The 102,500-nt window shown below is 39.0% G+C and overlaps 5 protein-coding genes and 2 long non-coding RNA genes across 10 annotated transcripts in view; 3 read left to right on the top strand and 4 right to left on the bottom strand.

Annotated features, from left to right (window-relative positions):
• tmem106a (transmembrane protein 106A) overlaps positions 1-11,149 on the bottom strand; it is an 18,103-nt gene extending 6,954 nt beyond the window's left edge. The window contains exons 1-2 of the mRNA XM_061931945.2: positions 11,009-11,149; positions 2,161-2,300 (exon numbers count right to left, since the gene is read on the bottom strand). Coding sequence (XP_061787929.2) covers positions 2,161-2,293 — 133 coding nt within the window. The 5' untranslated portion in view covers positions 2,294-2,300; positions 11,009-11,149. The remainder of the gene's footprint in view (positions 1-2,160; positions 2,301-11,008) is intronic.
• Positions 11,150-13,667: 2,518 nt separating this feature from the next.
• On the bottom strand, positions 13,668-48,665 carry nbr1a (NBR1 autophagy cargo receptor a). 3 transcript variants are annotated; one of them, XM_072912703.1, is made up of 23 exons: positions 48,014-48,658; positions 47,724-47,786; positions 47,641-47,659; positions 47,504-47,526; positions 42,186-42,368; positions 41,972-42,049; positions 36,598-36,854; positions 33,790-33,909; positions 33,440-33,685; positions 33,029-33,176; positions 32,646-32,885; positions 32,495-32,578; positions 32,361-32,436; positions 32,227-32,301; positions 27,960-28,133; positions 27,756-27,896; positions 27,577-27,674; positions 25,302-25,678; positions 25,159-25,235; positions 22,763-22,850; positions 22,569-22,668; positions 15,075-15,617; positions 13,668-13,814 (listed from the first exon to the last, which is right to left on the bottom strand). In XM_072912703.1, the coding sequence occupies exons 1-22, from the start codon at positions 48,113-48,115 to the stop codon at positions 15,426-15,428; spliced, it is 2,961 nt and encodes a 986-aa protein (XP_072768804.1). In that variant the 5' UTR covers positions 48,116-48,658; the 3' UTR covers positions 13,668-13,814; positions 15,075-15,425. The 3 variants fall into 3 exon arrangements, with proteins under 3 accessions (XP_072768804.1, XP_072768805.1, XP_072768806.1); XM_072912704.1 differs by having other exon boundaries at positions 32,495-32,575; positions 48,014-48,656; XM_072912705.1 differs by lacking the exon at positions 32,227-32,301 and having other exon boundaries at positions 48,014-48,665.
• Positions 47,505-72,041, top strand: psme3 (proteasome activator subunit 3). The gene is made up of 10 exons (XM_061931941.2): positions 47,505-47,627; positions 59,635-59,667; positions 59,758-59,820; positions 67,659-67,763; positions 67,856-67,904; positions 67,965-68,083; positions 68,161-68,297; positions 71,349-71,403; positions 71,492-71,578; positions 71,644-72,041. Exons 1-10 carry the CDS (start codon positions 47,508-47,510, stop codon positions 71,722-71,724), a joined length of 849 nt encoding a protein of 282 aa, XP_061787925.1. The 5' UTR covers positions 47,505-47,507; the 3' UTR covers positions 71,725-72,041.
• A 4,389-nt stretch (positions 72,042-76,430) lies between these two features.
• On the top strand, positions 76,431-78,980 carry LOC133577812 (uncharacterized). Its single transcript, XR_009811770.2, has 3 exons — positions 76,431-76,495; positions 76,593-76,648; positions 78,500-78,980. It is a non-coding gene; the product is annotated as an uncharacterized lncRNA (long non-coding RNA).
• Positions 78,981-80,709: 1,729 nt separating this feature from the next.
• On the bottom strand, positions 80,710-81,740 carry LOC140677623 (uncharacterized). The gene is made up of 3 exons (XR_012049414.1): positions 81,396-81,740; positions 81,171-81,334; positions 80,710-81,101 (listed from the first exon to the last, which is right to left on the bottom strand). It is a non-coding gene; the product is annotated as an uncharacterized lncRNA (long non-coding RNA).
• Positions 81,741-98,332: 16,592 nt separating this feature from the next.
• Positions 98,333-100,477, bottom strand: g6pc1a.1 (glucose-6-phosphatase catalytic subunit 1a, tandem duplicate 1). Its single transcript, XM_061931624.2, has 5 exons — positions 100,036-100,477; positions 99,850-99,959; positions 99,484-99,589; positions 99,290-99,405; positions 98,333-99,231 (listed from the first exon to the last, which is right to left on the bottom strand). The coding sequence occupies exons 1-5, from the start codon at positions 100,251-100,253 to the stop codon at positions 98,696-98,698; spliced, it is 1,086 nt and encodes a 361-aa protein (XP_061787608.2). The 5' UTR covers positions 100,254-100,477; the 3' UTR covers positions 98,333-98,695.
• A 422-nt stretch (positions 100,478-100,899) lies between these two features.
• Positions 100,900-102,500, top strand: part of g6pc1a.2 (glucose-6-phosphatase catalytic subunit 1a, tandem duplicate 2) — a 1,765-nt gene continuing 164 nt past the window's right edge. The window contains exons 1-5 of one of the 2 annotated variants that reach the window (XM_061931822.2): positions 100,900-101,194; positions 101,255-101,364; positions 101,426-101,543; positions 101,756-101,871; positions 101,939-102,500. The exon at positions 101,939-102,500 is cut by the window's right edge and continues 164 nt beyond it. In XM_061931822.2, the coding sequence (XP_061787806.2) occupies positions 100,956-101,194; positions 101,255-101,364; positions 101,426-101,543; positions 101,756-101,871; positions 101,939-102,441 (1,086 nt within the window). In that variant the 5' untranslated portion in view covers positions 100,900-100,955 and the 3' untranslated portion in view covers positions 102,442-102,500. Of the gene's footprint in view, positions 101,195-101,254; positions 101,365-101,425; positions 101,544-101,749; positions 101,872-101,938 lie in introns of both variants that reach the window. The other variant, XM_061931821.2, reaches the window with a different exon arrangement.

Here is a 102,500-nt window from a genome sequence, read left to right as displayed (position 1 = left end):
AAACTTCCCTTAACCACTCGCTCATCTTTTCTTCATCCATCCATCCCTTCGAGTTAGCTTTTATGATGACGCCGGCTGGAAAGGTCTCTTTTGGCAAGGTCTTCCTTTTGAATATCACCATGGGTGGAAGTTAGCATGGCAAGCTAGAACCACAGTGAAGGATGACTTCTCATTCCCTGTGGTGCGAATATTCACCGTACGTGCTCCCGTTCCACAGTGCGGTTCACAGGAATATCAGTTGCTGTGAAATACGGTAGTAATCCGTGTGCGGATGGAGAGATTGCGTCTTTTTATGAACCGGATCCTTGTCCTTTGTAGGAGCCATTTTGTGGTCTTTACAGATGTAAACAGGAAATGAAACGTACGGTGATATCCGCGCGTTTTTTCTTCTTCTTCCGGGGGCGGGTGGTTGCTTACAGTAGAAGAAGAAGCGCTTCCTGTTCTATGGGGGCGGGTGCTTTCCTTGGCGGTTGCTTGCGTAGAAGAAGAAGCGCTTCCTGTTCTACCGGGAAAAAAGATGGCGGCTGTTTACCGAAGTTGCGAGATCGAAACTTTATGAAAATGAATCGTAATAAAGCGCACCGGGTTATAAGGCGCACTGTCAGCTTTTGAGAAAAATTGTGGTTTTTAGGTGCGCCTTATAGTGCGGAAAATACGGTATATATATATATATATATATATATATATATATATATATATATATATATATATATATATATATATATATATATATATATATATATATATATATATATATATATATATATATATATATTTATTTATATACATATATATAAATAAATATAAATAAATATATATATATACACATATATATATATATATATATATATATAAACTATATATATATATACATATATATATATATATATATAAACTATATATATATATATATATATATATATATATATATATATACACACAATTAATCATGATTAATTTTAAGTTAACTATGAACAAAATTTCTATATATATATATATATATATATATATATATATATATATAGACATTTTGTTTGTAGTGAACTTAAAATTAATTGTGATTAATTGCAGATAGGTATAATTTTTCATCATTAATAAGTGTACACTAGATAGATAATTTTAAGGGGGGGGGGTTATCCCAGCTGTAATGTGTCATATATATATATATATATATATATATATGTCTTAATAAGGTTATCCAAAAAATAGTGCTCGATACCGTAGTAGAGCGCAATATATGTATGTGTGGGGAAAAAAATCACAAGACTATTTCAGATGAAATAGTCTTGTGATTTTTTTCCCCACACATACATACATACATACATACATACATACATACATACATACATACATACATACATACATACATACATACATACATACATACATACATACATATATATATATATATATATATATATATATATATATATATATATATATATGTATATATATATATATATATATATATATATAAAATCAATAAAAAAAGATATCAACAAATATTTGGGGAGAACTGTTGACAATGAGAGTATTTTTTATTCCTAGCTCAAATAAATAGGAAATCAAGCTCATGCAGGTCTGGTGCTTGAGCAGTGCTTATTATATCTACTTCACTAAATGTATGTTTGAAATACTTCATTCTGGTGTTATGTGTATTTTAAATACTTCATACTGGTATTATGTGTATTTTAAACACTTCATACTGGTATTATGTGTATTTTAAATACTTCATACTGGTATTATGTGTATTTGAAATACTTCATACTGGTATTATGTGTATTTTAAATACTTCATACTGGTATTATGTGTATTTTAAACACTTCATACTGGTATATGTGTATTTTAAACACTTCATACTGGTATTATGTGTATTTTAAACACTTCATACTGGTATTATGTGTATTTTAAACACTTCATACTGGTATTATGTGTATTTTAAACACTTCATACTGGTATTATGTGTATTTTAAACACTTCATACTGGTATTATGTGTATTTTAAACACTTCATACTGGTATTATGTGTATTTTAAACACTTCATACTGGTATTATGTGTATTTATTGTATTTGCTGATGTAGTTCTGCAGTATTCGTTATATACAAAAAAAGTTTAAAAAATAAAAAGGTGGATACATCCAAATGTGAAACGTGACCCACCTCTTGGAATGCGTCCTGTGCCGCGACACGTAGGGCAGGCGTCCCCCAGGGTGCCGTAAGAAGACAAACGTTTCAGGCTCTTCACCTTCTCAGGCTCGTTCATCTGATCCAGGCGGCTGTGCTCGCTGGCCATCACGGCTCTGTGCGGGGAGAAGAAAGTCTCAACGCCAGCTCTTTGACTTGTGCGGACAGGAGCGTGGGAGGCCAAGGTTTGTTCAGGTGCTAAATCACCTATAAAAGCTCCTGGTGGTGTGACCACTTTATTACCACACGTCTCCTTATATAACTTCACTCTACTTTTTAACTCAACTTTTATCAAGCACATGTCAGCACTTTTACAAACATGGCGCTTGAGGCCATGATTGAACAAGTGGTGATTGTCACACACACACACACACACACACACACACACACACACACACACACACACACACACACACACACACACACACACACACACACACACACACACACACACACACACACACACACACACTTGTTGTGGCGAAATTATCCTCTGCATTTGACCCATCACCCTTGTTGACCCCCTGGTGATCAAGTTAAAAAAATAAAAAATAAAAAATAATAAATTGTTGGTAATCATTGGTACTTTAACTTGAACTATTACTCACATATAAACATTTGTAGACATACAACCATAAATATGGAGCCCCTAAAGCAGGGGTAGGGAACCTATGGCTCTGGAGCCAGATGTGGCTCTTTTGTGGATTGCATCTGGCTCTCAGATCAATCTTAGCTGACATTGCTTAACACGATAAGTCATGAATAATTCCGCTGATAATCACAGTGTTCAAAATAATGTTCAAAATATAAAACATTCTCATGCATTTTAAAGCCATCCATCCGTTTCTACCGCACCTGTTCAAGCATTCATGGTAAGAAGTATTTTATTTATTATTGGTTACCTTCAGAATAGCAATGTTTTTAAAAAGAATAAGAGACTTATTAAACTCTAAAAATGTTGGTTTTACTTAAAAATGCACGCATTTAGTTGTATTCAGTGTTAAAAAATATTATATGGCTCATACATTTTAAAATATTTGGCTTTCATGGCTCTCTCAGCCAAAAAGGTTCCCGACCCCTGCCCTAAAAGGGACATGGGGGAAGATTTTTTTTTATATAATTATTTTTTTATTTTATTTTTTTTTAGACATGTATCTCGTGCGCGCGAGAAACTTTTTATAAAGTTATAAAAAAAATGTTTTTTAAATGTTATAATTTTTTTAAATTTTTTTTTTAGACATGTATCTCGTGCGCACGATATACATGTCTTAAAAAAATACAACAAAAAAAATTATCCTTTTTTTTATAACTTTATAAAAAGTTTCTCGTGCTCGATACATGTCTAAAAAAATAAAAAAATTAAAAAAAATAAATAAAAATAAAAAATTCCCCCATGTCCCTTTAGGGGCTCCGTACATAAACAAGTAAATACCAAATAATTAGCCTAATAATAATAATAATAATAATTTAAACACCTTATGATTGTGAGAAACCAAAATTATAATTCATGTTTTGAATATTTGAGGAATACATGTTTCCCACCGGACCCTGGCCTGCACACCCTCGTGTGCGACCGAATGACAAGCCTCGTCGCTTTCCATATCACTCCGCCACTTACTACTTTCTGAGATACACATTTACATTAACACACTTATATATATTATATATAAATAGTACATATACATATACTTATACAGTTAACTTGGGTGAAATTCTCAATATGAATGTGTCGATACATTTGTTAGGCCTATTTCGCTTGGTCTGTGAACGCCATTGGTGACGAAGCTCGCTTAATTAGACTGACCATACCTCCTCTTTTCCCCGGACATATTCTCTTTTGCGGGTCTGTCCGGGTTTGGTTTCTTAAATGCCTCAAATGTCCCGTATTTTGAGTTAGGGTTGCGTGTATTTTCAATGTACGTCCAGGGTTAAGAAGGGGTTGAAAACAAAACAAATTGTGAAGGTGTGCGCACGCAGCAACATTGGTGAGGGAGGGGCAGAGACAGAGAGCGAGAGAGAATGGAGAGACAGACAGAACACAAGAGAGAAGCCGAAACGTAAATGCAACTTCACGGATGATTTGTGTGTTTTGGTCCTGGCCGCGACACATGGAAAGCAGAATGCATTGTGTGCAAAGCAGGAACTTATATATCTGTGGCAAATAAAGATCTACACTACAAAGCACAAAACAAACAGCTGTGCAGGGCGAGAGCTCATCTGCTGTTTTTTCTTTGAATTTAATGAACTTGTTTTGAGGCATTATTTGTGTTTACATTATATACAAGAGGTTATTTTGAATATTTCTACCTCTGCACTTTTTTCCCAAAACTGTGAATGTTACAGAATATAAGTGTGACTTATTTTGTTATACTGTCAACCAGTGTTGGCGCTAACACACTTTTTGTGTCTTTTTAAAACGCATTGAAATCAGAAAGGACACAGATTTTTTTTTTTAACATTTGCGGCCCACAGCTAATGTTTCAAAGGCCCATGGCACATTCTAAAAATACTATCAAAATAAACAAAAACATAACAAAAGCAAAATAAAAAAGCTTAGAGGTTAAATGTCATTTAGAAAAAGTTGCAATGTTGACTAATAAAACAAATCTGTTTTTTTTTTTTCTTTCAAACTGTCATTGCTCAAAACATAATATTGAATCAAAATCAATGTTATAATGAATTATTGACCTATCCAAGGTTCCCATTACTTCACATCAAATATTACACTAAGAAAAATATTTTTGGTGGAAGATTTTGCATACCGTATTTTTCGGACTATAAGTCGCAGTTTTTTTCATAGTTTGGCCGGGCTCCAGTGCGACTTATATATGTTTTTTTTCCTTCTTTATTATGCATTTTCAGCAGGTGCGACTTATACTCCGGTGCGACTTATACTCCGACAAATACGGTATTTTGTGTGTTTGCCATAAAAAACAGTTTTAGGAGAGCATACCTGCCAACTTTTGAAATCAAAATGATTGATTGCATTCAGACAGGTTAAAATGTTGCTAAAACCATCACTTTTCTATCAGTCACAGTGACTTTTCAAAACAAAAATATTACAGCAAAAATCATATGGGTTGATTGACATGTTTATTCTGTAAGCTAACTTCAATAGTTTGAAATTATTTTGACAGTTAATGCCAGTTATCCTGTCAACCTTTCACAAGACTTCAATTTGTTCATTGAAAGTATAAACACTTTTTACAGTAAACAAATGGTAAAACAGTACTAAACAATTCCATTAAAAAAAAATTTGGTGTCATTATTAACTTTCTGTCCAAGCTTGTATAATCTACTGCCTTGTTCAATTGTAAAAAATATTCTGTGCCTAAAATTCACATTTCTCATACTGTAAACATGGTAAGCTAACTTCATTAAAATTAATAGTCCTGTCAATAGCATGGAATTACAATTCAAATGTAGTTTTTTTGTAAGCCTTTCAAAAGAATTCAAAATATGAAAAATGAATGAAAATTAATTGAAGCCATCAGACACTTGAAAAGTGGCACATCACATCTCTAATGTAATCATTTGAACTTTTCAACAGAAATAGCACTGCAAAAATATTAAGGACATACTTCTGTATTTCGGTAGTTATGCTGTCAACATTTAACAAGATTTCTTCAACTTGGACTTGAAAGCATAAATAGTATAAACACTTTTAACAGTATAACAGTACTAAACAATTCCAATAGATAACATTGGTGGCATTACCTTTTTGTGGCTAAAATCCAAAGTTTTCCACTTGTATCACTAGCAACGGCATTAGACTTGTGGTTTTTTTGTCCCAACGTGGTCTTTTACATCGCTAATTCCTCTGTGTCCGATCGAAAAATCTTGTCTGCACAAGGTGCAATTCGCGTAGTTTTCACCCTTTTTGGAAGGGATAATTATTCCCGGATAGGCTTTTGAATATTCTTCACGGAATGACTGCAGTTTTCTTTTCGGTTTAAGACTCGTTTGCGATTTTTCTCCGGCTGATTCCATGATCGTTCGCTCGTTTGGAAACAATGGCAACTGGTGCCTCGTGCTTGGCAGCGGTGCTATAAATAGCCTCGCGCATGGCATTCGGAATGGCTCGATAGGAAGTTACGGGAAGCAGTGTCGATTGTCATTGTTGTTACGCGATTTCGTGAATAAAACTTAAAAAAAAAAAAAAATTTAATTAATGAAAAACCGTATTTTTTAATCACTGCAACCCTAACCCGGAATAGGTTGATGAAAACCGTACTAATTACGGGAAAACCGGAGTAGTTGGCAGGTATGGGAGAGTTCATTGACAGTCATGATTTAGTCAATTTAATTATAGTACTCGGTGAAAGGTTTATTTTTAAGGCCAAAAACAGATATTCACTTAGTATTTCTTTCTTTAAAACATTTATTCAGTATTTTTTAACTTTAGAAAGTTATATGGTTGAAAACGATAATGATGCCAAAAAACATAAAAAAGATGGGAAGTCGTCAAAGGCTTATTTTGAAAATGTAATTTTGTTTATAGATTATATGCAATCTGTTGTTGTGTTCCCTAATTTAAGTGTACACAAATGTTGTGTTCCCTAATTTAAGTGTACATAAATGAAGGTGTCCGACTTGGACGTGATCTGGACTGTACATGGGTGCTTATTTTGAAAATGTAATTTTGTTTGTGGATTGTATGCAATCTGGTTTTCAGTGTACATGTGTGAAGGTGTGTGTTGCTGAGCCCGACCTGGACATAATCTGAACTGGACCTGGTTTTAAGAACCCTTTTGAACAATCGGATTTCATTGACAACCAGGTCTGGTGAAGATAAGGTCCTTTTTAAAAAAATAAAATAAAAAATAAGACATCCATCCATCCATCCATCCATTTTCTACCGCTTATTCCCTTTTGGGGTCACGGGGGGCGCTGGAGCCTATCTCAGCTACAATCGGGCGGAAGGCGGGGTACACCCTGGACAAGTCGCCACCTCATCGCAGGGCCAACACAGATAGACAGACAACATTCACACACTAGGGCCAATTTAGTGTTGCCAATCAACCTATCCCCAGGTGCATGTCTTTGGAAGAAATAAAAAAATAAAAAATAAGACAAATAAATAAAAACCTTTTCTTGAATAAAAAATTAAGTAAAACAATATAAAAACAATTACATAAATGTTAGTGGACCAGCAGCACACACAATCATGTGTGCTTTAAGGACTGTATCCCTTGCAAACTATATTATTCTATAATGTAGGAACCAGAAGTTTTTAATAACAGAAAGAAACAACCCTTTTGTGTGAATGAGTGTGAATGGGGGAGGGAGGTTTTTTGGGTTGGTGCACTAATGGTAAGTGTATCTTGTGGGTTTTTTTTATGTTGATTTAAATTTAAAAAAATTTAAAAATACATAGTTTTGTTTGACAAAAAAGGGCGGAAACAAACAAACAAAAAAACAACATAAAAAAACTAAAACATTTTGAAATGAGGAATAGATGTGAAGTTGATGTCGACTCCAGAGATTTAAATATAAAATGTATGTATACCCTGGCACACCATTATCATCATTTCATGACCCAAGCAAAACACTTTTGACACTTTTACACTGAAATAAATACACCTACAACTTCTTAAATAAAAACATATAAAACACTAAAGTTTAGATCCATGAAGGAAAGAAGAAAGTGAATGAATGTTTATAACTGAATACATTTACATATGCATACACATTTGTTTTATTTGATTATTTGTTTGAATGAATGAAGTAACGTTTATGACAACCTTTTCCCAAAACACAATAGAGAATGTGAGATATAACAGGATAATGTAGAACACAACATAGAATGTGAGATATAACAGGATAATGTAGAACACAACATAGAATGTGAGATATAACAGGATAATGTAGAACACAATAGGGCAGGGCCGACATCCGGGCAACTGAGCTACATACGGGTTCTTCGAGCCATAGCAACCTGACTGGCGTTGAAAACAAACCGTCGCCATTACTCTTTAACCTGTCGACCTGCGCTGATTAAACCCGTCATTCTGCCTCCAAAATGCCAAAAAACTGTGTTGTTTTTGGTTGTGCAAACAGGGAAAACAAAGGTCGTATTTTGTTCTGCCAAAGCGTGCTAAAAGCCCACAGAGACGAGACAAATGGCTCGCAGCTTTACACCGGGAAAACGAGGACGGTTCTCACTGGAGTCCCCCAAAATCCCGGGTCGTGTGTTCGGATCACTTCGTTTCTGGTAAATATAAGGAACAAAAATCCACCTTCTTAACCACAACTTGGCTATACCATCCATCCATCCATCTTCTTCCGCTTATCCGAGGTCGGGTCGCGGGGGCAGCAGCTTAAGCAGGGAAGCCCAGACTTCCCTCTCCCCAGCCACTTCGTCCAGCTCCTCCCGGGGGATCCCGAGGCGTTCCCAGGCCAGCCGGGAGACTTAGTCTTCCCAGCGTGTCCTGGGTCTTCCCCGTGGCCTCCTACCGGTCGGACGTGCCCGAAACACCTTCCTAGGGAGGCGTTCGGGTGGCATCCTGACCAGATGCCCGAACCACCTCATCTGGCTCCTCTCCATGTGGAGGAGCAGCGGCTTTACTTTGAGCTCCCCCCGGATGACAGAGCTTCTCACCCTATCTCTAAGGGAGAGACCCGCCACTCGGCGGAGGAAACTCATTTGGGCCGCTTGTACCCGTGATCTTGTCCTTTCGGTCATGACCCAAAGCTCATGACCATAGGTGAGGATGGGAACGTAGATCGACCGGTAAATCGAGAGCTTTGCCTTTCGGCTCAGCTCCTTCTTCACCACAACGGATCGATACAGCGTCCGCATTACTGAAGACGCCGCACCGATCCGCCTGTCGATCTCACCATCCACTCTTCCCTCACTCGTGAACAAGACTCCGAGGTACTTGAACTCCTCTACTTGGGGCAAGATCTCCTCCCCAACCCGGAGATGGCACTCCACCCTTTTCCGGGAGAGAACCATGGACTCGGACTTGGAGGTGCTGATTCCCATCCCAGTCGCTTCACACTCGGCTGCGAACCGATCCAGTGAAAGCTGAAGATCTTGGCCGGAGGAAGCCATCAGGACCACATCATCTGCAAATAGCAGAGACCTAATCCTGCAGCCACCAAACCAGATCCCCTCAACGCCTTGACTGCGCCTAGAAATTCCGTCCATAAAGGTTATGAACAGAATGGGTGACAAAGGGCAGCCTTGGCGGAGTCCAACCCTCACTGGAAACGTGTCCGACTTACTGCCGGCAATGCGGACCAAGCTCTGACACTGATCATACAGGGAGCGAACTGCCACAATAAGACAGTCCCTTACCCCAGAGAGTATGGGGTAACGGACTTGGCTATACCGTCCATGCTAATGTTGAACCCGTTGAATTTTTACTGAATAACGTTCGACAGCTGAAGTTGTTGTTGCACAACAATAACATACGGTATAAAGGCTATTTTCGAAAACCGGTTTCATTTAAATTTGCACTTAACGGTTGGGTTTTTAAAAACCAATAAACCCTATAATTTTCATGTTGCCATTTAATCAACTTTTCAAGACAGTCGTAAAATGCTGTCTGCAAGTCTCCTTTGTTGTAATCAAACATTACTTGTAGTTGTAGCCCTCAAATCTCTCAATATTTTGTCATTTTTTCCCTCTCAGGACGACCTGTAAAGAATCCCATGCACCCTGATTATGCACCATCCATCTTACCTCACCTGCCACAGAGTGGAAAGAAGGCATCCCATAGGATGGACAGTTACGAGCGACATCAACTGACAACTTCAAAGCGTGAATCGGCAGCAGAGAACTCAAAAAGTACAAAGAAACACTGTGGGAAACGACTACCTTTCAGTGATCTAACGGAAAGGACAAATGAGTGTGAAAACATTGAGCCTGCTGCAAAAACGCCTGTAATTTTAAATAAATAATTCAGTTAAAAAAAGGAACAGTAATTCAGCAAATAATAAATCATAATACTGAACTGAATTTGAATGAGCTCTCTACAGATATAATAAATATACAGATACTGGTAGCCACCGTGTCATCCTTATTATCATTTATCAACATACCTTGGGTGATTTAACAATTTTTATGTGATTTATTCGTTATATAACAACCGACCTGGTGCGCTTGTGAGGTAGACATAAAGATTTCCAAATTCCATGTCCGGCCATTGTGTAGGATTATCAGTCCACGCATCTGCTGGAAGGCGGTAAGGGCAGTCGTTTAATCCAACTACAGAACATTTTAACTCGTAGCCTCACTGGAAAGACTATTTACATAATCATACGCCATTTAGAACAGTTTAAAATGCCGTGAAACCTCGTTAAATGCCTTTTCTGTCAATGCTGTGTTCGCTGTGAGCTGGTTTGTTTTCAACCAATTCAATATGGCGACCGGTTGCTAGGGGATTGGCGGGCGGAAGTGACGTAGGTCCGCCCTCGCCTATATAGAATGTGAGATATAACAGGATAATGTAGAACACAATATAGAATGTGAGATATAACAGGATAATGTATACATTTGTCATTTGTTTTCAAAACGCTTACAAAAAAGTGGGACCCCAAAACTTTACTGTGGGACCCCATTTTTATGACTCGATGGGGTTCCTGGGACCCCATTTTGAACATTCCTAGCGCCAACACTGCTGTCAACAGAGGAGAAAAAATGCTTTATTGAAATAAATATATTATTTCTAAAGCAAGTTGGCAAATGTTCACCTCGTCCCGCCTTGGCACGCATATATGTGTCCTCGTTTCACATTTCACTATATGGTCAGCCTACATTAATAGCGCTTCCAAATAACCGCTTTTGGAGTTTATTTAACGAGGTCAAATAACTCACCTTGTGTCAGTGAAGAGCTGAAAGTGGAGACTTTATCAGCAGACGCGCTCCTTCTGAGGACGACTTGCACTGCGGACTTCCGGTCGGTGCACATTAGAAATAAAAGTCATTTCCTGTTGAAGAAAACAAACAACACTTCCGCCTTCTTCGGGTGACAGGTCAGTTATGCTGCCCCCTAGCGGCCGAGGGGGTGCACTGCTGCTGTCAAATAAGTCAGAGTACAAATCTTGTGTTTATTTTCATACAACGCTGCGCACTTCTTGCACAATAATAATAATAAAACTTGCTTTAAAGAGAGAAGCCAAGCACTGTGCAAATGGTTTATTTGCACGATGTACAGCAGAAAGGTGGAGAATGTGTTCACAATTCAGCAGATGTTTTCCAAACAAATTGTGTCTTTATTACGAAAGCTTTTTTGGACTCGGAACTTAAGTCAATCAACTGTTTGTGTTTGAACGTCGTTGGAATAAAAAAAAAATGCACGCAAAATGTGGATGTTTAAAAATCCAGTTTTACTAAAAGTAAAAAATTCGGTGTAGAATAATTCGTTGTCATTGTATTCGTGTCACGTGACTGCAAACTTGACCCCTCATTGGCTGCTTCTGATCGCTGAATTTACCGGAAGTGGGCGTTGCACTGAATTTTTAGAGCCCGTTTCCGTCACACCCCAATGGTAATTAGTCATCAAGTCATCTTTATGAGAGAACAAGTCAGCATTATGAGTCATCATTGAGATAACAAGTCATCATTGAGATAACAAGTCATCATGATGAGATAAGTCATTGAGATAACAATTCATTATTATGGGATAGCAAGTCATTATTATGAGATAACAAGTCATCATTGAGATAACAAGTCATCATTATGAGATACGTCATTATGAGATAAGTCATCATTATGAGATAACAAGTCATTATGAAATAAAAAGTAAAAATTATCAAGTTGACATTGTGAGATCAAAAAGCCGTAATTATGAGATATAATTATTTATTTTTTACAACAGAAAGTCAAAATTATGCTCATAATTCAGACATTTTGTTTCACAATTTTGACTTTTTATTTAATGGAAAGTCAAAATTATGAGCAAATAAAAAATCAGAATTATAATTTATGACTTCTCATAAACTTTACTTGGCATACTTTTTATCTCATAATCATGACTTCTCATAATTCGACTTCTTGTCTCATAATTGACATTTATCTCATCATTATGACTTCGATCTCATAATTTTGATTTATTTCACAATTTAGATTTTTTTATTTAATCATTTTGATTTTTATTAATCCCAAACTTGACTTTTTTTTTTTTAAATCTCAATCGTGACTTCTCATAATTTCAACATTTTATCTAATAATTTCGATTGTTTTATCTCATACTTATGACGTTTTTTTAACTCAATCATGACTTCTTGTAATTTCGAATTTTGATGTCATCATTTTTTTTATTTCATACTTAGTTTTTTTTATATCTCAATCATGATTTCTCATCATTTTTGTGTCATAATTTCAGTATTTTGTCATAATTTCGAATTTAGATTTTATAATTTCGACTTTTTATCTCATGTTTTATCTCAATCATGACTTTTCATATTACACATTTTTATCTAATAATTTCAGCAGTTTATCTTATAACTTTTGATGTGTTTATCTCAATCATGACTTACTTCATCATTTAGAATTTGTATCTCTTAATTTCGGCTGTTAACACATTTCTATTTATCTCATAATTTCGACTTTTTATTTCACAATTTTGACTTTGTATCTCATAATTTCGACTTTTAACACCATTTCTATTCATCTCATAATTATGACTTTACATCATTTCTAATAATTTATAATGTAATAATATTCTAATTTACAGTTTTGACTTTATATCTCAATTTTCTTATCTCACAATCATGTTTTTATCTCAATCATGATTTCTCTCATCACCTGGACTTTCTACACTTCATTTCTATATATTTCATAATCATGACACTTGGTCTCATTCATTCCATGTATCTCAGTTATGGACTTTTGATCTAATAAATTGGGACTTTTGATCTCATTCTTACATTGGAGCATTGTTTTATTCAGCGACCAGAAAGAGCTTCCATACAAATCCTCCTTCAATGAAACTGCTTAGAGTCGGTTGAAAGGCCAAGAAGAGACATCCAGAACTTGGGTGATAAATGAGTGAAGATGTGGAGAAGACTCCCACACTGATGCAAGACTAACAACCAAGTAGTGATGAAGCCTGGTACTACTCCAGCTGGAAGACTAACAACCAAGTAGTGATGAAGCCTGGTACTACTCCAGCTGGAGGACTCTAACAACCAAGTAGTGATGATGCCTGGTACTACTCCAGCTGGAAGACTAACAACCAAGTAGTGATGAAGCCTGGTACTACTCCAGCTGGAGGACTCTAACAACCAAGTAGTGATGATGCCTGGTACTACTCCAGCTGGAGGACTCTAACAACCAAGTAGTGATGATGCCTGGTACTACTCCAGCTGGAGGACTAACAACCAAGTAGTGATGAAGCCTGGTACTACTCCAGCTGGAGGACTCTAACAACCAAGTAGTGATGATGCCTGGTACTACTCCAGCTGGAAGATTAACAACCAAGTAGTGATGAAGTCTGGTACTACTCCAGCTGGAGGACAACCAAGTAGTGATGAAGCCTGGTATTACTCCAGCTGGAGGACTAACAACCAAGTAGTGATGAAGCCTGGTACTACTCCAGCTGGAGGACTCTAACAACCAAGTAGTGATGAAGCCTGGTACTACTCCAGCTGGAGGACTAACAACCAAGTAGTGATGATGCCTGGTACTACTCCAGCTGGAGGACTCTAACAACCAAGTAGTGATGATGCCTGGTACTACTCCAGCTGGAGGACTCTAACAACCAAGTAGTGATGAAGCCTGGTATTACTCCAGCTGGAGGACTAACAACCAAGTAGTGATGATGCCTGGTATTACTCCAGCTGGAGGACTCTAACAACCAAGTAGTGATGAAGCCTGGTACTACTCCAGCTGGAGGACTCTAACAACCAAGTAGTGATGAAGCCTGGTATTACTCCAGCTGGAGGACTAACAACCAAGTAGTGATGAAGCCTGGTACTACTCCAGCTGGAGGACTCTAACAACCAAGTAGTGATGAAGTCTGGTACTACTCCAGCTGGAGGACTCTAACAACCAAGTAGTGATGAAGTCTGGTACTACTCCAGCTGGAGGACTAACAACCAAGTAGTGATGATGCCTGGTACTACACCAGCTGGAGGACTAACAACCAAGTAGTGATGACGCCTGGTACTACTCCAGCTGGAAGACTAACAACCAAGTAGTGATGAAGCCTGGTACTACTCCAGCTGGAGGACTCTAACAACCAAGTAGTGATGAAGTCTGGTACTACTCCAGCTGGAGAACTCTAACAACCAAGTAGTGATGAAGCCTGGTACTACTCCAGCTGGAGGACTCTAACAACCAAGTAGTGATGAAGCCTGGTACTACTCCAGCTGGAGGACTCTAACAACCAAGTAGTGATGAAGCCTGGTACTACTCCAACTGGAGGACTCTAACAACCAAGTAGTGATGAAGCCTGGTACTACTCCAGCTGGAGGACTCTAACAACCAAGTAGTGATGATGCCTGGTACTACTCCAGCTGGAGGACTCTAACAACCAAGTAGTGATGATGCCTGGTACTACTCCAGTTGGAGGACTCTAACAACCAAGTAGTGATGAAGCCTGGTACTACTCCAGCTGGAGGACTAACAACCAAGTAGTGATAAAGCCTGGTACTACTCCAGCTGGAGGACTCTAACAACCAAGTAGTGATGAAGCCTGGTACTACTCCAGCTGGAGGACTAACAACCAAGTAGTGATGAAGTCTGGTACTACTCCAGCTGGAGGACTCTAACAACCAAGTAGTGATGAAGCCTGGTATTACTCCAGCTGGAGGACTCTAACAACCAAGTAGTGATGAAGTCTGGTACTACTCCAGCTGGAGGACTCTAACAACCAAGTAGTGATGATGCCTGGTACTACTCCAGCTGGAGGACTCTAACAACCAAGTAGTGATGATGCCTGGTACTACTCCAGCTGGAGGACTGTGTTGACATGCTCCAAGACCATGGCTAGTTTTGGTGCGAGCGTGTAAATAGACTTTGTTTACATTCCACACGTCACGTCTAGCAAGAGAGAAACAGTACTGGAATAAAAAGGAAAAAGATTCAGGCAGAGAATATTCCCTCTCTACTCTACCACACACTTCTAGAACATTCAGAGTTGGCCACGGATGAGGAGGAGAAGAAGAAGAAGAAGAAGCCCATGTAAGAAACAAGAGTGGTGAAAAGGAGACTAGAAAGATCAAAGGTCAGCTTGGTCCAAATGAACACTTGTGAAGTTGTTGTTACTGGGAAATAAAGCTAGGTGGCGTCAGTGGGGAGCCTCCAGGGCCCGCTGGGGCGCCGTGTCCTCCGCCAACTGCACCAGCTCGTTGACGGTGTGCAGCAGGTTGTAGCCGTGCTTCCTCAGCAGCCGCTGGTTCACACGCCGGTCCATGAAGCCCATCTCCAGCAGCATGGCCATCAGGGACGGGTCCTGGCGCCCTGCTGGGTCCACACCTCGCTGCCAGGTACATCACACACAGCAGGAGTTACAACACCTGCTCTTATGGTGGACATCTTAAATACAGTCAAGTTGTGTACATGCTACATCAAACACATCCTTTTCAACTTATATTCAACTGCAAAGACAAGATATTTCATGTTCACACTGAGAAACTTTCTTAGTTTTTGCAAATATTAGCTCATTTGGAATTTGATGCCTGCAACATGTTTCAAAAAAGCTGGCACAAGTGGCAAAAAAGAGTGAGAAAGTTGAGGAATGCTCATTAAAGACTTATCGTCTCGTCTCGATTACTGTAACGTATTATTTTGGGGTCTCCCTATGTCTAGCATTAAAAGATTACAGTTGGTACAAAATGCTGCTGCTAGACTTTTGACAAGAACAAGAAAGTTTGATCATATTACGCCTATACTGTATATACCTTTATATACATATATACATATATATATATATATATATCTATACTGGCTCACCTGCACTGGCTTCCTGTGCACTTAAGATGTGACTTTAAGGTTTTACTACTTACGTATAAAATACTACACGGTCTAGCTCCGTCCTATCTTGTCGATTGCATTGTACCATATGTCCCGGCAAGAAATCTGCGTTCAAAGAACTCCGGCTTATTAGTGATTCCCAGAGCCCAAAAATAGTCTGCGGGCTGTAGAGCGTTTTCTATTGGGGCTCCAGTACTATGGAATGCCCTCCCGGTAACAGTTAGAGATGCTACCTCAGTAGAAACATTTAAGTCCCTTCTCAAAACTCATTTGTATACTCTAGCCTTTGAATAGCCCCCCTTTTTTTAGACCAGTTGATCTGCCGTTTCTTTTCTTTTCTCCTCTGCTCCCCCTTATTCCTTGTGGAAGGGGAGACACACAGATCCGGTGGCCATGGATGGGGTGCTGGCTGTCCGGGGTCGGGACCCGGGGTGGACCGCTCGCCTGTATATCGGTTGGGAACATCTCTGCGCTGCTGACCCGTCTCCGCTCGGGATGGTTTCCTGCTGACCCCACTATGGACTGGACTCTTACTATTATGTTGGATCCACTATGGACTGGACTCTCACAATATTATGTTGGATCCACTATGGACTGGACTCTCACAATATTATGTTAGACCCACTCGACATCCATTGCATTCGGTCTCCCTAGAGGGGGGGGGGGGGGGGGGGTTACCCACATATGCGGTCCTCTCCAAGGTTTCTCATAGTCATTCACATCGACGTCCCACTGGGGTGAGTTTTTCCTTGCCCTTATGTGGGCTATACCGAGGATGTCGTTGTGGCTTGTGCAGCCCTTTGAGACACTTGTGATTTAGGGCTATATAAATAAACATTGATTGATTGATTGATTGATTGATTTGGAACATTCCACAGGTGAACAGGCTAATTGGGAACAGGTGGGTGCCATGATTGGCTATAAAAGCAGCTTCCATGAAATGCTCAGTCATTCACAAACAAGGACGGGGCGAGGGTCACCACTTTGTCAACAAATGCCTGAGCAAATTGTTTAAGAACAACATTTCTCAACAAGGAATTTAGGGATTTCACATACCTGCCAACTTTTGAAATCAGAAAAACCTAGTAGCCAGGGTCCAGTAGGTCCAGGACAAAGTCCTGGTGGGGGGTTCAGGGGGGCCGACGCAAAATGATTATTAGCATTCAGACAGGTTAAAATGTTGCTAAAACCATCACTGTTTGGGCGACGAAAAACATTGAAAGTTTTCCACTTGTATCGCTAGCAACGGCATTAGACTTGTGTTTTTTTGTCCCAACGTGGTCTTTTACATCGCTAATTCCTCCGTGTCCGATTGAAAAATCTTGTCTGCACAAGGTGCAATTGGCGTAGTTTTCACCCTTTTTGGAAGGGATAATTATTCCCGGATAGGCTTTTGAATATTCTTCACGGAATGACTGCAGTTTTCTTTTCGGTTTAAGACTCGTTTGCCATTTTTCTCCGGCTGATTCCATGATCGTTCGCTCGTTTGGAAACAATGGCAACTGTATGGCGTCACATTAGTGCCAAAAATCCGAGCGCATAAAAACTGTTATCGCGCGCTGATTCTCCACTTCGTGCGCACGCACGACACCATTTTGCGCGCGCGTGGTTCCTTTCTGCGCGCGCGCGGTGCCTTTCTGCGCTCGCGCGACGCCTTTCTGCGCGCTCTCTGTGTACTCCTGGCATCTCTCCTCGTGCTGTCATGTTTCTTTTTGGCACTTTGGGGGCGGGTATGCTTAGACAGCCCCTTCTTTCTGATTGGCTGTGAGCATTTTTCATATGACCAATCATTCTCCAGCGTAGCAACGTTGTAGCCATCTTACTTCAGACATCTAGCCTCAATCATTACATTGATGTCAATGGTACATGTACTACTTAAATTACCATAACTTGCTCGATTTTCCACCAATTTACAAACGGCTTGCCTTGTTACAAATCTTATTACATGTAGATATGACATAGGATGCTGTACCTGTTGAAATGACCTCTTTCGCTTTAAAAAAAAAATGACTTAATTGTGCAACATAGTTGTGTAGGGTCAGTGTTAGTTCTCTGATTATTTTAAACTGTTTCAGAATACATTATTAAAAGCTATTTTTAACATTTTAAAAACAAAATTCAAAGATTATTTCATTAATTTTATGGCTGAATCAAAAGAAATTCCATAAATTAGAAAACAAATGTTCAAGAAGAAGTGAAAATATAAAATAATGTTATTGCTGGTGGACCAGTTCTGGCTGAAAGATGTGATTATGGTGTTTGTTGTCTTATTATTTATTTGGCTCACATTTTGTATTACCCTGTATTGTGTTTATGTGGTATGAAATAACCTTCATCAGCGCGCGACATTTTTTTATCCACTTCTTCCTCCGTAAATCTTGATACATATTGACGATGACCCGCCCTGCTATACTTCTGATTGGCTCTGAGCATTTTTCAGTGTTTTTCGCCTGACCAATCAGAAAGAAGAGGCCGTCTAAGCATACCCGCCCCCAAAGTGCCAAAAAGAAACATGACAGCGCCAGGAGAGATACCAGGAGTACCGTATTTTCCGCACTATTAGCCGCACCTAAAAACCACAAATTTACTCAAAAGCTGACAGTGCGGCTTATAACCCGGTGCGCTTTATATATGGATTAATATTAAGATTCATTTTCATAAAGTTTCGGTCTCGCAACTACGGTAAACAGCCGCCATCTTTTTTCCCCGTAGAAGAGGAAGTGCTTCTTCTTCTACGCAAGCAACCGCCAAGGTAAGCACCCGCCCCCATAGAACAGGAAGCGCTTCTTCTTCTACTGTAAGCAACCACCCGCCCGCGTAGAAGAAGAAGAAGAAGCGCGCGGATATTACGTTTCATTTCCTTTGTGTGTTTACATCTGTAAAGACCACAAAATGGCTCCTACTAAGCGACAGGTTTCCGGTTCATGAAAAGACGCAATCTCTCCATCCGCACACGGACTACTATTTCACAGCAACTGCCTAAAGACTTTCAAGAAAAGCTGGCTACTTTCCGTGCATATTGTAAAAACAAGATAGCTGAAAAAAAGATCCGGCCAGAGAACATTATCAACATGGACGAGGTTCCACTGACTTTTGATATTCCTGTGAACCGCACTGTGGATACAACGGGAGCACGTACGGTGAATATTCGCACCACAGGGAATGAGAAGTCATCCTTCACTGTGGTTCTAGCTTGCCATGCTAATGGCCAGAAACTTCCACCCATGGTGATATTCAAAAGGAAGACCTTGCCAAAAGAGACCTTTCCAGCCGGCGTCATCATAAAAGCTAACTCGAAGGGATGGATGAAGAAAAGATGAGCGAGTGGTTAAGGTAAGTTTACGCGAAGAGGCCGGGTGGCTTTTTTCACGCAGCTCCGTCCATGTTGATATACGACTCCATGCGCGCCCACATCACGCTGGTTTTTAATATATTATTAAAGTTTGACTGACCTATCTGACTGTTTTTTTGACATTCCTTTAGCGCAGTTAGATGCGGCTTATAACACGGGGCGGCTTATAGGTGGACAAAGTTTTGAAATATGCCGTTCATTGAAGGCGCGGCTTATAACCCAGGGCGCCTTATGGTGCGGAAAATACGGTACACAGAGAGCGCGCAGAAAGGCACCGCGCGCGCGCAGAAAGGCACCGCGCGCGCGCAGAAAGGCACCGCGCGCACGCTAAAAGGCACCGCGCGCGCGCAAAATGGTGTCGCGCGCGCGCACGAAGTGGAGAATCAGCGCGCGATAACAGTTTTTATGCGCTTGGATTTTTGGCACTAATGTGACGCCATACAACTGGTGCCTCGTGCTTGGCAGCGGTGCTATAAATAGCCTCGCGCATGGCGTTCGGAATGGCTCGATAGGAAGTTACGGGAAGCAGTGTCGATTGTCATTGTTGTTACGCGATTTCGTGAATAAAACTTTTTTTAAAATATATATTTTTAATTAATGAAAAACCGTACTTTTTATCACTGCAACCGTAACCCGGAATAGGTTGATGAAAACCGTACTAATTACGGGAAAACCGGAGTAGTTGGCAGGTATGATTTCACCATCTACGCTCCGTAATATCATCAAAAGGCTCAGAGAATGTGGAGAAATCTCTGCAGGTAAGCCATGATATTACGCACCTTGGATCCCTCAGGCGGTACTGCATCAAAGAGCCATATCAGTGTGTAAAGGATATCACCACATGGGCTCAGGAACACTTCAGAAAACCACTGTCAGTAACTACAGTTGGTCGCTACATCTGTAAGTGCAAGTTAAAACTAGGGATGTCCGATAATGGCTTTTTTTGCCGATATCCGATATTGTCCAACTCTTAATTACCGATACCGATATACACAGTCGTGGAATTAACACATTATTATGCCTAATTTGGACAACCAGGTATGGTGAAGATAAGGTCCCTTTTAAAAAAATTAATTAAATAAAATAAGATAAATAAATTAAAAACATTTTCTTGAATAAAAAAGAAAGTAAAACAATATAAAAACAGCTACCGGTACATAGAAACTAGTCATTAATGAAAATGAGTAAAATGAAGTGTTAAAGGTTAGTACTATTAGTGGAGCAGCATCATGTGTGCTTACGGACTGTATCCCTGCAGACTGTATTGATATATATTGATATATAATGTAGGAACCTACCACAATATTAATAACAGAAAGAAACAACCCTTTTGTGTGAATGAGTGTAAATGGGGGAGGGAAGTTTTTGGTGTTGGTGCACTAATTGTAAGTGTATCTTGTGTTTTTTATGTTGATTTAATAAAAAATACAAAAAAATAAAAGAAAAACGATACCGATAATTCCCGATATTACATTTTAAAGCATTTATTGGCAGGCTGATATTATCGGACATCTCAAGTTAAAACTCTACTATGCAGAGCCAAAGACATTTATCAACAACACAGGGGCCGAGCTCATCTAAGATGGACTGATCTAAAGTGGAAAAGTGTTCTGTGGTCTGACAAGTCCACATTTCAAATTGTTTTTGGAAACTGTGGACCAAAGAGGAAAAGAAGCATGGGGACTGTTCTAGGGTGCAAGTGTAAAAGGCAGCATGTGTGATGGTATGGGGGTGTATTAGTGGCCAAGACATGGGTAACTTACACATCTGTGAAAGGTACATACAGCTTATTTCAGCAAGACAATGCCAAGCCAGGTGTTACAATTGCGTGGCTTCATAGTAAAAGAGTGCGGGTACTAGACTGGCCTGCCTGTAGTCCAGACACTGAAAATGTGTGAAGGCTAAAATATGAGAAGGGAGACTGTTGAACAACTTGAGCTGTACATCAAGCAAGAATGGGAAATAATTCCACTTCAAAAATGTTCCCAAACCTTTACTGAGTGTTGTTAAAAGGAAAGGCCATGTAACACAGTGGTAAAAATGCCTTTTTTGCAATGTGTTGCTGCCATTACATTCAAAGTTCATGATTATTTGCAAAGTTTCTCAGTGTGAACATGAAATATCTTGTCTTTGCAGTCTATTCAATTGAATAAAAGTTGAAAAGGATTTATTGTATTCTCTTTTTATTTACCATTTACACAACCTGACAACTTCACTGCTTTTGTATTTTGTATTTGGCTCACTGACCACAGATGCACATTTCTTTCTGCTCAACTTTTTGTTTAAATGTGTTTTCTTTTTGTCTGTCATCCTTTCTCACACACTCTTGCTTTCTTTTCTTTCTTTCTGTAGCAGCATAAAACTTTCTCCTCTGTAATCTGATGGTTTTTGAGATCTCAAATGAATAATTAAAAGACTAACTTTCTCTGGATATTTCTTTATAGAATTTCAAAACACTGTATAGGGACAGTTTGTAACTATGTTTGTGGCAAAATGTTTTTTGGAATAATCTGTTGTCTAAACCTGCTTTGTGTGTGTTTCTTGGCCTTAAGTGCCAACATTTTTATGGCCCTGATCAATTCCTGAAAGCCAAGGGAGAAGTCTCTACTCGGTTCATCCAAAGCCCTAAATTCACAGTCATTCCTGTTTTGGCTAATATCGTAACATCGAGTTTGTTTTGCTCATCCTCCGCCCAAGCCCTCCTTTTCTCACATTCCGAAGTGCACATTAGATTTGGGAGATTTCTCTCTCACTTTCTTCTTTCTTTCTGTAGCAGCAAAAACATTTCTTCTCTGTAATCTGATGTCATTTGGGATCTCAAATGAATAATTAAAAGAAAGACCTGAACTTTCTCTGGATATTTCTTTATAGAATAGGAACAATTTCAAAGCACTGTGTACCAAAAATAATATTCTAGTAATCTGAACCACAATTTTAGTCTGGGTCTTTGCCTTAACTGTTTTTTGCCCTAAGATAAGGTCGTTTTATGGCCCTGATACTTTCCTGAAGCCCAAGGGAGAGGTCTCTACTCAGTTATTCTTACATCTTAGACCTCAACTTTCTCTGGATAATTCTTTATGGAATAGGCACATTTCCAGTTGGTACCTGTATGGGACAGTTGGGCCCGGTGAACAGAGCCTTGTAAGCGGACGCCGCAACTGAAAGAGCTCCTTTGACCAGTCCCTCTGTGATGCCGCCTTGGCCCCTGGAATGAGCACCAGGATGAAACCAAAGTGACATCTGGTTGGCCTCAGTTATTAAAAGAACAACAGTCATATACTAATAATAATAATAATGACCTGGGCTGTAGTGCGTTGCTTGGTCTGGGGTTGTATGTCTCGAAGGCACTGGATGCTGAGCCAGCAGATCTGGACAGACCAAAAGGAACTGCAAAACAATGAAAGCCTGGTTAAAAAAAAACAACTTAAGAGGAAGAGCTCAGAGTCTTATTTCCTTATTTTCCTCCATGGTGTTTCCTCTTGGAACCCAAGCCCAGTCAAATCTCAGTTTATGAAGTTTTAGCAGCAACAATAATGTGTTCAAGTTTTTGGAACTGTAGGGTGAGTTTGGACTGTAATCAAATGAACACAAGCAGGCCTTCTCAAACTAACCCGACAGGAAATATTATTTTCTCCAAGGACCCCTTAAGGACCACATGGTCAAAGACTGTCTGGACTGGTGACTGGATGACAACATGCAATTGCTGTGTGTGTGTGTGTGTGTGTGTGTGTGTGTGTGTGTGTGTGTGTGTGTGTGTGTGTGTGTGTGTGTGTGTGTGTGTGTGTGTGCGCGTGTGTGAGACCGCAGTCATGTTGCAATGTTCAACAAATAAGCTTGGTAGAAAACTCTCCAACGTAAAAGTAAGGCTTCTCTTTTCCCAAACTGCGCTAGCTCGATGCTAATTTACATTGGATTTGCCATAGACAGGCTACTGTTAGCATTAGCGACTTTACATGGCAATTTTAACACCTCCAAATGTGTTCATGAAAAGATGAATGTTACAATAGACGGCGTGTAATGAAAGAAAATACCGTCAATTCCGGACTATAAGCCGCTACTTTTTTCCTACGCTTTGAACCCTGCGACTTATAAAACGGTACGGCTCATTTAAGGATTTTTTTTTTCGCTAACGGCCTTTTTGCAAATACTTTTTAAAAAAGACAAGCAAAGACACTAAATTAGGTGTGTTGTTTGTGTTACAGCGCCATCTTTTGGACGAGTTTGCTCACTGCAGGTGATACAGGACTCTTCTGTGTGGACTAAGCTTCGAACCGCAACCAGTCTTCTAGTTGTCCATAGCGTTTCTACTCGTGTGGCTTCGTCATTCATCACTCCAAGCAACATTTGTAAGTTTTACAATATAACTAAAACAATTCGCATGCGCTATTGTAATGTGATGAAGCTAGCGTCGTTAGTATTAGCTCATATGCTAAGACGTCGTTAGTATTATTAACTTACAGTAGCTTTCTTTTTGTATTGTTTTAGTTTCACAAATTCACCAAAATGCCACCATAGAGTTATTAAGTCTGTTAAGCTGATTGGAGAGTTAGCTTCCGCAGCGAGTGACCATGACTTCTGTTTTGTTTGATCATCCGTTTTGCTGCCTTGTTACAGACACTGTTTGTAAACAGTTAAGGTATGTAAATAAACGACCATCCATCCATTTTGTACCGCTTGTCCCTTTTTTGGGGTCGCGGGGGGTGCTGGAGCCTATCTCAGCTGCATTCGGGCGGAAGGCGGGGTACACCCTGGACAAGTCGCCACCTCTTAAACATTTACAACATATTCCTGTGTAAATAACTAATTTCACAATGTAAATATTTGGGAAAACGTTTTTTTCTCCCAAAATTTTGTAGGTGGAGCTCATCTATCGGTGCGCTCTATAGTCTGGAAGATACGGTACTTACAGTATAAAGACTTTGTAGGGCACATCATAACACAACTTCCTAGTTGGCCAACATATCATAGTTAGCCTATACATTACTGCCATTTAATCAAAATAGTGAATAATATTCCTGCATTTAATTAACAAACATTTTATTTGACACAAAAATACAGACTATGGCGGTAAAATAAATGTAAAAGGTAAAAAACGGAATTAAAACAAGTAAAGCGGAAAAACTGAATTGTATTTTTTTAATGGCTATTGTAATTTAAATGTATTGTTATTGCTATTATTACTTTACTTATTGTGCTTTACTTGTTACTCATTTTTATCCTTAAATTAATTGATAGTAACTTGAGTTTTTGGTGGTACAATAAATAAATAATCATGTTTTCAAATCAATGAATTATATGATTACAATATCAATCAAAAATAATAGTCATTATTTCTGCCATTTAATCAACAACTATTTTATTTGACATAAAAAACCTCTATGGTGGTCAAATAAATGTGAAAGGTAAAAAACTGAATTAAAAACAGTTAAAAAAAATGTTAGTTTTATATTGCTATTCGTATTTTACCTGTTGAGGTTTAATGTTTATATGCAGCTTTTTTCCAACTATATTGAAAGTGCAACTACATTGCAAATGACTTAATGAACATTTATTAAGAAAGACAAAAGTAGATGGACAGCACATAGCGGGCGCTAGTTGGGACAATCCCTGCTTTGGAAAGTTGAATATGCAAACGTTGACTTTTTTTCCTTCCTGAACACTGAAAAGGCTCCAAAGAGAGTGTCGGGAAACTGACCGTTGACGTGGACCATGGGCGTGTGCGAGCGGTCTGCTTCATGGCAGGCGTCCTCGGCCAAGTACAGCGCCTCAGACCTGAGACAAGAGTCTGTGAGTAACTTCCCACAGGACGTGAGGTATGGAAGGTGCTGAGCGCCTGACCTGGGGGAGTAGAGGGCCGGCGGCGCGGGCACCACCTCTGGCGTGAGCGTGGCGGCCTCCAGGGTCTGAGAGGCGCACAGCATCTGGTTGACGCTGCTGTGGATGGTGAGGGGCTGGCTGCCCCCAACCAGGTCCTGGTCCTGGTCCACCACACTCTGCTCCTCCTCCTCCTTCTCCTCCTCCCCGCCCACATCGGAGGCATAGTCCTCCTCCTGCAGCGTCTCCGGGCTGGCCAGGGTTGCCGTGACGACAGTGTCGGGCTGCGACATGGCGGAGCTGTACATGGACTCCCCTAGTGGACGGCTGGTGTCAAAGCAGTCGGGGAGGACGATGATGAAGTCGTCGCAGGAGGACGAGGAGGACGTCATGCTGCTGACCTGAGACAACACAGACTTTTTATACATTCATGTCAAATATAATACAACCCTCAAAAATCAATAAATCCCCTAAATTCCCAACTATAAGCCGCTACTTTTTTCCTACACTTTGAACCTGGCAACTTATCATTTATGACTTTTCCTTGGATGACGGCCATAATACAAATATTTTTTTTTTAAACAATACACTGGGAAGGTGTGTTATTGTTTGTGCTAAGGTGCCATCTTTTGGTGCTGCAGTGTCCTGCTATTTAGTGCAGAGGTGTACAAACTTTTTGACAAAGGGGCTGGATTGGACTAAAAAAATTTGGTCAAGGGCTAAAATCCAATTGCATGCAAAGTAACTATATAAATACATAAAAACACAACATACACACAGTATAACATATATATACATACATACACACAGTATAATAATATAATATATATATATATATATATATATATATATATATGTATATATATATACACACACACACATGCATACATACAGTACGTACACACACACACATATATATATATATATATATACATACATACTTATACATACACATACATATGTATATATACACACACACAATATATATATATATATATATATATATATATATATATATATATATATGTGTGTATATATATATATTTATATGTATGTATACACACACATATATATATACATATATATATATACACACATATATATATATATATATATATATAAATATATATATACATATACATATATACATATATACACACATACATATATACTGTATATATACACATACATATATACACACACAATATATATAATATACATATATTAGTTATATTGTGTGTGTATATATGTATGTGTATATATACAGTATATATGTATATATGTATATATGTGTGCATATGTGTGTGTGTGTATACATATATATATATATATATATATATATATACACACACACACGTATACAGTACATATATACTGTATGTATTAGGGGTGTGGGAAAAAAATCGATTCGAATTCGAATCGCGATTCTCACGTTGTGCGATTCAGAATCGATTCTCATTTTTTTTAAAAAGGTTTGTTTTTTTTTAATTTTTATTATTTATTAAAACTTTTATTTTTTTATTTTATTTTTTTAAATTAATCAATCAAGTCATATATTGGAATATGGGATCCACTATTTAAATTTGTTTTTAACTATTAAATGAACCAAAATATGACTTATTATATCATTGTGGAAAGTATTGGACACAGTGTGTTGTCAAGTTTATGAGATGTGATGCAAGTGTAAGCCACTGTGACAATATTGTTCTTTTTTTATTATTAATGTTTTTAATGATAATATCAATGAGGGATTTTTAATCACTGCTATGTTAAAATGGTTACTAATATTGATACTGTTGTTGATAATATACATTTTTGTCTTACTACTTTTAGATTGTTCCGTGTCATGTACAAGTACAACCCATTTATTTATTTATTTATGTTTGTGTCTCCTCAATTGCTCTGTTTATTGCTATTCTGAATGTTGCTGGGTCGGGTTTGCTTTTGAAATTGTATTGCATTATTATGGTGTTGTTGTGTATTGTTTTCATTTAAAAAAAAACAAAAAAAAAACGTTTTTGAATCGTGAATCGTGTTGAATTGAAAAAAAAATCGATTTTGAATCGAATCGTGACCCCAAGAATCGATTTTGAATCGAATCGTGGGACACCCAAAGATTCACAGCCCTAGTATGTATACACACACAATATAAATGTATAGTCATTTCACAACCTATATATTTGCGACTAATATATGGGAAGGCTTTTTTTTGTGGGTGTGGCTTATATGCCGACGCACTCTATGGTCCGGAAAATACGTCATCAAGTAAAAAAGTTATGAATTATTCTTTTAAGCTCACCTCGTCCCATTCTTCCACTTTGCAATCTTTGCAGTCGTCGTCGTTTTCGTCGTCGTCGTCGTCGTCGTCGTCATGGTGATGCCAGCTAGCAGGCGCAGCTTTTTGTGAGGCAGACAAAATCCACATTCATCACCAAACTGACATGACAAGATGATCCATCCAGGCAGGTGTTTCCCAACCTGTCATCTCTTCCAGCTGGCTGAGAAATAAAAAGGGGGGAGGAGCTAAACTCTCCGCCATGGGGCCGTCATTCTCTTTTCCTTCTCGCTGGCTCTGCTCACACGCCTGCCCTGAGCCGGGGTCGCAGCCCCAGGGGAAAACTGCCAGGCAGGAAACAAAGTTAGTGATGGGTCGCCATGGAAACGGCGGATGATGCTCCTCACTCTTGGGCAGGCGGTTGCAGGAATGGTGTGTGGTCCGTACGGGCTTGTGGTCAGGGGCCTCCTCCAGGGTGAGGGAGCGGATGACCGTCTCGAACAGGAACTGAGCGCCACTGATCTCCTCGTCACGCTCCTCCTCCTGGATGGCCGCCTCCCACGGGTGCTTCTGTTTCCCACCTGACAACAACAACATTCTTTAAATGCACCCAATCAATGCCATTTGTCAACTCTAAATCTAATATTCAACCATAGCTTTTGTAATATGGCCACACAGGCTTGAAGCTAACACTACGCACATTTCAATAAACATATTTGGAGGAACTGTAAACCCATTCATAGTTCAAATATGCTTAAATAATTTTGTTCTAGCAATGGCCTGCAGAGGAATGAATATTTCACACTTTTCGGTTATATAACAGGAATGAGTGAATACCCACTGATTTTTTCAAACACAAATATGTAAAAAAAGATATTAATGTAAGCTATATTCCCTGATAAGGTTTGATTTTAGGAAGCAGGTAAAAATGCTCTTTTTATAGCTGGATAGAATTTATTGACTGTTAAAGATAGTCTAGATTTAGATTTTAAAGTCATGTAATAAATATGTGTATAACTTCATGATATTAATAAATAGTAAAGTATTTAAAAAATGTATACAGAAATATATATGTATTAAAAGAGTAATAATAATACTTCTTTAAAAATGAATTAACAAATATGAGTTAGCAATAAATCCATAAAAAAAATTATGCAAATATATTTATTAAAAGATGAATATTGAATTGTTAAAAATGTAATTAATAAAATTGGTGATTTTAAAAAAAAAAGTTGAAAGTAGTTTAATTTATATTCTAGTGTCCATTTAATATATGCATTCATATTATCAATGTGCTGAATTTTTTTTTATTCATACATTAATAAAAATAAAATAAAACCCCAAAAATAATATTAACTTAAAATACCGTATTTTTCGGACTATAAGTCGACGTTTTTTTCATAGTTTGGCCGGCCGGGGGTGCGACTTATACTCCGGAACGACTTATGTGTGAAAGTATTAACACATTAGCGTAAAATATCAAATAATATTATTTATCTCATTCGTGTGAGCGACGATCACTCACATGTCAACCAATAAGAATTCGGCGGGGGCAGGTCTTGGCAGAAGTGCATTGTGGGTGTTGGAATGCTAACTGCTATACGCTACTGCCGGGGCTATTAAAATAGATCACATCAATGTTGGCGGTAACTTATAAAAACTGAGAAGGACTGAACTAAAATGGCAGTGAAAAGGAAATCATATACTGCAGAAGCTGGACGTAGTGAAATATGCAGCAGAAAACGGTGATCGAGCAGCAGAAAGAATGGACGCTAGCGGCGCATACCAGGAGCGACACCGAGGAGGAAGATTTCATGGGATTTAGCAATTAGGAGTGACAGATTGTTTGGTAAACGTATAGCATGTTCTATATGTTATAGTTATTTGAATGACTCTTACCATAATATGTTACGTTAACATACCAGTTGGTTATTTATGCCTCATATAACGTACACTTATTCAGCCTGTTGTTCACTATTCTTCATTTATTTTAAATTGCCTTTCAAATGTCTATTCTTGCTGTTGGCTTTTATCAAATACATTTCCCCCAAAAATGTGACTTATACTCCAGTGCGACTTATGTTTTTTTTCTTCTTTATTGTGCATTTTCGGCCGGTGCGACTTATACTCCGGAGCGACTTATACTCAGAAAAATACGGTAAGTTAATAGAAAAATATTACGACAAACAAATGTATACTTAAAAGATGAATAAATAATGACTTTTAATGACATGTAATTACTAGTAAGATAATAAGTGATGAATACATATGAATTATATACATATTTGTTAAATGGTTAATAATGAGGTGTTTTTTTTTATTTTTAAGATGAATAAATATTGGTTAATAAACATCCATCCATCCATCCATTTTCAGGGTGTTCCATAAACATTTACTCCAAAATATTCATTAGTAATAAATTGTGAGAAAAATTTTATTATTTAAAACATGAATAAATAATGAGTTGTAATTATTAAAAATGTGTGTATTAATGACCTCTTAAACATTTAATTAAACAATATTCATTATAAAAAAAAAAAAAGCTAATATATTTGTTGTAAGAGTAATAAAAAAAAGGAGTTATTAAAATGTGATGAATGTGGGGACGGCGTGGCGAAGTTGGTAGAGTGGCCATGCCAGCAATCCCCACCTTCTACCATCCTAGTCACGTCCGTTGTGTCCTTGGGCAAGACACTTCACCCCTTGCTCCTGATGGCTGCTGGTTAGCGCCTTGCATGGCAGCTCCCGCCATCAGTGTGTGAATGTGTGTGTGAATGGGTGAATGTGGAAATAGTGTCAAAGCGCTTTGAGTACCTTGAAGGTAAAAAAGGGCTATACAAGTACAACCCATTTATCATTATTTATTTATGATGTACAAAAATGTGTATATTAAAAAAATATTAATAAAGAATGACTTAAACATTTCATACCTGCCAACTTTTGAAATCAGAAAAACCTAGTAGCCAGGGTCCAGGACAAAGTCCTGGTGGGGGGTTCAGGCCGACGCAAAATGATTATTAGCATTCAGACAGGTTAAAATGTTGCTAAAACCATCACTGTTTGGGCGAGTGGCGCGTGGTGCCTTTCTGCGCGCGCGGTGCCTTTCTGCGCTCGCGCGACGCCTTTCTGCGCGCTCTCTGTGTACTCCTGGCATCTCTCCTCGCGCTGTCATGTTTCTTTTTGGCACTTTGGGGGCGGGTATGCTTAGACGGCCCCTTCTTTCTGATTGGCTGTGAGCATTTTTCATATGACCAATCATTCTCCAGCGTAGCAACGTTGTAGCCATCTTACCTCGGACAGCTAGCCTCAATCATTACATTGATGTCAATGGTACATGTACTAATTAAATTACCATAACTTGCTCGATTTTCGACCAATTTACAAACGGTTTGCCTTGTTACAAATCTTATTACATGTAGATATGACATAGGATGCTGTACCTGTTGAAATGACCTCTTTCGCTTTAAAAAAAAAAAGACTTAATTGTGCAACATAGTTGTGTAGGGTCAGTGTTAGTCAGTTCTCTGATTATTTTAAACTGTTTCAGAATACATTATTAAAAGCTATTTTTAACATTTTAAAAACAAAATTCAAAGATTATTTCATTAATTTGATGGCTGAATCAAAAGAAATTCCATAAATTAGAAAACAAATGTTCAAGAAGAAGTGAAAATATAAAATAATGTTATTGCTGGTGGACCAGTTCTGGCTGAAAGATGTGATTATGGTGTTTGTTGTCTTATTATTTATTTGGGTCACATTTTGTATTACCCTGTATTGTGTTTATGTGGTATGAAATAACCTTCATCAGCGCGCGACATTTTTTTTATCCACTTCTTCCTCCGTAAATCTTGATACATATTGACGATGACCCGCCCTGCTATACTTCTGATTGGCTCTGAGCATTTTTCAGCGTTTTTCGCCTGACCAATCAGAAAGAAGAGGCCGTCTAAGCATACCCGCCCCCAAAGTGCCAAAAAGAAACATGACAGCGCGAGGAGAGATGCCAGGAGTACACAGAGAGCGCGCAGAAAGGCACCGCGCGCGCGCTAAAAGGCACCACGCGCGCGCAAAATGGTGTCGCGCGCGCGCACGAAGTGGAGAATCAGCGCGCGATAACAGTTTTTATGCGCTCGGATTTTTGGCACTAATGTGACGCCATACAACTGGTGCCTCGTGCTTGGCAGCGGTGCTATAAATAGCCTCGCGCATGGCATTCGGAATGGCTCGATAGGAAGTTACGGGAAGCAGTGTCGATTGTCATTGTTGTTACGCGATTTCGTGAATAAAACTTTTTAAAAAATATATATTTTTAATTAATGAAAAACCATACTTTTTATCACTGCAACCGTAACCCGGAATAGGTTGATGAAAACCGTACTAATTAGTTGGCAGGTATGACATTTAATTAATTACAAATAATAATTTTACAGTGAATTTTATGCATTTAATTTCTGGAGATGCATTGATTCAGTGGAATGGCTTTCATACTATACACTTTGTATTCATAGTGTTAGACAATGTATGTTTTTATACCATCCCCTACGTATTCATACTATGTATAATTTTATACGATCCCCTACGTATTCATACAATGTATGTTTTTATACGGTCCCCTATGTAATCAGACTGTTAGACAATGTATATTTTTGTATTATGTATTCATACTGTTACCAAAACATTTTGGGGCGTCTGTGTGGTCTTTCTGTGGGAGGTCGTGGGGCAGCGGGGACATGCAGGGTGTCAGATCTGCAACACAAACACAGCTTACAGCAAGTCTCTCACGCCATCAAGCTCCTCCCACTTACCCACGGGAGTGTTGGTAGGAACCTTCTCCAACTCCTGCACAATGTTTATGTCCATTAACTCGAAGGACAGGAGATCCTGAAGAAAGAGCCAGTTAATGGGCGCCATGTTGTGACCGCCTGGTCCCAGAGTCTACCTGTGCGGTCAGCAGGTCCACGTAAGGCAGGAAGGGGCCCTCGCCGCCGACGTCCCCCTCGTCCTTGGCTGCTGACCTCAGCTGCTACGACCACGTTAGCGCCATTAGCATCTTAGCATTAGCAAGTGACAAGGTGAAGAGTGTTACTCGCCGGTGGTGTCCGCTGGTGCTGGGGAGCGTTGAGGCCGTCCACCACGATGCTGCACCACACGCGCGGGCCGAACTGCTGGCCGCCGTGCGCCAGGCGCCAGTGGGAGGTGTACGTGCCCTCCAGCACGGGGGCCACGAAGGTCACGCTCACCACGCCCACTTGCCCGGGCAGCAGCAGAGGCACCGGCACCGCCAGCTTCCCGTCGGACGCCAGGCCGAGGTTCCCCCACATGAACACCAGCTGGACACACGCACGCACAAAGATAGGAATAGACACGCCAGGGAAGCCAAAGACAAAGAAGACAATCACAATGATGAAGCAGGGAAGACTTAGCGGAGGAAAAGGGCTGCACCGAGCGGAGGCGGTCCTCTAGGGGCGGGTACCTTGGTCTCTGCGGTCCAGCCGATAGTCCCAGAGTTCCTCATCTTCCAGTATTTGATGAACTTGGTCCCGGGCTCCAGACGGGTGCCGTCGGGCAGATTTTCATCCAGAAACAAGGCGGCCATAGTGGGCAGCAAGGCCCCGGGACCCCTAGTTTCAATGTACAGAGCATTGTTGAAAACGGCTCCTTTCTGCTCTAGCAAGCAAAAAAAAAGCAGGAGCCCAGATTTGTGCGCAGCTCAAAAGCAATTTTTCTTGTTAAATCTAGGAAGCAGCAGTAGTTCCCCCCGCAGCTCACACACACTCCATTACAAAGATTTGCCTTTGCCGGAGAAAAAAAAGACTCTTTCGCATCCATGCTGGATGGGAGGTACCCAGCACTGTCGGACGCACCCCCCCTTGGCGGCGCTTACTCTGGACTGGAGGCCTGGGGGTCGGGGGCGGGACCTGAGGCTGTGTCTGAGGGGGCCTGGGTGGAGGCCGTGTTAGTCAGGGCGACCCTGCCTGAGGTGGAGGGTCCGCTCCACTGCAGGCCCCTCTTCTCCAGTCTCAGTTTCTTCTTCATTTCCTTCACTTCGGCTCGCAGCTGCCTCCGCTCCGCCTTCAGCCGCTGCCGCTCCGCCTTGCGCACCGTCCGGTCTCCTCGCCGCGGGAACCTGCTTTGGGGCGTGATCAGGTTTTGGTTGACTATGAGCTGGATGGATCACATGACTTTGTCCCTTTCACGCTAACACGAAGCTGGCGGGCGTTCCTCGGTCTTTACCTGGACTCTCCCGACATGCCGTGCTCGGGGATGGAGAGCGGCGTCTTGGTTCTCACCAGGTTGTGGCTGGGGTCGTGGCTGTGGCGGCACATCTCACACAGGATGCAGGACGGGCAAACGCTAGCGGGGAAAAGAGTCCATTTGGAAGGAAATCTCATTCAATGAGGGTTGGGATGACATGTCAAAAGTTAGTCATTTTAAATATTTCATGGCAGCCAACAAAAGCTACTCTTATAGATAAGAGTAAATATAGACATTTACATGGATAGAATTGAGTGGTCAAAGTAGTTTATAAATAATAGCAATGTAGGACATTTTATTACATATACATTGATTAAAAAAAGTATTCATCAAAAATGATCTATTTTTTAAAAGACTAATAAATAATAATACTTAAAAACATAATAAAATATGAACAAGTAATAAATTAATAAAAAAACAAGCTTAATAAATAATTAATTTCTTAATAGATATATTAGTAAAATTCCTAAATTAAAAAAATAATGGTGATGCAAGTTTAAATTAATATTCCAAAGTCTATTTAACAAATGTGTGTATTATAATATCAATGTAGTGGTCACTTGTCTTGAAATAAATACATAAAAAAATAAAACACTATAAATATAATTCAATAAAAAGGGCAATTAATATAAACAAATATGCTTTAAAAGATAAATAATGACTTATTCAACATGTATGTATTAAACTAATAAAAAAACAAATGTACTTACATGACCAGTGGAAAAAGTAGTTTAATTAATATTTTAAAGTCTTTTTAACAAATATGTGTATGAATAATATCAATGTAGGACATATTATTTAATACATTCATTAAAAAAAAAAGATTTATAAAACATAAAAACATCTATTTTTTAAAAGACTAATAAATAATAATACTTAAAAACATAATAAAATATGAAAAAGTAATACATTCATAAAAAACAGGCTTAATAAATAATTAATTGGTAAAAGATGTATTAATAAAATTCCTAAATTTAAACAATTATGTTGATGGAAGTTTAAATTAGTATTCCAAAGTCTTTTTATAAATGTGTGTATTATAATATCAATGTAGTGGTCATTTGTCTTGAAATAAATACATAAAAAAATAAAACACTATAAATATTATTCAATAAAAAGTGCAATTAATATAAACAATTATGCTTTAAAAACTAAATAATGACTTATTCAACATGTAAGTATTAAATTAATAAAAAACAAATGTACTTACATGTCTAGTGGTAAAAGTTGTTTAATTAATATTTTAAAGTCTATTCAACAAATATGTGTATAAATAAAATCAATATAGGACATTTTATTTAATACATTAATTTAAAAAAAGATTTTAAAAAAGATTTATAAAAAATAAAGACATCTATTTTCTAAAAGACTAATAAATAATAATACTTAAAAACATAATAAAATATGAAAAAGTAATACATTCATAAAAAACAAGCTTAATAAATAATTAATTGGTAAAAGATGTATTAATAAAATTCCTAAATTAAAAAAATTATGGTGATGGGAGTTTAAATTAGTATTCCAAAGTCTTTTTATAAATGTGTGTATTATAATATCAATGTAGTGGTCATTTGTCTTGAAATAAATACATTAAAAAATAAAACACTATAAATATTATTCAATAAAAAGGTCAATTAATATAAACAATTATGCTTTAAAAAATAAATAATGACTTATTCAACATGTAAGTATTAAATTAATAAAAAACAAATGTACTTACATGTCTAGTGGTAAAAGTTGTTTAATTAATATTTTAAAGTCTATTTAACAAATATGTGTATAAATAAAATCAATGTAGGACATTTTATTTAATACATTAATTTAAAAAAAGATTTAAAAAAAGATTTATAAAAAATAAAGACATCTATTTTCTAAAAGACTAATAAATAATGATACTTAAAATATGAATAAGTAATACATTCATAAAAAACTCATATTTGTAAAAGCTTAATGAATAATTAATTGGTAAAAAAATGTAATAATAAAATTCCTAAATTTAAAAAAATAATAATGTGGATGGAAGTTTAATATTTTAAAGTTTATTTAATAAATGTGTGTATTATAATGTCAATGTGGTGGTCATTTGTGTTAAAATAAATACAGTAAAAAATAAAACACCATAAATATGATTTAATAAGAAGGGCAATTAATATAAACAAATATAGTTTGAAAGATAAATAATGACTTATTCAACATTTAAGTATTAGATGAATAAAAACACATTTATTTTTAAAAGATTGATTTTGAATTATTAAAAATGTTCTAAATAAAATTACTGGATAAAAGAAGGAGGTAGTTTAAATTTATATTCTGAAGTAAATTTAATAACTATGTCTATCATAACATTTGTATTAATATAATATCAAATTAATCCAATATTGAAATAATAAAAGCAATTGTTTTTAAACTAATTGATACTGTATTATTAAATAATTTCAATAAATACAATGACTACAAAAAAAATTAATCATGAAAGTAGTGTAAATAATATTCTAAAGTATACTTAAATAATATAGAATAGAAAGTACTTTATTGATCCCTGGGGGAAATTCAGTGCATTATAATATCAATGTGCTGAGAACCTAATGTATTTCTTGAAAGATACAAAAATAATGTGTTGTTAAAATGAAATTAGTCAAAATGTGTGTGTTAAAAAAGATGAATAAATAATGACTTATTGAACATTTAACTAATTAACTAAAATAGTATTTTACAGTGAATTGGTATCCTCCATTCAGCGGGATGGCTCTTGTACTACCAACTTTTGTTTACCTTTACTATCCTTACCTGCACTTGTAGGCTCCTTCAGAGGTCAGCTTGTTGCAGCTGCTGCAGTTTGGGGTGTAACCCAGAGACCCGCCTGAGGTGGAGGGGCCCGGCTTGGGTCCCATGGTGGCGGCAGGGGGCCCGGGCCTGGGACCTATGGGAGCACAGCTGGGCCCACTGGGCTCGGGGGGCGCTGCAGGAGACTTGTGTGTGCAACACTGGCCAGAGAAGTCACTGCACATCCTCTCCACCACCTCCTTCACCACCTCGTCTTTGAACTGGGCGGTGAGAGAGAGAGAGAGAGAGGGTGAGAGAGAGAGAGAGAGAGAGAGAGAGAGCTCGTCACACATTCATCTACTCAACCCAAAACCAACACAACTTTGGGCCTATTCTTCTTTTCCTCTTTGGTCCAGTTTCCAAAAACAATTTGAAATGTGGACTCGTCAGACCACAGAACACTTTTCCACTTTGCATCAGTCCATCTTAGATGAGCTCGGGCCCAGCCAAGCGCTTCTGGGTGTTGTTGATAAATGGCTTTGGTTTTCCATAGTAGAGTTTTAACATGCACTTACAGATGTAGCGACCAACTGTAGTTACTGACAGTGGTTTTCTGAAGTGCTCCTGAGCCCATGTGGTGATATCCTTTACACACCGATGTGGCTTTTTGATGCAGTACCGCCTGAGGGATCCAAGGTGTGTAATATCATGGCTTACGTGCAGTGACGTCACGGATTGAAGGAAGTATTGAGACACCTCGGGATGGTGTCCTGCTGGCCCCACTATGGACTGGACTCTTACTATTATGTTGGATACACTATGGACTGGACTCACACTATTATGTTAGATCCACTATGGACTGGACTCACACTATTATGTTAGATCCACTATGGACTGGACTCTCACACTATTATGTTAGATCCACTATGGACTGGACTCTCACACTATTATGTTAGATCCACTATGGACTGGACTCACACTATTATGTTAGATCCACTATGGACTGTACTCACACTATTATGTTAGATCCACTATGGACTGGACTCTCACTATTATGTTAGATCCACTATGGACTGGACTCTCACTATTATGTTGGATCCACTATGGACTGGACTCTCACTATTATGTTAGATCCACTATGGACTGGACTCTCACTATTATGTTAGATCCACTATGGACTGGACTCTCACTATTATGTTGGATCCACTATGGACTGGACTCTCACTATTATGTTAGATCCACTATGGACTGGACTCTTACTATTATGTTGGATCCACTATGGACTGGACTCTCACAATATTATGTCAGACCCACTCGACATCCATTGCCTTCGGTCTCCCCTAGAGGGGGGGGGGGGGGGGGGGGGGGGGGGGGGTTACCCACATATGCGGTCCTCTCCAAGGTTTCTCATAGTCATTCACATCGAAGTCCCACTGGGGTGAGTTTTTCCTTGCCCTTATGTGGGCTTTGTACCGAGGATGTCGTTGTGGCTTGTGCAGCCCTTTGAGACACTTGTGATTTAGGGCGATATAAATAAACATTGATTGATTGATTGATTGATTGACCATTGTGTCCCAATACAAACAGTGTCTGTTTTCATCGAAAAATTCCACAGTATTGTGGACATCTGTGTTGGTGAATCTTTTGCAATTTGTTTAATGAACAATGGAGACTGCAAAGAAGAAAGCTGTAGGTGGGATCGGTGTAATAGCGGCTGGCTACCAGGAGGACTTTGAGTTGGATAGCAGACGCGCTATCCGACGCTAGCCGCCGACCGCACCGATGATCGGGTGAATTCCTTCGCCGCGCCGTCGATCGCTGGAACGCAGGTGAGCAGATGAGGGCTGGCGTAGGTGGAGAGCTAATGTTTTTAGCATAGCTCTGTCGAGGTCCCGTAGCTAAGTTAGCTTCAATGGCGTCGTTAGCAACAGCATTTCTAGGCTTCACCAGGCTGGACAGCATTAACCGTGTGGTTACAGGTCCAGAGTTTGGTTCGGTGTCTCCTGATAGTAGAAATAATAATAGTATTGTTGATCTTCTGTCCATCCTTCCAGTCAGGGGCATGTTTCTCCTGTTTCTATCCGCAGCTAAGCACGATGCTATCACGTTAGATCCGAAGCTAAAGTGCCTCACCGATGTATTGTCGTGGAGATAAAAGTCACTGTGCGTTCTCGACTCTCATTTTCAAGAGGATATAGTATCCCAGGTGGTTTAAAATACAAATCCGTGATCCACAATAGAAAAAGGAGAGAGTGTGGAATCCAATGAGCCCTTGTACCTAAGTTATGGTCTAAGCGAAAAAAGATGCGTCCTGCACTGCCCTCTAGTCCTTCACTCTCACTTTCCTCATCCACAAATCTTTCATCCTCGCTCAAATTAATGGGGTAATCGTCACTTTCTCGGTCCGAATCGCTCTCGCTGCCGGTGTAAACAATGTGCAGATGTGAGGAGCTCTTCAACCTGTGACGTTGCGCTACTTCCGCTACAGGCAAGGCTTTTTTATCAGCGACCAAAAGTTGCCAACTTTATCGTCGATGTTCTCTACTAAATCCTTTCAGCAAAAATATGGCAATATCGCAAAATTATCAAGTATGACACATAGAATGGACCTGCTATCCCCGTTTAAATAAGAAAATCTCATTTCAGTAGGCCTTTAAAATCTCATCTGTTAAATGTTTGTTTCAGTCAATGAGATCCTCCATTGTGTGGTAGCATTAAGCTAGCGGCATATGAGCCAATTTTGTTCCATTGAAATTTGTAAACGTTTGCACGAGTTTAAAACGACCAAGATGCTAATTTCCGATAGCCTGTCAATGGGATCTTCCATTGTATGTTAGCATTAAGCTAGTGGCATAGGGGCCAAGTTCGTTCTGTTTCAAGTCTCGATTGTTAAACATTGGTAAAAGTTCAAAATGGTTGCGAGACTACTTTTTGTTAGCCGGTCAATGGGATCCTCCATTGTATGTTAGCATTAAGCTAGTGGCATAGGAGCCAAGTTCGTTCTGTTTCAAGTCTCGATTGTTAAACATTGGTAAAAGTTCAAAATGGTTGCGAGGCTCCTTTTTGTTAGCCTGTCAATGAGATCCTTCGTTGTATGTTAGCATTAAGCTAGCGGCATAAGAGACAATTTTTTTTCCTGTTAAAATCTCTGTTGTTAAATGTTTGTATAAGTTTGAAACAATGTTGATTTTTGTTAGTCTGTCAATAGGATCCTTCATCGTATGTTAGCATTAAGCGAGCGGCTTAGGGGACAATTTTGCTTTGTTCAAGTCTAAACTTTTGTACAAGTTTAAAACGATCGCATTGCTGAATTGTGCTAGTCTGCCAATGGGTTTTTCCATCATATATTAGCATTAAGCCAGTAGCATAAGAGCTCATTTTGTTCCGTTCAGAGTCTCATTTGGTGAACGTTTGTACAACTTTAAAACATTTGCAATGTTAACTTACTTTAGCCCGTCAATGGGGTCTTCCGTTGTATGTTAGCAGTGGGCTAAATTGTGTTTAGTCTGTCAATGGGTTTCTCCATCATATATTAGCATTAAGCCAGTGGCATAAGAGCTAATTTTGTTCCGTTATAGAGTCTCATTTGGTGAACATTTGCAATGTTAACTTACTTTAGCCTGTCAATGGGTTCCTTCGTTGTATGTTAGCATCAAGCTAGTGGCAGAAGAGCCAATTTTGTTCCGTTATAATCTCATTTGGCGAACGCTTGTACAACTTTAAAATGATTGTGATGCTAATTTATTCAGCCTGTTAACGATGTGTTCTATTGTATGTTGGCATTGGGCTGAATTTTGCTAGCCTGTCAATAGGATCCTCCATCGTATGTTAGCAATGAGCCAGTGGCATAAAAGTTTATTAACATTTTTACAACTTTAAAACGATTGCGATGCTAACTTACGTTTGCCTGTCAATGGGGTCGTCCATTGTATGTTAGCATTGAGTCAAGTTTTGTTAGCCCGTAAATGGATTCCTCCATCGAATGTTAGCATCAAGCTCGTGGCAGACTGGAGTCTGTGCCCTAGCTGGTGGGCGGCCTAGGACGGAGTGGGCTCTCTTGGTTGCTTTGTTCAGTCTGTGGCCGGTCTGCAAACAGTCTATGCATGGTACTATTTAGTATTTACTGCTCATTAGGGACCGCATGGCCCATTGCATAAGGACTCCCTGTGGGAGTCCTTATGCAATGGGACATAAGGACCTATTGAATTTCTAAGGTTTTATTATTATTATTATACCGGCCGCCTCTTTGAGCTGCAATTTGACCCACTTAACATGCTTCAAAACTCACCATATTTGACCCACACGTCAGGACCTGCGAAAATTGCCTTTTGATAAAAAAACCGAACAGCAAAACTCAAAATTGCGCTCTAGCGCCCCCTAGGAAAAAAAAAACTAGACTGCCTGTAACTCCCACTAGGAAGGTCGGAGACATGAAACAAAAACCTCTATGTAGGTCTGACTCAGACCTAGCTTTCATAATAGTACATTCTCGGGCTAAAATCAACAGGAAGTTGGCAATTCCCCCTTCAAGACAAAAAAGTACTAAAAACGGTCACTTTTGCCTCTTTACGCTGTAATTTGACCCCCTTAACATGCTTCAAAACTCACTAAACTGAACACACACATCAGTACTGGCTAAAATTGCGATCTAATGAAAAAACCTAACCCCAAATCTAAAAATTGTGCTCTACCGCAATTTTTTTATCAAACGCAGAAAAAACTGCTCCTCGGAAGAAAAAAATGACAAAACTGCCTGTAACTCCCACTGGGAAGGTCGGACATGAAACAAAAACCTCTATGTAGGTCTCACTTAGACCTACATTTCATAAATTGACAACCCCCAGCAAAAATCAACAGGAAGTTTGCTATTCCCCCTTCAAAACAAATTTTTTGTAAAAACCGGTCACCTTCCTTCAAAAACTATCTCCTCTGAGCGCGTTTGTCGTTTCGGCTTCAAACTAACACAGGAGAGAGATTAAACCCTTGTGTATAAAATTACAGAACAGCGTTTTAATACCTGCTCCGGTTTTGATTTTATGACCCTTCAAAGACCCGCTGCGCTGCTGTTTTTTTAAGATGGCTGCTTAAAAGCAGGAAGCACCAACGTGCCCACACAATGCAGACAAGGTAGGTACACTAGACAAAAGTCTTGGGACACTTCAGACTAAAAGTAGACAAAAGTATTGGGACACTTAGGACTAGCACCTGCCAAATACGCGGGCCCGACCAATGCTGCTTGCAGCTTTAATTTCAATTGTTTTACTTCCGTAGCTGTATGTAGAAATGGCGCCGCTGATCAGCTCTGATCTCCTTTAATGTCTTTTATGTCCTTAAATGTAGTTTTCATGTGTTTTTTCGGCTCCCCCCTCACTGTTGTGAGGTTGAGTCCAAGTCTTACCTTCTCCATGTAGGATCTAAACCACATGGGAGGAGGCTCATCTTCTGCTTTGGTGCCCTTGCAGTCTTTGGCGGCCACCTGGGAACACAACACAACCACCTCATGTTTCCGACAAATCCAGTTGCGACACGTGAGGCGTGGGTACATTCCAGAAAGACTGCTAATTGACACATGACTCCTACATGCGTGTGGGGGAGGGGAGGAATATCCTTACCGCTTCTCGTTCCGGCGTGACCTGCGTGCCCTTGTCCACCGTCTTCACCCGGGACGGATAAGGCGGCGCGGGTCGCAGGTCCCCCTTCAGCTCCTTGACCTCGGTCTTGAGCGGGCCCCCGCAGGCTTGTCCCTTCATCTTGTACACGTTCATGTTGAGGTGGTTGCCTTGCTTCTCAGCGCTCTGCTCAAAAGGCACAACAAGCGTGTGTCACCGTGACAAAACAAAGACTTGCTGGGCGGGGAAGGAGTTAGTTGTCACGCAGGTTGCTTGTCACCAGAGGTGGGTAGTAACGCGCTACGTTTACTCCGTTACATCTACTTGAGTAACTTTTGGGATAAATTGTACTTCTAAGAGTAGTTTTAATGCAACATACTTTTACTTTTACTTGAGTATATTTATAGAGAAGAAACGCTACTTTTACTCCGCTTCATTTATCTACATTCAGCTCGCTACTCGCTACCAATCAAATGCAGTCACTGGTGACGTTTGACTCCGTTTCACCAATCAAACAGAGCCAGGCGGTCACATGATTAACTGCACATAAAGTTTCAGCGGCAAACAACAAGCTTAAGCTTTCATGAACTCAACGTCAAATTTGACGAAGCACATGGCGGTAAGTAACCTTAGTAGATATTTTGGCTGTCACCGTAGGCTGATGTTAGCTTCCCTGCTATGAATCACGGTCAAATGTACATCGTGTGGGGACATTTATTAACGCACTGGCAGCCTCATACACACACACACACACACACACACACACACACACACACACACACACACACACACACACACACACACACACACACACACACACACACACACACACACACACACACACACACACACACACACACACACACTCAGGTGCAGCCCACACCTATCAGAGTTTACGGTTTGCGTAAAGGCTAACTTGTTATTTTCCTTTGTAATCTCTGCCTACTGAGCCTATGGTGCTGTTAAGTTATTGTGGCTCAATTTGCCTTCATTTTTTTTATGCTAATGTATTATATTTAATATATATTATTGTTTTAGTTGCTTAAGAGATATTCCTGGCTCTGAATTTGCGCATTGCTATTTTTATGTTTTTGTGCATTATTTGTTGTCGTCATCATTAAACGAACAGGTTACTCATCAGTTACTCAGTACTTGAGTAGTTTTTTCACAACATACTTTTTACTTTTACTCAAGTAAATATTTGGGTGACTACTCCTTACTTTTACATGAGTAGTAAAACTCTAAAGTAACAGTACTCTTACTTCAGTACAATTTCTGGCTACTCTACCCACCTCTTTATATGTCGCCAGCAGAGGGGGCTGTCTCTCAAACTGTGGTTTGGAAATGTGCGGACTTTGGATCATAGCTCGCCTACATAGTCTTCTCAAGAGTTTTTGTGTTAAATTGTCAAATGTTCATCTTTCAGGCCAAACGTTTTCCACTGAGACATGTACGCTAAAAAAAAAAAAACACATGGTGGCCATTTTGATATATTTTTTAAATTTACAATTAATTACAATATAGTTTTTTTTAACCATTACGGCTCCCCTCATCAACGTCAAAAATATGTTATACAAACAAATGTTCAATGCTCGAATCAACTTCACATGTATCTGTCGATATAAAGTTTTATATTTTATTTTTTTTGTTTTCTGCCCTTTTTGTTGAAAGAAAACAGTGTTTTTAAATGCCAAAAAAATATTCATGGTGGAATATTAACTGTGAAGTAATTGGAGCCTTAAATAGGTCAATCATTCATAACATCGATTTTAATTATTTTTTTAACAATAAAATAAAAAAAATAAAAAAAGAAACTCACTAAAATTCTCAAAGATCCAAAAATCATAAGTGTAAAACATAAGTCATACATTATTATTATTATAGTTTCTTTTTGCCTTTAACACTTAAATCTATATCATCTTCAGATCTGTCCATCTTTTTTATCATTGGTTTTAACGGTTTTGTTTTTGTTTGTTCTAGGCCCTTTTTGTCAAAAACGTTTCTTAAATGGCAAACAGAAAATATAAAAATATTTTCCCTAAAAAATACATCAAAGTGAAATAATTGATGTGAAGTAACTGGAACCTTTACTACATCAATAAATCATGACATGGAATTTTTATTAATTTTTTTTTTTTTGAACGACGACAACTTTGTGTTGTTCCAGTCAAAATTGCAAGTCGTTCTTCTTACATTTCACCGGTTTGCTCTTTTTTTCTACTTTATCGTAATAGCATTTTTAGAATGTGCTGTTAAAAAACAGCTGCGGGCCTCAACTGGCCTCCATTATTACAAACAATTGTTATTCTTAAAAGAAAGGGCAAACTATAGTTTATATTGCTATTAACAAGCTATCTACCTGGTTGTAACACGTACAATAGTTAGCCTTGATGCTAACAATAGCTTGATTGCTAATGAGATGATAAACATTCTGGCTAACCCTTCCATTTTCTACCGCTTGTCCCGTTTGGGGTCGCTGCATTCGGGCGGAAGGCGGTGTCCACCTCGGACAAGTCGCCACCTCATCACAGGGCTACATTCACACTCACATTCCACACACTAGGGCCAATTTTAGTGTTGCCAATCAACCTATCCCCAGGTGCATGTCTTTGGAGGTGGGAGGGGCCTATCCCCAGGTGCATGTCTTTGGAGGTGGGAGGAAGCCGGAGGGAACCCATGCAGTCACGGGGAGAACATGCAAACTCCACAAAGAAAGATCCCGAGCGCAGGATCGAACCCAGGACCTTTGTATTGTGAGGCAGACGCACTCCACATCCCACCTCCTCGGATTGTAGATAACCAAATGTAAATAATCAAATGTATTTCTAATGTATTTACTTGTTCTTATGCTTTCTGAACTCACTAAGTTCTCTGCTCGCTAGTGATGGGTCCGGCAACACCGATGCATCGGCGCATGCGTCGAGCTCATAGAGCGAAACCCTGTGTCGGTTTTAGAAAGTCACGTGACCGATCATGAGCTGTTTTGGTCACGTGACCGATACGCCAACTGTGTCGCACTGACGCCTCCTCTGTGCCCTGTGAGCGGCTCTTTTCTACAGCCGGAGAAATAATAACTAAGAAGAGAAATCGTCTAAAATGTAATACGTCGGAAAAACTTTTTATTTTTTTTATAAAAATGTGTAAAAAAATAAAATTAAAACAATTCCCAGTCCACAATCATCCACAACACGTTCTCTTAGATTTCCATGTTATGATACATGTTCACATTATTTATTGACTGTATCTAAAAAAGATAAACATATATTTTTATTTAAATGAAGATATGAAATAATCCTAAATGAAATACAATGACTTGGTTTATATTATTGTATATACTAGGGCAGGGGTCACCAACGCGGTGCCCGCGGTCACCAGGTAGCCCGTAAGGACCAGATCAGTCGCCCGCTGGCCTGTTCTAAAAATAGCTCAAAGAGCAGCACTTACCAGTGAGCTGCCTCTATTTTTTAAATTGTATTTATTTACTAGCAAGCTGGTCTCGCTTTGCTCCACATTTTTAATTCTAAAAGAGACAAAACTCAAATAGAATTTGAAAATCCAAGAAAATATTTTAAAGACTTGGTCTTCACTTGGAATAAGCGGTAGAAAATGGATGGATGGATGGATGGGTCTTCACTTGTTTAAATAAATTCATTTATTTTTTACTTTGCTTCTTATTACTTTTAGAAATACAATTTTAGAGAAAAAATACAACCTTAAAAATGATTTTAGGATTTTTAAACAAATATACCTTTTTACCTTTTAAATTTCTTCCTCTTCTTTCCTGACAATTTAAATTAATGTTCAAGTAAAAAAAATGTTTTTATTATTGTAAAGAATAATAAATATTTTAGCTTCTGTTTTTTCGACGAAGAATATTTGTGAAATATTTCTTCAAACTTACTATGATTAAAATTCAAAAAAATTATTCTGGCAAATCTAGAAAATCTGTAGAATCAAAATTAAATCTTATTTCAAAGTATTTTGAATTTCTTTTAAAATTTTTGTTCTGGAAAATCTAGAAGAAATACTGATTTGTCTTTGTTAGAAATATAGCTTGGTCCAATTTGTTAAATATTCTAACAAAGTGCAGATTGGATTTTAACCAATTTAAAACATGTCATCAAAATTCTAAAATTGATCTTAATCAGGAAAAATTACTAATGATGTTCCATAAATTATTTTTTTAATTTTTTCAAAAAGATTCAAATAAGCTAGTTTTTCTTTTCTTTTTGTCGGTTGAATTTTGAATTTTAAAGAGTCGAAATTGAAGATAAACTATGTTTCAAAATTTTATTTTCAATTTTTTCGTGTTTTCTCCTCTTTTAAACCGCTCAATTAAGTGTTTTTTTTCATCATTTATTCTCTACAAAAAACCTTCCGTAAAAGGAAAAAAAAAATGTACGACGGAATGACAGACAGAAATACCCAATTTTTTTATATATATATATATATACACATTTATTTATTTAGCTATTCTTGTTTAAATCACACTTACATGTAACTTACAAATGACAATATATTTATTTATTTAAGTGTGTATCAAACTGGTAGCCCTTGGCATTAATCAGTACCCAAGAAGTAGTTTTTGCTTTCAAAAAGGTTGGTGACCCCTGTACTAGGGCATCAAATCAGTGTCAGTTGAGTCGGTCCATAGGTTGCCTGTAGGGATTTTTAATGTCCAGCAGATGTCAGTATTTAGTGACACAGTATCGACACAGTATCAATACAGTTTTGCAATGTGTCGAAACGCTTCATGACGCCTCATCAACCCATCACTACTGCTCGCTGTACATATCCTACCAAGTCACACCTACACTGTTTCAATGTCCATTTCTCTGATGATGCAATTGTTGATGACTGAAGTGCTGATATCAACTAAACCCTCCTCATCCCACCCCCCGGATTGCAAATAATGTACATAATGTAAATAATTCAATGTATATACTCTGATGATTAACTTGTGTGATGATAGTATATATTTGTACCATGAATTGATTTACGATTTTATTGGGGTGTTACCATTTAGTGGTCAATTGTACGGAATATGTACTGTACTGTGCAATCTACTAATACAAGTTGCAATCAATCAATCAAAAACCATGCTGCTAACCCATCAAGTTCAAATGTAATTGAAAAAAACGAGTATTGAAATATGTTTTTCCATGATGAACAATGCACCTCTTTATTCCTTACAAGAGTGACTATGCAAATTGTGATTATTTTTAGCCATGACATCATTCTTTAAAAATCGCCTTTGATTTTTTTTTTGGGGGGGTGGAAAAAAACCAGAGAAATGAATAATAAGAGACATTCATCCGTACCTTGATGGCTTCGTCGTACTCATCTGAAATCAAAGCCAACATTTTGGGGGGTGAAGACAACTCGTGTTTCATTTCTACCAATAGAATGGATGACTTTGCCACGTATCCCTCGATATACGAACAGGTATTGATCTCACCTTGACTGTTGATGCAAATCTGCAACAAAGATTAGGTTAGGTTAGATTCCAGCTTGTATTATCTTGACTTGCGGTGTTATTACCTCTTCACTCTCCTCGTCAAAGTACTTCACTTGATAGTGGTTGATTCCGAACGAGGCTTTAATCTGAATTTCAAAGCGAACACAATCGTTAAATGTGGCAGCGCGTGTCAATAATGCAAGCTGTTGTTTAAATGCACGTTTTATAGGAGAAATAATGAGATTTATAGGAGAAATAATGATGTTTATAGGAGAAATAATGATGTTTATAGGCGAAATAATGATGTTGGAGGCTAGGCCGCGACCAGGCCTGCTGTGCCCGCAACTGCGCCAACACGCTCGGCTCGGCTCACCCAGGCTTCCACGGAGCTCCACTCCAGCTTGTCCAGGTCGCTCGCCAGGAATCTCTTGACGTTCCCACGGAAGTTGACTTTAACGGTGACGGGCAGGCCCATGTTCGGTGCGGTGAAGTGAAGGTTGTTCCCCCGGCCTGCGCGACTGTCCGCTCTTGTTTACATCGTCAGCTGCGTCACGCCACAATATGGTGACGTTTTTTTCCCCCCCGCGCACGCGCGGTACGAACCGTCCCGGCGTCGCTTGTTGACGTCGTCATCAGGCGGCGCACAAAGTGCGGGGACAGCAACACGTTTTCCAGTCCATTTTAATGCCGCTCGCTCGTCCGCTTCTCTCCCGTCTGACAGCATAAGATGTCGTCACTGCTCAAAGTGGATAATGAAATTAAGACAAAGGTACGCTGCGGGTTTCTTATTCTCCTCGACGCTCGCCTTATGCTGCGGTTTGTGTGCTAGCGTGTTAGCTTGAGTTTTCCAGCATGAAGTGAGTGAGCAGGCCGTGCTAGCGGCGGCTAGCCGGCTTCTTTCCCGCCATTAGACTTCTTTTCCTGGGAGCGATGTCGCCAAGACGGCGGCTAGCTACTTTGTTGATAAACAACGCCTCACTTTCTGGTGTCGGAAGAAGATTTTGCGTGAATATTCCACACTGAGGCAGGCCTGTGAGCGCCCGAGTGTGATGTTGTGAGCGAGGGAGTGGAAGAACTACACTACCCAGCATGCAACAGTAGCGACGAGCATGCGCGGTATGTAGCCATGCCGGCAGCTAGGATGTGGTTATCACATACTTGCCAACCCTCCCGGATTTTCCGGGAGACTCCCGAAATTCAGCGCCTCTCCCGAAAACCTCCCGGGACAAATTTTCTCCCGAAATTCAGGCGAACCTGAGTGACGTGTTGATAACACACAACAACAGTGTCTACCATAAATCAGTTCGTCTGCCGTAAACAGCAATGCTGTGACACTTTTAAACAGGACAATACTGCCATCTACTGTACATGCATATGTGACCCACCCATAATGTGTCACATTTTTGTGTTGATTTTTTTATTTTATTTTGTGGTTTGAATTCGTTTTTGGAGCTGTCATTACACATTTATCAGTATTCACATTGGTCAGTAGGGGGCAGTAGGGCGTTTCTTCCCAATTGAATGCTATCACCTGCAGACCGGAAGTGGCTTGTCATTCTGATGAGCGCGACCAGTCTGTGAACAATTTAAACGTCCTGTGTGCTTTTTCCTCCTCTATAACAGGTTAGTTTTGGTGAATCAACTCGTTGAATAATATCCATGTGATCTTTATAAGTTTAAGTACACATTCTGATGGTGGAGCCTAACTCTAAAGTGTTTGTGAGTTGTAGTTTGTAAATGAACACTGAAATTCAAGTATTTATTTTATTTATAAATATATATATAGCTAGAATTCACTGAAAGTCAAGTATTTCTTATATATATATATATATATATATATATATATATATATATATATATATATATATATATATATATATATATATATATCTTAACCACGCCCCCCACCTCCCGAAATCGGAGGTCTCAAGGTTGGCAAGTATGGGTTATCATAGACTTTGAACAGCTAGCGGCTCATCTGTGGTTTTGATTGATTGACAGTGTTGGGTTAGTTCAGGCCTGAGTAATTATTTTGACTCGGGGGCCCAAATTTAGAGAAAAAAATGTGTCTGGGGCCGGTATATCTGTTTTTAGGAAAACTAATACAAAACCTCACACTAAAGTCTGATTTAATGCTAAAAATGACCGCCTTAAAAACAGAATGGAATTGTATTTTTTTCTATTTCACTGTGGTGTACTCTGCATGTGACAAATAAAACCCTTGAACCTATGAACGATAAAACCCTGAATATTGAGAACATTTGAACGTCACACCCCCTCTCAATCGACATATTTTACAATCAAGCCAAATGCAACAAACACAGCAAAAATATGAACGTGAAGGGTAAAAAAACATCTACAATCTGATATATTTGATACATCACTAAGCTTTAGAACTTTCTTGTAAAAATCTCCTTCTGCGTCTGTCCCTGACACCCGCATTTCAGGCTGGCCGTGCTAGCGGCGGCTAGCCGGCTTATTTCCCGCCATCACACTTCTTTTCCTGGGAGCGATGTCGCCAAGACGGCGGCTAACTACTTTGTTGATTAAACAACGCCTCACTTTCTGGTGTCGGAAGAAGATTTTTGCGTGAATATTCCACACTGAGGCAGGCCTGTGAGCGCCCGAGTGTGATGTTGTGAGCGAGGGAATGGAAGAACTACACTACCCAGCATGCAACAGTAGCAACGAGCATGCGCGGTATGTAGCCATGCCGGCAGCTAGGATGTGGTTATCACATACTTGCCAACCCTCCCGGATTTTCCGGGAGACTCCCGAAATTCAGCGCCTCTCCCGAAAACCTCCCGGGACAAATTTTCTCCCGAAAAACTCCCGCAATTCAGGCGGACCTGAGTGACGTGTTGATAACACACAACAACAGTGTCTACCATAAATCAGTTCGTCTGCCGTAAACAGCAATGCTGTGACACTTTTAAACAGGACAATACTGCCATCTACTGTACATGCATATGTGACCCACCCATAATGTGTCACATTTTTGTGTTGATTTTTTTATTTTATTTTGTGGTTTGAATTCGTTTTTGGAGCTGTCATTACACATTTATCAGTATTCACATTGGTCAGTAGGGGGCAGTAGGGCGTTTCTTCCCAATTGAATGCTATCACCTGCAGACCGGAAGTGGCTTGTCATTCTGATGAGCGCGACCAGTCTGTGAACAATTTAAACGTCCTGTGTGCTTTTTCCTCCTCTATAACAGGTTAGTTTTGGTGAATCAACTCGTTGAATAATATCCATGTGATCTTTATAAGTTTAAGTACACATTCTGATGGTGGAGCCTAACTCTAAAGTGTTTGTGAGTTGTAGTTTGTAAATGAACACTGAAATTCAAGTATTTATTTTATTTATAAATATATATATAGCTAGAATTCACTGAAAGTCAAGTATTTCTTATATATATATATATATATATATATATATATATATATATATATATATATATATCTTAACCACGCCCCCCACCTCCCGAAATCGGAGGTCTCAAGGTTGGCAAGTATGGGTTATCATAGACTTTGAACAGCTAGCGGCTCATCTGTGGTTTTGATTGATTGACAGTGTTGGGTTAGTTCAGGCCTGAGTAATTATTTTGACTCGGGGGCCCAAATTTAGAGAAAAAAATGTGTCTGGGGCCGGTATATCTGTTTTTAGGAAAACTAATACAAAACCTCACACTAAAGTCTGATTTAATGCTAAAAATGACCGCCTTAAAAACAGAATGGAATTGTATTTTTTTCTATTTCACTGTGGTGTACTCTGCATGTGACAAATAAAACCCTTGAACCTATGAACGATAAAACCCTGAATATTGAGAACATTTGAACGTCACACCCCCTCTCAATCGACATATTTTACAATCAAGCCAAATGCAACAAACACAGCAAAAATATGAACGTGAAGGGTAAAAAAACATCTACAATCTGATATATTTGATACATCACTAAGCTTTAGAACTTTCTTGTAAAAATCTCCTTCTGCGTCTGTCCCTGACACCCGCATTTCAGGCTGGCCGTGCTAGCGGCGGCTAGCCGGCTTATTTCCCGCCATCACACTTCTTTTCCTGGGAGCGATGTCGCCAAGACGGCGGCTAACTACTTTGTTGATTAAACAACGCCTCACTTTCTGGTGTCGGAAGAAGATTTTTGCGTGAATATTCCACACTGAGGCAGGCCTGTGAGCGCCCGAGTGTGATGTTGTGAGCGAGGGAATGGAAGAACTACACTACCCAGCATGCAACAGTAGCAACGAGCATGCGCGGTATGTAGCCATGCCGGCAGCTAGGATGTGGTTATCACATACTTGCCAACCCTCCCGGATTTTCCGGGAGACTCCCGAAATTCAGCGCCTCTCCCGAAAACCTCCCGGGACAAATTTTCTCCCGAAATTCAGGCGGACCTGAGTGACGTGTTGACAACACACAACAACAGTGTCTGCCATAAAGCAGTTCGTCTGCCGTAAACAGCAATGTTGTGACACTTTTAAACAGGACAATACTGCAATCTACTGTACATGCATATGTGACCCACCCATAATGTGTCACATTTTTGTGTTGATTTGTTTATTTTATTTTGTGGTTTGAATTCGTTTTTGGAGCTGTCATTACACATTTATCAGTATTCACATTGGTCAGTAGGGGGCAGTAGGGCGTTTCTTCCCAATTGAATGCTATCACCTGCAGACCGGAAGTGGCTTGTCATTCTGATGAGCGCGACCAGTCTGTGAACAATTGAAACGTCCTGTGTGCTTTTTCCTCCTCTATAACAGGTTAGTTTTGGTGAATCAACTCACTGAATAATATCCATGTGATCTTTATAAGTTTAAGTACACATTCTGATGGTGGAGCCTAACTCTAAAGTGTTTGTGAGTAAATGAACACTGAAATTCAAGTATTTATTTTATTTATATACAGGTAAAAGCCAGTAAATTAGAATATTTTGAAAAACTTGATTTATTTCAGTAATTGCATTCAAAAGGTGTAACTTGTACATTATATTTATTCATTGCACACAGACTGATGCATTCAAATGTTTATTTCATTTAATTTTGATGATTTGAAGTGGCAACAAATGAAAATCCAAAATTCCGTGTGTCACAAAATTAGAATATTACTTAAGGCTAATACAAAAAAGGGATTTTTAGAAATGTTGGCCAACTGAAAAGTATGAAAATGAAAAATATGAGCATGTACAATACTCAATACTTGGTTGGAGCTCCTTTTGCCTCAATTACTGCGTTAATGCGGCGTGGCATGGAGTCGATGAGTTTCTGGCACTGCTCAGGTGTTATGAGAGCCCAGGTTGCTCTGATAGTGGCCTTCAACTCTTCTGCGTTTTTGGGTCTGGCATTCTGCATCTTCCTTTTCACAATACCCCACAGATTTTCTATGGGGCTAAGGTCAGGGGAGTTGGCGGGCCAATTTAGAACAGAAATACCATGGTCCGTAAACCAGGCACGGGTAGATTTTGCGCTGTGTGCAGGCGCCAAGTCCTGTTGGAACTTGAAATCTCCATCTCCATAGAGCAGGTCAGCAGCAGGAAGCATGAAGTGCTCTAAAACTTGCTGGTAGACGGCTGCGTTGACCCTGGATCTCAGGAAACAGAGTGGACCGACACCAGCAGATGACATGGCACCCCAAACCATCACTGATGGTGGAAACTTTACACTAGACTTCAGGCAACGTGGATCCTGTGCCTCTCCTGTCTTCCTCCAGACTCTGGGACCTCGATTTCCAAAGGAAATGCAAAATTTGCATGGTTGGGTGATGGTTTGGGGTGCCATGTCACCTGCTGGTGTCGGTCCACTCTGTTTCCTGAGATCCAGGGTCAACGCAGCCGTCTACCAGCAAGTTTTAGAGCACTTCATGCTTCCTGCTGCTGACCTGCTCTATGGAGATGGAGATTTCAAGTTCCAACAGGACTTGGCGCCTGCACACAGCGCAAAATCTACCCGTGCCTGGTTTACGGACCATGGTATTTCTGTTCTAAATTGGCCCGCCAACTCCCCTGACCTTAGCCCCATAGAAAATCTGTGGGGTATTGTGAAAAGGAAGATGCAGAATGCCAGACCCAAAAACGCAGAAGAGTTGAAGGCCACTATCAGAGCAACCTGGGCTCTCATAACACCTGAGCAGTGCCAGAAACTCATCGACTCCATGCCACGCCGCATTAACGCAGTAATTGAGGCAAAAGGAGCTCCAACCAAGTATTGAGTATTGTACATGCTCATATTTTTCATTTTCATACTTTTCAGTTGGCCAACATTTCTAAAAATCCCTTTTTTGTATTAGCCTTAAGTAATATTCTAATTTTGTGACACACGGAATTTTGGATTTTCATTTGTTGCCACTTCAAATCATCAAAATTAAATGAAATAAACATTTGAATGCATCAGTCTGTGTGCAATGAATAAATATAATGTACAAGTTACACCTTTTGAATGCAATTACTGAAATAAATCAAGTTTTTCAAAATATTCTAATTTACTGGCTTTTACCTGTGTGTATATATATATATATAGCTAGAATTCACTGAAAGTCAAGTATTTCTTATATATATATATATATATATATATATATATATATATATATATATATATCTTAACCACGCCCCCGCCCCCAACCCCCACCTCCCGAAATCGGAGGTCTCAAGGTTGGCAAGTATGGGTTATCATAGACTTTGAACAGCTAGCGGCTCATCTGTGGTTTTGATTGATTGACAGTGTTGGGTTAGTTCAGGCCTGGGTAATTATTTTGACTCGGGCGCCCAAATTTAGAGAAAAAAATGTGTCTGTGGCCGGTATATCTGTTTTTAGGAAAACTAATACAAAACCTCACACTAAAGTCTGATTTAATGCTAAAAATGTTATGACAGACCGCCTTAAAAACGGAATGGAATTGTATTTTTTTCTATTTCACTGTGGTGTACTCTGCATGTGACGAATAAAACCCTTGAACCTATGAACGATAAAACCCTGAATATTGAGAACATTTGAACGTCACACCCCCTCTCAATCAACATATTTTACAATCAAGCCAAATGCAACAAACACAGCAAAAATATGAACGTGAAGGGTAAAAAAAACATCTACAATCTGATATATTTGATACATCACTAAGCTTTAGAACTTTCTTGTAAAAATCTCATTCTGCGTCTGTCCCTGACACCCGCATTTCAGGCTGGCCGTGCTAGCGGCGGCTAGCCGGCTTCTTTCCCGCCATCAGACTTCTTTTCCTGGGAGCGATGCCGCCAAGACGGCGGCTAGCTACTTTGTTGATAAACAACGCCTCACTTTCTGGTGTCGGAAGAAGATTTTGCGTGAATATTCCACACTGAGGCAGGCCTGTGAGCGCCCGAGTGTGATGTTGTGAGCGAGGGAGTGGAAGAACTACACTACCCAGCATGCAACATTAACGACGAGCATGCGCGGTATGTAGCCATGCCGGCAGCTAGGATGTGGTTATCACATACTTGCCAACCCTCCGGGAGACTCCCGAAATTCAGCGCCTCTCCCGAAAACCTCCCGGGACAAATTTTCTCCCGAAATTCAGGCGGACCTGAGTGACGTGTTGATAACACACAACAACAGTGTCTACCATAAAGCAGTTCGTCTGCCGTAAACAGCAATGTTGTGACACTTTTAAACAGGACAATACTGCCATCTACTGTACATGCATATGTGACCCACCCATAATGTGTCACATTTTTGTGTTGATTTATTTATTTTATTTTGTGGTTTGAATTCGTTTTCAGAGCTGTCATTACACATTTATCAGTATTCACATTGGTCAGTAGGGGGCAGTAGGGCGTTTCTTCCCAATTGAATGCTATCACCTGCAGACCGGAAGTGGCTTGTCATTCTGATGAGCGCGACCAGTCTGTGAACAATGGAAACGTCCTGTGTGCTTTTTCCTCCTCTATAACAGGTTAGTTTTGGTGAATCAACTCACTGAATAATATCCATGTGATCTTTATAAGTTTAAGTACACATTCTGATGGTGGAGCCTAACTCTAAAGTGTTTGTGAGTTGTAGTTTGTAAATGAACACTGAAATTCAAGTATTTATTTTATTTATATATATATATATATATAGCTAGAATTCACTGAAAGTCAAGTATTTCTTATATATATATATATATATATATATCTTAACCACGCCCCCGCCCCCACCCCCCACCTCCCGAAATCGGAGGTCTCAAGGTTGGCAAGTATGGGTTATCATAGACTTTGAACAGCTAGCGGCTCATCTGTGGTTTTGATTGATTGACAGTGTTGGGTTAGTTCAGGCCTGGGTAATTATTTTGACTCGGGGGCCCAAATTTAGAGAAAAAAATGTGTCTGGGGCCGGTATATCTGTTTTTAGGAAAACTAATACAAAACCTCACACTAAAGTCTGATTTAATGCTAAAAATGTTATGACAGACCGCCTTAAAAACGGAATGGAATTTTATTTTTTTCTATTTCACTGTGGTGTACTCTGCATGTGGCGAATAAAACCCTTGAACCTATGAACGATAAAACCCTGAATATTGAGAACATTTGAACGTCACACCCCCTCTCAATCGACATATTTTACAATCAAGCCAAATGCAACAAAAATGCAACAAACACAGCAAAAATATGAACGTGAAGGGTAAAAAACCCATCTGCAATCTGATATATTTGATGCATCACTAAGCTTTAGAACTTTCTTGTAAAAATCTCCTTCTGCGTCTGTCCCTGACACCCGCATTTCAGGCTGGTCGCGCTGGAAACACTCTGTGGAAACGCTCCCCACCCACACTGCTTAGTGCCTCATCAGACCTGCTGTGACGTAGATAACCATAGTAACTAGTAGGGTTGTACGGTATACGGGTATTAGTATAGTACCGCGATACTAATGAATCATATTCGGTACCATACCGCCTCTGAAAAGTACCGGTCCGCCACACCCTAAGATTTTTTGTTAAAATAAAGCCAATAATGCCATTTTTTCTGGTCCCCTTTATGTAGAAAAGTATCGAAAATAACATTTTAGTTAAATGTTATTATTATAGGACAACACTAGTTACTAAAATATCATGCAAAAGCGCAGATTCCAACCATTGAAATACTTTGTATAGTTCAAGACTTGTGGTAATTAGAAAACATCACTGCACATCATAATGGCAGCTACACTTTCCATCTTAAAGATCTAAAAAAAATATTTGGGAATGTCCGGCGGGCCAGATTGAAAAGCTTAACGGGCCGCATGTGGCCCCCGGGCCTTAATTTGCCCAGGTCTGGGTTAGTTACTGAAAACCAGTAACTAGTTACAGTTACTAGTTACTTTATTTCATAAGTAATTCAGATACTTACACCAAAAAGTAATGTGTTACTGTGAAAAGTAACTATTTAGTTACTTCTTCTACTTTTTTTTTTTAAAGCTCCCATTAATGGCCTTTTAGCCTTCATGTCAGACTGTAGAATAATACAATATGTTGATCAACTTGACATACATTTGGATCACTGAACTCTGCTAAGCAATGTGCTCTACATACAACACACAAAGACAAAGATATGTTTCAAAGGGCCAATTTATTTCAGGCCAGAACAAATTGACAAAACTATTTAAAATAGCTGCAACATAACATACATAAGTAACAAACAGCATAATAACAACATAGCTGTAAACCAAAGAAGGCACACGTGACATACACAAAGCCTAACCAGGCAGATTTGAATTGTTGTTTTGGGCAGTAGACGGGATCTTTGATCCAAGACACAACTTACATTTAACTAAAATGTTATTTTCGTTGTGCTCAACAAAAGAAAAGAAGTGAGAATATCTCATTCTTGCCCACCCTCCCGAATTTCAGTGCCTCTCCCCGGGACAACCATTCTCCCGATTTCCAGTCGGACTTAAGGCACGCCCCCTCCAGGTCCGTGCGGACCTGAGTGAGGACAGCCTGTCGTCACGTCCGCTTGAACACTATAGTGTTCTGTGGTTACTTTTTGGTTGGCCAACGGTTTACGTTGTATTTCGCACCCCCCTTCCCACACACACACACAGAGCGCTCCACTTGTGACACAAGAGATTCAGAAGGACGACACTGCAGCGCTGCAATAAAACACACTCAGATCTTCTGTTTCTAGCCGATACTACATAAAAAATAACGCAGTAACGCATCATGTAGTAACGGTAACTGAGTTACTGAATATATCAATCAATCAATCAATGTTTATTTATATAGCCCTAAATCACAAGTGTCTCATATAAAAAAATAACGCGTTAGATTATTAGTTACCGCCGAAACTAACGGTGTTACAGGAACACGTTACTTTGTTACGCGTTAGTCCCAACACTGTTGATTGATTGATTGCAACTTTTATTAGTATATTGCACAGTACAGTACATATTCCGTACAATTGACCACTAAATGGTAACACCGAATAAGTTTTTCAACTTGTTTAAGTCGGGGTCCACGTTAATCAATTCATGGTACAAATATATACTGTCATCATAATACAGTCATCACACAAGTTCATCATCAGGGTATATACATTGAATTATGTACATTATTTACAATCCGGGGGGTGGGATGAGGAGGGTTTGGTTAATATCAGCACTTCAGTAATCAACAATTGCATCATCAGAGAAATGGACATTGAAACAGTGTAGGTGTGACTTGGTAGGATATGTACTGCGAGCAGAGAACATAGTGAGTTCAGATAGCATAAGAACAAGTATATACTTTAGAAATACATTTGAATATTTACATTTGGTTATTTACAATCCGGGGAGGTGGGATGTGGTGGGGGGAGGGTGTTAGTCAAGGGTTGAAGTTGCCTGGAGGTGTTGTTTTAGTGCGGTTTTGAAGGAGGATAGAGATGCCCTTTCTTTTACACCTGTTGGGAGTGCATTCCATATTGATGTGGCATAGAAAGAGAATGAGTTAAGACCCTTGTTAGATGGGAATCTGGGTTTAACATGGTTTGTGGAGCTCCCCCTGGTGTTGTGGTCATTTACGTTAAGGAAGTAGTTTGACATGTACTTCGGTATCAGGGTGGTGTAGCGGATTTTATAGACTAGGCTCAGTGCAAGTTGTTTTACTCTGTCCTCCACCCTGAGCCAGCCCACTTTGGAGAAGTGGGTAGGAGTGAGGTGTGATCTGGGGTGGAGGTCTAGAAGTAATCTGACTAGCTTGTTCTGGGATGTTTGGAGTTTAGATTTGAGGGTTTTGGAGGTGCTAGGGTACCAGGAGGTGCATGCGTAATCAAAAAAGGGTTGAATGAGAGTTCCCGCTAGAATCTTCATGGTGCTTTTGTTGACCAGAGAAGAGATTTTGTAGAGAAATCTCGTTCGTTGGTTGACCTTTTTGATTACCTTGGTTGCCATTTTATCACAGGAAAGATTAGCCTCTAGAATGGAACATAGGTAGGTGACCTCATCTTTCCTGGTGATAACAATGTCACCAAATAACCTCACCACGCAGGAGAGGAGGGCAGAGCAGAAAAGAGAAGGCAGATCAACTGGTCTATTTAAAGGCTAGAGTATACAAATGAGTTTTAAGATGGGACTTAAATGCTTGGTAGCGTCTCTAACTGTTACTGCTAGAACATTCCATAGTACCGGAGCCCCAATAGAAAACGTTCTATAGCCCGCAGACTTTTTTTGGGGCTCTGGGAATCACTAATAAGCCGGAGTTCTTTGAACGCAGATTTCTCGCGGGGACATATGGTACAATACAATCAGCAAGATAGGATGGACCTAGACCCTTTTAGTATTTTATACCTAAGTAGTAAAACCTTAAAGTCACATCTTAAGTGCACAGGAAGCCAGTGCAGGTGAGCCAGTATAGGTATATAAAGGTATATACAGTATAGGCGTAATATGATCAAACTTTCTTGTTCTTGTCAAAAGTCTCTCAGCCGTCCTTAACTAATCTGTTTTCATACGCACAATTCTAAATGAAACACCTAAAGCGGTCTTGAAAATAACATGTGCTCTACATGTGTGTGCAGGTTGATGCATTTAGAGAGCGAATCACTGCAGAGGTGAGTATTTGTGCTACTGCCACCACCACCATATGTTTGTATTTTCTTTTTATTTCCATGTCATTCTCTCAAGTTGTCAATCTCTTTCAGGCCGAGGACCTAGTTGCTAATTTTTTCCCAAAGAAGTTATTGGAACTCGACCTCTTCCTCAAGGTTAGTGTTTGTTGCACTTATGATGCCTTCCATTTGCACTGGGAAGAAATGAACAAATTAAAAAGATGGTTTGACAAAAAAACGACTATCCTTGAATCTCAGTAAAACTAAAATAATGCTGTTAGTAGAAAAGAACATCATACACGAATACAAATAGACGTAGTACATATTGAAAGGGTAAAAGAAAGCAGATTTTTGGTAGCATTAATTGATGATAAAATGAACTGGAAATCTCATATACAAATTAAAGCTGCAAGCAGCATTGGTCGGGCCCGCATATTTGGCAGGTGCTAGTCCTAAGTGTCCCAATACTTTTGTTCAGTTTTCGTCATAAGTGTCCCAATACTTTTGTCTACTTTTAGTCCGAATTCTCCCAATACTTTTGTCTAGTGTACCTACCTTGTCTGCATTGTGTGGGCACGCTGGTGCTTCCTGTTTTTTTTATTAAAAGACAATTTTCGCAGGTCCTGATGTGTGGGTCAAATATGGTGAGTTTTGAAGCATGTTAAGTGGGTCAAATTAGTGCTCAAAGAGGCGGCGGAAGAAGAATAATAAAGAAAGAATAAAACCTTACAAATTCAATAGGTCCTTATGTCCCATTGCATAAGGACTCCCTGTGGGAGTCCTTATGCAATGGGCCATGCGGGCCCTAAATATACAACATAAGGTGGCAAGAAACATTTCAATAATGAATAAAGCAAAATACGTCCTGGGCCAAAAATGACTTCATATTGTCTACTACTCGCTAGTGTAACATATCTGAGTTATTGTGTAGAAATATGGGGAAATAACTACAAATGTGCCCTTCATTCGTTAGCCGTGTTACAAAAAAGATCAATTAGACTGACACATAATGTTGGATGTAGAGAACATACTAACACTTGATTTATTCAATCAAAAATATTGAAGTTGGATGATTTGGTAAAATTGCAAACAGCTAAAATGATGTACAAAGCAAACTATAACCTGCTACCCAAAAATGTACAACAATTCTTCTCAAATAAAGAGGAGAAATATAACCTTAGAGGAAAATCTAATTGAAAACATTTGTATGCACGTACAACACTTAAAACCTTTTGTGGAATTAAATGATGGAATGGACTCTCACTACTATGTTAGATCCACTAAGGACTGTTCTTTCACAATATTATGTCACTCGACATCCATTGCTTTCGGTCTCCCCTAGAGGGGGGGGGGTTACCCACATATGCGGTCCTCTCCAAGGTTTCTCATAGTCATTCACATCGACGTCCCTTATGTGGGCTCTGTACCGAGGATGTCGTCGTGGCTTGTGCAGCCCTTTGAGACTTTTGTGATTTAGGGCTATATAAATAAACATTGATTGAAGTAAAGAAGTTAAACAATGTACTGCTATGATCCAGTTTAAAATGAATAGTGCTTACAAAGTACAAAGAAGAAGAATTATGAGAAACACCTTCAACATTATTGAAAAGAAGATATTCTTCATCTCAGTATGTTTATCATGACTGACTTCATTATCTATTACAAAACTGCTGCATTAATCATTCACGGATGTCATTGTGCTACAAAAAGAAGTCAGTAAATGATGTATATATTTGTAAACACTCTGAAGTGGGAAAGGGGTAGGATTAAATCAACTTTGCTTCTTCCTACTCCTTTTCAGACATGATGTCAAGTGAAATGATATGAAATTGTGTAATGCATACCTGCCAACTTTTGAAATCAGAAAAACCTAGTAGCCAGGGTCCAGGGGCCGCAGGCCCCGGTAGGTCCAGGACAAAGTCCTGGTGGGGGGGTTCAGGCTTCGCCCCCCGACGCAAAATGATTATTAGCATTCAGACAGGTTAAAATGTTGCTAAAACCATCACTTTTCTATCAGTCACAGTGACTTTTTAACCTACTCAGTGGCCTAGTGGTTAGAGTGTCCGCCCTGAGATCGGTAGGTTGTGAGTTCAAACCCCGGCCGAGTCATACCAAAGACTATAAAAATGGGACCCATTACCTCCCTGCTTGGCACTCAACATCAAGGGTTGGAATTGGGGGTTAAATCACCAAAATGATTCCCGGGCGCGGCCACCGCTGCTGCCCACTGCTCCCCTCACCTCCCAGGGGGTGATCAAGGGTGATGGGTCAAATGCAGAGAATAATCTCGCCACACCTAGTGTGTGTGTGACAATCATTGGTACTTTAACTTTAACTTTTAACTTTTAACTTTTCAAAACAAAAATATTACAGCAAAAATCATATGGGTTGATTGACATGTTTATTCTGTAAGCTAACTTCAATAGTTTGAAATTATTTTGACAGTTAATGCCAGTTATCCTGTCAACCTTTCACAAGACTTCAATTTGTTCATTGAAAGTATAAACACTTTTTACAGTAAACAAATGGTAAAACAGTACTAAACAATTCCATTAAAAAAAAAAATTGGTGTCATTATTAACTTTCTGTCCAAGCTTGTATAATCTACTGCCTTGTTCAATTGTAAAAAATATTCTGTGCCTAAAATTCACATTTCTATCACAATTATCATACTGTAAACATGGTAAGCTAACTTCATTAAAATTAATAGTCCTGTCAATAGCATGGAATTACAATTCAAATGTAGTTTTTTTGTAAGCCTTTCAAAAGAATTCAAAATATGAAAAATTAATGAAAATTAATTGAAGCCATCAGACACTTGAAAAGTGGCACATCACATCTCTAATGTAATCATTTGAACTTTTCAACAGAAATAGCACTGCAAAAATATTAAGGACATACTTCTGTATTTTGGTAGTTATGCTGTCAACATTTAACAAGATTTCTTCAACTTGGACTTGAAAGCATAAATAGTATAAATACTTTTAACAGTATAACAGTACTAAACAATTCCAATAGATAACATTGGTGTCATTACCTTTTTGTGGCTAAAATCCGAAAAACTTTGAAAGTTTTCCACTTGTATCGCTAGCAACGGCATTAGACTTGTGTTTTTTTGTCCCAACGTGGTCTTTTACATCGCTAATTCCTCCGTGTCCGATCGAAAAATCTTGTCTGCACAAGGTGCAATTCGCGTAGTTTTCACCCTTTTTGGAACGGATAATTATTCCCGGATAGGCTTTTGAATATTCTTCACGGAATGACTGCAGTTTTCTTTTCGGTTTAAGACTCGTTTGCGATTTTTCTCCGGCTGATTCCATGATCGTTCGCTCGTTTAGAAACAATGGCAACTGGTGCCTCGTGCTTGGCAGCGGTGCTATAAATAGCCTCGCGCATTTAAAACATTTTTTTTTTTTTAATTAATGAAAAACCGTATTTTTTATCACTGCAACCGTAACCCGGAATAGGTTGATGAAAACCGTACTAATTACGGGAAAACCGGAGTAGTTGGCAGGTATGGTAATGTATTATACTGTAAGTGTGTTCATGTTCCAAATAAACTAAAGGAAGAAAGAAGTCGGAATTTCCGAGTTCCTAGTCGGATATTTCAACTGAAACGCCGTATTTCGTAGTCTGAAAGTCGGATCATTCTCACCAGCCCCGAGTTTGTTTCAAAGAGGGCTGCTCTGGATGTAAACATTGATGTCCGCTTCTATAATATCTGTTCTTGGCACTTCTGAATAGTTTTTCTAGCTGTAAATCAGCCATATTCAATGTATTGTTGTACGTTTATAAATGGTAATGACAATTGACATTGATTTCATTTGGTGTAAATGATGTGCATCGCTAGCGCTGTCGTCTGTTTGCTCTTCATCCACCATGTTTGAAGGTGGCACAAAGACTGCTTGTTTTCCATGAAGTTGTTGGAAATCAGACAAGGCAAATGAAAAGTTAGCTGCCCTCTTGATTTCGACATGGTAACTGGAACGCTCACATCATTTGCAGCTCAGACTTCCAATTTTCCATGTAACTGAAACGCAGCATTACCCAGGGCTCCTCTCGGATGCTGAACGGCACCAAAATAATAATTAAGATTATTTGATATCAATATTGAAATAACGTATATTAATCATGAGTATTCCTTTTGTTAGGTAAAACAGTGTTGGGTTGTCAACCTGGCGCCATCATGTAATTTGTAATGACTAATAAAAAGGCTATAGCTAAACTAGGGCATACTTGCCAACCCTCCCGGATTTTCCGGGAGACTCCCGAAATTCAGCGCCTCTCCCGAAAACCTCCCGGGACAAATTTTCTCCCGAAAATCTCGCGAAATTCAGGCGCAGCTGGAGGCCACGCCCCCTCCAGCTCCATGCGGACCTGAGTGACGTGTTGACAGCCTGTTCACACGTCCGCTTTCCCACCATATAAACAGCTAATGATGTTCTTGGTTTCTTATGTGGGTTTATTGTACGGCAGTTTCATTAACGTCCTCCCAGCGCGGTAACAACACACAACAGCAGTCAAGTTTTCGTCCCCCGTAAAGCAGTTTGTCTGCCGTAAACAGCAATGTTGTGACACTTTTAAACAGGACAATACTGCCATCTACTGTACATGCATATGTGACCCACCCATAATGTGTCATATTTTTGTGTTGATTTATTTATTTTATTTTGTTGTTTGAATTCGTTTTTGGAGCTGTCATTCCACATTTATCAGTATTCACATTGGTCAGTAGGGGGCAGTAGGGCGTTTCTTCCTAATTGAATGCTATCACCTGCAGACCGGAAGTGTCTTGTCATTCTGATGAGAGCGACCAGTCTGTGAACAATTGAAACGTCCTGTGTGCTTTTTCCTCCTGTATAACAGGTTAGTTTTGGTGAATCAACTCACTGAATAATATCCATGTGATCTTTATAAGTTTAAGTACACATTCTGATGGTGGAGCCTAACTCTAAAGTGTTTGTGAGTTGTAGTTTGTATTTGTGAATGAATCCAGTGCACAGCTGCAGTAATCAATACAAAAAGGCGACATGACTGCGCCTAATTCAGACTCCCAAATTAGAGCTCCCGTTTTCTTATTGATTTTATAATGTATATTTGTATAATGTGTGTGTTCTGAAATAGTGACAGAGAATAGAACAAGGATGGACAATTCAACCCTTAACTCAACAATGAGTAGATGAGTGTTATGTGTGTGTGTGTATATGTGTAAATAAATGAACACTGAAATTCAAGTATTTCTTTTATTTATTTATATATATATATATATATGTATACACATATATATATATATATATATATATATATGTAATAAAAAAATAAAAAAATATATATATAGCTAGAATTCACTGAAAGTCAAGTATTTCTTATATATATATATATATATATATATATCTTAACCACGCCCCCCACCTCCCGAAATCGGAGGTCTCAAGGTTGGCAAGTATGAACTAGGGCTGCAACCAACGATTAATTTGATCATCGATTATTACTTTGATTAATCGATTAAGAATCGGATAAAAGAGACAAACTACATTTCTATCCTTTCCAGTATTTTATTGGAAAAAAAACAGCATACTGGCACCATACTTATTTTGATTATTGTTTCTCAGCTGTTTGTGCATGTTGCAGTTTATAAATAAAGGTTTATAAAAAAATAAATTGCCTCTGCGCATAGCCTAGATCCAACGAATCGATGACTAAATTAATCGCCAACTATTTTTATAATCGATTTAATCGATTAGTTGTTGCAGCCCTAATCTAAACCATATCCACATATTTAAAGACAAATATTTGTTTTTGTTCAACGTGTCAGCTTTTTCTCAGTACACGACGCCTTACCTCTATTTTGACTTTTTCATAGAGAGAGAGAGGTATTTTATTAATCATGTACATTTACATGTACTAAATGTATGTCGATGTACATGCTGCAGCAGGACAAATCCATTAAGAGTTTGAGCAGAAATATGTCGTGGAGAAATGAACTACACACCATAAAACATTAACAACATGATTTGTCACTTGAATGTTTTTTTAAGTAACACATTGTGACATGAAAAAAACGCAATTAATGTAAAAATGATATCAAAGCAGTTTGGCTAATGAAGATAAAGTCAAATAAACAAGCTTCTTGCTGAGAGAGCCATTAAAGCCAAATATTTTAAAATGTAAAAAAGAAATTTGCGAAACGACTGAAATGTTGACACGAATAAGGAATACAAATACAAAGACTATTCTTTAAGTATATGGTTGAGTATGTTTCATTACTAATAACCTGATGACATCACACTACTACCATACTGAAATAATATTAACAATATTATTTGTTTTATATACTTGAAGGGTCCACGCCACTGCTGTATTTAAATAAAGAGTCATATAGTCAGAGGTGGGTAGTAACGCGCTACATTTACTCCGTTACATCTACTTGAGTAACTTTTGGGATAAATTGTACTTCTAAGAGTAGTTTTAATGCAACATACTTTTACTTTTACTTGAGTATATTTATAGAGAAGAAACGCTACTTTTACTCCGCTACTTTTATCTACATTCAGCTCGCTACTCGCTACTAATTTTTATCGATCTGTTAATGCACGCTTTGTTTGTTTTGGTCTGTCAGACAGACCTTCATAGTGCCTGCGTTTCAACAAATACAGTCACTGGTGACGTTCACTCCGTTCCACCAATCAGATGCAGTCACTGGTGACGTTGGACCAATCAAATAGAGCCACGCGGTCACATGACCTGACTTAAACAAGTTGAAAAACGTATTCGGGTGTTACCATTTAGTGGTCAATTGTACGGAATATGTACTGTACTGTGCAATCTACTAATACAAGTTCCAATCAATCAATCAAAAGTGTGAAGGAAAAAAGACCATTTTTTATTTCAACCGTACATCCCGTCAAAAGCCTAAAGACTGACTGCACAGTTCCTGTCTTCACAATAAAAGTGCCGCTCCATCGCGCCAGCGCTTTCAAAATAAGAGTCTTCGAAAGCCAGCGCAAACAAGCTAGCAAGCTACGGAGTTTGCCGCCAATGTATTTCTTGTAAAGTGTATAAAAACGAATATGGAAGCTGGACAAATAAGACGCCAAAAACCAACCACTTTCATGTGGTATTAGACAGAAAGGAGGAACTTTTTGTCTCCTCCATTTGAAAACGTGGACGTTATCATCACTACTGTCTGATTACAATCAACACAAGTCATCAGAATCAGGTAATACACCAACTTATATTCTTGTCTTCATGAAAGAAAGGAGTGTTAAACATGCATGTATATTCATTAAAACACCTTTAACATGTAAACAAAAACGGCAAAATAAATAAATATAAATTATATACTGTATATATCAATGTATGTATGTGTATATATATATGTGTGTGTGTGTATATATACCGGTATATATACATATATATATATATGTGTGTGTATATGTATATATATATATATATATATATATATATGATATATATGATATGTGTGTGTATGTTACTCATCAGTTACTCAGTACTTGAGTAGTTTTTTCACAACATACTTTTTACTTTTACTCAAGTAAATATTTGGGTGACTACTCCTTACTTTTACTTGAGTAATAAATCTCTAAAGTAACAGTACTCTTACTTGAGTACAATTTCTGGCTACTCTACCCACCTCTGCAAATAGTTGACTATTTTTGTTATTTATGATCATATTTATAAGCACAATATTGTTTCTCTTTATATTTCCTGGGAGGTTACAGAACACTGCTGTTCAGTCACATACAGTACATAAAACAAAATACAGTATAAAAGGCATTATCACATAATATTAAAAACAGTGCTCGTGCATATTCAGTAAAAGGCATCTAATAAATAAATACAAGCAGCAATATAAAAATAAAAATAAAATTGTATTGCATAAGTATTAAGAATCTTGGAAATTCATAGATAGGCGACTGAAATTGTGGTACTATGACCTCCCTAAGGTTGTGTCTTCATTTGTTGCCTTTTAGGACCCCATCATCAACATAGTGGAGATGAAGGACATCCATTCAGAGATCAACCTGACGGTGCCTGACCCCATCCTGCTGTCAAACCTCCATGACGGGATTGATGGAGTGAGGCTGCCTTTTTTTGAATATGACATCATCACCATCACCATCAGCATGGAGCTTGTTATGACTTGACTTCTCTGGCCTGTGCTTCTCAGCAAAACTCCAAAAAGAGGAAGCTGGAGGAGGAAGATGCGGTGGACAAGGGTGAGTTGTAGCCTCAGACCAAGATGACGTAGAAGGATTGACCCTCTTCTTCCCACCAAGTGACTGGCACCAAGGTGTTTGTCATGCCGGGAGGGATGATGAAGAGCAACAGCAACCTGGCTGTTCTAATAGAAAAGGTCAAGCCGGAGATCCGGACGCTCTTAGAGAAATGTAACACAGTGAGTGTCCTTGCCGTCGCCATGGAAGGAAAACCTGTTAGTTGGTCTTCAGCGTGCTTTTCCTTGTCCCCGTGCAGGTGAAAATGTGGGTGCAGCTGCTGATTCCCAGGATAGAGGACGGCAACAACTTTGGTGTGTCCATCCAGGAGGAGACTGTTGCTGAACTCCGAACAGTGGAAGGGGAGGCGTCTTGTTACCTGGACCAGATAACCAGGTTTGTGGAGGACCAGGTAGTCTTTACAGGCAGGTTTTATCCACTATTCCAGGCCTGGGCAATTATTTTGACTGGGGGGCCAAATTTAGAGAAAAAAATGTGTCTAGGGGCCGGTATAGCTATTTTTTAGGAACACGAATACAAAACCTCATGTGAAAATAAAGAATGTGGGATTTACAATATTAACTATGAAGGATAAAACACTGAATATTTGCAACATATGAATGTCACACCCCCTCTCCATCCACATATTTTACAATCAAACAAAATCAAATCAAATCAAATCAACTTTATTTATAAAATGCAACAAACTAAGTGAAATATGAACACGAAGGGTAAGAAAATACCCACCTACAAGCTTTAGAACTTTGTTGTAAAAATCTCCTTCCGCGTCTGTCCCTGACACCCACATTTCAGGCTCTAGAAACACTCTGTGGAAACACTGCTTGGTGCCTCGTCTGAGCTGCTGTCACTTAGATGACCATAGTAACTCATTAGATGACCATAGTAACTAATTAGATGACCATAGTAACTAATTAGATGACCATAGTAACTCATTAGATGACCATAGTAACTAATTAGATGACCATAGTAACTAATTAGATGACCATAGTAACTAGTTATCATGCAAAAGCACAGATTCCAAGCATGGAAAGACTTAGTATAGTTGAAGACTTACGGTCATTAGAAAAGATGAGTGCACATCATAATGGCAGCTACACTTTACAACTTAAAGATCTAAAAAAATTGGGGAATGTCCGGCGGGCCAGATTGAAAAGCTTAACGGGCCGCATGTGGCCCCCGAGCCTTAACTTGCCTAGGTCTGCACTATACAGGTAAAAGCCAGTAAATTAGAATATTTTGAAAAACTTGATTTATTTCAGTAATTGCATTCAAAAGGTGTAACTTGTACATTATATTTATTCATTGCACACAGACTGATGCATTCAAATGTTTATTTCATTTAATTTTGATGATTTGAAGTGGCAACAAATGAAAATCCAAAATTCCGTGTGTCACAAAATTAGAATATTACTTAAGGCTAATACAAAAAAGGGATTTTTAGAAATGTTGGCCAACTGAAAAGTATGAAAATGAAAAATATGAGCATGTACAATACTCAATACTTGGTTGGAGCTCCTTTTGCCTCAATTACTGCGTTAATGCGGCGTGGCATGGAGTCGATGAGTTTCTGGCACTGCTCAGGTGTTATGAGAGCCCAGGTTGCTCTGATAGTGGCCTTCAACTCTTCTGCGTTTTTGGGTCTGGCATTCTGCATCTTCCTTTTCACAATACCCCACAGATTTTCTATGGGGCTAAGGTCAGGGGAGTTGGCGGGCCAATTTAGAACAGAAATACCATGGTCCGTAAACCAGGCACGGGTAGATTTTGCGCTGTGTGCAGGCGCCAAGTCCTGTTGGAACTTGAAATCTCCATCTCCATAGAGCAGGTCAGCAGCAGGAAGCATGAAGTGCTCTAAAACTTGCTGGTAGACGGCTGCGTTGACCCTGGATCTCAGGAAACAGAGTGGACCGACACCAGCAGATGACATGGCACCCCAAACCATCACTGATGGTGGAAACTTTACACTAGACTTCAGGCAACGTGGATCCTGTGCCTCTCCTGTCTTCCTCCAGACTCTGGGACCTCGATTTCCAAAGGAAATGCAAAATTTGCATGGTTGGGTGATGGTTTGGGGTGCCATGTCATCTGCTGGTGTCGGTCCACTCTGTTTCCTGAGATCCAGGGTGAACGCAGCCGTCTACCAGCAAGTTTTAGAGCACTTCATGCTTCCTGCTGCTGACCTGCTCTATGGAGATGGAGATTTCAAGTTCCAACAGGACTTGGCGCCTGCACACAGCGCAAAATCTACCCGTGCCTGGTTTACGGACCATGGTATTTCTGTTCTAAATTGGCCCGCCAACTCCCCTGACCTTAGCCCCATAGAAAATCTGTGGGGTATTGTGAAAAGGAAGATGCAGAATGCCAGACCCAAAAACGCAGAAGAGTTGAAGGCCACTATCAGAGCAACCTGGGCTCTCATAACACCTGAGCAGTGCCAGAAACTCATGGACTCCATGCCACGCCGCATTAACGCAGTAATTGAGGCAAAAGGAGCTCCAACCAAGTATTGAGTATTGTACATGCTCATATTTTTCATTTTCATACTTTTCAGTTGGCCAACATTTCTAAAAATCCCTTTTTTGTATTAGCCTTAAGTAATATTCTAATTTTGTGACACACGGAATTTTGGATTTTCATTTGTTGCCACTTCAAATCATCAAAATTAAATGAAATAAACATTTGAATGCATCAGTCTGTGTGCAATGAATAAATATAATGTACAAGTTACACCTTTTGAATGCAATTACTGAAATAAATCAAGTTTTTCAAAATATTCTAATTTACTGGCTTTTACCTGTATACAGACCCTTTCCAAAAAATGAGAATATCATGGAAAAGTGTATTTATTTCCATAATTCCATTCCGAATGTTAAACTTCCATAGATTAGATTGAGGGCCCACAACTGAAACGATTTCAAGTGCTGGTATTTAGTTGTTTATTTGTACACAAATTGCTCATAAAACCCACGAAAACAGGATTTAAAAAATGAGAATGCTGTGAATAAATCACCATTTACTTGTCTGCCAGATTGATGAATCTTCTGTTAGATATGAGCAGAAGCTCTTCTGCTGGTGTGCCACATGTTGCCCTTCCACTAGACTATGCTGGGACCTCCTTAGCCAGGAACTTCCATCCTATGGAGGGTCTCAGTGGTGGTCTTCTGGACACTTGTCAAAAACATGAATACACAAAATAAAAGAAAGAAACTTGAAATCAAATATATCATCTAAAATATAAAAATATTTAAAAAATTAAATTTGATACATTTTTCTCCTGCTCTTTTTTTCCACAGGTCATAAAAATGGATCAATAATGATCAATATCAGGCCATATAAAAGGCTTCTACCGTGATACAGTTTTCAGCCCTACTCGGCATGAATGAAATGTGTTCATGTTTAATTGGAACATTGTGTGTGTGCTTGCAGATATTACATCACTCGGGCAAAGCTGGTTTCTAAAATAGGAAAGTACCCGCATGTGGTGAGCAAACACGTCCATGTTGAAACACGCCGGCCATGATGATGATGATGATGATGATGATGCTCACGTCTGACTTGTGCTCCCTCAGGAGGACTATCGGCGCACGGTGACGGAGATCGACGAGAAGGAATACATCAGCCTGAAGATCATCGTGTCAGAGCTCAGAAATCAATACGTAGGTTTTCTTTTTTTTTAATCTGGCGGCGCTTATCCACTGACTTGTTCCTCTCACACCCGCAGGTGGCGCTACACGACATGATCCTGAAGAACATCGAGAAGATCAAGAGGCCTCGCAGCAGTAACGTCGAAGCCTTGTACTGATCGCCAACGCCATGCCAATCTCCTGTGGCCCCGCCCCCTTAGAGGCTCCCTCATTTCAGTACAATCAACCAAACACGGACACCACTCTTGGGTTTTTTATTTTCGTCTTTTAAACCTTTCTTTGGGAGGAGTCTTTTTTTAATTAAAGTTATGTACGCACATGGTGGAATTGTTTCATTTATAGCTCTTCTATTTAGTTCTGTATCTGAAGGCTCCACATCAAATGTTTTATGTCGTATCGTCTGCTTGTAGCTCCAAATAAATTACCTGCGTGTCACAAAATATTGATTCTATTGAATAAACATTTTTGTAAGAAATGTGGCCTTTTGGTGTTTACATTTGCTCTTTAAGTCTGTGGCACTTTGCTTCTGGCCTGTAGGAGGCGCTGTGGCGGCTTCTTCGCCTCAACTTACGAGTTTTCCGGGATACGAATGTTGTCTCGGCTAATTGCGAGCATAAATGAGAATTATGAGCCTTTGCCAGAATAAACCAAAAAGTGCGCTTACAGCAATGTTTGGTGTCGAGGGTTTTTTTATTTTGGGTAGAAATTCTGTTTTTTGCTCCAAGTGATCCTGTTTCCGTTACAACGCAATGTTAATCTTGTGGGCGGGGCCTCCTCCGAACAATATGTTAGAAGCCTTTTTATTGGTCAGTCTTGGATGATGCAATGATGGATGGGCGATACTCACCAATTAAAAGGCTACTAACATATTTTTCCAAGGAGAAGCTGCAACGACAACAAAATCAATAAAACAAAAATATTTGTAACTTAAATAATATTTAAAATATGATTTTAAGTTTCCAGTCATTTTTTTTTGTTTTGTTTCATAAAAAAATAAATAATAAATCTCCCCAGGTAACTCATTTGTATGGAGCAAACATTTGTGTTATAAGCCTCCCTGCCGCTAGATGGCGGAGCGAATGTCACAGTGAACCCCGGAAGTTTCGACCACAACATCCGGTCTTGCTCGCTAGCATTAGCTTGTAGCTAAAGATGGACATAGCTTTGTTTTTACGAGCATAGGAAGGCATCTTAATTAAAAAATACATATACATTGTAATTTTCTTTAATTTTTTTATTTGGATTTACTTTTCTGGTACATTGTACGAATATGCAATATTTCAAGTTATTATTATTTTTTATTCTAGTTTCATTTATATATTTTTTGTATCCATTAATGCATTTTATTCTTACTCAAGCGTGTATTTTTTTTGGTATTGTTAAAAATTATTTTGTGCAACAAAATATTTTAGTTGAGGGGAAAATCAAAACGATGATGTCACTGTCACGTCACATGTAAATATGGCACCGTCTTAAAAGTCAATTATAGCCAATATTTCAGAATAATTCCCACCAACAGAGTATTAATGAACTTTGGTAATAAACACACAAATTAACTTTAGTAATAATGGGCGGGGCCTCCTCCGAACAATATGTTAGAAGCCTTTTTATTGGTCAGTCTTGGATGATGCAATGTGGATGGGCGATACTCACCAATTAAAAGGCTATTAACATATTTTTCCAAGGAGAAGCTGCAACGACAACAAAATAAATAAAACAAAAATATTTGTAACTTAAATAATATTTAAAATATGATTTTAAGTTTCCAGTCATTTTTTTGTTTTGTTTGTTTCATAAAAAAAAAAAAAAAAAAAAAAAAAAATCTCCCCAGGTAATTCGTTTGTATGCGTTTGAATTGGAGCAAACATTTGTGTTATGAGCCTCCCTGCCGCTAGATGGCGGAGCGAATGTCACAGTGAACCCCGGAAGTTCCCACCACAACATCCGGTCTTGCTCGCTAGCATTAGCTTGTAGCTAAAGATGGACATAGCTTTGTTTTTACGAGCATAGGAAGGCATCTCCAAATCACCAAAATGATTCCCGGGCGCGGCCACCGCTGCTGCCCACTGCTCCCCTCACCTCCCAGGGGGTGATCAAGGGTGATGGGTCAAATGCAGAGAATAATCTCGCCACACCTAGTGTGTGTGTGACAATCATTGGTACTTTAACTTTAACTTTTATCTTAATTAAAAAATATACATACATGGTAATTTTTTTATTTGGATTTACTTTTCTGGTACATTGTACTAATATGCAGTATTTCAAGTTATTATTATTTTTTATTCTAGTTTCATTTATATATTTTTTGTATCCATTAATGCATTTTATTCTTACTCAAGCGTGTATTTTTTTTGGTATTGTTAAAAATTATTTTGTGCAACAAAATATTTTAGTTGAGGGAAAAATCAAAACGATGATGTCACTGTCACGTCACATGTAAATATGGCACCGTCTTAAAAGTCAATTATAGCCAATATTTCAGAATAATTCCCACCAACAGAGTATTAATGAACTTTGGTAATAAAAACACAAATTAACTTTAGTAATAAACACAAATTAACTTTGGTAATAAACACAAATGAACGTCCATAAAAGTGTTAAAAAACAACTTAGCTTGTAAGGAACATATTATATACTTTATGTCTTTAAAACTATTCAACCACTAAACAGATGGCTGAAGCTAAATATTCATACATGAGTTCTCTGTGAAGTGCTTTGAGTGACTAGAAAAGCGCTAAATGCATCTAATCCATTATTATTATTATCATCATTATTATTATAATCATGGTTTTGATATGCAAATCCGACATACATAGTATCAGCACAATTTGTTTTCCTGCAATTTCAAATGCACTCGCTTTAATAAATCGATACAGCGTTTTAAAAGCATACACAATCGCTGTAAGTATACTAGTCTCTGGTTCAAAGGACTGGAAACTCAAAATGCAGGACTTGGGACTTGACCTAAGACTTTCCAGTCTTGACTTGGGACTTGCCTGTCTTGACTCGGCACTTGAGGGCTAAGACTTGACTTACTTATGACTTGCAAAACAACGACTTGGTCCCACCACTGCCAATCAACCTATCCCCAGGTGCATGTCTTTGCAGGTGGGAGGGGCCTATCCCCAGGTGCATGTCTTTGCAGGTGGGAGGGGCCTATCCCCAGGTGCATGTCTTTGCAGGTGGGAGGGGCCTATCCCCAGGTGCATGTCTTTGCAGGTGGGAGGGGCCTATCCCCAGGTGCATGTGTAACCCAGGCTTGAAAACACCCTATGCCTGTAGTTGAAATAATTCATTTGAGTTCAAATAATTCATTTAGTAAAGACACACTCATTTCAGTGAGATAAGTGTTAGAACAGGTACAAACTAATCTGCACTTTACGTTATTCATTTATATTTTCAACCCATACTTGCCAACCCTCCCGAATTTTCCAGGAGACTCCCGAAATTCAGCGCCTCTCCCGAAAATCTCCCGATTTTCAGCCGGAGCTGGAAGCCACGCCCCCTCCAGCTCCATGCGGACCTGAGTGAGGACAGCCTTTTTTCATGACGGGAGGACAACAGGGTGACAAGAACTAAATCATCCAGACTAGAGATACATTTTTTTATTATGTTTATCTTACCTAAAAATAAATATATTTATTAATTAAAAATAAATAAAAAATAAATACATTTTTACTATATTTTGCTAAAAACATCAAAATTAATTGTATTTTTCTTTGTATTTTTTCTGACTCCTTATTACATCCAGCCATAGAATTATACATTAAAATAAACATATTTGAAATAATTGATTTTAAATGATCATGATAATTCATTTAAAATGACCATATTTAATTATTAAAATAATTGCTTGTTTATCAACAACTTTAGCATTTTATTCATTACATTTTGAAACTCTCAGAAGCCAAGTTATGTTATATTCCTTAATATTTATTTATGCAAGTTTGAAGTATCAATTATCCAAACACAGTTTTGTTTGCATATTTTCAGGATGTAGATATATATATATATATATATATATATATATATATATATATATATATATATATATAGTTTTGTTTGCATATTTTCAGGATGTAGATATCTACATCTACATATATCTACATACATACATACATATATATATATATATATATATATATATATATATATATATATATATATATATATATATATAATATATATATATAGAATATATATATATATATATATATATATATATATATATATATAGAGAGAGAGAGAGAGAGAGAGAGAGAGAGAGAGAGAGAGAGAGAGAGAGAGAGAGAGAGAGAGAGAGATCTACATCCTGAAAATATGCAAACAAAACTGTGTTTAGATAATTGATACTTCAAACTTGCATAAATAAATATTAAGGAATATAACATAACTTGGCTTCTGAGAGTTTCAAAATGTAATGAATAAAATGCTAAAGTTGTTGATAAACAAGCAATTATTTTAATAATTAAATATGGTCATTTTAAATGAATTATTATGATCATTTATATATATGAAATACTTGATTTGGTGAATTCTAGCTGTCAATATACTCCTCCCCTCTTAACCACGCCCCCAACCGCGCCCCGCTCCGCCCCACCATCGACCACGCCCCCACCCCCCACCTCCCGAAATCGGAGGTCTCAAGGTTGGCAAGTATGTTTTAACCTGCTCTATAAATTGTTAAAATGGTAAACACACAATATACATAGAAATGTTGAGACAAACATGGTGTCTTTAAAAATGACCTGTCTCCATGATTGTCACCTCTAGAGGGCAATCAGTGAGCCCTTCCGTGTCACTCATTTGATGACGCAACTTCCTGTAGTGTGGAAGAAGAGAAACTCCTCTTCCGGTTTTGTCTGTTCACGTGTGGCTATGCCGAACACACGCGGAGAACCTGTCGAACAATCCTTTGCAATCCACTCGGTAAAGCTTGAAAATAAGCTTGCAATTTGATCCATCCACATTTCTAATGTCCTTATACAACTTTTGATTCTTATATTGTGTTGTTTGAACCTTGTAGGGCAGTGTGATAATATTCACTGACTGACTGTGTGCAGTCATTTCACTTCATCAGCGGTGAGTGAATAACAATGTGATCTTTTATTTCAGCCATAAGTTCATGTTTACAGCACATGCTGGGAACGCTGTGATTATTTTTGTTGTACTGAAGTAATAGATTACTGACTACTTTTGATTTAGTGATTGAAGGGGTCATTTTTAGTGCATCTCTCACCTGTGCTAGCAAGGGAGAGATATTTAGCACGTCTTAACCTTATATAGGCGAGGGCGGACCTACGTCACTTCCGCCTGCCAATCCCCTAGCAACCGGTCGCCATATTGAATTGGTTGAAAACAAACCAGCTCACAGCGAACACAGCATTGACAGAAAAGGCATTTAACGAGGTTTCACGGCATTTTAAACTGTTCTAAATGGCGTATGATTATGTAAATAGTCTTTCCAGTGAGGCTAGGTTAAATAAATAAATGATAAATGGGTTGTACTTGTATAGCGCTTTTCTACCTTCAAGGTACTCAAAGCGCTTTGACACTACTTCCACATTTACCCATTCACACACACATTCACACACTGATGGAGGGAGCTGCCATGCAAGGCGCTAACCAGCACCCATCAGGAGCAAGGGTGAAGTGTCTTGCTCAGGACACAACGGACATGACGAGGTTGGTACTAGGTGGGGATTGAACCAGGGACCTCGGGTCGCGGATACGAGTTAAAATGTTCTGTAGTTGGATTAAACGACTGCCCTTACCGCCTTCCAGCAGATGCGTGGACTGATAATCCTACACAATGGCCGGACATGGAATTTGGAAATCTTTATGTCTACCTCACAAGCGCACCAGGTCGGTTGTTATATAACGAATAAATCACATAAAAATGGTTAAATCACCCAAGGTATGTTGATAAATGATAATAAGGATGACACGGTGGCTACCAGTATCTGTATATTTATTATATCTGTAGAGAGCTCATTCAAATTCAGTTCAGTATTATGATTTATTATTTGCTGAATTACTGGAAATAGCCTTTATACCGTATGTTATTGTTGTGCAACAACAACAACTTCAGCTGTCGAACGTTATTCAGTAAAAATTCAACGGGTTCAACATTAGCATGGACGGTATAGCCAAGCTGTGGTTAAGAAGGTGGATTTTTGTTCCTTATATTTACCAGAAACGAAGTGATCCGAACACACGACCCGGGGTTTTGGGGGACTCCAGTGAGAACCGTCCTCGTTTTCCCGGTGTAAAGCTGCGAGCCATTTGTCTCGTCTCTGTGGGCTTTTAGCACGCTTTGGCAGAACAAAATACCACCTTTGTTTTCCCTGTTTCCAGTTGTGGTTTGCACAACCAAAAACAACACAGTTTTTTGGCATTTTGGAGGCAGAATGACGGGTTTAATCAGCGCAGGTGGACAGGTTAAAGAGTAATGGCGACGGTTTGTTTTCAACGCCAGTCAGGTTGCTATGACTCGAAGAACCCGTATGTAGCTCAGTTGCCCGGATGTCGGCCCTGCCCTATACCTCCAAGTTGCTACACAAAAGTCCCTTTTTGAACATTGTGAACTCTGTGCAATTAACCTACCTCATTTAATTGTGAACTTAAAGGTGCATTTAAATAGTATTCGTATTTTTGTATTTGAAGAAACATTTCATGTTTTTGAACAATTGGAAAAAAGAACTATAATAAGCGCTTAACTTTTATTTTGATATTTCATATTTTGAAAACAAATACATTGTAAACCAAAGCATTTGAGATACATGATTGATGATTAATGACATGATTGAGCTAATTAATGCAAGTTTAAAGTATTTAAGCTAATTCATGGTTATTTAAGAACACAGTTGAAACCAGTGTGTGTGTGTGTGTGTATAACACAAGCTATTTGGGTCTTGTCTGCTCTATTATTAGGTCAGGTTTTTTGATTGGGTGATTCAAATACCATCTTCATCTCCTGGAGCACCTTGTGTGGAGAGGACGACATCGCCCTTCCAGCCCAGGTGGATGAGAGGCTCCGCAGTCTCTCCAACTCCAACACTGATTCCCCCCATTCCCGAGATCCATCGATCCGATTCCCAGTGCATACTGGGTGGCGAGCTAACTCAGAATCTGGACAATGTGGTGCAGTGTTGACGTCCCCCTCCCCCACGGTCTGTGCGGTAGGACAAAGCTCATACAGTGCACTGTTAGCTACAGAGAAACGGGCCTGGGGATCGAACCCAGGACCTTCTTTTGGTGAGGCACCAGCACTAACCCCTGTATTCCACCGTGCTGCCCCATGAAAGAATATACAATGTGATAAAACAAGATTTTTTTATTGAACAAGTGTGGGACAAAGAACTTGTCAGCAGAACATACACCTTTAAAAAAGATAACAATCAGAATGAGATGTACAAAAGTGTATGTGTTAACCCCGCCGCTAACTTATTTGAACTTTGTCTTTGGCTATTTGGCCGCCGGATCCTGGCTGGAACCTTGACTAGCATCTCCGGGAACTGGAGCTGTGGAGAACAAAATACACAATCACAAAATACTTCTGCAGGTTGAAGTGTGTGAAAACAATCACTCACAAAGCAGCGTTCCGCCTCTTCCAAGCTGTGTTTGGAGTTGAGGTTGTTGGCGTTGTTTTGGTTAATCCATCCATCCATCCATCCATCCATCCATCCATCCATCTTCCTCCGCTTATCCGAGGTCGGGTTGCGGGGGCAGCAGCTTAAGCAGGGAAGCCCAGACTTCCCTCTCCCCAGCCACTTCGTCCAACTCCTCCCGGGGGATCCCGAGGCGTTCCCAGGCCAGCCGGGAGAGATAGTCTTCCCAACGTGTCCTGGGTCTTCCCCGTGGCTTCCTACCGGTCGGACGTGCCCGAAACACCTTCCTAGGGAGGCGTTCGGGTGGCATCCTGACCAGATGCCCGAACCACCTCATCTGGCTCCTCTCCATGTGGAGGAGCAGCGGCTTTACTTTGAGCTCCCCCCGAATGACAGAGCTTCTCACCCTATCTCTAAGGGAGAGCCCCGCCACTCGGCGGAGGAAACTCATTTGGGCCGCTTGTACCCGTGATCTTGTCCTTTCGGTCATGACCCAAAGCTCATGACCATAGGTGAGGATGGGAACGTAGATCGACCGGTAAATCGAGAGCTTTGCCTTCCGGCTCAGCTCCTTCTTCACCACAACGGATCGATACAGCGTCCGCATTACTGAAGACGCCGCACCGATCCGCCTGTCGATCTCACGATCCACTCTTCCCTCACTCGTGAACAAGACTCCGAGGTACTTGAACTCCTCCACTTGGGGCAAGATCTCCTCCCCAACCCGGAGATGGCACTCCACCCTTTTCCGGGAGAGAAAAGGGTGGAGTATCGTACCTTAACCTTTTGGTTAAGGTACGATACAGAAATACAAGTTACAAATGAAACAGTTCATTATGAGCCCACTCAAGTAGTCATACCTTTGCCTTCAGTTCTGCGATCTCTTGGTCTCGCTGTGCAAGCTCTTGCTCTTCAAGATGTTTCTGCATATCCTCAGTTAAGAGCACTAGTTCTGTCCGCTGCAGGTCGTGAACTTGCTGCTGTCGCTCTGTCTGCAGCGACTTCACTGCAAGAGATGGCTTAAACGTAACAATATTGTAATGTCAGATTGTAGCATCTACGTTCCTTACGTTTAGCATCGAGCTTGCCCATCTCAGCTTGGAGACCTGTCTTGAGTGACATGAGACGTAGCTTGTCGGCTTGGCTCCTCGACAGACTCCATCAGAGCTGGTAGAGTCTGCTTGGTAAGCTGGAAATGACTCTTTATGCTGCTGTAGGAAATGTCCTGCCTTTTGGACTCCCAAACCTGGCTGGCATCTTCCTGGCACTCTCTGGGATCTGGAGCTGTGGAGAACAAAATACACAATCACAAAATACTTCTGCAGGTTGAAGTGTGTGAAAACAATCACTCACAAAGCAGCGTTCCGCCTCTTCCAAGCTGTGTTTGGAGTTGAGGTTGTTGGCGTTGTTTTGGTTAAGGTACGATACAGAAATACAAGTTACAAATGAAACAGTTCATTATCAGCCCACTCAAGTTGTCATACCTTTTCCTTCAGTTCTGCGATCTCTCGGTCTCGCTGTGCAAGCTCTTGCTCTTCAAGATGTTTCTGCATATCCTCAGTTAAGAGCACTAGTTCTGTCCGCTGCAGGTCGTGAACTTGCTGCTGTCGCTCTGTCTGCAGCGACTTCACTGCAAGAGATGGCTTAAACGTAACAATATTGTAATGTCAGATTGTAGCATCTACGTTCCTTACGTTTAGCATCGAGCTTGCCCATCTCAGCTTGGAGACCTGTCTTGAGTGACATGAGACTGAGCTTGTCGGCTCGGCTAACCTCCTCGACAGACTCCATCAGAGCTGGTAGAGTCTGCTTGGTAAGCTGGAAATGACTCTTTATGCTGCTGTAGGAAATGTCCTGCCTTTTGGACTCCCAAACCTGGCTGGTACCTTCACCAGCATCTTCCTGGCGCTCTCTGGGATCTGGAGCTGTGGAGAACAAAATACACAATCACAAAATACTTCTGCAGGTTGAAGTGTGTGAAAACAATCACTCACAAAGCAGCGTTCCGCCTCTTCCAAGCTGTGTTTGGAGTTGAGGTTGTTGGCGTTGTTTTGGTTAAGGTACGATACAGAAATACAAGTTACAAATGAAACCCACTCAAGTAATCATACCTTTGCCTTCAGTTCTGCGATCTCTTGCTCGGTCTGCAGCGACTCCACTGCAAGAGATGGCTTAAACTTAATATTGTATTGTCAGATTGTAGAATCTACGTTCCTTACATTTAAAATCCAGCTCGCACATGGCAGCTGTAAAATGTTCCATGAGGGTTTTGTGACTTCTCTCTTTAGCTTCAATGCTCTGCTGACAAGACAGGATCAGAGCCCGGAGAGAGGCCATGGCAGCCTTCACAGAGGCCTTTTTGCTGTGGTACAAATCGGTGTTTATTTTGTGCAGCACCACCTGCCGATGGCGTGGCTCCAATTGATCCAAGGCCTGTTGAAAGTCCTGTTCAACACAAGTAAATACACACAGCAATCATAGTTGATATATGGCATGATAACTGCAGTAACAGAGGAGTGATGAATGTGTCCTGGTCTTATTCTTTTATTTCAGATGTTTAACATGACACCACGTTTGTGTGTTTTTTGTATGGGTTAGGATATATATATATATATATATATATATATATATATATATATATATATATATATATATATATATAAAATGTTTACTGAGTGTTGTTAAAAGGAAAGGCCATGAAACACAGTGGTGAACATGCCCTTTCCCAACTACTTTGGCACGTGTTGCAGCCATGAAATTCTAAGTTATTTATTATTTGCAAAAAAAAAAATAAAGTTAATGAGTTTGAACATCAAATATCTTGTCTTTGTAGTGCATTCAATTATATATATGGGTTGAAAAAGATTTGCAAATCATTGTATTCCTTTTATATTTACATCTAACAATATTTCCCATCTCATATGGAAACGGGGTTTGTATATAAATACATACATATATATACACATGTATACACACACATATATACATGTATATATTTATACATATATATATATATACACACACATATATATATATATATATATATATATACATACACACACACATACATATATATACACATATATACATGTATATACATATAAATATATATACATATCTATACACATATATACAGTATATATACATTTGAAACACTTTCAAGTGTATACATATATACATATACACATATACTTTCAAGTGTATACATATATACACATTATACGTATACATATATACACATATATACATATATACACATATATACATAGACATACATATATATACATATATATACACTAATATATATATAATCATATATATATACACATTATATACATATATATATACATAAATACATATAAATATATATATACATATATATACAAATATACATTTGAAACACTTTCAAGTGTATACATATATACACATTATATATACATACTGTATACATACTATATATACATATACACATATACTTTCAAGTGTATACATATATACACATTATATATACATATATACACATTATATATACATAGACATACATATATATACATATATATATATACATATATATACACTAATATATATATAATCATATATATATATACACATTATATACATATATACATATAAATATATATATACAAATATACATTTGAAACACTTTCAAGTGTATACATATATACACATTATATATACATACTGTATACATACTATATATACATACATATATATATATACATACATACATAGACATATATACACACTATATATATACATATATACACATTATATATATATATATATATATACATATATACACATTATATATACACATATATATGTATATATACATACATATATATACATACATAAGACATATATACATATATACACATTATATATATATATAAATGTACATACATATTTATATATATATATATATATATATATATATATATATATATATATATATATATATATATATATATATATATATATATATATATATATATATATATATACATGTGCATGTCTGATGCAAGGGCTGTTTAACACCTTTCTTACGTCACGACTCTGGAGACTGATGAGCGTTGTCAGCAGCTTTATTGACATTCAAAAGGGTGAAACTAAAAAGACAAACAATACAGTCAATATATACATATGTTATATATGCTGTAATGTATCATATATATGCTGTAATGTATCATATATATGCTGTAATGTATCATATATATGCTGTAATGCTACCTTAAAAGGCATGAGAAGGTAAACAAAGTGAATGTGTACTACGACGCCATCTTAGATGACATCGCAAATGATTGCTAATGAGTATGGCAAAGATCATACATTTAGCTCCAAATATTTTAGACAAAAACCAAGTTTCAAAGTTCAACTTATGATACATACCGGCGATGCAAGCTTAAACAAAAGATATAAGCAGTATTTCTTCGAAAATAACCAGCATAAAGTACGTGCTCTGCTTGGCTTATGCAACTTCCGGTCAATAAAGTTTGATTCAAAATAAATACTTCTCAATGATGTAATAACTGCCATGACCACATGATGGCGACAAATACACATGTCATGTTCATTACATAACAAGCTTATTTAAGCACAACACATTTCAACAACAACAGTTTACAACTTTTAGTTGTAACAGAACTATATATATATAAATACTGTATATATACATATATATATATATATATATATATATATATATATATATATATATATATATATATATATATATATATATATATATATATATATATATTTATGTATGTATATGTCAGTGAGGTGCGGTGAGGTTGATGGCTGGTGAGGCACTGACTTCATCACAGTCAGATTTACAAACATATGAACCCTAAAGAGTATCTTATTCACCATTTGATTGGCAGCAGTTAACGGGTTATGTTTAAAAGCTCATACCAGCATTCTTTATACATACAAACTGTAGCACACAAAAAAAGCACATTTAATAATAAAACAGCCAGCCTTTGCGTGTCAACCACGGCCTTTGAAAACAACCGTCTTCTGTCCCCAAGACTGAAGCAAACCTTTGATTATTACCTCCTGCTTCGATTGAAAGTCCAGTTTAGAAAACTGTTCTATTTTACATAAGTAATCCTCCATGTTTTAATACAAGTTCAGGCGAGAGGAAATAATAAACGACCTCTGCACTTGACTTGCTAACTGTTGCTTCTTCTCACTTCTTCTGCGGCCAAGGAATCATCTCTGGGATCACTAGCGCCCTCTACCACCAGGATCACTAGCACCCTCTACCACCAGGAGGCCAGATTACTGCGAGCCTCAGCCAGTATGTCTTTTGCAGCAGTTTTATGATTGCTCAGCACAAGAAATACGTTCCACACATACAGTTGTTGACAAAATACACTGTACATTATATACCTCAGCTAACTAAACTATGGAAATGTATAATCAGAGGTGGGTAGAGTAGCCAGAAATTGTACTCAAGTAAGAGTACTGTTACTTTAGAGATTTATTACTCATGTAAAAGTAATGAGTAGTCACCCAAATATTTACTTGAGTAAAAGTAAAAAGTATGTTGTGAAAAAACTAAGTAAAGTACTGAGTAACTGATGAGTAACATACACACACATATCATATATATATATATATATATATATATATATATATATATATATATATATATATATATATATATATATATATATATATAAATATATATATATATATATATATATACATACATTGATGTATACAGTATATCATTTATATTTATTTATTTTGCCGTTTTTGTTTACATGTTAAAGGTGTTTTAATGAATATACATGCATGTTTAACACATATAGATTCCTTTCTTTCATGAAGACAAGAATATAAGTTGGTGTATTACCTGATTCTGATGACTTGCATTGATTGTAATCAGACAGTAGTGATGATAACGTCCACGTTTTCAAATGGAGGAGAAAAAAAGTTCCTCCTTTCTGTCTAATACCACATGAAAGTGGTTGGTTTTTGGTATCTTATTTGTCCAGCTTCCATATTCGTTTTCACACACTTTACAAGAAATACATTGGCGGCAAATTCCGTAGCTTGCTAGCTTGTTTGCGCTGGCTTTCGGAGACTCTTATTTTGAAAGCGCAGGCGCGATGGAGCGGCACTTTTATTGTGAAGACAGGAACTGTGCAGTCAGTCTTTAGGCTTGTGACGGGATGTACGGTTGAAATAAAAAAGGGTCTTTTTTCCTTCACACTTTTGATTGATTGATTGAAACTTTTATTAGTAGATTGCACAGTACAGTACATATTCCGTACAATTGACCACTAAATGGTAACACCCCAATAAGTTTTTCAACTTGTTTAAGTCAGGTCATGTGACCCCCTGGCTCTGTTTGATTGGTCCAACGTCACCAGTGACTGCATCTGATTGGTGGAACGGAGTGAACGTCACCAGTGACTGTATTTGTTGAAACGCAGGCACTATGAAGGTCTGTTTGACAGACCAAAACAAACAAAGCGTGCATTAACAGATCGATACAAATTAGTAGCGAGTAGTGAGCTGAATGTAGATAAAAGTAGCGGAGTAAAAGTAGCGTTTCTTCTCTATACGGTAAATATACTCAAGTAAAAGTAAAAGTATGTTGCATTAAAACTACTCTTAGAAGTACAATTTATCCCAAAAGTTACTCAAGTAGATGTAACGGAGTAAATGTAGCGCGTTACTACCCACCTCTGTGTATAATATAGTTCATATAGCAATACGCTCTTACTGCACAGCAGGCCAGCAGTTAGCCGAGTCATTGTGCAATCCATGTTGAGGCACTGAGTGACGTGCCTCAACTGGCTGCTGTTCACCGCACCGTCTCTTCTCAGTATTTGAACGGAAAATGTGAAAATTCAGCGATTTTGAATAAAAATAATCTAAAACTGGTGAAGTTAAATGGAAAATAACTTCATAGTATAATCACTTGATACATATAACAATTTAATTAATTTTTTTTTTCTTTCCATGATGGCAGGTGAGGCGGGGCCTCACCTGCCTCTAGTGACCGCACGTCACTGACACACCCACACACACACACACACACACACACACACACACACACACACACACACACACACACACACACACACACTCCACATTGACTTCCATATGTACTGTGACGATACAAGTGTTTAGATGATATCAATCAGCCTTCTGACACGGACATCAATGTGGACGATGCACAGTCGTGGAGACACTTGTGACTAGGAGCTATGTCGATACATCATTGACTGATTGATATCAGCACAAGTCATACTTGTATTATCAATATTGTAGACAGGTTCATCATTAATTGATTGATATCAGATCTATTTTGTAGTCTTCTAATTGTGACTTTTGAAGAATGTTTAATGATGATGTGCACTTGCAGTGACAAAATGCCATCAAGCAAGGTGCACTTCCACTTGACGACAGCGGGTGGCAGCATTGGCCAAGTTGGCAGAGTGATGGTACACCTGATTCTTTTTGTCTGACTCGAGGAGCAATGAGTCACTCACTGAAGTGAGTCGGGTGACTTGAGTCGCTGGTCACAAAGCGCACTGAATGAGCACGACATACGTTACAAAGTATGAGAATGTGCGAGCTGCTGCCTGCTCTTCTTTACTTATACAATACATTTGGATGAGATCATTTCCATTCATAATGATAAATACATTGAAATATATCAAAGTGCTTTGAGTTCCTTAAAAAGGTAGAAAAAAGTGCTATACAAGTACAAACCCCCGTTTCCATATGAGTTGGGAAATTGTGTTAGATGTAAATATAAACAGAATACAATGATTTGCAAATCCTTTTCAAGCCATATTCAGTTGAATATGCTACAAAGACAACATATTTGATGTTCAAACTCATAAACTTTATAATTAACTTAGAATTTCATGGCTGCAACACGTGCCAAAGTAGTTGGGAAAGGGCATGTTCACCACTGTGTTACATGGCCTTTCCTTTTAACAACACTCAGTAAAGGTTTGGGAACTGAGGAGACACATTTTTGAAGCTTCTCAGGTGGAATTCTTTCCCATTCTTGCTTGATGTACAGCTTAAGTTGTTCAACAGTCCGGGGGTCTCCCTTCTGCTATTTTAGGCTTCACATTTTCAATGGGAGACAGGTCTGGACTACAGGCAGGCCAGTCTAGTACCCGCACTCTTTTACTATGAAGCCACGTTGATGTAACACGTGGCTTGGCATTGTCTTGCTGAAATAAGCAGGGGCGTCCATGGTAACGTTGCTTGGATGGCAACATATGTTGCTCCAAAAGCTGTATGTACCTTTCAGCATTAATGGTGCCTTCACAGATGTGTAAGTTACCCATGTCTTGGCCACTAATACACCCCCATACCATCACACATGCTGCCTTTTACACTTTGCGCCTAGAACAATCCGGATGGTTCTTTTCCTCTTTGGTCCGGAGGACACGACGTCCACAGTTTCCAAAAACAATTTGAAATGTGGACTCGTCAGACCACAGAACACTTTCCCACTTTGTATCAGTCCATCTTAGATGAGCTCAGGCCCAGCGAAGCCGACGGCGTTTCTGGGTGTTGTTGATAAACGGTTTTCGCCTTGCATAGGAGAGTTTTAACTCGCACTTACAGATGTAGCGACCAACTGTAGTTACTGACAGTGGGTTTCTGAAGTGTTCCTGAGCCCATGTGGTGATATCCTTTACACACTGATGTGGCTTGTTGATGCAGTACAGCCTGAGGGATGGAAGGTCACGGGCTTAGCTGCTTACGTGCAGTGATTTCTCCACATTCTCTGAACCCTTTGATGATATTACAGAGCGTAGATGGTGAAATCCCTAAATTCCTTGCAATAGCTGCTTGAGAAAGGTTGTTCTTAAACTGTTCAACAATTTGCTCACGCATTTGTTGACAAAGTGGTGACCCTCGCCCCATCCTTGTTTGTGAATGACTGAGCATTTCATGGAATCTACTTTTATACCCAATCATGGCACCCACCTGTTCCCAATTAGCCTGCACACCTGTGGGATGTTCCAAATAAGTGTTTGATGAGCATTCCTCAACTTTATCAGTATTTATTGCCACCTTTCACAACTTCTTTGTCACGTGTTGCTGCCATCAAATTCTAAAGTTAATGATTATTTGCACAAAAAAAAAAAAAGTGTATCAGTTTGAACATCAAATATGTTGTCTTTGTAGCATATTCAATCGAATATGGATTGAAAATGATTTGCAAATCATTGTATTCCGTTTATATTTACATCTAACACAATTTCCCAACTCATATGGAAACAGGGTTTGTATGTATTTTGTTTATGGTCATTTACAGGCTGGACATGTGTCGACGTGTATGTTAGAACAATATGTTAGAATCCTCTTTATTGGTCAGTCTTGGATGATGCAATGATGGATGGGCAATTAAAAGGCTTCTAACATATTTTTCCAAGGAGAAGTTGCAACGACAACAAAATAAATAAAACAAAAATATTTGTAACTTAAATAATATTTAAAATATGATTTTAAGTCATTTTTTTTGTTTTGTTTCATTAAAAAAAAAAAAAAATCTCCCCAGGTAATGGAGCAAACATTTGTGTTATGAGCCTCCCTGCCGCTAGATGGCGGAGCGAATGTCACAGTGAACCCCGGAAGTTCCGACCACAACATCCGGTCTTGCTCGCTAGCATTAGCTTGTAGCTAAAGATGGACATAGCTTTGTTTTTACGAGCATAGGAAGGCATCTTAATTAAAAAATATATATACATTGTCATTTTTTTATTTGGATTTACTTTTCTGGTACATTGTACTAATATGCAGTATTTCAACTTTTCTACTGACACTGTTAGTTTTTGTAATTTAAATATGACAGTATAACTGTCATAGCAAATATGAAAGTTATATAAACATAACTCCAAAACTGAACATGCTTTATGCCTAAAAATGCCTGTAATATTGTACATATGTGAGTTTGACCAGAATCAGGTAATTTGGTAAGGTTTGCAAATACAAAAATGAGGTTTTACTCATTATGACAGTAAAACTTCTACATTCAATTTGACAGTTATTTAAACATCATTTCCTAACCACACATGCAAAAAGACTAAAACAATGCATCTTTATGAGTTTTACTCGAAACATATGCTTTTTTTAAGACTTGCAAACACAAAATGTAGTTTTTGACTCAATATGACCAGAGGTGGGTAGAGTAGCCAGAAATTGTACTCAAGTAAGAGTACTGTTACTTTAGAGATTTATTACTCAAGTAAAAGTAAGGAGTAGTCACCCAAATATTTACTTGAGTAAAAGTAAAAAGTATGTTGTGAAAAAACTACTCAAGTACTGAGTAACTGATGAGTAACATATATATACACACATATATATATATATATATATATATATATATATATATATATATATATATATATATATATATATATATATATATATGTGTGTATATATATATACACACACACATATATATATATATATATATATATACACACATACATATATACAGACATTGATATATACAGTATATAATTTGTATTTATTTATTTTGCCGTTTTTGTTTACATGTTAAAGGTGTTTTAATGAATATACATGCATGTTTAACACATATAGATTCCTTTCTTTCATGAAGACAAGAATATAAGTTGGTGTATTACCTGATTCTGATGACTTGCATTGATTGTAATCAGACAGTAGTGATGATAACGTCCACGTTTTCAAATGGAGGAGAAAAAAAGTTCCTCCTTTCTGTCTAATACCACATGAAAGTGGTTGGTTTTTGGCATCTTATTTGTCCAGCTTCCATATTCGTTTTAAGACACTTTACAAGAAATACATTGGCGGCAAATTCCGTAGCTTGCTAGCTTGTTTGCGCTGGCTTTCGGAGACTCTTATTTTGAAAGCTCAGGCGCGATGGAGCGGCACTTTTATTGTGAAGACAGGAACTGTGCAGTCAGTCTTTAGGCTTTTGACGGGATGTACGGTTGAAATAAAAAAGTGTCTTTTTTTCCTTCACACTTTTGATTGATTGATTGAAACTTTTATTAGTAGATTGCACAACACAGTATATATTCCGTACAATTGACCACTAAATGGTAACACCCCAATACGTTTTTCAACTTGTTTAAGTCAGGTCATGTGACCGCCTGGCTCTGTTTGATTGGTCCAACGTCACCAGTGACTGCATCTGATTGGTGGAACGGAGTGAACGTCACCAGTGACTGTATTTGTTGAAACGCAGGCACTATGAAGGTCTGTCTGACAGACCAAAACAAACAAAGCGTGCATTAACAGATCGATAAAAATTAGTAGCGAGTAGCGAGCTGAATGTAGATAAAAGTAGCGGAGTAAAAGTAGCGTTTCTTCTCTATAAATATACTCAAGTAAAAGTAAAAGTATGTTGCATTAAAACTACTCTTAGAAGTACAATTTATCCCAAAAGTTACTCAAGTAGATGTAACGGAGTAAATGTAGCGCGTTACTACCCACCTCTGAATATGACTGTAATATTCTTAAAATCCTGAGATAATGCGAAATAAGCAATAAAAATGTTTTTCAACATAATTCCTACACCAAACATGAAACATGTCTAATAATGCCTGGAGACTTATATCTTTGTTAGTTTTACTAGAAAAAGTATATTTTGTAAGGTTTGCAAAGACACACGATGTTTTTATTTACACATAACTCCAAAATTAAACATGCATTATGTCCAAATATGCCTGTAATATCAATCTGTTATTTTGGTAAGGTTTACAAATACAAAAATGAAGGTTTTACTCATAATGACAGTATAACTGCCACATTCAAAATGACAGTTATTTAAACATGACTCCTAAATCACATGCAAATTGGTTAATAATAACTGGAGAAATGTATTTTTGTGAGTTTTACTGGAAAGAAATAATTTGTAAGGTTTATAAAGACACAAGTTGTTGTTGTTTTTTTAATATGATGGTATAATTGTCTTACTAAATATGAAAGTTATATAAACATAACTCCAAAACCAAACATGCAATCCGTCTAAAAATGCCTGTAATATTGAATTTGTGTGAGTTTTACTATTATCTCTTATTTTTTATTCTAGTTGGATTTATATATTTATTTGTATCCATTAATGCATTTTATTCTTACTTAAGTGTGTATTTTTTTTTGGTATTGCTAAAAATTATTTTGTGCAACAAAATATTTTAGTTGAGGGAAAAATCAAAACGATGATGTCACGTCACATGTAAATATGGCACCGTCTTAAAAGTCAATTATAGCCAATATTTCAGAATAATTCCCACCAACAGAGTATTATTTTAGTACATTTAAACACAAATAGACTTTGGTAATAAAAACACAAATTAACTTTAGTAATAAACACAAATTAACTTTGGTAATAAACAAAAATTAACTTTGGTAATAAAAACACAAATTAACTTTGGTAATAAACACAAATTAACTTTGGTAATAAAAACACAAATTAACTTTGGTAATAAACACAAATTAACTTTGGTAATAAAAACACAAATTAACTTTGGTAATAAAAACACAAATTAACTTTAGTAATAAACACAAATTAACTTTGGTAATAAAAACACAAATTAACTTTGGTAATAAACGCTAATTAACTTTGGTAATAAAAACACAAATTAACTTTGGTAATAAACACAAATTAACTTTGGTAATAAACACAAATTAACTTTGGTAATAAACACAAATGAACGTCCATAAAAGTGTTAAAAAACAACTTAGCTTGTGAGGAACATATTATATACTTTATGTCTTTAAAACTATTCAACCACTAAACAGTGTTTGATGTTAAATATTCATACATTATATATTTTCTTGTTTTGGTCTTTAAATTCAAAGGTGCCAACTATTTTATACAAATGTTTATTAATGTCCTAAAAAGGATTTTAGTCGCTTTTTTTTGGTTTTTGATAACTAATGTTTTGCTGTATCTTTATTTGACTTTGCTTGGTAAACAAACCTCCACCTGGCGGCACAAACGTAAACAAACCTCCACCTGGCGGCACAAACGTAAACAAACCTCCACCTGGTGGCACAAACGTAAACAAACCTCCACCTGGCGGCACAAACGTAAACAAACCTCCACCTGGTGGCACAAACGTAAACAAACCTCCACCTGGCGGCACAAGCGTAAACAAACCTCCACCTGGCGGCACAAGCGTAAACAAACCTCCACCTGGCGGCACAATCGTAAACAAACCTCCACCTGGCGGCACAAACGTAAACAAACCTCCACCTGGCGGCACAAACGTAAACAAACCTCCACCTGGCGGCACAAACGTAAACAAACCTCCACCTGGCGGCACAAACGTAAACAAACCTCCACCTGGCGGCACAATCGTAAACAAACCTCCACCTGGCGGCACAAACGTAAACAAACCTCCACCTGGCGGCACAAACGTAAACAAACCTCCACCTGGCGGCACAAGCGTAAACAAACCTCCACCTGGCGGCACAAGCGTAAACAAACCTCCACCTGGCGGCACAAACGTAAACAAACCTCCACCTGGCGGCACAATCGTAAACAAACCTCCACCTGGCGGCACAAACGTAAACAAACCTCCACCTGGCGGCACAAACGTAAACAAACCTCCACCTGGCGGCACAAACGTAAACAAACCTCCACCTGGCGGCACAAACGTAAACAAACCTCCACCTGGCGGCACAAACGTAAACAAACCTCCACCTGGCGGCACAAACGTAAACAAACCTCCACCTGGCGGCACAAACGTAAACAAACCTCCACCTGGCGGCACAATCGTAAACAAACCTCCACCTGGTGGCACAAACGTAAACAAACCTCCACCTGGCGGCACAAGCGTAAACAAACCTCCACCTGGCGGCACAAGCGTAAACAAACCTCCACCTGGCGGCACAAACGTAAACAAACCTCCACCTGGCGGCACAAACGTAAACAAACCTCCACCTGGCGGCACAAACGTAAACAAACCTCCACCTGGCGGCACAAGCGTAAACAAACCTCCACCTGGCGGCACAAACGTAAACAAACCTCCACCTGGCGGCACAAACGTAAACAAACCTCCACCTGGCGGCACAAACGTAAACAAACCTCCACCTGGCGGCACAAACGTAAACAAACCTCCACCTGGCGGCACAAACGTAAACAAACCTCCACCTGGCGGCACAAACGTAAACAAACCTCCACCTGGCGGCACAAACATAAACAAACCTCCACCTGGCGGCACAAGCGTAAACAAACCTCCACCTGGCGGCACAAGCGTAAACAAACCTCCACCTGGCGGCACAAACGTAAAGAAAAAGACTTTCTCCGCCTGGAAAAGGAGCCGTGTGAACGCCAATGAACTATTGCGCAACCCCAGTCCCTGGTTTAGGCCGTGGCCTCGGTTATGACGCGTGCACACGCACGGCGGGAGATTGTTGCCGTGACGACGGTCCTGGCAGATAACAACAGGACTATTGCAAATGTCACAAGCTTTTTTTTTACGTCACACGCGTGTCGTCATGTTATGCTAACCACAGACTTTGTTCCTGTCCGCAAACTTTGTTCCCGCGCAGGCTGAGCTGGCACAAAAGAAGAAGTCAAATGCATCCCTTTTGTGACCTTTACTCGTTAACGCAGGTTGGATTTGAAATGAAAACATCAAACTTTGCGCTGTCAAAGACCAACCACAATGCTAACAGTTAGCACGCTGGCCAGATAGCGTCAGGTAACAGAAAATGTGAGCAAAAACTAGGCTAACATTTCTGTTAGCCTGTCAATGGGCTCATCCCTTTGATGTTAGCATTAAGCTAGCGGCATGAGCGTGAACTATTCGGACAAAATGTGATTCATCACGATCAAATATTGTATTCAAATGACAACTTTAATTATAATCCGACTTCTTAAACATATACACACGTTTAAAAATATCACAATGCCAATTTTTGTTAGCCTGACAATGGGATCATTCATTTGATGTTAGCATTAAGCTAACGGCATGAGCGTTAACTATACGTACAAAATGTGATTAATCACGATAAATTATTGTATACAAATGACATCTTTAATTATAAACCAATTTCTTAAACGTTTATACAAGTTTGAAACAATCGCAATGCTAATTTATGTTAGCCTGTGAATCCATTTTTAATGTTTGCGTTAAGTTAGCGGCATAAAAGTTACATTTTGGACAAAATGCGATTATTCACGATAAAATATTTGAATTGATCGACAGCCCTAATTAAAATAAAATTTCCTAAATGTTTATACAAGAGTTAACTACGGACAAAATGCGATTAATCACAATAAAATATTTTAATTGATCGACAGCCCTAATTTAAATAAATTTTTTCAAACGTTTATACGAGTTTAAAACAATCGCAATGCTAAATTTTGTTAGCCTGTAAATGGGCTCAACCATTTGATGTTAGCATTAAGCTAGCAGCATGAGCATTAACTATACGTACAAAATGTGATTCATCACGATCAAATATTGTATTCAAATGACAACTTTAATTATAATCACATTTCTTAAACGTATACACACGTTTAAAAATATCACAATGCTAATTTTTGTTAGCCTGACAATGGGATCATTCATTTGATGTTAGCATTAAACTAGCAGCACAAGAGCTAACCATGGACAAAATGTGATTAATCCCGATAAAATATTTGATTCATTTGACAGCCTTAATTTAAATCACATTTCTCAAACGTTTATACAAGTTTGAAACAATCACAATGCTAATTTCTGTTAGCCTGTGAATCCAGTTTTAATGTTTGCGTTAAGTTAGTGGCATAAAAGTTACATATTGGACAAAATGCGATTATTCACGATAAAATATTGTGCGGCCCGGTACCAATCGGTCTGCGGACCGGTACCGGTGGTTGGGGACCACTGGTATAGGCGACAAAGTATATTATTATTAATTATTACTTTTTACACGTTTTTTTCTCATTTAATTCCGATTTTTTTTTTGTTGCTCTATTTTTCTTACATTTTTACTGTTGTTTTTCCCCATGTAAGAATATAATAATAATATTATAAAAATATGATTGTGTAACTGTGTAACCTAAGGTGTTAAAAATGTTGCCTGTACGAAAATATTCATGTTTAGATACACATTTAAGTATTAATCATTGTTTGTTTTTTTCAAATTAATTAATTCACAAGTTGATATTATTTTTATTTTGTAATTAAGTTAAATAAACATTTTTTATACATTTATTTAATTTAATTTTTATATTATTTTTCAACCACTGTGCCGCACACACTAGCGTGCCGTGAGATACAGTCTGGTGTGCCGTGGGAGATGATCTCATTTCACCTATTTGGGTTAAAAATATTTTTTGCAAAGCAGTAATTCTAGTCGGCAAATGATGTGTTGTTGTTGAGTGTCGGTGCTGTCTAGAGCTCGGCAGAGTAACCGTGTAATACTCTTCCATATCAGTAGGTGGCAGCAGGTAGCTGATTGCTTTGTAGACGTCGAATACAGAGGGAGGCAGTGTGCAGGTAAAAAGGTGTCTAATGCTTAAACCAAAAATAAACAAAAGGTGAGTGTCCCTAAGAAAAGGCATTGAAGCTTAGGGAAGTCTATGCAGAACCAAACTAAAACTGAACTGGTTACAAAATAAACAAAAACAGAATGCTGGATGACAGCAAAGACTTACTGTGGAGCAGAAAGCGTCCACAATGTACATCCAAACATGACATGACAATCAACAATGTCCCCACAAAGAAGGATAAAAACAACTGAAATATTCTTGATTGCTAAAACAAAGTAGATGCGGGAAATATCGCTCAAAGGAAGACATGAAACTGCTACAGGAAAATACCAAAACAAGAGGAAAAGCCACCGAAATAGGAGCGCAAGACAAGAAGTAAAACACTACACACAGGAAAACAGCAAAAAAGTCCAAATAAGTCAGGGTGTGATGTGACAGGTGGTGACAGTACACCTACTTTGAGACAAGAGCTATAGTGATGCATGCTTGGTTATGCTTTAAAGTCATATCCAACAATTGCCACAACGACTTTTTACTGTCAACTGACTTTCGTTTTTGAATGATTTCTGCTGGTGGTGAGCCTCCGCATTTTCTCAACGCACAAAATGTGCCTTGGCTCATAAAAGGTTGAAAAACACTGTTTTCGATCACCAAAGTCAAAGTATGCAGGGGCCATTTTTCATATTCTTTTAATTGAAAAAAAAAAATGTTAAAAACAGATATTAAGTACATTCAAAGACAAGACGTTGTGTTATAGGTGACTAAATATATTATTATTATTAACTATTATATTGAAAATATTACTTTTTTTCTCATTACATTGTAATTTTTGCTCTTTTTCCTTACATTTTTACTGCTGTTTTTCCCCATAAAGAATATAATAATAATAATAATAATAATAATAATAATAATAATATGATTGTGTAACTGCATAACCTAGTGGGTCAAAAATGTTGTCTGTACACAAATATTAATGTTAATTTACACATTTAAGTGTTTATTATTGTTGTTGTCATTTTTAAAATGAATTAACTCACAATTTAGTATTATTTTTATTTTGTAAATATTTAACTAAACTGTTTATACATTTTTTATATTTTATTTTTATTTTGAAAGCTTCTAATATTTTAGATGACTAAAGTCAAAGTATGCTAGTGGCATTTTGAAAATGTTTTAATAAAAAAAAAAGAAGCTAAAAATATATATTAAATACATTTAAATTTTTACATTTGTGTTATAGTTGACTAAGTATATTATTATTTTTATGTTTGAAAATATCAGCTTTTTCTAATTTCATTCCGATTTTTTGCTCTTTTTCCTTACATTTTTACTGTTGTTTTTTCCCATGTAAGAATATAATAATAATAATATTATTATGATTATTAGCATTATTATTATTAATAATAATAATAACATGATTGTGTAACTGCATAACCTAGTGTTTCAACAACAATGTTGCATGTACAAAAATATTAATGTTCATTTACACATGTAAGTGTTTATTATTGGTCATTTTTTACATTCATTAATTCACAATTTAGTATTATTTTTATTTTTGTATTATTTAACTAAACTATTTATACTTTCTTTCTATTTTATTTTTAATTTTGAAAGCTTCTAATATTTTAGATCACCAAAGTCAAATCACGCGGGGCCAGTTTGATTTGTTTCTATTTTCTAAAAATATATATTAAATACATTTAAAGACAAAACTTTGTGTTATAGTTGACTAAGTATATTATTATTTTTATGTTTGAAAAAATCAGCTTTTTCTAATTTCGTTCCGATTTTTTGCTCTTTTTTTATTACATTTTTACTGTTGTTTTTTCTTACGTAAGAATAATAATAATAATAATAATAATATGATTGTGTAATTGCATAACCCAGTGTGTCAAAAATGTTGCCTGTACAAAAATATTAATGTTCATTTACACATTTAAGTGTTTATTATTGTTGTTGTCATTTTTGACATGAATTAATTCACAATTTAGTATTTGTTTTATTTGTTTATTATTTAACTCAACTATTTATACTTTTTTTCTATTTTATTTCTTATTTTGAAAACTTCTAATATTTTAAATCACCAAAGTCAAATTGTGCAGCGCCAGTTTGATATGTTTTTATTATTTTTTTAAAATGCTAAAAACATATATTAAATACATTTAAAGACAAAACTTGGAGTTTTAGTTGACTAAACATATTAATATTATTTTTATGTTTGAAAGTCTGAGCTTTTTTGAATTTCATTCCGATTTTTTGCTCTTTTTTATTGCATTTTTACTGTTGTTTTTTTCCCGCCAACAAGCTGCGGGCCGACAAAAGAGGGTCTGCGGGCGGCAAAAGGCCCCCGGGCCGCACTTTGGACACGCTAACGCAAACTTAAGCTAGCTGGTTATATTTTGTGCGCTTTGAAAAATGTCACTTTGAGGTCAAATCAAAACGTGGGATTTTCAAAACTTCCGGCATTTTTCTTCAGTCAAACCTCAGCTTTTGTCGCTAACTTGTTTCAGAAGACCAAAGCAAGACCGGGTCGTATGGAAACTCTCCAACAAGACATCAAGTACATCCAATTAATCGGTTCCAGACACACAAAACTATGAAGACATTTTATAGAGACTGGTGATGGTTTTACGAGCAGAAATGACGAATACATGAATTTTTCACAGGACTTCTAACTTTATTGAACACATCGATGACAAAGAGCTTTGCTACAAGTTGTGTTTCTCACCTTCTTTATCAAACTGCTGACACTCACAACTTTATTTGGCCCCACGGTGGATTATTTTGCAGCATATGTGCTTAAAAATGTCGATTCGTTACTTTGTGAGGACATTCCACAAAATGATGCGCGGGTAAATGGAAGTTTGTTCAGCCGATAACCAAGACCTCCTACAAAAATCTGGGCCAAAATTGTGAAGAATGCCAAAAACTGAATCCTGTGACGAGTCGGGTTGTAGAAAAACGACAAGAATGATTGAAAATAGCACGGCAGTGTTGCCCTCAAAGTCCACGTCCTCGCACAGGAAACCTCTAAAGATCTTTTTGTTCCCGCCCAACAGCCACAAATTCTTCTCGCTTTCCCCGGAGAGCCCAAGGAACCAAAGCGGTCGGGATTAAAAGTGCAACCGCGCTTTTACCGAAAGACAAACCGTAGAACGCCACCAGGTTCTCGGAGGAAAATGTCCAAGCGTCCAAGAGACGGAGCAGCGCCAACGAGGCGACGATGCACACCGCCTTGGAGGCGCCGCTCGTCTTCTCGGCGTCGGCGCCGGGCCGGGGCGAGCCCAGATTCAGGCCCAGGCCCAGGCCCAGGCCCAGGCCCAGCAGGCTGCCCATGTTGCGCAGGAGGCTGGCAAAGGGCGTGGAGTCCAGGTGGACCCACTCGGCCTTGGCGCACCACCGCTGGGCCTTCTCCAGAGTCCACAGGAGGTCCACGCCCGCAGCCTTCAGCAACAGGTAGAAGCCCACGGCGAAGGAGGTCAAGAAGAGCGTCGTGAAGGTGTACGTCCTCAAGCCGGCGCTGTAGATCCACTTCACCCGGGACACCACTTCAGCCACGACCACACCTGACAAACAATGAGGTCTTGAGTCGGGTACGGACTCCTGCAAATATGTCCGACTAACCTGTGATGACGCCAGCGACCACCTGGTGTGGGAAGTGGGCGGCCATGTAGACCCTGGACATGCAGACTAGCAGCACCAGGATTCCCATGAAGCCCCACAGAACTCCCTGCAGGACTCTGCCAGAGAGTACGGGGGGGACGACACCTGACACGTCACTTCGGAGGCTTGCCAGCGACCATCTTGACATGACTCACTTGTACAGCGACGGCGGGCATCGCTTCTCCGCGGCCACGGCGAGCAGTGCGGTCACCATCACGTACCAGACCCCCGTGGCACCCATAGCGTGACCCGAGGGACTCCCTTCACACCAGCATGGTTTTCAGAAGACGGATGTTACCAACATTGACAAAGACAACAACAAGCCAGCAAGCATCATTCAAACAAACAAACCTGATTGCAAAACTTGTAAAGGACCAAAAAAAAATGGACTTTGGAAGCAAGTCCTGAACCGAAGTCAACACGATACAATCATGAAGCAGGTTAATAGTCCACAATCATGAAGCAGGTTAATAGTCCACTCAACCAGATCAATGCAAGAGTTCTAATCAAGAAAAAGCTACCTGGTCCAGTTTCACAGGTGATGGGGAACTGATGCAGTGAAGGGGCCGCCCCCGGCCTATAGAAGCGGGTCTCGTGAACCCACCAGTAAGGTCTCTCTCCAAAAAGAACCCTGTAATGGAAGGACCGGCAAGCTGAAAGTCCCAACACTTCTCTCGCTGCTCTGCGCCTTTGTTTTGCGACGTTACCATTTGAGGACCAGGTTGATCCAGTCCCCGACGACGGCCACCCAGACCAGCCGGAGCCCCGTGTCCCTGCGCAGGTGGAACCAGATGGGAAAGAAGAAGAAGAAAGTGGTGTGCAGGTCGGCCACCGTGGAGGCCAGACCGAACAAGGCCTCGTGTCCTCTGTAGTTGGTCTGAAGGTGCTGAGCCAGCTGGACGCCCCAGCTGTGGATGGGATCCATGATGGCAGACTGGACTCTGGGGAGGATGTGGTCTGGAAGATCTGTCTGTGTGTGTGATCCCCATTGGACTTTGCTCAAGGCTAGCAGGCTTGTTTGCCTTTGGGACGGTACAGACGGGTTCGTAACCTTTACACCCCCCTGCTAAAATCCATCATTAGAGAAATCCGACTGACCGGTGGATCGTTAGGAAAATGCCGCTTGAGCTTTTGATTTCTTAGACGGATGCGTCTGATGCGGTCATTCCTAGGATCCCCCCCCCCCCCCCCCCGGACTATGATCTGAGCAGCTTCCGAGCCTCCGGTTGGGTTTGAAGGTTTTATCAGACGAGGGGCAATCATTGAATCATTGATCAGTTTATGTAATCTGCGGCACCCCCGAGGTGTTTCCTCCGCAGTTATGTAAGAGACAGGTGGCAAGGTGACTTTGAGCATGAATCCAGAAGGTGTGCCCCGGCTCCTTGGACAAAAGTGTTTTGCTCATCCCTCCGGTAAATCTGCCTTACGTGACGGACTCGGACGCTGTGTTTTTTCCACTGCTATCTGCAGCGTGTGTTTGTGTGCCAGAGCTGCCAAACTCGCAGTGTTTTATTACACATGTGCAAGGTCCAAAGATCAGCGTGAGCACGCGTCTGGCTGGTGGGCTCCCGGGCTATAAAAACAAGCGGCCGTGTCGCCGACACTGTAGACTCACTGACGCCTGGCCATGACCATGCTTAACGCCGTCATGGACGCCATGCAGGACTTTGGGGTGAGCAGCACCCGCTACCTTCAGACCAACTACCAGGATGCCCAAGGCTTGTTCCTCTGGGTGTCCTGGGCGGCGGACCTCAGGAACACCTTCTTCATCTTCTTCCCGCTCTGGTTCCACTTGCGGTCCTCGGTGGGCATCAAGCTCATCTGGGTGGCCGTCATCGGAGACTGGCTCAACTTGGTGTTCAAATGGTAAGTCAGGACGACATCGCCCGCGATTCGGGATCCCTAAGTGCAGGTTTCTGTCTCCAGGATTCTGTTCGGTGAGAGGCCTTACTGGTGGGTCCACGAGACGCCCTATTACGCCCACGGCGCTCGCCCCCACATCGAACAGTACCCCATGACCTGCGAGACCGGCCCAGGTAGGCCACGTGGAAAATGAGCTTCAAGTTCCGGTCAACAGACCTTTCCTTTGCTACCCAGGCAGCCCCTCTGGCCACGCCATGGGAGCGGCGGGCGTCTACTACACCTTGGTGACCTCCATACTCGCCATCACGGCCAGCAAGAGGAAACACGGCAACAGGAAGTCCTCCAACAACAGGTGAATCCAATAATCCCTGGTCAACAACATTCTGTTGACAGAGTCCGAGTTTATCACGTTGGACATCCTACCTGTTCTGAGTCGTGGTTGATCATTGACCGGGCACACTTGACTGAGTGACAAGTGGCTTCCATGTCAACAAGCACTCGGTCTCAGGAATCCATGAGGATTTCTTCAGCTACTAAAATGATTTTGTTGGTCTTCATTGGCAGGTACCTGAAGGCCATTCTTTGGACCTTGTTCTGGGGAGTCCAAGTGTGTGTGTGTCTGTCCAGGGTCTTCATCGCCGCCCACTTCCCGCACCAGGTGCTTGCTGGGGTCCTCACAGGTAAGACCTGAGCGTAGCACCCCTCTATGGACCGTCTGTGTTGACGGGGACTCTCATGGGACCCCAGGCATGATCGTGGCCGAGGCCTTTGACAGGACTCAGTGGATCTACAGCGCCAGCATGAAGAAGTACTTCTACACCACGCTCTTCCTCACCTCCTTCGCCGTGGGCTTCTACCTGCTGCTCAAGGCCGTGGGCGTGGACCTCCTGTGGACGCTGGAGAAGGCCCAGAAGTGGTGCGTGAGGGCCGAGTGGGTCCACCTGGACAGCACGCCGTTCGCCAGCCTCCTGCGCAACATGGGCACGCTGTTCGGCCTGGGCCTGGGCCTGCACTCGCCGCTCTACACCGAGACCAAGAGGAGCGGCGGCGCGCTGGCGAAGGCGGGCTGCGTGCTGGCCTCGCTGCTGCTCCTGCACCTCTTCGACTCCTTCAAGCCGCCCACGCACACCGCCGCCCTCTTCTACCTGCTCTCCTTCTGCAAGAGCGCCACCGTGCCCATGGCGACCGTCAGCATCATCCCGTACCTCGTCAACGGCGCGCTGGGCCTGCACGGAAAGAAGGCGCCGTGAGCCGCGCAGAACTGTACGGACTTTAAGGAACAGGAAGTGCGAGGTAAAAACTGGCGGCC

Source organism: Nerophis lumbriciformis, linkage group LG39 (assembly GCF_033978685.3).
Source record: "Nerophis lumbriciformis linkage group LG39, RoL_Nlum_v2.1, whole genome shotgun sequence".
Taxonomy (NCBI): Eukaryota; Metazoa; Chordata; class Actinopteri; order Syngnathiformes; family Syngnathidae; genus Nerophis; species Nerophis lumbriciformis.
This window is presented reverse-complemented; position numbering and strand designations above follow the sequence as displayed.

Excerpts from the sequence above, each read along its gene's own strand:
- psme3 (XM_061931941.2), top strand. The coding sequence starts at position 47,508 with ATGGCTTCGTCGTACTCATCTGAAATCAAAGCCAACATTTTGGGGGGT. Across the intron at positions 59,668-59,757 it reads GAGAGCGAATCACTGCAGAG|GCCGAGGACCTAGTTGCTAA; the intron begins GTGAGTATTTGT and ends AATCTCTTTCAG. Across the intron at positions 67,764-67,855 it reads TCCATGACGGGATTGATGGA|CAAAACTCCAAAAAGAGGAA; the intron begins GTGAGGCTGCCT and ends TGTGCTTCTCAG.
- g6pc1a.1 (XM_061931624.2), bottom strand. The coding sequence starts at position 100,253 with ATGGATCCCATCCACAGCTGGGGCGTCCAGCTGGCTCAGCACCTTCAG. Across the intron at positions 99,590-99,849 it reads CACCTGTGAAACTGGACCAG|GGAGTCCCTCGGGTCACGCT; the intron begins GTAGCTTTTTCT and ends GCTGGTGTGAAG. Across the intron at positions 99,406-99,483 it reads TGCCCGCCGTCGCTGTACAA|AGTCCTGCAGGGAGTTCTGT; the intron begins GTGAGTCATGTC and ends ACTCTCTGGCAG.
- nbr1a (XM_072912703.1), bottom strand. The coding sequence starts at position 48,115 with ATGGGCCTGCCCGTCACCGTTAAAGTCAACTTCCGTGGGAACGTCAAG. Across the intron at positions 33,177-33,439 it reads CCCCAGGCCTCCAGTCCAGA|GGGTCCCGGGGCCTTGCTGC; the intron begins GTAAGCGCCGCC and ends CATTGAAACTAG. Across the intron at positions 22,669-22,762 it reads AGCAACGCACTACAGCCCAG|GGGCCAAGGCGGCATCACAG; the intron begins GTCATTATTATT and ends TGCTCATTCCAG.